The sequence below is a fragment of the Dipteris shenzhenensis genome, chromosome 31 (genome assembly GCF_047967505.1).
Source record: "Dipteris shenzhenensis isolate YYH24624 ecotype China chromosome 31, Dip_SZ_1.0, whole genome shotgun sequence".
Classification (NCBI taxonomy): Eukaryota; Viridiplantae; Streptophyta; class Polypodiopsida; order Gleicheniales; family Dipteridaceae; genus Dipteris; species Dipteris shenzhenensis.
The window spans coordinates 16,783,029-16,927,207 of NC_141626.1; the positions used below are offsets into that span (position 1 = coordinate 16,783,029).

The 144,179-nt window shown below is 42.7% G+C and overlaps 4 protein-coding genes across 4 annotated transcripts; 2 read left to right on the forward strand and 2 right to left on the reverse strand.

Moving 5' to 3' along the window:
• Positions 1-14,889: 14,889 nt before the first annotated feature.
• Positions 14,890-116,842, reverse strand: ARP2 (actin related protein 2). The gene is made up of 15 exons (XM_087369699.1): positions 116,551-116,842; positions 110,888-110,998; positions 92,706-92,840; positions 75,124-75,195; positions 74,831-74,909; positions 47,121-47,170; positions 30,667-30,770; positions 30,425-30,493; positions 30,208-30,271; positions 29,893-29,961; positions 26,360-26,443; positions 26,107-26,165; positions 25,860-25,926; positions 15,238-15,321; positions 14,890-15,144 (listed from the first exon to the last, which is right to left on the reverse strand). The coding sequence occupies exons 1-15, from the start codon at positions 116,617-116,619 to the stop codon at positions 15,064-15,066; spliced, it is 1,197 nt and encodes a 398-aa protein (XP_087225825.1). The 5' UTR covers positions 116,620-116,842; the 3' UTR covers positions 14,890-15,063.
• On the forward strand, positions 57,710-58,168 carry LOC147881116 (uncharacterized). The gene is made up of 2 exons (XM_087402168.1): positions 57,710-57,927; positions 58,024-58,168. The coding sequence occupies exons 1-2, from the start codon at positions 57,749-57,751 to the stop codon at positions 58,166-58,168; spliced, it is 324 nt and encodes a 107-aa protein (XP_087258294.1). The 5' UTR covers positions 57,710-57,748.
• Positions 58,736-59,638, forward strand: LOC147881117 (uncharacterized). Its single transcript, XM_087402159.1, has 2 exons — positions 58,736-58,945; positions 59,072-59,638. Exons 1-2 carry the CDS (start codon positions 58,749-58,751, stop codon positions 59,373-59,375), a joined length of 501 nt encoding a protein of 166 aa, XP_087258285.1. The 5' UTR covers positions 58,736-58,748; the 3' UTR covers positions 59,376-59,638.
• LOC147881118 (uncharacterized) lies at positions 111,945-112,685 on the reverse strand. The gene has a single exon (XM_087402169.1). It carries the CDS (start codon positions 112,668-112,670, stop codon positions 111,945-111,947), a length of 726 nt encoding a protein of 241 aa, XP_087258295.1. The 5' UTR covers positions 112,671-112,685.
• Positions 116,843-144,179: the final 27,337 nt, after the last annotated feature.

The following is a 144,179-nucleotide window of genomic DNA, read 5'->3' on the forward strand; positions in this document are numbered from 1 at the left end:
TTGGAAACACCTTCATTCTTGAATCTGAGATCATTTCAGTGGATTTCTGACTCATTGTGTCAATTCCTGCGTTTTTTGCCCGGGTGTTGGAACTTAAGTTTGGAGCAACCATTTGTAGATCTGTCAGTTCCGGTGGACTCAGGAGGTCCTAAAACTTCTATCTTGCTCATCATTCGCACTCCGGTGGAGTTTACAGATAGCTTTGTTTCCAAAAACGTTTTTCAGTCCGTGTGTTGGACCCAGTGATTGAGACCACGGTTTCCAAAACCGTCTGTCCCATTGCGTTCCGGACGCCCAAAAACCCCTACCTGTCAGTCCTTGCGTGATTCGGTGGAGGATTTTCAGAGTTATAAATCTCTGTGTATTCGATTTCGTCTCTCTGTTATGCATTTTTCATACTAAGGTTTTGAAACCTTAGATTTATGCCACATGGCAGTGGATAAGTGTTGACTCCCATTTCTCATTCATCGGTTGGGATTTTGGAGTTCTGGCAGAAGAGAGATATTTGCAGATTTTCTTGCTGAGTCCGATTATGCAATGGCGCCCATGTTTTGAAGCATCTCAGGTTCTATTTTCAGTAGCGCTCATTACCGTGGGACTATGATTTCTTGAGCATACCTTATGCAGATCACTCTAGTTGCAGTTTGAGCAGTGTGCGCTCATTCGTGGTATGCATTGGGTTGCAGTGGATGATTTATAGGCCATTTGGATGCATTGCGGTCCTTGTTGGATGCGCTGATAGGCCCAAATTGCCTTGTGGGATGCTATTTTTATGGACGCTTTGCACATGGATGCTATTTTATGCTGAGGGACAGCTTTGACACATTGCAGGTGACGCACTGATAGTGCTATGCTCTCTTGGATGAGACATTATTGATGCATATGCCAGTGGACAGTGTTTATGCTTGAGTCATTTGGCACTTATTGGCATTTTCTTTTGGGCCAGATTTGCTCATATGGATGCATAGTATATGCACATGAGTCAGATGCTTTGAGTTTTGAGTTTTGGTGATATTTCACTCTATTGTGGCATACACATTTGGGTGCACCTGGTATTTGGTGTGATTCTCTCTTGCAGGCACTAGCATTTGGGATTTTGCTTTATTTGCATCATGGCATCCTCTTCCATGCCTGAAAAGGAGTTTTTCAGCATTAAAAAGTTTGATGGGACAAACTTTTCTTTATGGAAAGAACAGATAAGGGATGTGCTTATTCAAAAGAAGCAGATTAAACCCTTGGCAGGGATTGAAGCTAAGCCTGCAAATATGTCTGAGGATGATTGGAACGAGTTGGATGCATTAGCAAAGTCTACTATTAGACTTCATCTTGCAGAGTCAGTTTATTTCACAGTAGTAAATGAGCAGACTACGGAAGATTTGTGGAAAAAACTGTGTGCCACTTATGAGAAGGAAACTGCCTCTAATAAAGTTTACCTCATGAAGAGGTTGTTTGAGCTGCAAATGAAGGAAGGGGTCTCCATTGCTTCTCACTTGAATGAATTCAATATTATTTTCAGCCAGCTTCAGGCTCAGAAAATGAATTTTGATGCGGAGACTAAGGCAATATTTCTCTTATGTTCATTGCCATCCTCATGGGATACCTTCCGTACAGCTGTCAGTAACTCTGCACCTGGTGGAGTACTGAAATTTGATGATGTTGTGGGTAGCTTGTTGGTCGAGGAGATTAGACGGAAGTCTATGGATGGCAACAAGCAGGATGCAGCCTTAAATGTGCAAAGGGGTAGATCACAGTTCAGGGGGAAGTCCCAAGAAAGAGGGAAGTCTCGTAGCAAATCCAGGGCACGGAACATTGAGTGTTACCATTGTGGCAAGAAGGGCCATATGAAAAAGGATTGCTACAAGCTGAAAAGAGAGCAAAAGGATAAGAAAAAGAATGCAAATTGGGGTGCAAATCAAAAGGAAGAGAGTCCAAGGGAGGACAAAGGAAAAGTGAAGATCGAGGAGATCAATGCAGTCACACATGATAGTGACAATGATGTTCTCTTCATGTCTAGTTTATCTGTAGAGTTGCTTACCACTTGAGATGATGCATATTCCCAGGATTGGATTTTGGATTCTGGTGCTTCATTCCATGTTACTCCCCATAGGGAATGGTTCTCCACTTATGATAGTGGAAAGACAGGTTGTGTGCATCTTGGAAATGACTTTGCATGTGACATAGTGGGAGCAGGTGACATAAAGTTTTCTTTTGCAAATGGGTCTGCATTTGTTTTGAAACATGTGAGACATGTGCCTAAGCTGACCAAGAGTCTTATTTCAGTGGGTCAGCTAGATGATGCTGGTTTTCACACCACTTTTGGCTTTCAGAGTTGGAAAATTCAGAAGGGCTCTATGCTTTTGGCTAGGGGTGCCAAGTGTGGGACTTTGTATCCCTTACATGTATCAGGGGTATTTGATCATGTTGTTGCAATAACCGAGCAGCCAAGCACTTCTTTGTGGCATTGCAGGTTGGGGCACATGAGCCAGAATGGAATGAAACTCTTATGCCGTTTGGGTTATGTATCGCATTTGAGTTTCTCTGATTTTGAATTTTGTGAGCATTGTCTCTATGGGAAGCAAACTAAATCAGCCCATAAAAGAAGGGGAAAGAAAGAGTTTGAAATGCTTGATTTGGTGCATTCAGACGTATGTGGTCCCATGCCTACACGGCCATTAGGCGGGGCTGAATACTATGTGACATTCATTGATGATGCAACTAGGAAAGTGTGGGCTTATGCTATAGCTCGGAAGAGTGATGTGTTCCAGGTATTTTAGAAATGGCTGGCCTTGGTTGAGAATCAGTCAGGTAGAACGCTTAAATGCCTACGGACTAACAATGGTGGAGAGTATCTCTCTCATGACTTTCAGCATTTCTGTGATACTCGTGGGATTAAGAGGGAGCTTACATCCCCTCGTACTCCAGAGCAAAATCCAGTTGCAGAAAAGATGAATCGTACCATTCAAGAAAGGTTGCAATGCATGCTTTCCAATGCAAGTCTTTCTGGTGGTTTTTGGGCTGAGGCAATGAAGACTGCAGTGCATGTGATCAATAGATCACCTAGTAAGAGTTTGGATGGTGGTATTCCTGAAGAGGCATGGAGTGGCAAGAAGCCCTCTTACTCTCATTTGCGTATATTTGGGTGTGAGGCATATGCACATGTGCCAAAAGAGCTTCGAAAGAAGCTAGATCCTAAGTCTAGGAAATGCATCTTTCTAGGTTATGGTGAAAGTGGAGAGATGGGCTATCGTCTCTGGGATCCAGAAGCAAAGAAGATCATATGCAGCCATGATGTGGTCTTCAATGAGAAGAAGATGCATAAGGCACCTATGAGGGATGTGGAAATGAGGAGAATCACTTTCCAGGATGTGAATCCACCTGCATATGTTGATAGACAGCAAGCTGTCCATGCACCAAATGTGCAAGAAATGGTACAACCAAGTACTCCCACAGGTATACAATCAAGGGTAGATGATGGATCATCTATTGGTGGAAATGATGAGCCAAATGTGGCTGATATGCAAGTGGGACAGCAAGCTGAAATGCCCTTGAGAAGATCATCTAGAGTGTCTAGACCGCCTGATAGGTTTGTTCCAGGGGTAGACTATGTGATGCTTACTGATTGCGGGGAGCCTTCTTGCTACAAAGAGGCTATGATGCGTGAGGATCAACGCAAGTGGGAGTATGCTATATGCAATTAGAGATGAGTTCACTTATGAAGAATAAGACTTGGGACTTGGTTTCTTTGCCACCTGGAAAGAAAGCATTGCCATGTAAATGGGTCTACAAAATGAAGGTCACAGGTGATGATGTGCCTAGGTACAAGGCCCGATTGGTTGCTAAAGGGTTCAAGCAAGAGAAGGGTGTGGACTTTGATGAGATATTCTCTCCGGTTGTGAAGATGACCACACTTAGATGCATGCTTGGACTAATGGCATCAGAGGATATGGAGCTTATGCAAATGGATGTCAAGACAGCTTTCTTGCATGGGGATTTGCATGAGGAAATTTACATGGTGCAGCCGGAAGGCTTTGAAGAAAAGGGCAAAGAGCATTTAGTTTGCAAGCTAAAGAAGAGTCTCTATGGTCTTAAGCAAGCGCCTAGAGAATGGTATCAGAAGTTTGATGCTTTCATTCGGTCCCAGGGTTTTAGAAGGAGTGAAATTGATCACTGCCTCTACACTAAAAGGGCTAAGGATAGTAGCCTGATAATCCTGGCACTATATGTGGATGATATGCTATTGGCTAGCAAGAATACTTATGAGCTAGATGCATTAAAGGCCAAGTTGCATGAGGCCTTTGATATGAAGGATTTGGGATTTGCAGGTCATATTCTTGGTATGCGCATCACGCGTGATCGGAGTAGGAAACTCCTTTGGCTTTCACAAAAAGAGTATGTTACAAAAGTATTACAGCGTTTCAATATGGAGGGGGGGAAGGCAGTGAGTACTCCATTGCCTCCATATGTGAAACTGAGTCATACAGATAGTCCCAAATCAGATGAGGAGAGGGCCATGATGGCCAAGGTTCCTTATGCATCAGCAGTTGGGAGTCTTATGTATGCTATGATAGCTACTAGACCAGACATTGCATTTGCAGTGGGAGTTGTTAGCCGGTATATGGCTAATCCAGGAAAGAGGCATTGGGAGGCAGTTAAGTGCATCATGAGGTACATGAAGGGTACCAAGGAGATGTGCATTTGCTTTGGTAAAGGAGACATGCGTGTACTTGGGTACACAGATTCACACTATGCAGGGCATGTGGATAGTAGGAGATCCACTTCTGGTTATGTGTTCACCTTTGCAGGTGGTGCAGTGTCGTGGATGTCTCGCACACAGAAGTGCGTTGCTTTGTCTACCACAGAGGCTGAGTATGTTGCAGCCACAGAGGGTTGCAAGGAGGCTATATGGCTTGATCGGCTAGTGGGAGATTTGGGGATTCATACAGGTGTACCGACATTGCATAGTGATTCCATGAGTGCTATTCAGCTAGCACGGAATCCGGTCTTTCATGCAAAGACCAAACACATTGAGGTCAGGTACCATTTCATCAGGGAGGTACTTGAGGACAAGCGCATAGAGCTTGTCAAGGTTCATACAGATGATAACCCTGCAGATATGCTGACGAAGAGTCTACCTAGTCAGCGGTTTGAGTATTGTCGTGTATTGATGGGCATTGGATAGTATGCTCACTGGTTGTTCTCCCTTAAAGGCACATTGTCCTTTAAGTGGGAGGTTGTGGGGGTTAAAGGTCACTGTGCCTTAACCCCAGTTATGTACAATACTCAAACACATATATAAATGAATGAAAAAGAAGATTAGGGTGGTTCTGCACCCACCAAACTTGTGTGGCTCTCTGTCTCTCTCTCTTGCTCTCTCTCCCTCTTCCGTTCTTGCTTCCGTTGAGAGCACTCTCATCCTAAAAACCCCTTTGACATGAAATATACTAGATTCCATGCGAAAACTTCTTTGGATTTCTTCGCTACACGACTTTGAGAAATGTTAATGACTCAATTATTATATTTTACTACATTTAATTAATTATATGTGCCATGTTAACATCAAAAATTGATGATGTCTTGTGTTGCTAAGAGATGGTGAAGATTTTTCTCTATTTAATCAAGTCTTTAATAAGGACTTATTTCATTATCAATTTGTGTTAGTGTGTCTAAGTGATGTCAATAACATTGGGTTTCACTTTTCTCATCACTTAAGAAAGATAGTAAGTACATTGATGTTGCTGGTATTTCTTTTTGGGAGTACAACATCACCTATAATCATCGTTATGGGGGGTTACCCTTGTAGTGATAGAATGGGTTATCATATTTGATAGTTGATTTTGACACGTTAGGGACATATTGATATTTTGTAAGCACATATGTGGATAGATTACAAACTTAAAACTACTATACTAACAATAATAAAACATTAATTGATGTAAGGTTTTCCCCAAGTGCCAAAGACTACAACCATTTTACAATTCGTGACACCCTTCAATGGGGAGTCAAGATCCCAAATCCCCTCCCCCCTTTTGTTAAATCCTCTTATCATGGAAGAACTCTAGCCTTTCAAAGACTTCTTCCAACTCTTGTCTAAGCACTCCTTGTCTACTTGATAGAGGAAATGGTTTCTCTATCCCTTCATGGTTTTCATTTCATCATTACCTTTTCTTCAAAGTTTAGCATCTCCTTTAGCTCGCTTTCTATGTTTATGTATGCCTTTTTTACACCTCTTTACTTTGACATTCCTGCTTATCTCAATATAAATTTTGTTTTCTTTTAAAAATTTATTTTCTAGGAAAGGAACCTTCATTCCAAGATTGGCCCTAAAGCTGACTACTCTATATGAGAAGAGGTAGCTTCACATGGATTGATTCCTTTATCCATGGTACTTTCCTTCCATTTTGTTTTGGTCCTTTATGACTTTTCAAATAATTTGGCTCTCTCTTTAGCTTTGTTTCTACCATGTTTGGATGAAAGAGATCCTTTTTTTTGTAGTGGATGCTACAAGTGTTGTTCTACTTGGAAGATATAAGCTTAAGATACTTTATTCCCTTATTCATGCTACATTGGACCAATGTAGCATGAATAAATAGCTTGCCCCTCTTTGTAGCTTTGTTTCACCCAAGTTTAAAAATTCCTTTGTTTCATCTTTTGTGCTTGTTTTTAAGAAGCTAAAGATACATTTGATCTTCTACAAAGATATCATTTTTTGAAATAAAGGCAGTACAACTTATGCACCAATGAATGCTCCTCCTTAAGATATTAATTGATGCAAGTTTATTCATTTATTGATGATGCGCTTCATTGTTTGGAGTTTCTCAAGCACTTTCCTCCTTCTTACCTTTGTTTCTACTATCATGTATGCCTTTGTTTTGGTATTCTTATTCTAGTTTGAAGGGTTCACAACCCATGAGGATTTCTTCATACCATCTTGCCTTATACATTATTTGGATACAAACAGAAAATTGCATCCCATGAGGAGAAAAATGTATTTAAGAAAGACCACTTGACACTTTGTATATGTCTTCAACATGATATTATGGAGTAGCATGAGTTTTTAGGGGACCTAAAATGATGTTAAACATCAAATTCAACCTTATTTTGATACAAGGATTGAGTGATATCATAGGAACCTTCAAAGGTCTAAATTATACTTATAAGGTGGCTCTAGTCCTGAATGAGTGATACCAACAAAAAATTCTTATATGTAGAACACTTATGTATACTTCAAAACTTTAAAAGCGAGTTTTGCTGTGAAACCTTTTTTGAATCCTACTTGGATGAAAAACTAGGTTACTATAGCTTTGTGGGCACTTTGTAATCACATAAGATGGATTTTTATGTTCCTTGTATTTTTGAAAGATAGTCTTATGAGTCTACCATACGCTCATGTGAGGGAATCCTCAAAAAATATGTCTAGATTATGTTGTGAATTTTTTGCCAAAATGTTAAAAGGATACTTTTATGTCATGTATGTAAGAGATAAAAGGGAAGGGGCCAAAGAAGAAGTATGATTAATTGGAGGGCATATAAATAAAGCTTCTTCTTAGGCCTCTTCCCTTAAGTCTTATCTCTTGCATACTTTGATTGAGAGTGTTGATGTAAAACCTGGTCACTTTTTCCTTAGCTTGATCTTAACTTAGACTTATAAAACATCCATCTCACTATCTATTAACACACACTAATGTTGAAAAATCATATTACATGATTTCAACTATGTAGGGAAAATTTGTTTCTCAATGTGTTATGTGAATAATAGAACAAAGAATTGAAGGCCTTTTAATTACCTTTCTACTTCCTCACTTTGACATACCTGAGCCAACCCTTCTTCTAGCAAGTCCCACTGGGAAAGCACTCATTAGACAGCCATTGTCCCAAACTTGTTGATGAAGCCATTTTGAGATCTGTCCTAGTCTAAGATTGATTCGGATCTTAGCCGAGCATACCAAGTCTGAGATCGGCCTTTGAAATGTCATGCTAGGTATACCATTTAATGCACGCCTTCTATTATGGTTGAGATAGGGCACATGTACTCAATTTCCTTTAAATAGAGCTTTAGGTCCTTTCATATGGCCCCATAGAGCTCCAAAAGTGGAAGCTTAAAATCCTATAGGAATGAGGGCATCATAGCTAGCAATATAGTTAGGATTGCCAGTATCCCTACCATGTGGTTGATTGCTAGTATATCTCTACCATGTGGTTGATTACTAGTATCTTTACCATGTGGTTGATTGGTGGGGCGAGGTTCACACTGGGAATGGGAGGGAGATAGAGATATGCCTCATTCTTGATAGGGGCATTTTCCCTCCAACCTTTCCGTTTGCATTTTGTGAAGTAGCTCTCAGTTTCTCTTTTAGTAGTGACGTCTTTCTCCATCATACCTTGGTAGTGACATCTTTCTCCATCATACCTTGGCTATCTGATCAATGATCATAATAACCAACTTGTCAAATGTGGCACAAGTTTTGGAACACACTCTTCAATATTTTGGGATTTGTGTGAAATCCATTTTCAAAATTGGACCAAAGAAAAATAAAAAAATGATGAATATTGTATGCCTATGATTTTCAAAGCTACCTTTCAAACAAGGTAGCAACCATATATATATCCTCTTTTACACATGTGCCTCTACCACATCATTTGTCCTTCGTTCCTTTGGTCCCTTGGTCATTCGCCCTATGGTCCTTTGCCCTTTTCTACTACTTTGGCCTTGCTACTATTGAAACATTGATTCCAACAACATTAAACCCTAAACCCTAGAAACCCTCATTTTTGTATCAGATTTACAAAAAATAAAATTCTTAATATGTTTTAGAAAATGCTAAACTTTTTCTAAATAGTAAAAAATTTAATCTAGAGGAGTTAATGGGTGGGAAAGAGAGGGGATGGGGGATAAACAATGAGGAGGAGAGGGGTTGGGGGAGGGAAAGGGATAGACAATAAGGAGGATAGATAATATGAGGAGGAGAGGGGAAGGAGAGGGGATGGTCAGGGAAAAGAGAGGGTGTGGGGGAGGGAAAAGAGGAGAGGGGGGGGGATGGAGATGGGGCAGAGAAATAGAGAGGAAGGGAGGGGGTGGGGGAAATCGAGAGGAAGGGGGTAAGGGGGGGGGGGGGGGATGGAGAGGGGGTGGGGGAGCGAAAAGAGAGGGTGAGGGGGGCCTTTCGAGGAACCCATTACTCATACATTATATGCGAGGGGAGAGAGAATATGGGAATGGAGGGGGATAAGGAATAGGGAGGGTGGGGGGTGCGGGGCATAAGGAAAAGAGACGCAGAGGACAAAGAGAGGGGAAAGACGAGGGGGGAATGGAGAGGAAGGGGAGAGGGGATGGAGAGGGGGTGGGGGAGGGGGAAGGAAAAGGGAGGAGTAGGGCATTTAAGGTCCCCTACTGCATATGCATGCAAGGTGGGTGTAGGCATCAGGGCCCCCTTAACCTATTGCATACTCAATAGGTGGGGAGAGGGAATTATTGTTTTTGGGGGGGGGGGGGGGGGGGTCACATATAGGAAGGAAAAGAGAGGGGGGAAGGAAGAAGGGAGATGGGGAATGGAGAGGGGGGTGGGTGAAGGAAAAGAGAGACGCCCTATTGTGTACTCAATAGGTGGGGAGGAGGGCATATCGAGCCTCTCCTCTCCTAAGATACGCAATACATGTGTGGGGGGGGATATTTGGATTACACACATGTACACTTTGTTCATGCTCCTCCTCCTCTTCCTAGCAAACCTGTCCCTCCTACATGACCCCTTGATTTTGGTCAACTTTGATTACTTCCATTGCCACAATCCATATGGTACTTTGCGCTTTTGTAGAAAATTTCCACTATGATCAATCGTAAATGTCCCCCTAAGATATTTAAACCTCAAGAGTAGGTTTGTGGAAATTTGAACTTTATCTAAGTATTCAAAACTTTTCACACTCTATTAGGTTTTTGTAAAACTGAAGTTAAGAGCTTAAAAGTACTACTAATTTGACACTCATTTTTAAGAGCAAAAAAAAGCTTTGTATTCCCTACACTTAAGTGATATTTCTATTCAAATCTATGTTTTTTCTTTCTTCTCTTATGCCTATATATGATCCATTTCTACCTTAGGTGCTAACTTCGAGGTGATGGTGCTAAAATATATTCACTCCAAGTTTTTGTACATTCTGCAGAGAGAGAGAGAGTTTAACTTTTTAGAAGGAAACACAGCATCATGCTCGATATAAAAATAAAAAAGAAAGAATAGCATTGACTCAAAGGTTCGAATTTGAAAATCACACTCTCTTTGTACAATGGCATCGAATTTAGATGGACCTCTTGACCTGATCGTGCTGAGCAAGGAGTATAGCTCTTGTTGATTTCGCAGTCAAGTTGCTTATTTCCTCTTGGCAATGTTTTACTTTCACCAGATCTTCCCTATGCTAGTGCTTTTGATCGGAGAACCCATCTTTCTGATAATTGTGTCACTAGTTCAAGTCTACACTTGCACTCATCGTGAAGTCTTTGTTGGTTAGCGACCCACTTTAAAGAGGTCATCATAGCTTGCTCCACTTCAGATATTACTATGTAGATCCATTTTAATATGAAATAAAACAACTAGAGATAGTGGAGAATGTGGATGACAATGAAGTGCAAAAGTAAAAGGTGGGATCAGTCTCAAGACAAAGGAAAGGGGCAATGCAGAAAGTGTTTTTGTGGTGGAATGAGACAAGGCTTGTGTAATGAATTCTTATCGGATATCATTGGGAATGAAAATTTGATGAGAGATATGGCACTGTTGTGTCAGCATTGTAGTGCACATATTACAATTATAATTATATGAGGCATTTGACATAATTATATTGATTTTACTACAAGTGAGAAATTGAAGCCCACTTTCCAAGCCCATTTTTGTGTGCTAGCGCACATCAAAAGTGGGCTTGGTACATCATTAAGTCATCCTTCTATACTAAAGATTTATTTTGAATTAGAATATTATACAGAGGAAAGTATCAATGACATTGTCAAAAGCGCCTATTACATGGCACCAAAATCTCTCCACCATCGATGACATAGCATGGAGGCTAATGTTTGGAGCCTATGGGTCATTACATACATTCTTCTTTGTGTGAGTCATACATTTTGAGCACAAACAACATCCTCCTAATATACAAATATGTCAATCTATAGATGATAAAGTCAAATATGTCAATCTATAGATGATAAAGTCACAAAAGAAAAAAATCTATAAATCACAACAATTCTTCTTTAAAAAAAAAAACCTAATTATAAGCCAATCCGCATTACTACTACAATAGCTCCAATAAGGTGGACTTTGGAACCTGGTGAAACCCTTTTCTTGATGAGTTATATTCCACTAGTATCAGACATTTTTCTTGATTTAATTTGTGTAAAGAAGAATAGCATTGCTCATTTAGTATGAGTGTGTATGTGAAATGATGGACCTCACGGAGATATTTGGGTGTACTGCTCAAGTTTGTTCCTATTCTTCATAGCCACTCAGTGGTGGTTTCATTTGTTTGCAAACAATGTTGCATTGCAGCTTTTACAACCTTTTTGGTCTGCTTGTCAACTTTAGTGGTGTATGAAGTGTAATAAGAGGCTACTCCGCGAGGGTCAAGATAAATTGGATGTTTGTGTTCGCTCCCCATAATTTTAGTGTCAGATTAAAGTTGTTAGTGAACATGTCTTTGGGTTGCCTTCGCAAGAACATTGTTAACTGTGAGATACTCACACGCAGAGTTGACACTTACTCCTCCTCGGACATTCCAAGTTGCTCAAAGAAGTGGTCAAGATCAAGTTGGCTTGTTGAAGGCAAGGTGAGAAAATCAGCAATTTGCTTTGTGTTTCCTTGCTCACATTTTGTGACTAGCCCTGGTTAATTGGCATCAGCAAGATTTGTTTTTTTCGAATAGGTGGTCGAGGGCATCTAAACATACATTCTTGCCCTTTCTTTTGCAAGTTTTGCGATGGTGGTGGATTTGAATTTGTCTTTGTTCCAAGTCAAGACAACAGATGTTTGTGGCAGTAATGTAACTGTCCACAAATTCCTCTATCTCTTGGTTGAAGGAAATGGTATAAATGGGAGCATCATTTATCCAAATGAGCCCATGGTCATGCTGGCTTTCTCCATTTTGAAGATTAGTCACAAAAAAATCGTCTAAAACTTTCCCTATCATGGTGGAGTCTTTTTTTAGAGTTGTCTTAGTACTTGGAAATTATGGGCTAGTATTGTGATGTACCCACAAGATTTGACCAAGTCAAAATTTGATTATGCTTTGATGTAGTGGTTGTTCTTTCTACTAGAGAGTTTTCTTGTAACTCAGTGAGACAAGCCATCAAAGGTTGCCATAGTCTCTCAATTGCAAAAAATGTGAGGAAAAAGGCTGGTGGACCTAATGGTTGCAACATGGTAAAGTTCTTTTTCAACTTCTCCTTGTAGTCTAATGATCCTCAAGGCAATGAAGTCACGATAACCAACTTTTGACAGTGAAGTCACGATAACCAACTTTTGATTGAAAGAGTTTGTCTATATTCGTGTCAATCATGGCGTCTCTAGCATGCAATGGTTGCCCTTTCATTTGAGCCTTTCGCAAGTACCAACCATAATTTTGATTGTTTTGAAAAATAGGTTCTCTATACAAAGAATAAATCACCTATCTTGATTTGTGAGTTCCCATCATGCTACGTCCTAGTAAAAAGTGCGACCATGAATATGGTATTGATGAGCACAATTGTAGAACAATGTGGGAAATGCTATCTCCTCACAAGATTTATCCTTAAAGATGCTCAATGGTGAGAAACCCTCTGCAGGAGCAACTGCAATGGTTTTGTCCTCAAAGTCCACCACTTGTTGGCTAGAGTATATTTCATGCATCAAAGTGTCAGTCGCCAAGTCTTCTTGTGCATCAGTAGTGTGGTTCTAGTTTGTGAGAAATGATGATGACTGTCTAAACCTTGCAAGCATGGAATATGCTCTATCCATAGCGGGTTTAGTTTGACTTTATTATCCTTTACAATGGATTTTAAAGAACTTTATTCAAAGCTTGCATTGTTAAGACTGGTCATACAAGTCCACTCATACAGTTGCGGTTCTACCCCAACTTGCATCTAAGAGCGACTAGAGATGTCCCTTCATCAGTTAAAAACCTAATAGCACTCTTCGAGCCTTGTCCACACATTCACAAACACATTGACAACAATTCCATGCAACCCAAATTGTCCCTCGTAATTCAATTCATGAATTTTAGCACATATTATACTTTGATAGACACTAGGTGCACTTCTATGGCATTCAACATGGAGGTATATTGTGTTTTTGAAGCAAGCGACATGTTCTTCAAACAAAAAGTAGGTAACATCTTCTCATTAAGTTGTTTCAAGAAAAAATGAACAAAGGCTTTTCTATTTTTAAAAGGATAGTTACTTTCAATACAATGGTATTCTAGTAATGTATTATATTCTTGTTTGACCCTTTTAAGGTTGCAAGAGAACGTTAATGTACACAAGAAACGCATGAGAATTTAGGAGAGCCTTTAATTTGTTTAAAGTGTATCCGTTCTCTTTTTGACCATTCTTTGTTCTTGTTGTGGCTGCAGTATCGTTCAATCCTGAGTGAGGCAAACTCAGAGACAAGGTTTGTTATGCACAATACTTTTGTAAATCTTCCGCATTATACATTTCGTGGAGTATCTTTTGTGAGGGTATTTCATTTGGTACAATTTTGCTATTTCTTTTTGCACTGAACAAGGGGCAAGTTTGTGAAAATTGAAAAGAAAATTCAAAACTTGTTGAAGATGTCTCAGAAGTTGAAGATGAAGAACATAAGTTGAATGGAAGAGAAGCCAATCAAAGAGCTTATATGAAAATCTGAGGAGTTAAAGGAACGGCTACAAGCAACAAGGGCACCAAGGTTGCTTTTATAGCCAAATTCCACTTCAAATCGGTGCTGTAATCCTTGATGTAGTAATGACGCGAAGCGTTGAACCACAATCGAGGAGAAAAACTAAACAAAAACAAGGAAAATCTCGATCCCAAAACTTGATTGTCAGAATAGTCAATGCATAAAATCTGCAAATTCATTAACTCAATCGTGAATAATGTAGAACGAGTTGACAACGATTTGGGTTTAATGTCGAATATTTCTTGACAATGCTTCTTGTGATAAAGAATGTGCTTGTTTGCTGAAAAAGCTGGCAAAAGAGACGCCTAGGAACTATTTTAGTTTTCCATGTCTGAAAAATAGGGGGCCCTAACGTTCCCAAAAACAAATTCCATTAATTAGTCGTCGAGACGAGAGGGTGCGATTAAGGCAAGGCGAGAGGGCCAAAAATTAACGTCTCAAAGGTTCTTCTGCACTACCGGAGAGCCAACGAGTTCCCGAGTAAGTTTGATGCACCGACCTTGGGCGCCTATAAATACCAACCCCCTAGAGCAAGAGGGCAGAGAGGGGGAGCAGGGTGAGGGCAGAGAGGCAAAGAGGAGCGAATAGATTAATTGCGATAAGGCCTGTGATTAAGCGCGGCCTGTGACGATAAGGCTTGCTGTAAGTGTCAAAATTAAGGCGAATCGAGGTGTGAGATAGACTAATTAATTGGATTATAGAGGAGAGTGAAATACCTCCAAAACCCAAAACGATTGTAATAGAAGAGAAAAAAGCCTACGGAACTCATGCCAATACTAAGACCTTGGTGATACTCGTGCATCCATGATTACAACGATCATAGACCATCCCTAGCAAGCATGTGTAGTTTTGATAATGCAGTGGCATTCTTGATAATATCCCTTCTGTTTTTTAAATTTCTTCAAAATGAAGCCCTATCACCATGATTATAAATATTCGAAGACTTGTGTTATTTATGGATCGAAAATAGGTCTGCATGTTGAATCGCAAAATCACGGTCGTATTGATTTATCATGTTTGACTAGTTTGAAATCCTTAAGGGCATGACAATAACATTCACAACAGACACTAAAAACTCTGCACTCCACAAACAAAAAATAGGACAACTTGATATGATAATCATTTAGAAAGGCATTTACATTTAAGGAGACAACATAAAAATACAATGTATGTTGGCTGGTTAAGATTGTCCACATTTCTGAAGACATCGGAATCCCTCTTCTTCGTATTCTTTTCTACTAATCCAGAGTTCAGGTGCATTCTGCAGTCAGACCACCAACTTGCTAAGAAAAAGTGAACAAACAAGAAAAATCAAGCAAGTAAGCATAAAGGAACTTTCACCAAGGTATGGTACCTTTATAATACCAGCAAGCACCGAGCCTCCCAGATACACCATATGCTTTCGTCGAGGTGGATCTTCAATCCTGAGTTTCAATTTCTGATAGAAATATTCTCAGATTAAATACTATTGCTTGCACATACAATCCCCGATATCTACTTTCACAGAAAGATGAAGCAGCATGAGCTTCCTTAATTCAGAGGACTATACTACTAGGTAGACCGACCAGCATGGAAAAAAGTCATCCTCCAGAAGAATGTCATTTTCATACATGATGTGAAATTCGTCAATTAGATAAGTGACACACATTGAAAACATCATATTTAATCAGGAGAAAGTTTGCGAGCATTCTAGAAATCCTGTTAAGTTAATGTATTTGCAAGGAGCATTCGAAACATTCTACGATTTCTAAGAGATCCTCCATAACAGGACAAGCTAACCATGTATATATATAGCTAGACCTTCAATTTTGTGATCTGGGTTAAGTCACTTGGGTACAGGTTTTACTCGTTTATCAAATTGACCCCCATGATGTCCTTCCCTAATTCAACAATAATAAGAGGAAACATATTACACGAAAACAGCTTCTTATGAAAGCTACCAACTACCAATTGTGCCTTTAAAAAATGGATAAAATCAGGAATTCCATTTCATTCCTAGTCCCAAAAAGGAAAAATTAAAAGATGATCTCATGTAAACTGACCAATATTATCAATCCAGATCTTATTAAAACTGGATAGATTCAGATACTCACAGAGCATCCCTCCGTTGCCCTATTCACTTAAACAATCCAAGAAAATCTGGTGTGACAGACAGATGGGTAAACATTAAGACTTCACCTTCTCAGAAGGTAGTATCACCGCACAAGGAGGGTAGGCATCATGTGCACGATAGTATTTCATGACTAACTGGTCCTCAACAAGGATTGCAGAAGCTGGATCACTGGCTAGAAACATAAGAACTGACTGCCTCCAGCATTTCAAAGAGCACACAAACGGACAACATTACAGCAGATACATTCCACACATGATGCTGTCCTAAGAAAAGCAAGTATTCATAAAAGAAAGGCAGGTCCGGTCCTTAGAGCAAAGCTATAGCAATTTTCCACCAACCAACCGTCATTGGAGCTGCCAGGTTGCTTCGTTCCATGTCAATCAAGCTTATCAGATGTTTTACTGTCCCTCGTCATACAACAATAAACACGGGAAATGATAAATCTAAAGGCTGCCATGGATCCCATGGACTTTAAAACCTCGGAGTTCCATCCTGAAGTACTGCTGCAACTAAAAGAAAACAGAGGTGAGGCCTTCTAGACTGAAATGCCTTCCACACACACTGAAACCAATACACTGAATTGCTGCAAGAAAGAAATCCCATCACTGGCCACAATGCTCTCCTGAGATAGATGCAGGGATTCACACACTAGAAACTGCGGCAACTAACTGCAACCATACAATGAGCCCACTACAAAGCAAACTCTGAGGTGGTGTCAGAAAGAAGCCACCCTTTGACATTTCAGAAAGATCAGGGTCAAAAGGAACTGACACAATGTGTCCAATCCGAATTCACTAACACACATGCACGATGCAATACTCAAATCTGATTGCTGCCCTAGACTGAAAGAGATACTGTTACGCTCTAGCCGAGGTAGCATGACCTCGGAAGAATCAATCGACATTTCCCTTATTGGATCTATCTCTGTAATATATGTGTTTGCGCTTTATGTAAATGATCGGGAGGGATTTAATGTCAAGGTCCTAGGTGAGGGCTGATAGCACCAGACTAGATAGATCTGAGACCAAGGGCCTAGTGCAAAGATTGTGCCTAGGGGCAAGGAATTAAATGCATCCCAAGAGAGGGGTGAAATGTTGCATTAGGAAGGCCCTATATGGATGACATGTGGCATCTAGATCTATCTAGGGATTTGGGGTCTGTCAAGGCTAGTGAGAGAAGAGAAGGATGGGGATTTTTACGTGATTTTGATGACAGCTATCTCTCTCTTGCTTGTGAGTCTTGGCAGAGTTGGCTGGGAGGAAAAGTATGGTGCTATTCCCGTGATCTGCTTGAAGAGGAAAGCATAGGTTTCTGATAATTGGTATCAGAGCCTAGGTTAGAGGACGTAAAAAAAAGAATCTGCGGAGCGCCGATCGACGAATTAGCAAACGGAGGCTTTTCAAGTGAGACTGTTGATGTTATTTAGTAAGGCCCGTCGACGTTGATCAGCGGAGAGTCCAAAGGGGACAGGTGTGGAGCGTAAGACCTTGGACAGGCTAGGCGATGCGTAATAGTTGGTATCCATCGTAAGGGCGCTGAGCTATGAACGAACCTACGTAAGCAAGGATTAAATGACAGGAAGATCCTTCGATGTGGGCAGTCGGTGATTGACGGCGGATCAACGGAAGACCTGGAATGGGATACGCAGGTGACTCGACGAAACGATGGAGGAAGAGCGCAGGAGGGTTCCGTTGATTCTGACCTCCATGCGATGGACTACGATGACGTGACGACGAGGGGTCTAAGTGTAGCCCTCCCGCACTTGGCATAGTTTGATCGGACCTGACGGAGGGAAACCCGTGGAGAACAGTTGGTAACAGCAGTCGACTGTTTCTCTGGCGCGCATACAGTCAGCGTACGGATGATTTGTTAGAACTGCCAGCAGGCCGTACGTGCAGGCTGCAAACAGCCGGATTCGAATTCCAGGGAGCACTCCATCTATTTTCCTTTGGTTTTCGTTATTCCTGTTTTGTCGGAAGCAATTAGATTTTCTTGGTCATCAGAGGTCGCAGTTGATGATGCTATGGCAAGAATAAATTATGCTTGAACAGATTATGCCTGTGTGTTTCAGTCGGACTCAGATTGCAGGAATTTCCCTAGTATAGGGAAAAGCGCCATCTGTGAGATATGCTTGTATTAAATGTTTGATCAGTGTGAATGTGGGATTGCAGGAATTCCCTAGTATAGGGAATTGTGTTCAGAGTGTCAGTACACTGAATTGCATCAGTTTGTAAATACAGTGTTCTAGGGGTGTTTATTTTTAAAAAAAAAAAAAAAAGGCCCCAAAACAAAACACCTACTGAACAAATGGAAGCAGAAGAAGGAGCTTCCAGGAGGGACCCTGGTGAATCAGGAGTCCGGCCGACCCAGCAGGGATCGCGCCCAGTAGCTCATACGTTATCTGGCAGGATTGCATTGCTGGAAGATGCCTTGCAACAGTTGTTAGCACAGCAGTTACAAGCCAATGCAGGGCAGTCCGAACTTAGGAGAGCACTCCAGAGTATGTCTGCCAGACCTTCTCGAGAAGAGAAGGGAAAGGCTCCAATGGAACCGGAGTCTAGTGTCCATACGGTCGAGCCTAGGAAGGCTAAGGTGCCAAACATTGCTAATTATAGACCGGAAAAGTATTCTGGTCAGATGAACGACCGTAGCTCCGATGTCATTGAGACCTGGCTACACAAATGGGACGAGGCGTTCGCCATTTGTGAGATCAGAAATGACATCAAAAAGATCCGCGAGGCCACCCATATGTTTAGTGAGGCGGCGGATCGGTGGTGGATTAAACAACAAAAAGACGGTATAGCATCCACTACCTGGGAGGGGTTTAAAAGAGAGTTCAGGAAACACTTCTTACCTCCTGACGAGGCATCCCGAGCTTGGGATCAATATAGGAACCTGCGTCAGAGAAATTTATCAGTGGCAGAATACACTGATAAGTTTCGAGAGAGTGTAATGAAGGTTGACGAACCCCTGCCTCAATCAATCCAAGTGAAAGATTTCATATTTGGATTGAATGACCGAATAAAAATGGAAGTTCGGGCTAAGTACGCGAACACGCTAGATGATGCAATAGCTATAGCCTTGAACTACGAGGATGCCAAGGGCAGCAAGCCAAGTGGGTTTGCACAGGTCGGAACCCAGTATGGGTATCCGAAGAAATCTGGGTTTAAGAAGAAGTGGACTAGTAAAGGGAGTGGTTCGCAGCCGAGTGGTCAAGCCAAGCAGGCGAGACCGGCTGAAACTCCTAAACCAAGTACCACCATTGGAGTGAAGAGAAAAGTAACTCCAATGGCAGCCCGGGCTTGGTCTAAGTCTCCCTTGAACCCGGAACAAAGGGAAAAAGCAAGGAGAGAAGGCTTATGCTTTGGTTGCCTTCAACCTCATCAGTGGAGAGATTGTCCACGTAATAAAGACCGTCGGATGGCTGAGATGGTGATCTCAGAGTGCGACGTGGAGATGCAGGGAAGTCCCAGAGCGGAAGAGATGCAAATTCAGCTAGCGGGATCTTCTCAGAGGTTAGTACCTTGTTTGTTCTGTGTGTCTGTTACTAAGTTAGTGACGAGTGCACCTGATAACATCCTATCTAAGCCCGCAGCAACGGGGTATACAGCCTTCAATGATACGGAGTTAATCAAAATGAAAGGGCAAGTGGCCAGTCATGATGTCATTGTGTTGTTTGACTCAGCGTCAACTCACAATGTGATTAACTCCAAGCTCGTGAAGAGGCTGAAATTAAAGACAAGTCCATCTGACTATGCGTATACAGTCAGGATGGCTGATGGAAGTTCAACTGAAGTATGGGACCAAAGGGTTACCCAGTTGGAGCTTCAGATTCAGGACTATACTGAGAAGCTTGATTTTGAAATAACCAAGCTTGCTCATGCGGATATAGCCCTGGGAATGGCGTGGCATTCTAGGAAGAATCCAGCCATTGATTGGAAAAAGCACGTATATCAATTCAAGATGAATGATGTGCTTTATGTCTTGCGAGGTGGAAAAGATATACCTCAGGGACCGTTGGTTTCCGTAATGGAAATCAGAAAGGCTCAAGTAGAGTTTTTATACCTTTGCACCGCATCGGTAGAGTCGGTGAATGATTCTTCGACTAGCACTGATGTTACGCAAAGTGATGAGATGGCCAAGTTGGCTAATCTTATAACAGAGGAGTTCTCTGAATGCTTTAGGGATGAACTACCTTATGGGTTACCTCCAGAGCGGAAAGTTCAGCATAAGATTGAACTGATCCCGGGGGCAGAACCTGTAAATAGACCTCCCTATAGAATGAGTTTTACTGAAGAAGCGGAGGTGCGTAGGCAACTGGAAGAATACCTCAAGTTGGGGCAGATTCAACCAAGTTTCTCACCTTTTGCTTCACCAGTGATATTAAAGAGGAAAAAGGATGATACGTTTCGCCTCTGTATAGATTACAGAGCATTGAATAATATCACTGTTAAGCACAGGTATCCGATGGCTCGGATTGATGATTTGCTAGATGCATTACATGGAGCCGTGATTTTCAGCAAGATAGATCTTAAGTGCGGCTATCATCAGATCCGGATTAGAGCCGAGGATGTGCATAAAACCGCTTTTAGAAGCAGGTTTGGTCATTATGAGTTTTTGGTGATGCCCTTCGGACTTACCAATGCTCCAGCGACCTTCGTCATGCTTATGAACGATTTACTACGTCCGTATATCGGAAAGTTCGTAGTACATTTTATTGACGATATCTTGATATTCAGTAAAAGTATTACTGAGCATCGTGAACACTTAAGGATAGTTCAGTACTTTGAGGAAAGCCAGTCTTTATGTGAATAAAAAGAAAACTATACTGTGTATGGTTAGGCTTGAGTATCTAGGGTTCATAATTACTCCACAGGGGGTAGAAATGGATCCGAAGAAAGTGGCTGCGATACTAACTTGGCCAATCCCTCAGAGTCTGACCGCGTTGTTGCGATCATTCTTGGGATTTGTCCAGTTTTATAGAAGGCATATCAAAGGATATTCCGAAATAGTATCACCATTGACTGATCTGACCTCAGATAAAGTACCTTTTATTTGGGGACAGAATCAACAAAAGTTTTAACACCATAAAACAAGCTGTGGTCTCAGGACCGGTGTTAAAAATAGTTGATCCCCAGAAACCGTTGTTCCTAGAAACCGATGCAAGTGGCATTGCGGTAGGAGCAGTCCTCCTTCAAGAGGGAAGGCCAGTAGCCTTTGAAAGCAAGAAGCTTTCTCCCTCTCAAAGGAATTGGCCAACTCATGAATTGGAGTTGTATGCAGTTATCCATGCTTTGAAAACATGGAGGCATTATCTGTATGGTTCAGAGTTTTATGTGGATGTAGATCATGATACTCTGAAACATTTTTGTAAACAGCCTGACTTGAGGGGCCGCCAAGCTAGGTGGGCAGAGCTCATGCAGGAGTTTAATTTAACGATTCGGTACCGAAGAGGAAAAGACAATAAGGTAGCTGATGCGTTGTCTCGCATTATGCACAACCTGAGTTTCACGGTATTAGAGAGTGCTCTAATGGCCGAGATCAGAGAAACTCAGAAGGTGGACGAGTTTGTCCAGAGCTTATGGCCTAAAGCTCATGTGTTAAAACCCGGGGAAAGTGAAAAGGATGACCTGGCATCCAGAAAAGGCCAAACTTATGCAAGATATACCATAAGGGATGGTATGCTAGTTAGAAATGGCAAGGTTGTAGTACCTGGTCAGAATGATCTCAGGCAGAGAGTCATTCGACAATGCCATGATAGCCCGTGTGCGGGACATCCAGGTGTCGAGAAGACATATGATCTCGTGAAGCGAGATTTCTTTTGGCCAAAGATGAAAAAGCATATTCATGAATATGTGACACGGTGTTTCTCGTGTCAGGTAAGTAAGGCCGAGCGGGTGAAGCCACCCGGACTTTTACAGCCCTTGGAAATACCACTAAGTAAGTGGGAGAGCATTTCCATGGATTTTATTGTAGGACTACCTGCAACGCAAGGAGGGTATAATTCTATCCTTGTGGTGGTTGATCGTCTAACCAAGATGGCTCACTTCATTCCGACTAGAGAGTCTATTAGTGCCCCGCAAGTAGCGGATTTGTTTATTAGACATATATTCCGTCTGCATGGATTACCTAGATCCATAGTGTCAGACAGAGATGTCAGGTTTACCGGTCACTTTTGGACAGCGGTATTTGAGACACTAAGGACTGAGTTGGGAATGAGTAGTGGGGATCATCCTGAGACGGATGGTCAGACGGAGAGAGTCAACCAGACTTTAGAGGATATGCTGAGAGCATATGTGTCATTGAGGCAACATACATGGGACAAGTGGTTGCCATTGTTGGAGTTTACCTACAATGATCGAAAACATTCATCTACCGGGTTCAGTCCATTTGAGCTGAACTATGGTTATAGACCAGCCAATCCGACTATAGTTGGAGTACCTCAGAAAGTGCCTAGTGCCGCGAACTTTGTAGTTCAGATGCGGGAGATGCTAGCACTTGCGAGAGCTAATATCTGCCAGGCTATGGATAGAGCCAAGGTGTATGCGGATGAAAATCGGTCTATAAGAGTATTTGAAGAAGGAGAAAAAGTTTTTCTCAGAATTCCTTCGCACTCGAAGTCGTTGACTTCAGGAGAGTGTGCTAAGTTATCACCTCGATACTGTGGGCCGTGGTTAATTCTAAAGAGAATAGGCAGTGTAGCCTATAAATTAGAATTGCCACAGGGGTGTAAGGTGCACCCGGTTTTTCATGTTTCGCGTTTAAAGAAATTTCTACATACTGGTGACTCACTAATCGCTATAGCAATTTTCATAAAAGAAAGGCAGGTCCGGTCCTTAGAGCAAAGCTATAGCAATTTTCCACCAACCAACCGTCATTGGAGCTGCCAGGTTGCTTCGTTCCATGTCAATCAAGCTTATCAGATGTTTTACTGTCCCTCGTCATACAACAATAAACACGGGAAATGATAAATCTAAAGGCTGCCATGGATCCCATGGACTTTAAAACCTCGGAGTTCCATCCTGAAGTACTGCTGCAACTAAAAGAAAACAGAGGTGAGGCCTTCTAGACTGAAATGCCTTCCACACACACTGAAACCAATACACTGAATTGCTGCAAGAAAGAAATCCCATCACTGGCCACAATGCTCTCCTGAGATAGATGCAGGGATTCACACACTAGAAACTGCGGCAACTAACTGCAACCATACAATGAGCCCACTACAAAGCAAACTCTGAGGTGGTGTCAGAAAGAAGCCACCCTTTGACATTTCAGAAAGATCAGGGTCAAAAGGAACTGACACAATGTGTCCAATCCGAATTCACTAACACACATGCACGATGCAATACTCAAATCTGATTGCTGCCCTAGACTGAAAGAGATACTGTTACGCTCTAGCCGAGGTAGCATGACCTCGGAAGAATCAGTCGACATTTCCCTTATTGGATCTATCTCTGTAATATATGTGTTTGCGCTTTATGTAAATGATCGGGAGGGATTTAATGTCAAGGTCCTAGGTGAGGGCTGATAGCACCAGACTAGATAGATCTGAGACCAAGGGCCTAGTGCAAAGATTGTGCCTAGGGGCAAGGAATTAAATGCATCCCAAGAGAGGGGTGAAATGTTGCATTAGGAAGGCCCTATATGGATGACATGTGGCATCTAGATCTATCTAGGGATTTGGGGTCTGTCAAGGCTAGTGAGAGAAGAGAAGGATGGGGATTTTTACGTGATTTTGATGACAGCTATCTCTCTCTTGCTTGTGAGTCTTGGCAGAGTTGGCTGGGAGGAAAAGTATGGTGCTATTCCCGTGATCTGCTTGAAGAGGAAAGCATAGGTTTCTGATAGATACTGAGTGCATGCTTGTGATACGTAGCAAAGCCACCCTAGTTAGACCAGTGTGGCACTCATCCCCTCCATCCATGGTGGATGCATTAAGGGTATGCCACCTCAAGTGGCCCCTTAAAAATCTCTAACCACCTACCCATAACATTGAAGTTTAACCTAGGACTTAAGGTCTCTTTTGGGCTTTTAATAAACCTACCAGGATGAATGAGCTAAATCCATAGTTCATCACTCATGTTTCCAACAGCAACATCTGCACAAAATAGATCTTCCAAAGAAGTCGGGATTGCAATGTTTAGGCCTAAAGCTAACACATCAAGCAATTGGTGGAGCTTTCAAAACTTGCTCTTCTACCCTTGAGCCATCACAACTTAACCAGTTTTGCATGACTCTAGGTTCAAGAGTGACTCTTGCACTCCCTCTCGCCTAGTTTTTTCCATACGTTACCATACACATACGGCATATGTGCACAGAAGTATGATTGGAGTATGGATCTACGTGACCCTAATTTTACAAAAAAAAAACAAGAAGATATACATTGAACACATTTAATTGGCAGAGAGCTACAAAAGTTTTAACTTCAAACTTCAAACTTCAAACTTGTATTAATTTTAAAGTCAAGAAATTGATTAAAAAACATTTTCATAAAGGTCTGGAAACCCCGTGTTTCTCCTCAAAAAATGCCAAGTATGATTGGCCGTACCATATGCGTACGGAATAATTATTTCATACGCGTATGGTTCAGCCAACCATATGAGTACGGAACCAACTGACCTTCTCTGCCTTCTACACTATGGAGCTATCTTGGAAGATGTATCTAAAATTCTAGTCTCAAATCTTTGAAAGATTATCCAAAATTCTAGTCTCAAATCTTATATGATTCAAATACGTTAAGTTTTTGGTTTTATGGCTCATCATAATGTATCAATTCGTAAGCTGGGAACCACCTTAAGGTCAGTCGATACGAAAATAAAAAGAGTACATTTAAGTAGATCTGAGAATAAGCTACTACAATTTCCACAAGTTCTTAAACACAATATATATCTAGATGAATCCAGGAACATGCCCCAACTCATCTGTTGAAAACACAATAAATAGAGCAAACACCTCATGATAGTCACTCATAAGGATGTAAACCCAGAAACTCTATCACACATAGCAGGGAGTAGCTACTGTGACATCCCCACCGATGTCTTCAACGCCCAATGGTGGGTGTAGACCCTAAGTATAAACAAATTCTCTCACACATACATATCCACACAGCCCATGCACACTTGAGCATCCATTTATACAAATGTCTTCGGATTGAGTTTCTGTCAGCACTCCGTAACTGAAGGGCAGACTCAGCTGTGACAAAAGCTAGCACTATAGGAGAAGGCTAAAGAAAAAGTACTCCGATTCTCTTCATTCAAGCTGCAACTTCTTGTGAAGACTATAGTATTTCATTTTAGTCTCTCCCAAACAAGCATTTCTAAGAAAAAGATGCTTAGAAAAGAAAGCTGATAGGGCAACACACCAATTAAGGAAGAAAGAATTTATTGCAATATCAGCAGGCCACAACATGGACCTAAATGTTCAAGAATAAGCGTGCTTTTTTTCCCTATATCGCAGGCAGGAAGAGAAAAAACAGGATGATAATGACCACACTAGAAGAAATAGATTTGTAGTGACGAAGCCGCAACAGAAAGGTCTCAGAGAGACACGGTTTTTTATTCAGTGGATGGCAAGGACGATTAGGGATGCCATACATAGTGTGAATATGTAAATGATAAACCATTAAAAAACTGAGTAACAACTTTCATAATCTGACTATGTAAGCAGTGTAAAGAGCTTGTAAAAGCCACAAAGGCAAACTTTGCACATGCAAGGGATTTAGATGAGATTAAACTCAGCTATATTCACTACAAAGGCAATTGACTTGTGGTAAAGTGTACAGAATAGTCCTGTTAAAATCATTTAAAAGGGACACAAATACTGGCACAATGGCATATGGGCAAACATGTTTTTTTTCAACAAACCTTAAGCCCCTGTTTGTTTCCTCTGAGCACTGTCTGAAGATACAACTGGCGAATCTCTCTTTCCAATCTGCCTCCGCATAAACATAGTAGTGTTAGTAAAGAGAATTAACTCAAGCCAGCCTCGGTTACATATAGGATCTTTTGGAAGAGCATTTCAACATCATGCTGTATTGGACTGCTTGTACAACCTTTGAATGTGACAAGGAGAAATCCTGGAATGAAATTCCACAACAGGGCACGGCCATACCTGCTTGGTAAGCCAGGAAACATGGTACTTCCTCCACTCAAAACAATATGTTGATAAAGCTGCATGTTCAGAAGTGCATTACCAGCTCAAGACACATGAAATACCATGTTATCAATAAACACCCATAAGCAGCAGTAAATATTTTTTCACAGTTTCTTTTTCTTAAACAGCTTTAAAAGGTTCTCTCTGAAGATATCCTCCCAAAGAATGTAACAGAATGCTTTAGAAAAACCATGAGTGCAAAGAGCCTCACTGGCATTCGGTTATCAATGTCCATCTCCTGAACACATCGGAAAGCCAACTCTGCTAGGCCTTCTCCTTCGACATCTATTAGTTCCTGTCATTCACAAGCATGTCAATAATGTAAACGTTTGCTCCATGGAAAATCCTGAGATGCTCACTTGTCATATAAATCCATTCTCTTGCAGGCATGCAGGGATCATATCATTGCTTCACTGAATATGCCATCAGTAATAACTATCCTGCTAAAATAGTCAAAGGCCACAATCCAATTGTGCACTCTTCTGTAGATGGTTTTACTGCGCAGGACAAAAAAGATGTGAGTGTGCGACAGGACAAAAAGACTAATAGTGTGACATATGCATATTATCTTTCACAATATGAGCTTCAAATCACCTTCTACATGTCTGCAACATCTTCTTCAACAGGAAAAACTGATCAGATAACCTCTAAACTGTTGAAAAACTTGAGGTAGGTTCTTGCCCAGGGCCAACACTACTCCATAGCGGAAGATGAACTCCGAGATTGCAAGATAGAGAATGAAACACAACTCAAATACATGTGCTTTCCGTAAATGTAAAAGAGAGCAATCAGATCTGAAAGAGAGCCCAGATGTACAGCCAACACAGAGTAGATATAAGGTAGAAACAATGTACAAAAACTTCCCAAAATATGCACCAACACCTCTAGAAACAATCCCTGAGGTAGGCAACAAACTAGGGTCTGTTTGCTGCACCCTCTGACGGAAACTCCTCTTCTGCCACGCGCCTCTGTGTAGGCTTCAGTAGATGCTCAAGGCTGAGCAAGTCCTGCAAAGTGCTCTGATATGTACTGCAGACAAAGCTCCCAAGTCACTGCTCCAGTCCTTCTGCCCACTGCTGCCCCTGCATCAGTCCACCTATGCCTGCTACAGCACCTGTCCAAGCCAACAATAATTCGGACCAATCGATTTCCTGTCTGCTCCGGCCTCTGTAATGCTATACTATCCCTCCTGTCGTGCCATACAGACCTTCTGTAACTCCCTTCTGCTGGCCCCATCTGTCTGTCCTTTGGTGCAGCCCATGCGCCCTCACCAAGGCTCCTTTCCAGCCTTTGCTGCATGCCAGGGTGGCCGTTCAGCCTGCCCTAAAACTAATAAAAGAAGGAAGCATATGTGCTGCCCACGTGGCAGCTAATCTGCTGCCTACATAGCAGCTCTCATTCTACCCTCTCCTTTCATTCTCTCAGGGTATGTCATCCTCCCCCGTCCTCATATGGGGTCTCACAAGTGGGGAGGCGACCCTTAGATTCCAACATAAACACACTCTCACTTTGCATATTTCTCAAATATATCCTTCTTATTACGTAAAGAAGCCCACAGCATGCACACTTTGACTGCACAAGTCCCAATACTCAAGAACTAAGAAAGACTCTACCAAACCATAGCAACTGGGCGATCCACAGTTGCACTTAGAAAGGCCAAAATAACCCTAAGACATATACATTGGAAGAAGGCAATGCCAGGAAAATCTGAGCAATCTACTAGTTATGCAAGTTTCGCATCATGTTGAATAGTTGTGAAAGCACAGACTCAAAAGCTGAGAAGATGAGGCATCATATGCATTACTCAAAAAATTTAAGTTAAAAAGGGATGCCTGCAAAGAAATTATTTCATGCCTTGATGAAGGTAAATGTTGGATTGCCTCGTGTAAAAGAGTAGATCATTTCAATCTGCATATCTTCCATTTTCTCATGTGGATGAGGTAGTATTCAAAATTTGTCCCCTGGGTTACAAATCCAGCGATTCTTCCCTAGTGCAATGCAAAATCAGTTATCACAATCAATGAGAACTCAAACCTTGATGTGCTATACCAAACATAACCAAATCATCTCTAAAGACACATGGCTTCACATGCGGCTGTGGTTGCTCTCATACACTCATCCTTGGCACCGAAGAAATCGAACCACTTTGAGTGAAACTATCACAAAACAAGCAACAAACAGAGCTTCATGCCTATCCATGCCTCTAGGGATGCGATATCCTTTGGTGCTCGTGTGTGAGAACTGCTGATGACATAGGCATCTGTAGAGACGGTCTCAGTCAAAATACGTTAGGGATACCTATATCCTTCAATAACACACTTCGATGATTTGTTCTTCCTCTTTGCTACTCCATTGGTTGTAGGTGTGTAGGGAATTGTGGGTGGGTTGATGCCCCTTCTACTGCAAAACATGGTGAACTCTTTGCATGTCTACTCTTCCCCTCTGCCACATTTCAAGACCTTGATTCTTCTTTAGAAACACAAGATGTTGTTTTTCTAGACTTCCCTATAGGAGAGGACTTGGGCGTCAGTGGTACAGATGACAAGGAATGGAAAGAGTGAGAGGGTAGGTGTCGATATATGGACACATGCAAACGATACAATGGATGACAGAAACAAAGGAGGCGAGGCAAACAAGAGCAAGGTAAAGAGAATAAAGGAGAGGGTTTTCTTTTTCTCTTTTTCTGAAGGGGTGCAAGCAGGGGGTTAACTCAAAATCAATGGAGGACCTAGGGTAAAAGACAGTCTCAAGGGGGAACAATAGGGAGCAATATACTTCTAGATGGCCTAACAAAATTGATTTCTCATCATAGGATGAGTTCAGCAAGGTGTCAATACACTTTGCAGATTATATGCTCTAAAGAAGACCGAACAATGACGAATGCAAATTCATACACGAATGCGCAATGCACACATGGATTAGATTGAATTCGGAGGAAAAAAATACTATAATTGCTCATTCATCTGTGAAATGCAATACAAACGGCACTGCTGCACTCGACACACCCATTCCTTTGACTTCTCTCCATGTATCCATCTATCCTATCTCCATATGTTGCACTCACAAACAGCATTGAGAGCTTCTACTGTTCATACCACCCAGCCGCAGGTTCCAAAATGAAGGGCACAAGGGCAACAAGGAGAAGGCAAGCTATGAGGGGCAGCAAGCTAGTGAAAGGGCAGGTCCATGCTGATGTATTATGAATTAGAGGGTTATTGGTTCATGACTTTTGGCAGTGTTTCAGGACTTGACCCTTGCCTGTGTTAGATGACGGGGAGTAATCATTGGTAAATGGTGAACATGACCAAGAGCATGGACTGCCGCATAATGGATTGAACCTTGTTGCGATGCCTCCAGGTTATATTTATGGGCTTAAGTATGGATGCAGGCATTACTGGGAAGGACTAGTAGCCGGTGTGTTCTCCTCAGTAGAATGATCTTGAGAGAGGCTTTGGCCGACTCTGGCTTCACACATATGCTGTGTATAGGGTCTCAAGCTATGAAAGTGACCTTGATGGTTTTGATAATTTAGTGTACTTTCAATGGACCAAGGTGTGAAACTGTAGTGATGCCCCTGCAAGCTTGCCCTTTACAATCTGAGCTTCCCTGTTAAACAGGTCTAGCAGAAGATGAGTCACAGTATGTGTTTCAATAACCTTAGGGCTTCAACACTTAGCAGGTGAGTATACCCAACAACACAAAACAGACTCCAAAAGTATGTGAACACAAGGGTGAGAGCCTTACTGGATTAAAAAGAGCCTCTGGGGCTTGGAACCGCTCCCCCCCAACCTTTATCACTCTTCCATCTGGTAGCTGCTTCCACGAAAATGGTTTATTGATCAAAATTAAACGATCCACAAAGCACCGCAGGATTCCTCACTAAGAAGCAGAAGATAAAAGTTTTCTTCAAACATATAATAAGTTTTATTTGATTAAATTGAGGGTTCTTCAAGCAAGCTAAATATATTATTGATTCTAAGAATTGAATGATATTCTTTAAGCAATTGAGACAATCTGCCCGGAGGAGGGCATCCAACAACTAAAGAGCCATCACTTAACTGTGTACTGCTTGACAAGAATAGTTGTTTCCACACCAAGTTGGTACTCCCGTTTGAAATCATAGCTGCATGAGTTAATTTCATGAATGACGATCGAGTCAGACATGGAACCTGGTGGCAAAATTTGTGCCAGTTTTTTACTACCTTTTGTTAAAAAAGGTTTAGCCAATTTATATATTTTCATTAAATGGGGATTTTTGGGGCTTGAGCAGTCTGACCTTACGTAACAGAGCTGCTCCTTTATCTCCCTAACAGTCTCAAAATCTGCTGTTCGATTGAAAGCATATCTGCCAAGAGCAATATTCTAATTTAACAAAAGATAATTCAAAGTCACTTTATTACCACACTTATTTTGTACATCCATAAGATTTTGTATGAAAATCTTCAAGGTTACTGTACAGAGACCACCCAGCATAGAGAGGCTCGCAAAATCCTAACATTTCACTTAAAAAGTACGCACCCCCTTCTCAAGAGGAGATCGATCAGGTAAGAAGTGATCTGGCGGCCAGCAATTTTCATCCGTTTTGTAGTGTGTGGGAAGGAGAAGCCATCAACAACAGGCACCTGTAGGCAGTAATCAAAGTCACCTTGAAAAATGAGAATTTTTTTCAACAATCTATCAGGAATACACTTTGCAAGTATACAAAGTATTACTTCTAAGTGAATATATAGTTTCCAAAGATTCAAAATCATGCCGAATCTCAAGGCTTCTCAGTTAACAAACTTAACATAGTGCAGGATAGAGACTTAACAAAGACACAAAATGATATAACAGTAGAATAAGTGCAACAACATCAATAGAGTAAGGACTTTTCTTCAGAGCACTTAATATACTCTGATGACATTTGTGGTAGCGATGATGGATATGGCCATATTGTGTTATGCTCTAGCTGAGATAGCATGACCTCGGAAAGATTGGTGGGCATTTTCTCTTAGATGACCAACTTCTGTAATATTTTATGTGCGTAAATAAAATGGTCAAGGGAAGTACCTGCCAAGGTCCTAGGTGAGGGTGTATTGGCATTGACTAGGTGGTTCTGAGTGCTAAGGCCTAGGTGCACCTAAATGTGTAAAAATGCCAAGGGGCAAATGTTGAATTGTGCCCCAAGAGAGGGGTAAATGGTGTACCAAGCTAAAGGTCTAAAATGATGACATGTGACAGGGGGAACCATCTAGGGAACTGAGGGCTTGTGGATAGGCATGAAGAAATAGAAATTACGTATCTTTGTATGCATGCCATCCATGAGATAGGCTGGGTGGCAAAATACGATGCTAGCGCCTGTGAATTTTGTCTGTGAATCGTTGGAAAGAAAGAGAGATTAGTCAGGGAATGTGTCATTTGGTATCAGAGCACAGAACATCTGGGAGCGTGGATGAACGAGTTGCGTAGAAGGGACGAGCTGTCTACGTGAATCCGTTGGTTTACGGTCAGCTTGGAGCCAGGGAACGATGGCGCGTGACACTGAAGTTAGGGGCAGGCCCTTCGATGCGATGAGCGGTGTTGGGTGAAACACCTGTGAAATCAGCGTGGCTCAGGTGGACGAGGGGATTCATGCGAGTTTTATAGAAGCAAGGCTTCAGAGCAGGATTACGATGTGGATAGTCACTAACGTCATCGCAAGCGTGAGGAACTTGTGGAGGACCTTCTCCTTGAATAAGCTCAGAAGGTTATATCAGAAGAAATAATTAATGACCGTCGGCATCACTCAGCGTGAGGAAAGCTTTTTTTTTTTAAAAAAAGCACATCGATGTCACGGAGTGAATGAAGACGACGAATGAGGATTTCAATTATGCCAGAGCCACAAAATTGCGATGAATAGCATCTGTTGCTTAAGAACAACACTATCAAGCTTGGGAAGCCTTCACCGACTGCGGATATTTTTTCGATAAGGACGTGCAAGGAGAAAACGTGCGCCACGTTTTCAGAAACAATTATCGAAAAGACCTCAGTAGCAAGCTATGCAAAGCGCCGAAGATGTGTGGGATGTAGGATATGGTCACGTAAATAGCCCGTGAGCACTGATGCTGATTCCGAAAGAGAGAAGCGAATAGCTGGGTGAGTGCCTTGGTGGGTGGCGCAGATTTTCGAGGCTTGCAAAGGCTTGGGAGAGGAAATAAGTCGAGACATCTCCGTTACGTGGAGTTTTCCAGGGAGCAGTTCTTTTCCCTTCTATACAAATTTTCAATTTGCAGTTTATTATTCCTGTACAGCAAAGGGGAATCTGAAGTGGAAAAAAAAATAAAAATCTATTTTCCCTTTTGAAAGAATGGAGGCAAAGGGACAAGATTCCAGGGTGAATCCTGGTGAATCTAGAGCACGGTCTACACAACAAGTGTCCCATCACACAACACCTACTTTGGTGGGTAGGATTTCGGTATTAGAAGATGCTTTACAACAGATCATGAACCAGCAGCTTCAAGTGAATGCTGGTCAAAATGAAATTAGAGAGATGGTGCAAGCCTTGTCGGCTAGACCATCTAGAAATGAAAAGGGCAAAGATCCAGCAGAGCCAGAGCCCAGTATACACTCGTCGGAATGTGCGAAGGTCAAGGTACCTAATATTACTAACTATAGTCCGGAAAAGTACGCTGGTCGGATGACCGAGCGCAGTTCTGATGTGATCGAGGTTTGGTTACACAAGTGGGAAGAATCCTTCGCCATTTGTAAAATCAAATCTGATCTAAAGAAAATCCGCGAGACCACTCACCTGTTTATTGAGGCAGCGGATAGGTGGTAGATAAAGCAACAGAAAGATCAGGTTGCCCCTACCACCTGGGAAGGGTTTAAGGCTGAATTTAAGAAACACTTTCTTCCACCTGACGAAGAGTCCCGAGCTTGGGATGCTTATAGAAACCTTCACCAGAGGAATTTGTCGGTGGCAGAGTACACTAACAAGTTCAGGGAACGTGTTATGAAAATAACAGACCCTCTCTCTATGTCGGTTCAGTTGAAAGACTATATCTATGGACTGAACGACAAGATTAAAATGGAAGTTCGGGCTAAATATGTGACTACATTAGATGAATCTATTGCAGTAGCCCTGAACTATGAGGATGCCAGAGGCACACCTAGTGGGTTTGTGCAGGCAGGGACTCAGCATGAGTACCCGAGAAAAGGGGGATTTCAGAGGAAATGGACTTCAAAGACAAGTGTCTCATAGCCAAGTGGCCAAACCAAGCAGGTGAAGCCAATTGAGGGACAAGCAAAGACAAGTACCACCGTTGGGGTGAAAAGAAAAGTAACTCCAATAGCAGCCCGGGCTTGGTTAAAGTCCTCGTTGACCCCTGAGCAAAAAGAAAAAGCTAGAAAAGAAGGATTGTGCTTTGGCTGCCTTTAGCGACATCAGTGGAAAGATTGTCCACTAAACAAAGACCGTCGCACGGCCAATATGATAATATCTGAATGCGGGGCGGAAATGCAGGAGAGTCCCAATGCAGAACATAGGCAGATGCAATTGATGGGACCTTTTTAGAGGTTAGTACCTGTGTTGTTAAGTGTGTCTGTTACTAAGTTAGGAAGCGGTGCACTTGATAACATCCTTTCAAAGCCCGCAGCAACAGGGTATACAGTTTTCGATGAGCCCGAGTTGATTAAAATGAAAGGGCAAGTAGCCAATCATGATGTGATTGTGTTGTTTGACTCAGCGTCAACGCACAATGTAATTAACTCGAAGCTTATTAGGAGGCTCAAGTTGAAAACTAGTCCGTCTGACTATGCTTATACGGTCAGGATGGCGGACGTAAGTTCAAATGAAGTATGGGACCAAAGGGTTACCCAGTTGGAACTTCGAATACAGGACTATGTTAAGAAGCTGGACTTTGAATTGACCAGGCTAGCTCACGCAGATATAGCCCTAGGCATGGCTTGGCATTTTTGAAAAAATCCAGCCATTGATTGGAAAAAGCATATTTACCAGTTCAAGATGAACGGGGTAGAATATGTTTTGCGAGGTGAAAAGGATTTACCTCGAGGACCATTGATTTCAGCCATGGAAATTGTCTTCCGAAAGAGTCTCTGTGTCTGTGTATAGCATCGGTAGAGTCGATTGATGATGCATCGACTAGCACTGAGGCTACCCAAGATGGGGAAATGGCCGAGTTGGCTAAAGAGATATCGGAGAAGTTCTCTAATTGTTTTAGGGATGAGTTACCTTATGGGTTACCTCCAGAGCAGAATGTTTAGCATAAAATTGAGCTTATCCTGGGGGCAAAACCTGTAAATAGACCTCCCTATCGATTAAGCTTTACAGACGAAGCTGAGGTGCGAAGACAACTGGAAGAATACCTCAAGCTGGGGCAAATTCAACCCAGTTTTTCACCTTTTGCTTCGCCAGTGATATTAAAGAGGAAGAAAGATGATACGTTTCGCCTCTGTATAGATTACAGAGCATTGAATAATATCACTATTAAGCACAGGTATCCGATGGCTCGGATCGATGATTTGCTAGATGCATTGCATAGGGCCGTAATTTTCAGTAAGATAGATCTTAAGTGTGGCTACCATCAGATCCGTATTAGAGCTGAGGATGTGCATAAAACCGCTTTTAGAAGCAGGTTTGGTCATCATGAGTTTTTGGTAATGCCCTTTGGACTTACCAATGCTCCAGCTACATTCCTCATGCTTATGAACGATTTACTACGTCCGTACATTGGAAAGTTTGTAGTACATTTTATTGACGATATTCTGGTATTCAGTAAAAGTATTACTGAGCATCGAGAACACTTAAGAATAGTGTTCAGTACTTTGAGGAAAGCCAGTCTTTATGTAAATAAGAAGAAAACTATACTGTGTATGGTTAGACTTGAATATTTAGGATTCATAATTACTCTAGAGGGGGTAGAAATGGATCCAAAGAAAGTGGCTGCGATACTGACTTGGCCAATCCCTCAGAGTTTGACCGCTTTGCGATCATTCTTGGGATTTGTCCAATTTTATCGAAGGCATATCAAAGGATATTCCGAAATAGTATCGCCATTGACTGATCTGACCTCAGATAAAGTACCTTTTATATGGGGACACAATCAACAAGAAAGTTTTAACACCATAAAACAAGCTGTGGTCTTAGGACTGGTGTTAAAAATAGTTGATCCCGAGAAACCGTTGTTCTTAGAAACCGATGCAAGTGGCATTGCGGTAGGAGCAGTTCTCCTCTAAGAGGGAAGGCCAAGCAAGAAGCTCTCTCCCTCTCAAAGAAATTGGCCAACTCATGAATTAGAGTTATATGCTGTTGTCCATGCTTTGAAAACATGGAGACATGCTTTATATGGATCAGAGTTTTATGTGGATGTTGATCATGATACTCTGAAACATTTTTGTAAACAACCTGACTTGAGAGGCCGCCAAGCTAGGTGGGCAGAACTCATGCAGGAGTTTAACTTGACGATTCAGTACCGAAGAGGCAAGGATAATAAAGTTGCTGATGCGTTGTCACAAATTATGCATAACATGAGTTTCACGGTGTTAGAGAGTGCTCTAATGGCCGAGATTAGAGAAACTCAAAAGGTGGACGAGTTCGTCCAGAGCCTATGGCCTAAGGCTCATATGTTAAAACCCGGAGAAAAGGATGACCTGGCATCCAAAAAAAGCCAAACTTATGCAAGATATGCCATAAGGGATGGTATGCTGAAAAGGATTGGCAAGGTAGTAGTATCTAATCAGAATGATCTCAGGCGGAGAGTCATTCGACAATGCCATGATAGCCCATGTGCGGGACATCCAGGAGTCGAGAAGACATATGATCTCGTGAAGCGAGATTTCTTTTGGCCAAAGATGAAAAAGCATATTCATGAATATGTGACACGTCGTTTTTCATGTCAACTAAGTAAGGCAGAGCGGGTGAAGCCACCCGGACTTTTACAGCGCTTGGAGATACCACTAAGTAAGTGGGAGAGCATTTCCATGGACTTTATTGTAGGGCTGCCTACGACACAAGGTGGATATGATTCTATCCTTGTAGTGGTTGATCGCCTTACCAAGATGGCTCACTTCACTCCAACTAGAGAATCTGTTAGTGTCCCGCAAGTGGCGGATTTGTTTATTAGACATATATTTCGTCTGCATGGATTACCCAAATCCATAGTGTCAGACAGAGATGTCAAATTTACCGGTCATTTTTGGACTGCGGTATTTGAGACACTAAGGACTGAGTTGGGAATGAGTAGTGGGAATCATCCAGAAACGGATGGTCAGACGGAAAGAATCAACCAAATTTTAGAGGATATGCTTAGAGCATATGTGTCATTGAGGCAACATACATGGGACAAGTGGTTGCCATTGTTGGAGTTTGCCTACAATGATAGAAAACATTCTTCTACAGGGTTCAGTCCGTTTGAGCTGAACTATGGTTATAGACTAGCGAATCCAACTATAGTTGGACTACCTCAGAAAGTGCCTAGTGCCGCGAACTTTGTGGTTCAGATGCGGGAGATGCTAGCACTTGCGAGAGCTAACATCCGCCAAGCTATGGGATAGAGCTAAGGCGTATGCGGATGAAAACCGTTCCAATAGAGAATTTAAGGAAGGAGAAAAAGTTTTTCTCAGAGTTCCTTCGCACTCTAAGTCTTTGACTGCAAGAAAGTGTGCTAAGTTATGACCTCGATATTGTGGGCCATGGTTAATTCCAAAAAGAATAGGCAAGGTAGCCTATAAATTAGAATTACCACCGGGGTGTAAGGTGCACCCAGTGTTTCATGTTTCTCGTTTAAAGAAATTTTTGCATACAGGTGACTCACTAATCGAAGGTGTTGTTTTGTTTCAGGAGATAGAGGATAATGCAAGACGCAAACCAACAAGAATCCTGGACCGAGGAACAATGCAAGTGCGCAATCGGAAGATACCCACGGTGTTGGTTGCATGGCATGGTCTACCTCTATCAGAAGCTACCTGGGAATCCGTATACCAATTACGGAGAGTATTCCCAGATTTCATCATCGAGGACGCTGATGCTTGAAGAGGAAAGGAATGTTACGCTCTAGCCGAGATAGCATGACCTCGGAAAGATCGGTGGGCATTTTCTCTTAGATGACCGACTTCTGTAATATTTTATGTGCGTAAATAAAATGGTCAAGGGAAATAACTGCCAAGGTCCTAGATGAGGGTGTATTGGCATCGACTAGGTCGTTCTGAATGCTAAGGCCTAGGTGCACCTAAATGTGTAAAAATGCCAAGGGGCAAATGTTTGAATTGTGCCCCAAGAGAGGGGTAAATGGTGTACCAAGCTAAAGGTCTAAAATGATGACATGTGACAGGGGGAACCATCTAGGGAACTGAGGGCTTGTGGATAGGCATGAAGAAATAGAAATTACGTATCTTTGTATGCATGCCATCCATGAGATAGGCTGGGTGGCAAAATACGATGCTAGCGCCTGTGAATTTCGTCTGTGAATCGTTGGAAAGAAAGAGAGATTAGTCAGGGAATGTGTCATATTGATACTGATATGATGTTACCATTAATGTTTTTATGACTATGGCATTTAGCTTTTTAGTATGGCTCCTTTAGTAGCTCCTCCCTTTCAGCTTTGCTTGTATCAGGTTTCTCATAGTCTCATAGACCCATCGGTCTTCTGAAGACTTTAATAACCTTTCTTTCTTTTCTTTCTCTTGTAAGCTGTAACACCACACAACATATCTTCCATACTCTGACAGTTCCTCTCAACTTGACTATCATTTAACGGTCTGCTAAGGATACACTGCTAGCTGTTGTTCCTGGCGAATGCTTTGAAGCAAGGGTTCGGGGGGGGAGAACTCGGCATAAAGAAAGTCCAGTAGTGGAGGGCAAAAGCATTGAATCATCACACAGTTGACAAAGCACATCTTTCTGAACTTGTGATTCTTCTTGATATAGGTTGGTACCCGAAATTTCTGAATCACAGGATCAAAAACCTGTTGTAACATGGGATGAAAAGATTCTAGTAAAAAAGGCACTTCTCCACACACCACACACACACGTGTGTATATATATCTATATACGTATATATATATGTGTGTGTATGTTCTACACACACTTCAAAAAAAGTGAAATCCATGTATGTTAAAATTACAAGAAGCAATCCCGAAAGAGGAGGCATGTAATTTACAATGTTAGAAGATTTCAGTATAAGACAATTGTTGGGTGCCGGAAGCAATGGAACGGGAGTGGAGTGCGGAAAGCAAACAACAAGCTCGAGCAAAACGTAGTATTACTCAAATGAATAAGGAGTAAATACAAAGGGCTCGCCTATATGGCCCCCAAGTCAACCATATGGTTGACCAATGAAGTCAACTCCTGAAACATCGTAGGAAAACCTGAAAACTACATCATGGTTGCACATATTCGTCCCAAAGGAATATAGCAACCTATGATATGTACGTGATCCCTCACGTAATAAAAGGAGCCAAGTGTAAAGCATGTCAAAATGCCTCGAACTTGGGCTGTGGTAAAGCTTTCGTGAAAAGATCTGCGAAGTATCTATGATAACATCTACTCTATGCAAGTGCCGATCAACTTCTTTAGAGATAGAAGAAATCTCTCGTACCTTTCCCTTTTTCTTCCTTCTCCTTGTTGAGAGCCCTTGCTGCAACTCACGTCTCACCTTAGGGCTTAATGCTATTAGTTGAGGAAGCGTGATGCTCAAAGACCGATGAGCAAGGTCTTGAATGACCGAATAGTCTTCTTTTGCCCTAAGCCGATAGGGAAATACGAGGGCAACCACTTACTCTTGCCAGATCTTTGTCTTCTCTATTGATGGGCCTGCCATCTCATCATCTGAGGGCTCTAAGAAGGACATCTTCTTCCTGGGGCGGCCTAGTCCACAATTTGGAGAGGGGTCCAAGGTGGTACAACTCTTCCCAAGGTCAAGGAACTCTACGTCAAAATCCGCGGTGCCTGAACCTCCCAATGCCAATTAGATGCCATAGCAATAACACACTTGATAGTAGTGATACGTGATGTGGGAGCAAAGGTCTCCTCAATGTCAATGCTGTGTTGCTGTGCATAGCCCTTTGCAACCAAGCGGGCTTGAGATGGTCAACACTACCATCAGCTTTCCTTTTCACCTTGTAGACCCACTTTGTGCCTATGGCACGCTTGCCAGTTGGCAAGTCACACAACTAAAAACCAAGTGTTGTTTGCATGAATGGACTCAAGCTCAGCATTCATGGCATCCATCCATTCCTTGCTGTCAAAGGTATCCTTGTGACATAAAGTTTCCTCATTGCAAGCAGTAGCAACCAAGGCTACAGCCAAATAGTTGCCATGCATCTGTTTATGCGCACCTCTAGTAGGGGATGGCAAAGGTTCAGCTTGTTTGCTGTCCCTGAGTGTGTCCAAAAGCCATCTTAGGACTGATTTTTTCTGTCTAACGACAGCACTCTCCTATGCAACTGCTTGCTCAATACATCAACTGAAGGCAGATCAAGCTCAGCAAGAGCTACTAGTGGAGGATGTACATTGCTAGAAGTGTATGGCACAACACTCTGCACTGGCTGCTCTAAAATTGTGGGCGACTGAAAGAGAGGAAACAATGTCTCAAAGACATCTGAGATATCAACAATAGGCTGTCTTTTGCATTCCAACAAAGGTAAAGGCACATTTTCAGCGAATATAACATCCCTACTGACTATGACCTTGCCTGTGCTGGGCTGATACAACTTGTATTCCTTGCTCTCTACGTTGTAGCCAATGAATATGCATTTTACAACTTTCTCTTCAAGCTTATGCCCCAGCTGAGATGGCACATGACCATAAGCCAATGACCCAAACACCCGCATATGAGAAATTTTAGGTTTGCCATGCCTCGTAAGGTGTGATAGTCTTCAATGCCTTTGTGGGTACCCGATTGAGCACATAGTTGGAACACATGATAGCATCCAACCAAAACTTATTTGGCAAAGACTTCCCTTTGAGCATGCACCAGCTCATTTCCATCTCTGACCGATTTTTCTCTCTGACGGCCCATTCTGTTGCGGAGTAAAAGGCACAGTACATTTATGAATAATACCCCGAGCTGCAAAAAAATCAGAGAATTCATGGGACATGTACCCCCCCCCCCCTTGTCAGTGCATCGAGTAAGAAGCTTGCTCTCGGATTCATTTTCAGCCATGGCAAGCCAATGTTAGAAGCATGAGAACACATCAAATTTGGCCTTCATGCCATATATCCAAGTGAATCTGATGTAGTCATCCACAAAGGTACAAAAGTAATGGTAGCCCCCAAGAGATGCTATCAGCATCGGCCCGCACACATCACTATGCACAAGGTGAAGCTTCCTGGATGCACTAATTGTCCCATCCTTTGGAAATGAGAAACGGCGCATTTTGCCCAACAAGCATCCCTCACAAACATGTTTAACTGGTGCATGCATGGGTGGGAGAGCAACCACCAGGTCATGTGAATGCATTTTAACCAGGCTTTTGTAGTTGAGGTGACCCAACCTCGCATGCCATAACTGGGAATCTGAAATTACAGATTCAGCCACCAAATTTGCCTCTATAGCAGGCTGTTTGTCATAAACATCAAGATGATACAGCCTAGAAGAAAGTGACCCAGTAAGTACTATGCATTCATTGTACATGTTGCCATACACGGCACATCCATAACCATAAAAGAGAACCCGAAAGCCATTCAAAGATATGGCTGAAATGGAGATGAGGTTCTTCTTGATATCTGGGACAAACAAAACATCCATGAGCGTGACCGCATCACCTGAAACTAAAGTGACCTCGACCTGGCCAATCCCTTTCACTTTGGTTTGCTGTAATTTTGCCCGTTTTTTGTGATAGTGACAAAAGCCTATTTGCAATTTGAGAGGCAGCACGATTTGTGCGACTCTAGTCCTCCTGTAGGAGAAGGGAAACAAGCTGGTCAAAATTATAAGTGTTGGGATTGCCCATGGCAACCAACCTCAATGGAGTAGCAAACCCTGGTAGGACTCATGAGTGTCGTGGACACTACCTAAGCATCTGGAATAATTTCATCCACATTGATGAGCTACTCTTGAAAATCCTTGATTTTTGTGATGTATGCATCCATGCTGTCCCCCTCTTCCATTTTGACATTCTCCAATTGCCTGCGTAAGAAAGCAACACGTGCCTCATTGCGAACCTGGTAAAGGTTAGCCAAGATGTCCCACACATTCTTGACTGCAAAAGCAATAATAAAATGCGCTTGGGCATCTCCACCATCACATCTGGCAAGTGAGGAGGGGCTAGTAGAAGAGTGAGTAGATCCAGAGGTGGCTGCACTAGCTGTACCAATAGCCAGAGTGGAAGCCACAAAGGGAGGTCGAAGGTCCGATCCTGAGACAATATCCCAAAAGTTTTTGGCAACCAGCAAATGTTTCGCTATGTATGACCACATGAGATAATTGGGTCCATCGAGCTTGTCCTCGGCGGAGAACGTACCCATCCAATCGTTGTATCCCATTGCAAAACTAAATCCCTGAAGGAAAAATGCGGCTCAAGAATAGCCTCAAGGCTTTCACTGCAAAATGAGCTGGCTGTCCAAAAATGAAGCAAATGTCAGGCGGTGACCAACCAAAAATTGATTGCTCAAACAATGAGCTAAATGCACGTGCTGTCCCAGAAAATATGACCTGCAAAACAATATCTGTCCGGTAAAAGGACCCCTTGCCGAAGATAGCTGTCTTGCAAAAATATCAGCCCAAAACAAGGGGCTGCAAATGTATCCAATGATCAATCGAGCTGTAAATGTCCCAAATGGAGGCTGTGTGCCTTAAATCTGGCAAGACAACAAGCCCAAATCAAGGGGCAAATCCATAATATACCCAAATTTAGCTGCATAAAGCAAATGTCATTGCAATGGACAGCACGTCTCGCAAAAGCCCCAAATTAAGAGAGGGCAAATATGCCAAAAAGAGGGCATATTGGGAAAAGCCCCAAATTGTGCTGCAACTTGCAAATGTGACTCAATGTGCTGCAATTCCAAGCCAATGTGCATGCAATGTCTGCTAAATGCCAATGCAATATCTGCCAAATGCCAAAATGCCTTAGATCAAATTGCTTTGAATTTCACACACATTGAGTGGAAAAAAGCCTGCAAATTTACCAAAATCCTTGTCATTTGCAAAATTGAAGCCCAGTGTGAAAAGCTCCAATTTCTGAAGGAAAAATTGCAATAAAAGGGAAAAAAATCAAGAAAAGTCCCAAAATTGGTAATGTGACTGCAATTTCCAGTCAAATGCCTTAAATTTTGGCAGGTCTAGTAGGTACAAGGTCAAGAGTATTGAAAAAAACTGCAAATGTTTCCAAGAGCAAAAAATTGTACCGATTCACAATGACAATGCAGGTGCGGCAGATTGTAGTTGATCAGATTGTAGTATATGTAAGTTATGCGGTAGGATGTACGTACAGACGTACAGTCGTTCGTACAAAGTTGTACAACACTATTGAATGATTGTACGGTGAAGCACCATACGGACGATTACCACAGAGATTAGCATACGGAAAAATGCTTCAATCTAGCATAAGTTGAACCTATGTTGTACGGATGATTCACGCCACTTGTACGGATGTTCACGTGGGCTATACAGATGCTTAACGCAAGTTGTACGGACAATATCCCAAAGCATACGATTGGCGATGGCTGATGCAACACAAATGTTTGGCGAGGGGCCTCCTGCAGCACAAATTTGTATGGACGATGAACAGCCTGCAAGCTGATTCGTACGAATGGTACGATGAGCAAGTACGGGAGTTGACGATGACTAGAGCGAATGGAACCTGACTGAAGGTGATGCAGGCAAGGGGAGCATGATGAATCTAGAACACTGCTCTGATACCACTGTTGGGTGCAGGAGGCAATGGAACGGGAGTGGAGTGCGAGAAGCAAACAACAAGCTGGAGCAAAACGTACTACTGCTCATATGGATGAGGAGAAAATACAAAGGGTGGCCTATATGGCCCCCAAGTCAACCATATGGTTGACCAATGAAGTCAACTCTATGAGTTGACCTGACCTACAATGCACATACCAGGGCTAAGTGCTAACAATAAGTAAACAGAGTAATCCATTTAATGAACAGACAAGCAATCACAGAAAGATTGCCCAAGTGACATCCGGAAGTAATGAAACTTGGAAAAAGTAGACTCTCCAAAGACTCTATGATTTCTATCTTTCCATAGAGTCGAGAGTCCGCAATATCGAACCCAAGTGAAAAAAAGATCAAACGCTTGCCTCCATGGGTAAATCCTGAAGAGCCAAAAAAGCTTGCCAAAGCAAGCAGTAGGGAACCGCGCTCAGAGACGCACACGCATGTGCACACACACTTGTTTTTGTGGGGGGGTAAAAAGCAATATCTCATTAAGGAAAAATGTACATTAATAGTTGCTCTAGAAAGGATCAACTACTACTCAAAAACTAAAAATTGTGATAGAACACTTCTAGTTGGGCTAGAGGAAGATCTCCACAAGAATGCTTGTCCTAAAGGGACCGATGCAAGGAGGAACAGAAGAAACAATAAACATCCACCGAGGAGAGCCCATACAAATGAATGCTACGAGCGGGTAGGAAGAAAATCACAAATAGCCGGGCAAGTCCAGAGCAGATGCAGGATTGTCTCCCTGGGATGTGAACAAGATGGCCAAGCTGAGGAAGCTATATGCCTGGTAGCCAACAAAGAGCCATTGGTAGTGCGCCTACCAAAAAACGCAACAAGAAAAGCCAATGTCTGAGAGGAAGTTTGTTGTTCTAGATGCAGCTGAGACAAGCCTTCCACCAAGTAAGAGGTTTGTCAATATGCCAAATACGATTCCCACTACTCCTGAATCCACAACTGTGGGAGTATAAGCTTTCTTGGCCGAAAGATCTGCAAACGAAAAAGGAGAATAACGCAAGAGGCCCTGATCAAACTTCCAATCCACCAAAGAAAGAGTAGCAAGAGGTGGAGGACAATCGGAAAAGGTTGTCGCATGGGGGTGACAATACGCCAAATATGCCTGTTATGCAAACCCAAACAAGACTGTCGCCAGGTTTGAGGAAAGGAAAGTATGAGACCCCGATCATTGACCACATCATCCACCATAGAAATACCAAGACAATGTAGAAAATAAGCCTTTTTAGGCTGAAGATGAGCTAAAGGGGGAGTAAAGACACATCTCCGTTGAATGCTCTGTAGACGGAGGGTATTCCTAGGATCCGGAGGACAGTCTGACCAATGTAGATAGGCCACAAGGTGCTGCCAATCATAGAGCAATCGAGTAGAAAAGGGACACAAAGGAATAAGACCCTATAGATTCCCAAAAATAAAATCTGCTATAGCAGGGATCCAATGGCCAAAAGCATTAGTACGTAGTCAGGCAATCAGACAAGAGAGCATAACTGTCCATGGCTGAGACTTCTTCAAAAAAGTAAGCAAAAGTGTGGCCTTGTGAGCTATCAAAAGAGTACGAATGTTTAAGATATTGAAACCCCAATGCAGCGTGGGTGAGCAAACATAATTGTAATTGAGGAGCCTAAGTGCCTTATGGTTAGTTTAAGTGCACCAAAGGCACTCCATAGCCCTGGAAAAAGGTCTCAATATTTGAAAAAGAAAAACGAACAAGTGGCAAACGAAACTCACATACGCCATTATAATGGACTGCAACACACACTTTTGTTTGTATAAGAAATTTTGCATTAAGAAAGCATTTGCATTCATAGTTGTCTTAGAGTGAGACAGCTACTACTCATAACTAAAAACAGTAATAAAAATCTTCCAATTGGGCCTAAGGAAGGTCTCCAAAGGAATGAGCATCCCGTAGAGACCGAAGCAAAGAAGCTCAAAAGTATCGGGAGACATTCACTAAGAGTGCTCATACAATTGAATGGTATGAGCACGATACAATGACCAAAGAGCCCAATATCGACACCATGAGAAGAGATGATCATATTCTGAAATAGAAACATATCTTCGAAACAACCAAAACTGCTTCCCAAAAGAAGTGGATGGAAAACGAGATCGAAGCCCTGTCATCAATCGGAAAAAAAAATCATGTGCAAAAGACAGGTCCAAAACAGATGCAAGACCATCTCTCTTGCATGAGAGCACGTGCGGCAAGTTGAGGAAGCAAGGTGCCTGGTGACCAAGAAACATCCCACCAGTAAAGCCCCAACCATATAGCGCCATAGGAAGCCTTTTCTTGAGAGGGAGTTTGCTGCTCCAGATGCACCAAGAAAGGAACTACAACACACACACACACACACACATTTTTTTAGTGAAATCTTTTATTTATGCGTGGGAAACCTCAAAAAGAGGTGAAAACCCACCAATAAGTACAAGGTGAAAATTTACAAGTAAAACCTCACAGAGAAAAACTCATGAGGCAACCAAGTAAAAAAATTACATATCAGTTGGAGGAGAATCCAACAAAACATGATCCATTTTCAAACTATTGGCCTGTAAAAACTGATGCAAGGGAGTGACAATGCATCAATAAAACAGAGTTGTTTTGTCCCCTTGTGATTCTTCTTAAAATAAGCGGGTAGCTGAAACTTCTGAACCACAGGGTCAAAAATCTGCTGCAACCAAGGATGAAAGGACTCCAAAGAAAAAGGAACATCTGGATCCGAAGCTGAGAGGCTCGATAAAGGATCATGCATCTCAACAAGCTTCTCAGTGGAAGGAACATGAAACTCCACAGTAATATTTGCATCCTCAAAAATAGTATCTGGAGCTAAAAGGAAACTGTAGATGGTCTTCTAGTGCTTGCATATCATCAGAATGGTGCAGCATCGAAGAAGAATCAGACAGATCTACTTCAGGCATCAACGCAACAACAAGAACCGGATCACAAGGAACCTGTAGCGGGGTCTGCAGAAAAGGCTGTACGGGGCAGTGGAGCAGAGCAGAAGGCTGTACAGGCTGTACGGGGATGTGCAGGGAGCACGGGAGCTGTACAGGGAACTGTACGGGGGGCTGTACGGGGGGCTGCAGGGTGCATGGAATCTGTACGGAAGGCCATACAGCTGACGGCTGCTGTACAGAAGGCAAGGTAGGCAGCAGGGACGTCGAGGGTGACTGCACGGACGTAAACGGGGAGGAAGACGAGGCTGGCAGGGCAAAGGAGGAGGTCTCCATCGCACCCTCACACACACACACACACACACACACACTAGCCTCACACACACACACACACAATATACATATGCACGTATGTATGTAGGGATCCTCAAATTTTCCAGGTGATAAACAAAGCAGTAGTCTTAACAAGACCGACTTTTCGACTTCTGGAATGTTCTCTGGGAATCCAGAATGTGTGAAGATAAGATTGCTCACACAGATTGGTGCAAAATGGTACAATGACAGTTTCTCTTTTTTTTGGAAGAGTGGGGGCTTCCTGAGAACCCAGGTATTTCAAAAAAGATATACAAATTTGATTCCCCTCTGCTTTCAGAGCAAAAGAAGCCAACTAAAACTGACTGCTAAAGTTCCAGTCCTTGCCAACTGCTTCTAACGCTCAGTTTCCATTGTACCACAAAAAGATATATCAAACGATAATCTGAGCCACTGAAAAGAAAAGACTCTTCAAATACCAACAGAAGTCCATAAACGAAGGAAGAAAACATAATCCCATGAGGATGTCAGCATTTTGGTCCAATCCAGACCAAGGGAGATGGAGCATTTGAGCATCCTATCAATTAAATTATCCTGGAAACTTTTACGAATTGTTCGTCATGCCAAATTGTATGCGACACCAATTAACCGTCTCCAGATCCACAAAACTTCAGTCTTGATGTTTTTTCAAATATAAGAAGATTCAAAGTGTGCAATACTTAGAAACAGAATATCTACATTGTCCTGATACAGGGTTTTGAGCAAGAATGAAATTGAAATGCCACACTGACATTGTGATGGGCATTGGTATGCTTTACAGAGGAAACATATCAGATAGAAAAGGAAAGTCAAATCTCAACCCAACCACATATGATGACAACTCACCACATGAGTGACTCCATCGCCTGAATCAATAACAAGGCCGGTCAAAAGTCCTGCACACAAAAAAAAAAGATTCTAGAAATGTCAGAATATTAATATCACTGCATTGCAACATCAAATGCAGGAACATGAAAACGAAACTATGAAAGACCAAGGGCATGGAAGAGCAATAAATGCTCCAAAAGGAAAAAATTCTAAATAATGTGCACATTTAATTGATGAATAGCTAGACAAAAGCTCTATGACTCCCTACAGGATACAGGCATTCGCTTCCTGGATCATACCCTCCCTTTCCAAAAGGAGCTCAGATTGTAAGATTCTTAAAATAGTTTAGCAAAAGCAAAAGGCCTACAAATGTAATAGTATCTCTGCGCACAAGAATCTCATGTGCACACTTAGACTATCAAACACGAGTTATTGCCTTCCCATCATCCAAGTTGTCCTGAAATGAACCTGCACGAACTCCTTGCCATGTTCAAGTGATTTAGAAAGCATATGCATCTGTTATCTGCTACCGGTTCAACATGCCATTGGAGTGACATTACACCAGCATTTCCAGCTTGCAAGTTGTTATGAAGGAGACAGCACAATTTGAAGGATTATCCTTTAATGTGGGCAATGGAGGCCAGTTGTCGCAAGCTTTATTGAGATCATCTTTGGCATATTTCATTTGTTCCTCATTCTTTCTAGTGATGACCATGTTGTCAACATATAAGACGACAAGAACTATATTGCCTTTATCATCATGCTTTGTATATGGCTAAAAATGAGATGAACTATCTACTAAAACGTTCTCAGAAAATGTTCATCTACCCTCGAGTACCAAGCACAAAGTGCTTGCTTTAATCCGTACAAAGATTTCTTTAACTTAAAACCTTTTTCTCCAAGCCTTTACTTAAGATCCATGAGGCTGATTGTTAAATCAATGATAGTATGGTGTCATATAACCTTTAAAAGAAGGTTGGGGGGAGGGGGGGGGTGCGCTCCTTAGGTTAGGAAGATAGGAGTAAGGCATTGGTCGTTGGTTAGCGAGTTTTAAGTGACTTAAATGTCTAGTCGTGCCTAGTTAGGAAAGGTTGGTGACATAGGACGATTTACCCCCCTCCCCCCCCCTTCCCCTTTCCCCTTTCCACAACCCCCCAAAAAAACCTTTCGTATCTAAAACACACCTTTAGTACTAAATGTACGTAACGTACCTAAGACACTAATCTTTAGGTATGCGACCCAAAACAACCATGCACCCACCCATACCTATCAATTGACTCCCACCTCACCAACTATTGCCTTGGGCTAGCACTATCCTTCATAGACTTTCACTTTTGCTCAATGGTGCTGCTGTCCGCCGCAACTAGGCCTCTCTCCAAGCCGTGCACAGCCAAAAGAGAACGTAATTAAGGTCATCAAAGCCAAGACTAAGCGTGATTGGCCAGTCCATACGGGAGTCAATATTGAGAATCAGAGGCCCTCTCCGATTACCAAACAGTGGTACGAGGCCAGTACTTTTGCTTTTGCATAATGGCGGCCTCTACTCAATGCTATCCATAGAGACTTATCAAAGCCCAGAGAGGGGTATACCTGGACTATATAGTTAGACTTGGATGTCTGCACATATGACAGAGAGATGCATTGATGGACGGCTAGATGTGTTAGATTTAGGGACTGTTTGGACAGCAACCCTAACTGTGTAGAATAGACTTGGAACACTCACTGTTTCCCTCAGACACAGCAGCAAACACTCACTGAACTCAGGCAGATATTACTGCATGTAGAGAAGGAATAGTACTCAGTATATTCATCCACCAAGCATGGGAAAAACTGATCAGAAAAGAGCCAGGACATCCAGCCAAGGCTGCTGGGTAAAATCAGAGTCAAGGAAGACTATACTGAGATCTACAGAAGAAAGAATCTGCCACACTCTATAGAAGTCACGAGGCTTTCAGAGGCTTCAGTAGCAGTGAACCAAAATGGTCATGAGTGGCATCCAAAGTCTCAAAAGCATCCATTAAATCCTCATCATCCGATATTTCAATAATCATGCTGAGTTTTGCAGTACCACTGTTACGCATTTTGCAAACTTCCCGATGCTCAGGAGTCCACTTCTCACCACACTTAAAGCATAAGTTTGCCCGCTTTATGCTGTCCATAATAGCTCTGGTGTGTTGTTTAAATTCTGATTTTTCATTTGCAACACTTGTCTTAGCTCCTAGCTTAGCATCAAATGACCTATATGGCTTAGCATACGGCATCTTGCTGCCTGTAATAGTGGGAAACCTCAGAAATAATGCTGCTGCTGATTTCCTTTCATGCCAATCAATCACCTTAGGCTTCTTCTCAGCCTCATTTGCATTCCCATATGCGCTGCCCATTGCCATCTTATACTTGCTGGCATATTTGGGCTCAAACACCTCTGCCAATTGGGCTACACGCTCAGCTGTTTGAGGGTTATGTACCTTCACATCTATAGCGAGAGAAGGACTCAATCCCTAGATGAAACACGGCAGCTTCCCTCTCTTAGATACGTCATGTACAAACAAGGAAAGTCTCCAAAAGCGCTGCAAGACTCTTGGACGGTGCCAGTCTGCGACAATGCATAGAGTGCCAGGTATTGCTCCAATCTGAGCGGAGATACAAATGTGGTGATCATCAACTCCATGAACTCCTTCCATGTGGCTGGCCTCTGAGGCGAGTCCCTCATATAACGCCACCAAGTATGTGTATAGTCCTGCATGTGCATACCTGGTCCTCATCTTGCTTTGGGTAGAAGCGGAAATAATCTTCCAGCTTCGTAAGCCACTCCTCCAGTTCAATAGGTGTGCGAGTGTCCCCTTTGAACTTATGCACTGTGAGTTTGTCCTTGATATCCTTGGCTGCATAATTCCTGTGTGTGTAACCTCCGGAAGTGCGGGCATCATCACGCTTGAGGTTCACATAATGGAGAAGGACATCTCAAGTTTGATGGTTTCAGGTAGGGCCTTATATGAACGCAAGGAATCTACAACATCTCATCAAAAGTGGCCTGCTGCCCACCACTAACCCCTTGTTGCATAGTAGCTGCTGCCATCTGATGCACTCGCTGTGTCTGGTTGTATGCGCTCATTGGCGGAGCGATAAGTGCATGAACTCTTGGCTGGGTCTCTCTGCCAAATGCATCTCTCCGGAATGATGGCATGCCAAAGGGCATACTCGCTGGTGCGGTGAAAGGAACACTAACCGGATGCATACCAACCGGTATGCCCAAAAGAGATGGCTCAGCCTGCATAGATGCAGAAAACTGTGAGTCAAAAGATGGCCTCACATCCTGCAAGAAGGTGCTCTGCGGCACAAACAATGCATCATCCAAATCTAGATAATCCCCATGCTGGGGTACATGCAACCATCAAGAAGACTGATGCTCATAGACACGGAAAGCATTTGCCATAAAATCCCTGCGTGGAGCAGACAAAACATCCCAATTGTCTGAGTGGTCCCCTCACTGGGGTGTGGGGGGCCTGCTTGCTCTTGTCCTGCACAGCCTGACCAATCTGATGCTCGAGCTGCTGTCCCATCTAGGCAAGAGCTGTATCCTGCATAGCCATGGCCGTGGTAAGCTGTTGGTTGAACTTGGCGAAAAGCACCCTAGAGCATAGAAGCAAGGGTATCCAAAAACTGTGTCTGCGCTGCCTACGCTTCGCGAGATACATAGAGAGAGGCTGAGTTGTAGGGATCTTTGTACCACCAGCTGTGGAAGGCAATTGCTCATGCTGAGCAGCCTCATCACTATCATGCAATGTATCCCGTGGGGCACGCTTGGGTGGCATGGTGGTTTTCCGAGAGAGAGAGATACTCAAATGCAGGCAAGGAAAACCATGCAGTGAGCACTTGATATATTGTGTAGAACTACTAAAAGAAAGTCGATAGTGAAGCTTAGAGGGACAATTGATGAAGTGGCAAGGGCGTCGCGTAGGGCAGCACATGGGCGCGGGCGTGGCGTAAGGCGGGCGCACGGGCGTCGCAACTAGACTGACGGGATGAACCTCACGGCAACGAGCGATGAGACTGGTGACGACTAGCACACGAGCTCGTCAACACGACACGGGTGGCGACGCAACCAGGGCTGGGTCTCGTTGATGGCACATGCCCCATGGGCATGAGGGATGCCTTGGGATTGGACTTCTCCTTTTGGATTGGATGGGCCAAGTATGGAGCTGGGATTCGTATGGAGTTGGGAGCAATGTTGCAGCCAACAATCCGAGCTGGTGCAAAGGGACTGAGTCAAGCTAGTGCAAAGGGCCACGTCTGGTTGTTAGGAGTCGCTGGCTTGGAGTCTGAGTGGTTTGCTTGACTTGTAGTTGATGCCACAACTCGTTGCCTATACCAGCAGACCTTCTGGGAGCAGGTGCTTGTACCAGACAATGTGATACCAGTGAAGGGCCAGAGATGGCAGAAAAGGGGGAGATAGGATTAGATGTCACATCCAAAACTACACAAATAGGGGTGTGTGGGGACTTATATAGTCCATCCACATTTCCCACCTAAGAGGCCTCTAAAGCTACTCTAATTTTCCCCTTCATTACAAAGTCCAGCTTTCTTCATTTATGAAAGAGTCCATAGCTCACATGCCCTAACCTCTCATGCCACAACTTTGAATCGCCTATGTACCTGCTTGAGACATCAAGGCTCTGATCTCTGTACAGTCTATGCTCCTCTGTTCCTCTTGCAAGCACCTTACCCATATCCTTTGAAAGGATCGATGATCGAACTCCACCTCCATCCTTTTTTGATTATCTGGCTAATAGACAAGAGATTCTTGCATAAAGAACATTAGTTAATACCTTGCTTCACCTGAATCCATGGTGAATGGAATGCTCCCTCTTGCTATCCCCAATGGTCACAAGTCATCTGGATGTGTAAGTTGGAGCTCCTTGAACCAATTCTTATTGTCCACCCAACGACATGTGTTTGGAGGCTCCACCCAACGACATGTGTATGGAGGCTCCGCCCAACCATCACTGTCCTCACTCCTTGTAGAGTTGATGACCAAAAAGAGCTCCTCTTTCGCCATGTTCCTTGAATCTGAGTAGGACTCCTCCTTGGGCTTGTCACATTCCTTTCGCTTCTAATTTACTGCCTTCTTTTGAAAGTCCTTTTGCTATGTGGCCTGGCTTTTTGCATACAAACATTTCCGATCCTTGTTTCTTTTCTTCGTGTCCACATTCTCATCTGACTTCCCCCCCTTTTGAGTCCTCGTTGTCTTTGGGCTTGCCTTTTCCAGACTTACCCTTCCTGCCTTTACCTTTTGCAAGGATGGCCTTGTCACTTGATCCATCGAATTTCTCTTCTTGAGCTTCTTCTTGCAGAAGAAGAGGCACTAGTTCCTCCAATGTGACTTGTGGCAACCGTTGCCCTGGAATCATGGTCGCGATGAAATCCTTGTAGTCTCTAGGGAGCATGCCAAGCAAGAGCCTAGCCATTCAGGCTGGATCGTTGTTTGACCAATTGTAGAGAGTTGATCTCTTATCGCCTTAATCTTGGTGACATGCTCTCGATTCCCCCTCATCAATATGCAAATCGTAGAGCTCTGCTTCAAGATCTGGAATCCTCGCAGTATTGTTCACTTCGTACATGTTCTTGAGAATGCTATGCCCCAAAGGAAGTGTCTACAAGCTTAATATGAGGGAGAACAAAATCTGCAATGTGCCAATGATGATGGCCAAGGCCTGCATTGCGCGTCACCCAATCCATCACTACCACCCAAATCAACCTAACCACAAGATGGCTCCGAACTTTCATCTTCCACAAAGGATAATTTGAGCCATCAAGCTTTTACCTGTCTCTCCAAAGCTTGGAATTGATATCGAAAAGTCATGACGAGGATGCGAAAGGCTTAGGAAGGGAAATCGCCTCTCTTCAACAAACACAGAAATCGTTGAAATCGCCTTCTCTTCACCGAATGCAGAAATCATCTTCCTCAAATGGGGTTTGCCTCGTTCTCCGGAGGGGCTCCTTCCTTCAAGGCTGAGGGGTGTCACAAGACTCGTTGACAAGCCTCACTCACTTTCTCCCTCAGACACAGCAGCAAACACTCCTTGAACTCACACAAATATTACTGCATGTAGAGAAGGAATACTAATCAGTATATTCATCCACCAAGCATGGCAAAAGCTGCTCAAGTGGGTCCGTGGCACTACAACAACATGGGTCAGGTGCAATGGCAGTCCTATTTCACTCACACCTACAACAATACATCATTGTGTTCAGCAGAGATGAGCATGCCTGTTACCTATGCATCCACCAGTGGAGGCATTCCACCACAGATTTCTATATCGCAAAATGTGAATTCCCTCTAGAGTCATCGGATCATGCAAGGGGTTCCACATGCCGAGAGTAGACAAAATTCACCTTTTCCAGTGTTGACTTCTCTGGCCGTCTGCGCGAAGCTGTTCATTCTCGTTCTACAAGGCGATGGTCAGAGCTCGCTCCTGTGAGAGGAGGTCCTGGAGCGTCTGGATTTGTCATTCATAACCATCCTAGTGCCTTGCGTGCTTTTCTTCGGCTTGTTCTAAGGCTGGTGTCCACCTGGTCCACCATGGTTTGAACCAAGGATTCGCTCATGGAGAGGTCATCCTTGAGCTTCATGACGGTCACCTCCAAGTCCTCGTTGTATTCTTCTGCTCTACCTAGGGCAGTTTGCCCAGTCGCTTGCGCGGCAATCATGAGCATATGGCTCCCACGTGCCCTGACCTGAGCCTGTAGTAGAGAGGAGGACAGCTAGGTTGTGTGCTCTTGCCTTCATTGCAAAATGGTACGAAGTACTTGAGGGAGTTGGGCCATGGTATCAAGGAGTTGGAGCTCAATATTGTCCGCCCTCGACAGCTGTTCTACAGACATCATGTTGTATCCACTGGGTGCTCTGTATTCTAGCGCAGTGCAAAATTATAGAGCCTATGTTAGCCCCACCCAGTAGAGGAAGATGTGCCGGTGGCAAAGGAAGATGCCTCCCGGGCATGGATGAGAGCGGTGGCGGTAGCTTGGGCGGTGGACGAGGTAGGAGGAACTGATTATCCCCTGGGGTGAAGGCCAATATCAACTGTATCTTCCCCTTGGCAAATGTCTACATCAATGGGGGCCAATCGTCTCCTTGCCTTTTGACTGGCGGTTGGATGCCCTGAGACAAAGGTATGGAAAGCCATGAATGGCATGCTGCTAGGGACATCAATGTGTGTGTGTGTGAGGAGCGGACCTGCCTTGCAGCCAGCCCAACCTTTCTCGATTCTCGTGCCAGCCCACGTGCAGTTGCGCTGCTCCCACTCTGTTTTTCACGCCAAATTTCAAAGTCTTGCTGTAGGTCCCGCCACAGTTCCGTACAGGGCCGTACTGTAGATTTTCGTACAACGTGTCAAAAATCCATACGGTCAAAAATCCGTACGTGTCAGAAATCCGTACAGCGTGTCAGAATTTCGTACAGCGTGTCAAAATTTCATACGGTCAAAAATCCGTATAGCGTGTCAGAAATCCGAAATGTCCGTACTTTCTGTTAATCCGTATTGTCCGTGCTATCCTTTCCTCTATGTAAAGCCTTGCTCCTTCCAAGCCTTCCTGTTTGTTCCTGTTTTCTCCTTTTCCTTGACTCAAATGGCGGATTATTCCTATGAGAAAACCTTTCACAAAGACAAGTTGGTTTCCAACAAGAAACAAAAACAGGTGATGGATTCAGATGATTCCCTTCATGACTCTGCTGAGGCCCAGCTTATTTATGAGGTTATGCATGAGGGGTTTGAAGACACCCGCAAGGGTTGGAAAGATCCACTTCCCACCACTGGCATTATGGTGGACGTGGATGATATCTTTGATCCAGTTAAGGAGTATGCAAAGCATGCCATTATAATTTTCTTCCCAGGACGGATGCCTGCTCTGCAGCAGGTGTTAGGAATTGGTTGACTCGAACCCTAGGTGGGTTCTTATGTCAAAAAAGTTCATTATGCAACGAGGGGCTATTTGAGATCATCATGGCTAATGAGGAGCACCGTCAAGTTTTGCTAGAGCACTCTCCTCTCTTCTATGGCTAGCAGATGGTCCATGTCTTGCCTTGGTCTCCCACCCGGGATTATCAGGCATTGATTCGGCATCGTTTCCCTGTTTGGGTAGAAGTTGTGGATTTTCCTCAATGCTTGTCTTCTCTTCTACCTAAAATTGTAGCTTCCCTCGATAAGGTGGTATGTCCACCGCGACCCAATGAAAATTCGAATCGCTTTTGCATTTTATGGGACACAGATAATCCCACTCTAGCTTCATATTCGGTTACTGTGAATAATGCTTCCATGGGGAGTGCCTTTTACAAGCTCAAGTGGGGACTGTTTGCAGGTGCTTTCTTTGGAATGCAAGCAATTTGGACACATGGCTTCACAATGCCCTTCCCAAGCGCCACGGATGCCAATGCAAGCTGAAATGATGATTCAGCCTTTGAATAAAAATGCAAATGCCTCTTCTGTAGTAAAAAACAAAGGGGTCAAACAGTTTTTCTCTGTTCAAGACAAAGGCAAAGGCAAAGGCAAAGCTGTCTCAAATGGTAATGCTTCTCTTCCTGTGCCTTTGTCCTCTGCACCTCAGGTGAAGGACAAAAATTTGACTGACAATGAATTTCCCACTGACAGATTGCCTTGCCGAAGACTTTTGCTGATTAATAATCGTTATCTGGAGCATGTTGACTTTAAAGCCTTGGTCTCTGATGCTAATCAACCTCTCTCTCGTTAGATACAAATTGGTTTGGATTATGCATGGCAAGCTTTTGTTGCTCGGATGCAAGCAGTTATTCAAGATTATGGCAAATCTGGGGACGAGCATTTTTTGAGCGAAATGTTCCAAGCATCCGAGCGAAGGAAAAAAAGGCTTCCAACTCTGTAAAAATATGGCAAAAATGGTTCGGAAGAAAACATAGTTTCACTTAGAAATATGCAAAGTATTATAGCAATGCATATTTTATACACAAATCTTTATGTGAATCTTTGGGAATGGTGAGTAACATAATGGGATGGCTTTTGAAGAAATCCACATGTAGAGTAGACTTTTCTATGAAAATTCCCTTATGATCCTTCTTATAACTTTTACTTAATAGGGGGTGACATTGAAAAACCTCTCTCAACCTATCTTCATGAAAGGGTTTCTCCAAAGAAAACTCATTGAAGCAAGCCATCAAGGTAGTTTCGCCGGCGAAACCCCTTTGAAGTAGGTTTTCTGGCGAAACTACCTTGGACAACACTTTTAAAAGTGACATAACTTTCACATCCAATGTCCAAATATAGTTATTCAGCCACTCAAATTGATCGAAAAACCCCATTTGAGCACATCTATAGAGTTATATTTTGAAAATTCTTGCATATATAGTATTAAATATTACATGTATTAATGAGAGTGATATATAAGCCCAAGTTAATACTTATTTTTAGTAATTTAAACATCTTTAGAAACATGTCCATAAATATCTTGTTATTTATGCTACAAAAACACTAGAAAGATATTGTCCTATGATATAAACATGTTTAACAAGTAATAATATATGTATAATATTATTATATTGAGAGTGATTATGAGGGATGTTTCTTAAAGGAATTATTTTTCAACACTTTTTTAAGGTAATAACATGGGTACAAAGGAATGTCTATGAATAAGAAAATTTATGTTATGTAAAAATAAATGAGTGACTAGTTTGTATATTTCTATGATAAAGGGATCTAGTTCTAGTGGGCTATTATATCCTATCCTACTCATGTTTCCTAAAGAAATACAATTTTTTTAATCTCTTGAAAAACACGCTCTAATAAACTTGCTCATAGGTTTTTGCTTGTAAAATTGACGCATCCTGGCAAATCCTATATGCAAGCCACAAGGGAGACTGTAGCACATGCCAAATTTACTTGTCAGAGTTTGATTGAGCTTACTCATCTTCGCCCTTTTTCTTCAGAGAAAAGCATGCTCTTATGTCAAGCTCAATTCTCTCTTCAATCCAATCATCATAGAAAGCTTGCTAAATGGAAAACCCGATCCAAACAATGGCCTTTTTTGGATAAAGACTGCTCTTCCAAGCAATTTTTTAAGAGCTTACACTACAAAAGACAAGCTGCCAATATCTGTCGGATCCGGATGCCTGATTCTACACTTGCAATATTCCCTTCAATGTTGCAAGGACTCCTGCCTACAAGAAGTTTTATCATGCACTTGTAGCTGCTGGTAGAGCAGGAGCAGCATCCCTTACACCTGCTAGTTCTGAGACTCTCCGCACCACACGTTTGAAGAAGCAGGTGGGATTAATCAAGAAAGACATGGAGGGACTCAAGGAAGCTTGGAGTCGGTATGGATGCACCATAGTCTCCGATGGATGGAGTGACACGAAGAGGAGACACATGATTAATATCTTGGTCACTAGTTGTGTGGGAAGCATATTCTTGAGGGTGGTTGATGCCTCACATGCCGGCCTTCACATCACCGGAGAGTGGATATGGGGTCATATTGAGGCAGCCATCAAGGAGGTTGGTGAGGACAATGTGGTGCAAGTCATCACCAATAATGGCTCCAATTGCAAGAGAATGGGAAGTCTTCTTAAGGAGAAGTATCCCAAGATAGTATGGACACCTTGTGCCTCACACTCTCTTGATTTGATGATGGAGGATATTGGAAAGCTGCCTTGGGTGTCTAGTGTGGTCGAAAAAGCAATGCAGCTAGTGACTTATATCACTCGTAAGCCACATGCACTGGCCCTATTCAGAAGGGAGTGTAAGTGGGAGCTATTGAGACCCTCAAAGACACGCTTTGGCTACATCTTCCTGGTTCTTAGCAGGTATGATTCATGAATCATGATTCAATTTTCATCATTCAAAGATCAATTCCTCAAATTATTCATTGTTTAAATTCGTTTAAACTTTATCATTTGTAGGCTGGTTAAGACCAAAGAGAGCCTTCGTCGCATGATGACCAGTTCAGATTGGCTGGATTGGAGTGACTCGAGATTGCCTGCTGGACAGAATGTTGAGGGGATTGTCTTTGACAATCAATTTTGGCAGGAAGCCCTTTGCATTTAGATGTCCATAGAGCCCTTGTACTTCGTGCTTCGACTCTTTGACCATGAGGGTTGTACTATGGGCTTGCTATACGCGTTCATGCTGAAGCTTCGAAAAGCAACAGAGGATTGTCCTATTGAGATCCTCAACCAGAGCAGGTACATATAAGTTGAAACTTGTAAGTTTAATACTTAGTTCTCCTAGCTCTAGAGTTTAGCCTCTAACTTGATTCCTTTTGGTAAATTTTCAGAAAGGATGACATATTAGGAATTTGGAGGAAGAGATGGGATTGGTTTCATAGGCCAATCCACACTGTTGCACATATGCTCCATCCCTTGTGGAAGGAGCCTGCTAAATGGAATGATCGGGTGCTTGTGAATGGATGGACCCAATACTTGGAGAAAGTATGCGACCCATCGGTCCATAATAGGTGAGGTAGCATGGCGTACAAGTTTGCAACCTGCTCACTACTAACTTCTAAGTGCCTTCAACTTTGTATTTACTATTATCATTTATGATTTATCTAATTATTTATATTGTCTTCTTCTGTATTGCAAATTACAATAGCATTGAAGAGGACATAGTGGAGTTCCGCAATGACATGGGTCATTTCTCCCGTGCAATTGCCAAGGAAAGAGACAACAGGCTGTTGGCTCTTACTTGGTGGGAGAAATTTGGGATTTTGAATCCCTCATTGCAGAACTTAGCTCTCCACATCCTTTCGCAAGATTGCACATCAAGTCCAGCTGAGAGGATATGGAGCATATGTGCATACATACACACCAGGAAGAGAAACAAGTAAGTTCTAACTTCTTATAGTTCTTATTTATAGGCTATATAGTATAGCGTCAAGCTTGTAACATTTTGAAAAACAATTCTTAAGTCGTGAGAATTAACTTCTTTATGCTTTGTAAACTATGTCAGGTTGAGCGTGGAGCAGCTCAATAGGTTGGTATATGTCAATGCCAACCTATGTCTACTTGAGAAGTACAAGTCTGCAGATGGTACCGGTAGCATCGAGTGGAAGCCCAAGCAAGTCAATCCTGACAAGATCAAGCTAGAACCTGTCGACATGTCCATCATCCAGCACAGTCGAGAGAATGACGATGCTTACGAGTTCCTGCGACAGGATATGCTTCGATTCCGACGTCAGACACGTTCGATGGCTCAAGCTCGTGCACCACGAGTACGTGTTGCTACTGTTGCAGAGGATACACGGACACCCTAGATTCGTGGTTATCAACGTCGAGCACGAGCCTCACGAGGGGGATCACAGGTATTTGTTCTTGCATCGTCATCCCAAGGACGTCCAGGCAGAGATGAACCAGAGGAGGAGGCGGCATTGGTAGACAGTGCGGACTCAGAGGACTCATATCAGTTGCGAGCCCCTACTTGGTTCGAGGGTGGCACTTCCTCTTCCTCCACAGAGGATGTAGATCCATCTGCTGATTCCAGTGCTGATGATGACAGTGATGAGGTAGCAGATCTTGGAGAGGGCAGCGGTCCCTAGCTCTAGAAGTCGAGACTAGACTCTAGAGTGTACTGTGTATACTGCAGTTGTTAGCAGCTGGCTTGCAGGCGACGGGCTTTGATTATGTATACAGTTTACACCATACAGTTACCAGTATATCATTATGGCATGTTACATGTATGATGTAAACAATAATACATAATACATTTTGTTATATTTTGAATCTTCAATCTTGAATCTTGAAATTTGATTCTGAAATTGAATTATAAAGTTAAAAGTTTATTGTTTGAACTATGGGCCATGGCATATGCTAGTAGCCATATGCACTTGCAACTAATTAGTTAATAGTAATTTGTAAACTGGAAGATCTGTGTCTTTGTAAACCTCAATCTATAGGCTGCATGACGCATCTTTTTACTCTTTCAACTGTGTAATATGTGTGTGCAATGTAGCATTGTGTGCACAATATGGATATCTGAGAGCTCTTTTGAGAGGAGTCTGAGAGCTCTTTTGAGAGAGAGAGAGAGAGAGAGAGAATCTGAAGACAATTAATTATGAAGTATATTATATATATAACTTCTATAAAATAAGTCAATCTATAGGCTGCATGACGCATCTTTTTACTCTTTCAACTGTGTAATATGTGTGTGCAATGTAGCATTGTGTGCACAATATGGATATCTGAGAGCTCTTTTGAGAGGAGTCTGAGAGCTCTTTTGAGAGAGAGAGAGAGAGAGAGAGAATCTGAAGACAATTAATTATGAAGTATATTATATATATAACTTCTATAAAATAAGTATTTTTAGGCGTTTCTAGACGAAACGCCTGTAAAAATCTAGAAACGTTTCTTGTGACACTGGGTGCCTGCTATGTGGAAGGAGTTTATTTTGCCTCTCGAGGATTTTATGAAGTTCATCTCTTGGATGCCTTGACAAAACAAAAGATGCTTGAAATGTCCCCTTTATTTTTTGGCTGTCAGATGGTGCATATCATGCCTTGGTCTCCTAATAAGGACTATCAGAATCTCATCAAGTACCATTGTCCTGTGTGGGTTGAAGTGGTTGATTTCCTAGATTACATGAGAACGGAGCTTCTTGGCTTAGCAATGACATTGGGACAAGTGATCTCTCCCCCTCATCCCACAGGTAATAAAAATCGCTTTTGCATCTTATGGGATACTAATAGACCAACCCCTTCTTCTATTGGGACAAGTGATCTCTCCCCCTCATCCCACAGGTAATAAAAATCGCTTTTGCATCTTATGGGATACTGATAGACCAACCCCTTCTTCTATTGCTGTTGAGATTGAGGGTGTTAATTTGGGAAAGAAATATTTCACTTTGAAATGGGGAATTTTTGCTGGAGCTTGTTTCTCTTGTCACAAGTTTGGACACCTAGCTTCTGAGTGTCCCTCTATCCTTCATCCTCCTCCTCCAGCTGCCATTCCCCAGCCATCTGATAAAGGAGGTCAGAAGACTTATGTGGAAAAGGCAGAAGCCACGGGGGCAAAACCTTCAGTCCATACAAGGAGTCAAGTCATTTCAGCTCAAAACAAGGATAAAGGAAAGGGCAAGCAAGTGGAAAATAATTCATCTTCTCATGAGGGTTGGCAGACTGCAAAGAAGACAGTGCCTCTCAAACAAAGCCCTCTCCAATCCCGTAATTGGGATGCTTTTGCTCCTTCTCTTGGTCAACCATCTACCTCTTTTGATAGCCCGATCTCAAAGGCATGGGTCAATGCAGTCAAGAAGGGTATTCCGCTTTGTGAAGAAGATATATTGTCAAGGAATTGGATTCTGAGGGTCAGCAAGACCCTGAGGCAATGGCAGAAGCCTGATGCCTCTTTTTCTTTCTAAGGATACTCATTTCTTGTACATATTTTCATGTGTGCTTCTCTTAAATGTGTTTCTTACAATATACAGGGCCTCTGCAACCCGAATAAGTGGAGGCTCCTTTGGCACTATATAAATACAACTCATCCAGATGTTGTGTGTCTGCAAGAGCATAATCAGCATTCTTTTGCTGGCCAGCATGGGTTCTTTTCAGGATATGATATATTTTACGCGATCAGTTCTCTGGGGTGTGCATTCTAGCCAGACATGAGTTGCAGCCCTGTGTAGCATATAATGATCTTTGTGGCCGATGGATGATTATCCAATGCATGATCAATGGAGAGATTTTTGAAATTGGTTCCTTGTATGCCTCTCAAACTTCAGCTTGTAGAGCTCGAATGTGGGATTCCATAAAGCAATATCCTTGGTCCACTAATGCTATACTTTGTGGTGATTTCAATAATTCTCCTCACTGGAAGGACAATACCACTCATAAATCCCATATGCTGCCCTCTGAAATTAAGCAATGGGAACATATGATTTCATCACTTCGTACCGCAGATTTATGGACAACAACTCACCCTTCAGTTTTGGGCTTTACAGATCATCATAATGCTTTTACAGAGTATTGGGCTAGGCTTGACAGATTGTATCGTATTCATGCTCAGCAATATGATGATTATACATGTCAAATGTGGACTGACTATTCTCAACAACTGTCTGATCACACTCCTCTTTGGCTGAACTTTTCATTTGATATGCCTCTGGATGATATGCAGCTCTCTCCAGTCAGACACTTACAGGTCAATCAATTATATCTTTCTCATGAAAAATTCCAGCAAATGATTCGATTGGCTTGCAAGCCATTGTTATCACATGCTTGGGAGGACATTGACTTTGCTTGGAACTCTTTTGTGCATCGCATTCAAAATGTCATTAAGGAATATGGAAGATGGTACATGGCAAAAACCAGGCATCATATCCAATGGGCAAAATCACAAAAGCAATCCTTGGTACAGATTAGCCACCAAAGGTTCCTTTCTGCTTCTGAATAGCGTTCATTGTCTTGTGCTTCTTCCATAATTGATGCCAATGATAAACGTAAGCTTTCCAAATAGCAGACAAGGGCTAGAGTTAAGCCTTTGCTAGATAAGGGCTGTTCCTCAAAACCTTTTTTTCGGAATTTACATGCATATAGACAAAGTCAATCTATCATGAGAGTCAAAAAATCAGATGGTATTTGGACCAAGAATTTATCTCAGCTAGAAAAACAATGTCTAGATCATTTTCAGCTTCTTTTTTCTCAGCCATCTTCTTCTACTCCTCAGGTTGAATTGGCTCGGAGCTTGTTTCTTTACCAAAAGCTTCATTGCCGGAAGTGTCTTTTTCAGATATTGAATTGGATGATGCTCTCAAACATTTGGGTAAACATAAATCCCCTGGCTGGGATGGTTTGATGGTTGAATTTTTTGTAGCCTTATGGGCTGAATTGAAGGGTCCAATCTTGAAGCTCATTAATGTAGCCTGATAGCATCAACATCTTCCTTTAGCTTGGAAGCATGGTCTGGTCAAGCTTGTGCCCAAAAAACTCCTATGTGAGACTATGGCTGACTAGAGGCATGTTGTATATAAACTTATTGCCAAAATGTTGGTTCACCGGATAAAGGATATTCTTCATGATGGTCTTCATCCCAAGCAATATGGTTTTGTTCCATGATAATATCCCCAATACTCTCATAGCAATGGAATATACTAAATATTCAGCACAAGATGTTTTGGTCATGCAGGTGGATGTGGCAAAGGCATTTGATACCATACAATGGGATTATGTCTCTCAAACCATGTCTCGACTTGGTTTTGGGCCAAAGCTAGTTAATGTCATTTATTGGCTTTACTCAGATTCCACTGCTCAATGCTTTATAGGGAATCATTTGTCTGAGTCTTGGACTCTGGGACGGTCAGTTCAACAGGGATGCCCTCTCAGTGCTTTGCTCTATGCTATTGCCTCTTATCCTTTGCTTCTTTATATGGATCATCTGGTTGATACTCGACAACTAGTGGGGCTTCAGATTCCTGGCTCACGGCCTTTCATTGCACAGGCTTATGCGGATGATTCTTTCTTCATGCCAAAGAATTGTCCTCTGGAGCTTCGCTTATTGATGGATACCCTTTCTGATTTTGGGTTGGCAGCTGGTCTAAATATTAATTTTCAGAAATCAAAACTCTTGCCTCTCAAGCATTGTGACTCGCATGCTCTTCTTTGGCCAAATCAGATTATTCATCCTAAGAACATAGTAAGACATTTGGGTTACCCAATTGGCTGGAAAATCAGAAATAAGCAACAAATGTCTTGGGTATTTAACAAAATTCAGGATAAATTAGAATATTGGAAGATCTCCACTTGGCCTTTGCATGTTCGGCTTCGAATTGTCCAGCCCATTGTTTTAGCTTATGTCCAGTTTTACCTGCCTTTAATACATTGGTCATCTCGAGATCTATCTTCTTTTATGTCCCAAGCCATGGAGATTTTTTGGAAAACGAAGCTTCATAAAAAAGCTTTGAGGTTGCTCAAAATGGACCTGCTTTGCTCTCCAAGGATGCATGTGATGGAAGCAAGGAGCAGAAGCAAGCGGGAGATGGAGAAAGGTGAGAAAGCAAAAGAGAGAACACAAGTTTGTGGGAAGCAAAAGTCTACGATGTGACTTCCCTTATTGCCTTTTATACAAATTTTATACAAAGAATAGATAAGGTGATGACGTGGCATTATAAGTACCACTTATATAAGGGATAGCACATTATGCCTTTATCCACTTTAACAAGCTGAATACGCTTATCCTCAAGCACCTCTCTGATAAAATAATATTTCACCTCGATGTGTTTCGTTTTGGCAGAAACACAGGATTACGTGCTAGCTTAATAGCACTCTCACTATCACAATGCAAAATAGGAACCTCTCCTTATAAACCAATATCTCCCACTAGACGAGATAACCATATGGCTTCTTTGCACGCCTCTGTGGCTGCAACATATTCTGCCTCTGTGGTAGATAAAGCAATGCATTTCTATAACCGAGAGATCCATGAAATAGCACCACCACCTAAGGTGAAAACATATCCTGTTGTAGACTTTCTTTGGTCTACACATCCTGCAAAATCTGAGTCTGTGAACCCATGAAGAACCAAGTCTTTCTTCCCAAAGCAAATGCACACATGCATTGTGCCCTTAAGATATCTCATGATACCTTTCACGGCTTCCCAATGCTTCTTGCCAGATGTTGCCATGTATCTACTGACAATCCCACTGCAAAGGCAATATCTGGACGTGTAGCCACCATTGCATACATGAGACTACCAACCGCAGATGCATAAGGAATCTTGGCCATTTCAGCCCTCTCAACATCTGACTGTGGGCTGTCTTTCTGACTGAGTTTCACATATGGAGGCAATGGAGTACCAAGAATCTTTCCTCCCTCCATATTGAAACGCTGCAAAACCTTGCCAATGTATTCCTTCTGAGACAAATAGAGCAATTTCTGATTTCTGTCATGTATGATGCGCATCCCTAAAATGTGATTTGCATCACCAAGATCCTTCATATCAAATGTCTTATGCAGTCCCATCTTCAATGCATCAATCTCATACCGAGATTTACCTGCAATAAGCATGTCATCAACATAAATGATGAGCAAAATAAGGCTACCATCCTTTGCTTTCTTGGTATAGAGACACTGATCAACATCACTTCTCCTAAACCCCTGAGATTACATGAAAGTATGGAATTTGAAGTACCGCTCCCTTAGAGCCTGCTTCAACCCATATAAGCTCTTTTTCAGCTTGCATACCAACTTCTCTTTGCCTTCACTGACAAACCCTTCTAGCTGTACCATATAAATCTCCTCATGAAGATCACCATGGAGAAATGCAGTCTTGACATCCATCTGACACAAGTCCATATCCTCATGTGCAACCAATGCCAAAACAGCCCTCAATGTTGTCATTTTCACCACAGGAGAAAAAATTTCATCAAATTCAATGCCCTTCTATTGCTTGAACCCCTTGGCAACCAATCTTGCCTTGTATTTGTTCTCAGCATTAGGAGTGACCTTGATCTTATAAACCCATTTGCATGGTTAGGCATTCTTTCCAGTTGGTAGTTTCACCAAATCCCATGTTTTATTTTTAAAAAGAGAATCCATTTCTGAATGCATGGCCTTCTCCCACTTTCTCTTATCATGCCTTCTCATTGCTTCCTGATAGCATGAAGGCTCACCACAATCTGTCAGCATCACAAAATCAGCCACGTAGTTCTGTCCTGGAACAAACCTATCAGGAGGTTTGGAGACTCTGGTGGATCTTCTTACCCAATCATCTTGATTGGCTGGCTGTTCAGCCTGCATATCAGCCATATTATGTGGCTGTACCACCTCCTCTGGCTGTCCTACATCACCCAGATGTGGCTCTATCTGTGGCATATCAAAGGCAATTTGATTGGGCTGATTCTCAGCCTCTATTCCCTGCGCATTAGGGACATTTGCAGCAGCACCTTGCTGCATATTATTGGGCATATTTTGCTGTCTATTCACAATGATTTCTTCAAAGACAACCTTCCTATTTTCTGATTTTTGAGTGGGCTGCCTGTGCATGCTTTCCTCATGAAAAATCACATCATTGCTGCGTATAATCTTCCTTCCAACGGGATCCCACAATCTATACCCCATTTCACCACTGTCACCATATCCAATAAAGATGCATCTTTTTGACTTTGGTTGGAGTTTGTTGCGCTGCTCTTTTCGTACGTGCACATACGCATCACATCCAAACACTCTCAAGTGTATATATGAGGGTGGCTTGCCATACCACTGTTCCTCAGGTACTTTACCATCCAACCGATTATTCGGTGACCTGTTGATGACATGAATGGCTGTTTGAACAGCCTCTGCCCAAAAACCATGGGGTAAGGCAGCATGAGACAGCATACTACGGACTTTATCTTGAATAGTCCGATTTGTTCGCTCTGCAACTCCATTCTGTGGAGGATTATGAGGGCTTGTGAGTTCCCTCTTTATCCCTTTCATGCCACAAAATTCCTGAAATATTTTGGAGACATATTCTCCTCCATTATCAGAGCGTAAGCATTTCAACTTCTTGTCTCTCTTATTTTCAACCAAGGCAACAAACTTTTGAAATGCACCAAAAACTTCATCCTTCCTCTTGATGAAATAGACCCACACTTTCCTTGTGGCATCATCTATAAATGTAACAAAGTATTCATGACCACCCATAGACAACTGAGGCATTTGACATACATCACTATGTACCAAATCTAAGGGTGTCAATCTTTGTTGCAATGTCACTTTATGTGGTGACTGTGAATGCTTACAAAAAATGCAATGCTCACAATGCTTAAATTCTGAAAATTTCAGAGACGGTAAATAATCCAATTGAGATAGTACTTGCATTCCTTTAACACTCATGTGTCCTAACCGGCCATGCCACAATGAAACCTTTGGCACCTCAGTTACGGCAACCACATAATTCTTTACATCAAAAACATGCAAAGTATACAAAGTATCACACTTGTACCCCTTTGCAATGACTCTGGCTCCCTTGGTTATCTTCCACCTACTATTACCAAACACAGTGTAGTAGCCTTGATCATCCAATTGACCAGTACTAACCAAGTTCTTTTTCAGCTTTGGCACATGCCTAACATCATGAAGTATAAAATGTGTGCCATCAAAAAATGCAAGTTTCACATCTCCAATCCCTGCAATAGAGCATGCATAATTGTTTCCAAGATGCACAACACCCTGTAAACCACCATTATATGAGCAAAACCACTCCCTGTGTGGTGTCACATGAAAGGAAGCACCTGAATCAATGATCCAAGTGGTCATGTCACCGTCTTCTTCTGTGACCAAAGCATGTGCATCAAGTGATGAAACAAACAAAATGTCATCCTCACTCTCATGAGTGACTGCATTTACCACTTCAATCTTCACACCACTATTACTACTCTCTACTTGTTGCTTGCCTTTATCATATTTGGCATCCGGATTGTTGGGGCCATCTTTTCCGCACCCATCTTCACCACGAGACCCGCAATGCGTGCACGCCTGAGCAGAGGATATTTCCAATTGCACTCCCTCAACTTTCACTGCAATAGAAGGAGGGGTGGGTGAATCAGTGTCCCAGAGAATGCAGAACCTGTTGCCGTTTCCCATAGGACGTGGAGGACAAATGACCTGTCCCAAAGTAGCAGCCAGGCCAGGCAATTCTTCATGCACATAGTCTGGGAAGTTAACAACCTCAACCCATACGGGACAATGATGGCGTATTAGACTTTGATAATCCTTGTTTGGGGACCAAGGCATAGCATGTACCATCTGCTTCCCGTAAAAAAGGAGAGAAAGCTCAAGTAACCTATGCTTGCATAAAGCATCTGATAAATGCACCTCATAAAAGCCTCTAGATGCAAAATATACTCCCTCTACAAAGCATCCTCCAAGGATGGACTTAATCCACTGTGCAACATCACTGGTTATTGTTGCTCTTTTTCTGCTCCCTTTTCAGCTTAAAGCAATCTTTCTTCATGTGCCCCTTTTTGCCACAGTGAAAACATTCAATATCCTTCTTAGGATGTGACTTACTGTGGGATCTGTTCCTTTGGCTGTCATTGCCTCTATTTTGAGGTCTTCCTCTTGTGTTAAGGGCAGTGGAAGACTTACTTAAAGAATTGTTCTTCTTGTTCATCTCCTCCATGAGAAGCTGACTCTCAACATCTGCATAAATAAGAATAGGATTTGAATTGCTCAAAGCTGTTCTGAAAATATCCCAACTCTCAGGAAGAGTGCAAAGCAAGAATGTTGCTTTAAACTCATCATCAATGTTGAATTTCTGATTTGCCAACTGCTTGATGATAGAGTTGAACTCATTGAGGTGCACACTCATAGTTGTGCCCTCCTTCATCCTAAGATCCATGAGCTTCTTGAGCCAATAAACCTGCTTGCTGCACTTTGTTGAGCATACAAGTCTTCCAACCTTTTCCACATATCCCATGCAGTGTTCTCATTTTCAACATTAAATAGAAGCACATCTGAAATAGAAAGCATGATTGTAGAACATGCCAATTCATCAACACTTTCCCAATCATCATCTGATATATTTGCCGGCTTCGCTCCCTTTTCCTTGATAGGACGGGCTTGATGCTTTTGAAGAAGCACATTATAGCACTGCTTTTGCCAAATGGCAAAATTGTGTGCTCCTTCCAACTTCTTGATGTTAAGAAGTGAACCACCTTCACTCCCACTTGAAGCCATATCTCAACAATTAAAAAATCAGCAAAGGAAATTAAAAAAGCTTGTAAAATCTGTCCTCTACTGAGAACTTGCAGCCAATATATATTCCGACTTTGAATGCATAAACAGTACCAAAACTGTAATTAATTTCCTGCACCGATATAACTCCAAAACTGAGTGAAATATGCCTGCAAAACTGAGTGTAACTCACTCAAAATTATGTCCCAACTTGTGACAGAGATAGAGGCATCCAAAACTCAGAGAAACTGTCCCAAAATGACAGTAAAAACAGTCATAAATCTGCAGCAAACAATATTCTTGTTTTTCTCAATACAAAGGCATCCAAAATTGGCATCCAAGACACTATTCCAGTGTCACAAAAATTGCTGAGCACTTGTGCACCAAAAGCCCCAATTTTTGAGATCAAAAGTCAAACTTTGACTACCACAAATGTGCACACTCCAAGCATAAAGGAAATCGATACCACTTCACAAATGCATAACCTCTGGCATCAAGCTCAAGGAATATTATTGGAATATTCTGAATTCTTTGAGATTCCCTCTTCCAATGTGTCCCAAACTGAAAATGCCACGTGTCACTTTCTGACAGGCCGAACCCTAAAAGTGATGATAACTCAGCACCACGAAGGCGAAATTCAACCAAACTTGGCAGACAGTGTCCCTTCAAGTAGGCGACCACTTTTATGATGTCAAATCAGCAGTAGAATGTGTGAAATCCACAGATCTGCAACTTGCCTTGTGGTTGGAAACTGAAAATCAGCAAGAACTTCGCAACACGCAGTCAAAATCCAACCAAACTTGGCAGGATTCCTCTACAGGTGTAGGCGACCAGATTTAGTGCAAAAACTGGAGGAAAAACGCCAAAATGACGACGAAATTCAGCTCCTGTGTGGCTGAAAACTGTCGCCCAGCATAAACAGCACCAGATCTAACAGCCCGCTCTAGCTGCTCATAGTTGGAGTATTTCTTCATGGCTCCGCGACTCCTTTAGCACCATCCTCATGCTGGATCAGTATGCTTATCATTGAATTGAAGCTCATTTCTAAAAATCTGCACAAACCACAATGCATGTGCTCGCACGCATGCTCATCTTGTGTGTTTGACATTAGATGCATCCCCCAAGAGAATTTCAATCCAATTGACTGGCTCTCCTAATTGTATCTGCACTTTCTTCTTAACCTTCCTAGCTAACGAGCATGTTGTGAATAGGTGAAAAACATCCTCTTGAGCTCCTAGACACCGTTGAAATTTTCCATCCCCTTTTCCAATTTTAACCCCCCTTGCATTTTTCCAAACAACCTTCAGCATTTCAAGCTCGAGAAAGGTTGACATCTTTTCCGGAATAGCTTTAGACGAGATAAGTCGAAATCTCCATTTTTAGCAGAGCGTAGAGTCGGAGGTATTCCATTGGGAATTGAGGACATGGAGATCATGTCTTCAATAGAGTCATCAGAGACTCTTTTTCTGGAGATGCATTGTTGGTATTTTTCCAGTGGGAGTGAAATTGGCTCAAAGAAGGATTGCCTCTCCTCTTTGTCCAAGATGTCATCATGCTCCTAAGAGTATTCAGCACTTATTGTGGTTTTGTTCATATACCAGAGACCTTCTGGACAAGATCTCCTATTTTTTATCTCTCAGATTTCCAGCGCACAGGTTCTCGAGGTTTTTCTGGATGTTTGGCAGATTATCAGCTTCTTTGTCCCAGTATTCTCTTTTCTTCCATTGGATCAGATACTATGGAGATGATTGTGGATCTGGGATCTACCAACATGGAGGCAGTTGCCTATATATGTAACTACTCATGAATAAAGATGTGTTCATTGTGATTCACCTTTACCTCATTGTTCAATCCATGAACCAACATGTGGTATCAGAGCTTGCTGATAATCCTAGTGCCTAGGAAGAGTATCCACAAGATTCCAAGAAGATTCCTTCATCTTCCCCAAATGGAGGTTTCTCTTCTACCTTCCTTCCCGAAATGCCTTAAGCTTCTTCTCCACCTATAAGCCACCATTGCTCATGCCCTCTCTACTGTAGCTTCCCCTCGTTAGGGCACACTTCCACCTCGGAGGAATTTTGGAAATAGAGTTTCTATAGCATGTGCCGCCTTCTTCTTCAGCTCGCGCCATGCTCGAGCCACCATTCCTCAAATGCTCTGAGGAGAAGTTAGGCGACCCTACGATCCACCTGTTGGTGAATTTTGAATGCAAATGGTCAAGTGAATGAGGTGTATCCACAGAAAAACCAGTCAGATTTGAAGCTTCTGGCTATGGCGACCTGGCGCGTTTTTTGGCTCGAGCTTGGTACTGGCTATTCTCCATCAGTAGACCCTTCATTGCGCATTAAATGCCCTCTAAGAGCTGCTCTCATCTGGGTGAAATTCATCCTCCAAGGTTGCTCTGTTTTCTGCAAGCATTTTTGACAGTTTTGAAGTTTAATGCTAAAGAAAATGCTAGGTTAATGCTTGATGTATGAAGTGAGGTGAAAGTACAGAATCAGAGAATGCTTTTTCAGTCTGAAGTCCAGCTGGCATTGATTGCTTGTCAAAATGCCAAGTTCTCAAAGCTCTTCCAATGCTAAGCACTTGAAGAAGACTACAAGAAGGACAAAGTACAAGGTAAAGAAGACCCCAATTAAGAGGATGTGGGAGAAGCCAACTGGTTATGCATATGCCAAACAACTAGGTTTTTCTGAATTTTTATCTAGCAATTTGCATCTATATGGTGAAGGTGATTTCTTTGTTCAGAAAGACTGATCTTTTGTAAAGGGATTAGACACTGCCATTAAATTGGTAAGACCTTCCCAAATGGCCTCCAAAATCAAGATAGATAAGTTTGAGGGAGAGGGTTTTCATACTTGGCAGACCAAACTGAAATTTATTCTCATGAAAAAGGGGATCTGGAAGGTGGCTAATGGAAAAGAAAATAAACCAACAACTAGGGAAGGAGAAGCTTAATGGCTCCCTAAGGATGAAAAAGCACTAGCCATAATTGCTCTTGGATTGAGTAATTCTTTTATCCACCACATTGATGGCTGTGAGAGTGCTCATGCTGCATGGACTCATCTTGTGCATGAATCCATCTCTTCACATTTAAATTCCATGAAGAGCATACTGACTCAGTTATTTGGAGCTTCTTCTCATACTTTGTATACTCTTTGGAAGAAGAACTTTGGATATGTTAAAATCCCAAGGAGGCAAAAAATGTCAAAGTGCAATGTCTGTGATGATTTAAAGCGAGCGATTGAGAGTGCAACATGTCCAAATCAAAGGGAATTTTACAAAAAAAACCGAAAATCTCATCATGACCTTATTCGACATTCCAGACAAAAATATGCATTTTGGAAGGAGCAAGCTATTTCGCATCCCGATGACTACATGTGCCTTATTGTAGATGGCATGGATCAGAATACAACAACATTGCCTCGTTTTGTTGCCACTCCACCTAAATTACAAGGAAAGCACTTTCTAAAGACACATCTATGTGGAGTGTTAGTACATGGAATTAAGTTCTTTGCAGATATATGGATTGATTCCTTGCATCTACATGATAGCAATCAAGTTGTAACATCTATTATGAAGGCAATTCGCAATGTACATGCAGAAAAACGTCGCCTACCACCGACTTTGAGAATACAAGCTGATAATTGCTGGCGAGAAAATAAGAATGTACTCATGTTTGCATTCTGCTCCATGCTAGTTGCTCATCCAATCTTCAATGAGGTCAAATGTGGATTAGAGGAAAGGAAAATCAAACAGAGAAATGACTACAAAGAACATGGGGCATATTTGGCCAAAAGCAACTTCAAGGGCAAGAGCAAAATGAAGTGCAACTTTTGTGGAAAACCTGGACATTTTGAAAAAGAATGCTATGCAAAGAAGAGATGTTCAGCAAACCTTGTGGAAGAAGCAGAGACAGAAGAAGAAGAAGAACCAGAGGATGTTAAAGCTCTCACTGCTTACACCACCCAAGTCAATTTTGCCAAGGGTGAGGACTCATATGTTTTCTAAGTTATTTGTGTGTGAGGTCAATAATGGTTCTCTGCCATGGATAGTCCATCCTTGAATGATTATTAGTCTTTTTGTTCGAGATTTTTCCTTGTTGGACTCATGGGGATTTCCATACATAGTCATTGTCTATCTCCCAGTTGTAAACCAAGAGTCCTAGGAGTGAGTCACAGGTTGGGGCCATGTGTGTTGCCACATGATGGTGGGCAAGCCATGGAGCATCCCATGTACTACTGTTGAGGGATGAGGTCATCAATTTGTGGGGGGGAATAAAGGACAAATTGATGTATGTGTGTTAGTCTTTTTGTTTGAGATTTTTCCTTGTTGGACTCATGGGGATTTCCATACATAGTCATTGTCTATCTCCCAGTTGTAAACCACGAGTCCTAGGAGTGAGTCACAGGTTGGGGCCATGTGTGTTGCCACATGATGGTGGGCAAGCCATGGAGCATCCCATGTACTACTGCTAAGGGATGAGGTCATCAATTTGTAGGGGGGAATGAAGGACAAATTGATGTATGTGTGTGTGTGCCTATGGGCTAGGAGTGTGTGAGTGTAGGTGTGCTAGAAGGTTCTAGTGACTTGGCAGTTAGGTATGTCAGGTTGGTGTGATGTGTGGATTTGGAGTGATCATAGGAGGTAACTGATTGAGATAATCATGGAGATGATTGTGGATCTCAGATCTACCAACATGGAGGCAGTTGCCTATATATGTAACCACTCATGAATAAAGATGTGTTCATTGTGATTCACCCTTTGCCTCATTGTTCAATCCATGAACCAACAACTTTACATAAAGGTTTCTTGGTAGGGGAGTTAGGGGGTTAAGGCACAGACACCCTATCCCATCATACTGGCTGAAACAGGTATCAAGTAAGTGATGCTTTGTCATATCCTCTGCACTTTTTGCACTCTAACATGAGCCAATCGTTGCTGAGACTACCATAAGGATTAGCTGTTAGAGATCACTAACCCACCTGTGAGCCCCCTATTTGAGGAGGACAAGGGGTCAAAAGATCTAGTAGTCGGCGTGTGTAGGTAGAGGGATTTATACCTGTGACAGACCTCATTCTGTGACTGATTAGGGGTGCACACAGAAGCCCTAATATTGGACATTTTGATGCCGGGTTAGGTCAGGTGCATGCACACTCACAGACCAGTCAACTGGATGCCTTGCTGCAGAAAACAGGTGGCCAGATCTGCCAGGTCAACTGACCAGGCTGTTGATTGGATCAACTGACCAGCAGGTCGGGTCAATCCTGACCAGGTCATGTCTGGGGTAGTCAGGTGTTTACAGACCCGCTGCTGGTCGGGTAATTTCTGACCCTGGCCGGCTTCCCTAATGGGTTCAGTTTGGCCCGTTCAGCTCTATAAACGGGCCCATATGTGCTACCCTAATTAGTGTTTCAGGTCGGCCTGAACCCTGGCCCTCCAGCTCTATAAAAGTGCCCATATGCAAGGGTATTTACAAAGTCTTCTTTCAGGCATGCAGTAGGCCACACCTCAACATTAGTCTGCCCTTCCATACTCAGTCGTCTCGCAGCCATCCTTGGCTGTAATTGCCCAGCATCCACTGGAAGTCCTGAGTTGCCTTTGCCCACATCTGTGGATGATGCACCTTCTGTATATCTATGTTTTGTGGGTTCTTCTACGGTGTACTGTTTTAGTAAAGGTCGGAGAGAGCTTGTTGTTCCATTCCGCTATGTACAGGTGGTACAGCAAGCAATTCTTTCTCTGGCATTAGGATATCTGTAATAAAACACTCTAGTGGATGCTTGAAAGTATAATATGTGATAAAAGAAGATAATTTATTTGCAGAAAATATTGGATTTCTCTCCACAAAAGCAGTAGCAAGAATATGCTGCTGCAAGGTAAGCAATATGACCAACAAGCATGTATGAAAAGGGCATTCGATGCATGGGTATAGCAGCATATCTATGGCTTGCTTTGACCCTTTTGTAGAAAGCTTTTAAGTATAACATAAAATTAAGGACTTTCTTTCGAAAGTTATACAAAGGAAATATATCAATGTATGTGAAATTTCTATCTAGCAGCACCTTGGGCATAAAGTGTGAGAACTGCTTGAATTTGAATGAAGACGCTGTCAAATTGGTAGGTCTCAAACATAGTCTGGATCTGTAAGAAACAACATTGAAATTTTGCGAACAAGTAAAGGAGAATGCAGGAGAGATAGAAACCATTGTAATGCTCCTATCCTGACCACCAAAGCGTGACACATGAAGTGACATAACTGATTTTAAAATATATTCAGCCACCATTGAACCAGTGGAAGACTGTTGGCACTAATCTTAAATTATGTGCTGTGCAAGCAATTAGACAGTTTACATACCAGCTTTTCACGATTACTCATAGGATTAAGTGGGGGATCAGACAGAAGTATCTTGCACTCAGATGGTTCAATCTGCAAGGCATGTAAGTTTTTTATTTATTTACAAAAAAATCTGCCACTGACAAACTCATTTATAGTGCAGCAATTTTAAATTGCACAAAATTCTATATGAGCAGAAAGAGTCTTCTTCTGTACATATTTCTTTTTAGAAGCTTTTAACAAAGATGTGCATGGCATCCCAAAAACTAGGTTCCCTGACAGGGATTAGTAGCATTTTATTCTTGAAACAAGACTAGTTCAAATTAACAATTCCAATGAAAATAATTGGTCACTGTTTACTGCATCCAGCACCAAAAACAAAAGAGAGTCGATTTCTGGGACCTAACATCTACATTTCATGCATACACAGATTTCAGACATACAAGACACCGAACATGTTCTATAGTGGGTCTTCTTAAGTGAATATGAAATGCCAATTGAAACCAGATATACTATGGCATCATATAATGTGACCTTTCAAATAAGCTCTGTAACGAAACCTGTAGGTAATTTCATGGAGACATTCAGAAAACAGGCTTGGATGGACAATAAAAGCTGTCACAGACAGATGTATTAGAAATCAGACTTCCCTCCCTGGAACCAGCTTTCAGAGTCATTCAATGCCTTTAAGAAGGGTAAGAAGTAAAAAAACATATGGCCTTGCAGTAAATTCTCCTGCCCATAATATGAAAGATCGCTTCATTCCTTTAAGCTTATCCATATTGTTGTTTAGAAGCATGATATATATTACATATAAAGAAACTAGAATACAAGGGCAGGGGCAGGGAAAGCTAACGAAACAAGTCCAAATAGGTACGACGACCTAAATGAACTAAGCCCAAACATGAAACACAAAATTAGATCGCCCTATCTTTGATCCGGACGCCCCCGATGAGATCTCTGTTGCATGCACTGCATATCCTCCAAAGTGAGACATTGATAATGAACCCTACCTACAGACGATAACAACCATTTTGATCAGAATGAGTGTCTAAAGAATGTCAATGCTAAACAAAAGGTTTAATAATTTCTCCTCATTTGCACAGATGAATCGGGTATGGTCGGCTCAAAGGTGGTGGTCGTGGGATAGAGAAATCTATGATGCAAGAGGCAAAGGCAGGGGATCCCATGATGTAAAGCACTCTTATCTAGGGTGTAAGGTGCACCCGGTTTTTCATGTTTCGCGCTTAAAGAAATTTTTACATACAGGTGACTCACTAATCGAAGGTGTGGTTTTGTTTCAGGAGATAGAGGATATTGCAAGGCGCAAACCAACAAGAATCCTGGACCGAGGAACAATGAAAATACGAAATTGGAAGATACCCACGGTGTTGATTGCATGGCATGGTCAGCCTCTATCCGAAGCTACCTGGGAATCCGTATATCAGTTGTGGAGAGTGTTCCCAGATTTTATCATCGAGGACGCTGATGTCTGAAGAGGGAAGGAATGTTACGCTCTAGCCGAGGTAGCATGACCTCGGAAGAATCAGCCGACATTATTTTCCTTAAAGGATCTATCTTTGTAATATATTTGTTTGCGCTTCATGTAAATGATCGGGAGGGAATTAATGTCAAGGTCCTAGGTGAGGGCTGATAGCACCAGACTAGGTAGATCTAAGGTCAAGGGCCTAGTGCAAAGATTGTGCCTAGGGGCAAAGGATTTAATGCATCCCAAGAGAGGGGTGAAATGTTGCATTAGGAAGACCCTATATGGATGACATGTGGCATCTAGATCTATCTAGGGAATTGGGGCTTGTTGAGGCTTGAGAGAGAAGAGAAGGACATCATTCACGTTGATTTTCGAACGGAGAATCTCTGTCTGCTTGTTAGCCTCAGCAAGATTTGGCTGGGAGGTGATTCATGGTGCTGCTCCCGTGATACGAAGTAGTGGCAATTCTAATTTATAGGCTACACTGCCTATTCTCCTTAGAATTAACCACGGCCCACAGTATCGAGGTGATAACTTAGCACACTCTCCTGAAGTCAACGACTTCGAGTGCGAAGGAACTCAAAGAAAAACTTTTTCTCCTTCCTTAAATACTCTTATAGACCGGTTTTCATCCGCATACACCTTGGCTCTATCCATAGCCTGGCGGATATTAGCTCTCGCAAGTGCTAGCATCTCTCGCATCTGAACTACAAAGTTCGTGGCACTAGGCACTTTCTGAGGTACTCCAACTATAGTTGGATTTGCTGGTCTATAACCATAGTTCAGTTCAAACGGACTGAACCCGGTAGAGGAATGTTTTCTATCATTGTAGGCAAACTCCAACAATGGCAACCACTTGTCCCATGTATGTTGCCTCAATGACACATATGCCCTCAGCACATCCTCTAAAGTATGGTTGACTCTCTCCGTCTGACCATCCGTCTCAGGATGATCCCCACTACTCATTCCCAACTCAGTCCTTAGTGTCTCAAATACCCCTGTCCAAAAATGACCGGTAAATCTGACATCTCTGTCTGACACTATGGATCTAGGCAATCCATGCAGACGAAATATATGTCTGATGAAAAAATCCGCCACTTGCGGGGCACTAACAGACTCTCTAGTCGGAATGAAGTGAGCCATCTTGGTTAGACGATCAACCACCATAAGGATAGAATCATACCCTCCTTGTGTCGTAGACAGCCCTACAATAAAGTCCATGGAAATGCTCTCCCACTTACTCAGTGGTATTTCCAAGGGCTGTAAAAGTCCGGGTGCCTTCACCCGCTCGGCCTTGCTTACCTGACACGAGAAACACCGTGTCACATATTCATGAATATGCTTTTTCATCTTTGGCCAAAAGAAATCTCACTTCACGAGATCATATGTCTTCTCGACCCCTGGATGTCCCGCACACGGGCTATCATGGCACTGTCGAATGACTCTCTGCCTGAGATCATTCTGACTAGGTACAACCTTGCCATTTCTAACTAGCATACCATCCCTTATGGTATATCTTGCATAAGTTTGGCCTTTTCTGGATGCCAAGTCATCCTTTTCATTTTCCCCGGGTTTTAACACATGAGCCTTAGGCCATAAGCTCTGGACAAACTCGTCTACTTTTTGAGTTTCTCTAATCTCGGTCATTAGAGCACTCTCTAATACCGTGAAACTCAGGTTGTGCATAATGCGAGACAACGCATCAACAACCTTATTGTCTTTTCCTCTTCGGTACCGAATCGTTAAATTAAACTCCTGCATGAGCTCTGCCCACCTAGCCTGGCGGCCCCTCAAGTCAGACTGTTTACAAAAATGTTTCAGAGTATCATGATCCATATCCACATAAAACTCTGAACCATACAAGTAATGCCTCCATGTTTTCAAAGCATGGATAACAGCATACAACTCCAATTCATGAGTTGGCCAATTCCTTTGAGAGGGAGAAAGCTTCTTGCTTTCAAAGGCCACTGGCCTTCCCTCTTGAAGAAGAACTGCTTCTACCGCAATGCCACTAGCATCGGTTTCTAGGAACAACGGTTTCTGGGGATCAACTATTTTTAACACCGGTCCTGTGACCACAGCTTGTTTTATGGTGTTAAAACTTTTTTGTTGATTCTGTCCCCAAATAAAAGGTACTTTATCTGAGGTCAGATCAGTCAATGGCAATACTATTCCGGAATATCCTTTGATATGCCTTCTATAAAACTGGACAAATCCCAAGAATGATCGCAACGCGGTCAGACTCTGAGGGATTGGCCAAGTTAGTATCGCAGCCACTTTCTTCGGATCCATTTCTACCCCCTGTGGAGTAATTATGAACCCTAAATATTCAAGCCTAACCATACACGGTATAGTTTCCTTTTTATTTACATAAAGACTGGCTTTCCTCAAAGTACTGAACACTACTCTTAAGTGTTCATGATGCTCAGTAATACTTTTACTGAATATCAGGATATCGTCAATAAAATGTACTACGAACTTTCCGATATACGGACGTAGTAAATCGTTCATAAGCATAACGAATGTCGTTGGAGCATTGGTAAGTCCGAAGGGCATTACCAAAAACTCATAATCACCAAACCTGCTTCTGAAAGCGGTTTTATGCACATCCTCGGCTCTAATTCAGATCTGATGGTAGCCACACTTAAGATCTATCTTGCTGAAAATCACGGCTCCATGTAATGCATGTAGCAAATCATCAATCCGAGCCATCGGATACCTGTGCTTAACAGTGATATTATTCAATGCTCTGTAATCTATACAGAGGCGAAACGTATCATCCTTTTTCTTCTTTAATATCACTGGCGAAGCAAAAGGTGAGAAACTTGGTTGAATCTGCCCCAACTTGAGGTATTCTTCCAGTTGTCTACGCACCTCCGCCTCTTCAGTAAAGCTCATTCTATAGGGAGGTCTATTTACAGGTTCTGCCCCCGGGATCAGTTCAATCTTATGTTGAACTTTCCGCTCTGGAGGTAACCCATAAGGTAGTTCATCCCTAAAACATTCAGAGAACTCCTCTGTTATAAGATTAGCCAGCTTGGCCATCTCACCACTTTGCGTAACATCAGTGCTAGCCGAAGAATCATCAACCGGCTCTACCGATGCTGTGCAAAGGAATAAAAACTCTACTTGAGCTTTTCGGATCTCCATCACGGAAACCAACGGTCCCTGAGGTATATCTTTTTCGCCTCGCAAGACATAAAGCACATCATTCATCTTGAATTGATATACGTGCTTTTTCCAATCAATGGCTGGATTCTTCCTAGAATGCCACGCCATACCCGGGGCTATATCTGCATGAGCAAGCTTAATCATTTCAAAATCAAGCTTCTCAGCATAGTCCTGAATCCAAAGCTCCAACTGGGTAACCCTTTGGTCCCATACTTCAGTTGAACTTCCATCTACCATCCTGACTGTATACGCATAGTCAGATGGACTTATCTTTAATTTCAGCCTCTTCACGAGCTTGGAGTTAATCACATTGTGAGTTGACGCCGAGTCAAACAACACAATGACATCATGATTGGCCACTTGCCCTTTCATTTTAATTAACTGCATATCATTAAAGGCTGTATACCCCGTTGCTACGGGCTTAGATAGGATGTTATCAGGTGCACTCGTCACTAACTTAGCAACAGACACACACAACAAACAAGGTACTAACCTCTAAGAGGATCCCGCTAGCTGAATCTGCATCTCTTCCGCTCTGGGACTTCCCTCCATCTCCACGTCGCACTCTGAGATCACCATCTCAGCCATCCGACGATCTTTGTTACGTGGACAATCCTTCCACTGATGAGGCTGAAGGCAACCAAAACATAAGCCTTCTCTCCTCGCTTTTTCCGTTTGTTCTGGGTTCAAGGGAGACTTAGACCAAGCCCGGGCTGCCATTGGGGTTACTTTCCTCTTCACTCCAATGGTGGTACTTGGTTTAGGAGTTTCAACCGGTCTCACCTGCTTGGCTTGACCATACTGGGTTCCGACCTGTGCAAACCCACTTGGCTTGCTGCCTTGGCATTTTCATAGTTCAGGGCTATAGCTATTGCATCATCTAACGTGTTCGCGTACTTAGCTCGAACTTCCATTTTTATTCGATCATTCAATCCAAATATGAAATCTTTCACTTGGATTGATTGAGGCAGGGGTTCGTCAACCTTCATTACACTCTCTCGAAACTTATCAGTGTATTCTGCCACTGATAAATTTCTCTGACGAAGGTTCCTATATTGATCCCAAGCTCGGGATGCTTCGTCAGGAGGTAAGAAGTGTTTCCTGAACTCTCTTTTAAACCCCTCCCAGGTAGTGGATGCTATACCATCTTTTTGTTGTTTAATCCACCACCGATCCGCTGCCTCACTAAACATGTGGGTGGCCTCACGGATCTTCTTGATGTCATTTCTGATTTCACAAATGGCGAACGCCTCGTCCCATTTGTGTAACCAGGTCTCAATGACATTGGAGCTACGGTCATTCATTCGACCAGAATACTTTTCCGGTCTGTAATTGGTAATATTTGGCACTTTAGCCTTCCTAGGCTCAACCGTATGGACACTAGACTCCGGTTCCATTGGAGCCTTTCCCTTCTCCTCTCGAGAAGGTCTGGCAGACATACTATGTATCGCTCTCCTAAGTTCGGACTGCCCTGCATTGGCTTGTAATTGCTGCGCTAACAATTGTTGCAAGGCATCCTCCACCAATGCAATCCTGCCAGATAAAGTATGAGCTACTGGGCGCGACCCCTGCTGGGTCAGCCGGACTCCTGATTCACCAGGGTCCCTCCTGGAAGCTCCTTCTTCTACTTCCATTCTGTTCAATGGGGGTGTTTTGGTTTGTTTTGTTTTGTTTTGATTTTTTTTTTTTTTTTTTTAAACACCACTAGAAAGCTGTATTTACAAGCTGACACAATTCAGTGTACTAACAGTCTGACACAATTCCCTATACTAGGGAATTCCTGCAATCCCACATTCACACTGATCAGGCATTTAATACAGGCATATATCTCAGATCGCGTTTTTCCCTATACTAGGGAATTTCCTGCAAACTGACTCTGACTGAAGCACACAGGCATATGCACAGGCATAATCTGTCCCTGCTACAACATTAAAGCCTCATGCAGGCTGATCATTCACGAGATCCTGTCTATGAAAGTAGAGCACCACCCGACTAATCGAGAAGGGAAAAAAAACAACCACCCGAAACTAATGGAGGTCAAAGAAAGCTCCCTGGTCATCAACGATTTCACCACTTCTTGGTTCCCTGTAAATCCCGCCAACAATCCACAGTCACAGCCTTGGATCTCCCTCGACACTGATCTGTGTTTGCGCGGCCTTTTATACTTGCCTACCCTGTTCAAGCCCTACGCTCCTGCGCCGAATCTGTGTCCCCGAGTGTCGCTGGATCATCGCCCCAGTCACTGCTTACGAGCAGACTCCATGGCGTTGGAGATCTCTGAGCATACGTGTGCCAAAGAAGCAAATCACGGGCTAGCCAGCCTGCTCTGCGCTACCCCTGCGTTCCAAGCCTGCAATATATTTGATGAAACGTACGGGTGGTGACGATCCCAAATAGTAAGCACTGACCACGGGATCCCCACGCTCCAACAACGATTCAAAAGCCTCCGTCAACAAGCCTCCGTCCGTCGCATGGAGGTCACGAGTAGCAGGACCATCCTGCGCTCTTCATCTACCTTGTTTCGTCAAATTACCTTACAGGGACCCTCCTCTCCAGCAACAGCATAGACGCCTGCGTGTCCCGCTCCTACGCTCTGCGACCATTCAATTCCGTTAACCGCTCTCTTGATTACATTCCGTCAAGTTGCCTTACGAGAGCGTCATCTATCATGGACATCGTCAGCAGCTTCGTTGCGGAGCTTTGTTGCGATCCGCCCGTCGCCTCGCCACCTATCTGAGCCTACAAGCTGTCTGCGTAGCCTTGGAGGGCTCTGACTGTAAGTCCACCAGGGAAGCAAGTCGACATCTACTTCGGACCAGTCAGCCACGTAACACCTCGAAGGTCTTCATTCCGTCTCAAAGGTATCGCAGGTCTTTCAATTCGACGCCGTTTTTGTAGGCCAGCGTCGACCAAACCCCGCCGTCAAACCCATGAGCAATCCCGTTCTTCTGCACATCACGTATCCCTTGATCTCTCCATAAGCTCTGATACCAAATTGTAATGCACTCTTATCTAATCTCTACTTCGTATCACGGGAGCAGCACCATGAATCACCTCCCAGCCAAATCTTGCTGAGGCTAACAAGCAGACAGAGATTCTCCGTTCGAAAATCAACGTGAATGATTTCCTTCTCTTCTCTCTCAAGCCTCAACAAGCCCCAATTCCCTAGATAGATCTAGATGCCACATGTCATCCATATAGGGCCTTCCTAATGCAACATTTCACCCCTCTCTTGGGATGCATTAAATCCTTTGCCCCTAGGCACAATCTTTGCACTAGGCCCTTGACCTTAGATCTACCTAGTCTGGTGCTATCAGCCCTCACCTAGGACCTTGACATTAATTCCCTCCCGATCATTTACATGAAGCGCAAACAAATATATTACAAAGATAGATCCTTTAAGGAAAATAATGTCGGCTGATTCTTCCGAGGTCATGCTACCTCGGCTAGAGTGTAACACATGAGGTAGTCAATTGCACTGGAACCTACTCCATGGAAAAAATAAGTGAATCCTCCTGAAGAAAGCCATCTCTCCTTACCATTGTAGATAATCAAATCATGCATCCTACGCATATCCATGAATGAGCATCCATATGTCATAATGGGGCATGTCTATCTGCACATAGACTCTGGATAGACCTACCTCATAAACAATATGATCGAGTATGCTGAAGTCAATGATCGATACTTGGTGGTTTGTAGTCCTAGCATTGAATTTTCCAAGGAGAACTTTTTTGTGGCTCAAGGAATCCAAAATATTTGGGCACAAGGCTGTGTACTGCAACGTCTCACCTTCCTGTAACCAACCTCCAAACACTCAGAGGGCAGTGAAACCAATCTTTAGACCACTTTTGCACTTAAATACAGCTCACATAGCATTTATTGCAGCCATTATCCATTGCATCACCATTGTTAAACATTCACCCATTTGATAATAAAAGAAATAACCAAAATTGATGAAGGCTAGAATGCCCTACTCAACAAAGCATAGACAAGTGCACACAATTGGCCCCAAATCCTATGGCGTCCCTTTTGATATTTCTTTATATTTCACAGTGAATCTTTTACAAGTTGCATCTGGGAGACCTTCCCTGCAACATTGAAACCGCAGTTTGATTCACTAAGCCTTCACCAAGGCTTTCAGACATCCAATACCATCACATAAGTGCACTTAATTCATAGGCATATACCAAAGGCATTCTTGTCTCTGAGTGCATTCCAATAGCTGTCCAGATGCATAAACACTCTGCAACGCAGCTGCACTCACTGAGTGGCATCCATAGGCAACCAATAGTGCTCACCAAAGCATCAAGAGAGAAAAACCAGCACCGTACCCAATTTGTCTCTGAGTGCATTCCAATAGCTGTCCAGATGCATAAACACTTTGCAACCCAACTGCACTCACTGAGTGGCATCCATAGGCAACCAATAGTGCTCACCAAAGCATCAAGAGAGAAAAACCAGCACATTACCCAATCACAGAGTGACCATTGTGACACTGCCAGGGTACCTATGAGCCAAAGAAAGGGCTGCACACAAGGCCAGCCAAAAGATTGCAATAGAAAGAGATTGCAATAACCAAAATACCACTCACCAAGCACTGAAAGCTTGAACCAAATCTTCAAACATGAAAAGGATGCTGTAGCCAATGTCCATTTGCATTCTCAGCCAGAGAGAAATGCAAATACACGAAGAGGGAGCATTCACAAGAGTCGACCAACAAGAATTCGGTCGAAAAAGCCAAATTGGAACTATTCTGTCGCGAAGAAGTTGGAGATCTTGGGCTCAAATGAAGCGTGCTTCACAGAGGAATGCGTTGAGCAGCTTTTGGGAGAATCTCATCGCAGGAAAGTGCCCCAAAACTGAGAAAACCCAGTCGACCAGCAAGAGGGAATGCTCCAAATGCAGCAAAAAGTAGGCGCCCAGCAAGAGGAAGGGTCCAAGAGGCTGAGAGAGTGGAGAGATGCCAAAAAGTGCTGCTCAGAAAAGTCGACCAGCAGGAAAAGTGCTCGGAGCAGCCAAATCTACAAAACGCCTTTCAAGAAAAGGGTATCAGTGAGTAGGGGAGACAGAGGGGAAGCCATTGGGACAAACAAAGATCGCGGAATCCAAGCGGGTGAGGAACTATGGCAAAATTCGTCACTCAGCTGTGTGAGGGTTCACTCAGCTGTGTGAGGGTTCAAAGCATGAAGAAATTCTAGTTCTTGGAAGAGAAGCCTCAAAAACACTAGAAATAACCAAACCCATCTAGAAAAGTCAAAAACCACCTCTTCAATGCTCTAGAGTGGCCTAGAGTGGTTTTGGGAGAGGCCAAACCACCTGGCCCTCTAGGGTGGCCACTGAAGTTGCCACATGGCAGGACATGGTAGGGTGACCCTGCCATGTCATCATTTCCATCAAACCACTCTTTAATTCCTTTGAATGCCTTTGGGCCTAGGGATTAATTACACATATGTGCTAGGTACCATGCCACATTTAAATTCACATTATTAAGCCCACACTTGGACTTTTAAAGCCAAATTTGTCACAGTCTCGTAGCACATTGAAGTACTTAGAATTTTACACCCCCGTGACACCTTCCTCTTAGAGCTCCCTGGCAAAATGTGAGGTCTCTGGGAGGCAATAGCAAACTGTTATGAAAAGTCACCCACCACTGAGATGTGCTCCTAATCCCGATCCAAAGGAATCTGGCCTGCGGGTCACAAAGATCCACAAACACCATCCTAGTGAGAGATGATTAGTATAGAATTGCAACTCAGCTGGATCCTCGTACTCCTATCTTGCTAGTCTCGTCGTGATAGGCCGACTCCCACGTATATCTAGGTAGTGGGCGCTTTGGGCTCTAGTGGGGTCTCTATGTAGAACACACTATCTTGTCCTGTGTATGACTTCGAGAAGAGCCCTAGCTCTGACCACGAGGTTCCATTACAATTCCACATAGTGCAGGTTAGGGTCTCAGTCCTCCTAGTCTCATAGACCCTACCTACTTATGCAGGTGTATCAATTGGTGCCCGTCTAAGTCCAATCAAGAGTTGTTCCTCTTGTACCACTGCCCACTTCCCTTGCTTATAGGCGGCATCCCATTGTTGTAGGATCCCATCTCTCCTCTACTTGTAGGGGAGCGAGATCCTCATCCTATTGGACATGTGGGTGATTCGGAAAAGCTGAGCACTTACATAGTGCCGCTAGTAGAGGGTCACGTCCTACACCACAGACCCCCTCGATCTCATGCTCATGTACCCTTCGGGCATAGGTTACAAAAGAAGTGGCATCTATGACAGCAAAGGTGATATAGGAATCCACGGACTCTGATGTTGAGAGCCTTACTTACTCTCTGTTGTTGCACAAGTAAGATGGCTAAAATGGCTACATCTATAGGCCTTCGTTTCACTACCTCCACCCACTTGGAAGTTTCCTCAATAACAAAGTGTATCGAGGCAAAGTGCTCCTCCACAGTTGTACTGCTCCCTGGCATCGTGGCTACCTACTGTCGAAGGCTAGCTACCTTCTTTCGAAGATCAATGGCCTCCTCTTAGATCATGAGAAAGTCACACCGAAGGGTGTCTATCTGTCGCTCCTACTCAACCTCTCGAGCTCGCTTGTGCTGCATCTTCGAGAAGAGTTATTGTAAGAGATCCGGGGAGGCGAAGGTCCAATGTGGTGGTTATGCGTACAACCTGGAGGTGAAGGCAATTGGGTGAGCTGGAGACTTGTTTCCCTACTCCTGCACAAGAGTAGAGTCGCCAAAACAGGGCTTCTTCCACTGATGCAAACCAAGCCTTTGCTACTGATCATAGGGGCAAAGGAAAAGGGGGGGGGAAATTGCAGCAAGCCCAAACCTACATCTGGTACCTCATCCTCTTCCTCTCCTGCCCATGGGAAGGAGAATAAACGCAGCAATTATTGCAAGAAACCAGGTCATGACATCTCTGAGTGTATTCCTTCTGAGAAGAAGAAGCACGGACAGCCAGGACAGCAAGGTCTTGTTGTCACAAATACTCCAGACAAATACAGAGGCATCTTGCTCATGATGAGTGGGCATTTATGGTGGAGTGTCATTATAATCCTACTCTGCATGATTCAGCTTTTGCAGCCTCAGATTGGTACTTTGATAGTGGTGCTTCCAAGCACATCACTTCCTGCAAAAAGCTCTTTCACACATTGAGTGGTGTTCCAAAGGGGGGCACTGTCACTTGTGCAAATAATGCAGCAAATCCCGTGAAAGGGATTGGTCAAGTGCTTGTCACTACAATGTCAAATGATACCATTCCACTTGTGGAAGTTTTACATATTCCAGGTATAAAAAAGAATCTGATTTCTATCTCAGCCATCTCCACACATGGCTTCCGTGTTCTTTTTGATGGTTATCGTTGTGTCGTTTGTAATAATCAGTACGACAACTATATTGTACTTACTGGAACACTTGATAGAGGGCTATATCATCTTGACATATATGCACAACAGGCTACTATAGAAGCTAATGCCATGGCTGAATCTGTAATTTTTGATACACATCTATGGCATGAGAGATTGGGACATTTCAACTTTAACAGTTTGGTGAAGATACATTCACATGACATGGTCGTAGATCTTCCGCCCATGCATGCACTTAAAAAACATGTATGCGAGGGTGGTTGCTTGGGCAAACTGCACAGAATTCCATTTCCCAAGGACAGGACCCTTGGTGCATCTAGGAAGTTAAATCTCGTAGACAATGATGTGAGCGGACCGATGCGGACAGCATCACTTGGGGGGTACTATTACTTTGTTACTTTTATATATGACTTCACCAGGTTCACTTGGATATATCCCATGAAGCTGAAGTAAGAGGTCTTCTCTTGCTTCAAGCATTGGATTGCCTTGGGCAGAGAATGAAGTGGGCAGAAACTCTTGACCTTCCGCAATGACAGGGAGGTGAGTACTTGCCTTGGGAATTTTTTGATTTTTTAGCAGCCCGGGTATCATTCATCAGTGCACGGTGGCCTATACTCCGCAACAAAATGGACTTGCTGAGCGCAAGAATAGAACAGAAACGGAAATGGGCTGGTGCATGCTTAAGGGAAAGTCTTTGCCCAATAAATTCTGGTTGGATGCAATTATTTGTGCCAACTATGTGCTCAACCGAGCACCCACTCGGGCATTGAAGACCATGACTCCCTATGAAGTATGGACAAATCGTAAGCCTGTCATTTCTCACATGTGGGTGTTTCGGTCTATTGCGTATGTGCATGTACCCTCTCAGTTGAGGCATATAAGCCTGTCTAATGCATCTTCATTGGCTACAGCTCACAAAGCAAAGGTTACAAGTTGTTTCAGCCTAGCACAGTCAAGGTGATTGTCAGTAGGGAGGTGGTTTTTGCTGAGCATGCCCCTTTACCTTGGTTGGACTGTAAAACACAGCCTTCAGTAGAAGCCTCTGATGTTTTTTATTATTTTCTTCCTTTCACAGATGCATATGACACAATGCAGAGCACCATGCCAATGCTTCTAGCAGCTCCAATCCTCCTCCCATTGCTCCTACTCAGCCTGATTTTCCACTGCCAGATGGCCATGCTATCGAGCAAGCAGTTCAAGAGGAGAGGGCTGTCATGAGACAACAAAAATCAGTCCCTCATTGGCTTTTGGATACCCTTAGGGATAGCAAGCAGACTGTGTCATTGCTCTTGCATCTCACTAACATTGGCGAGGTCCATCAATTGGACATCAAGACCGCACTTCACGGGGATTTAGTGGAAGAGGTCTATGTCACTCAGCCTCTAGGATTGGAACTTCCAGGGTCTGAAACTAAGGTATGCCGGCTTAAAAAAGGCTCTTTATGGTTTGAAGCAGGCACCATGGGCAGGCATGGTATGCCAAGATACATTCTTTTGCGCTGTGCCTTGGGTTTCAAAACAGCCCTAGGGAGGCTACTCTTTATGTCCGGAAGAGGGAATCAGAATTTCTGATTTGGATTCTAAGTGTAGATGACTTATCATTGGGCTAGACTCGCAGAAAATTGCAGATTTCAAGGCAGCTTTGCAAAAAACTTTTGCCATGATAGATATGGGTCGGTTGCTGGTTTGAATATTGTAACAATGATCAAACTTGTAGAGAATGAGGTAGGATCTGGCTGACCACAAGGGAATCTAAGCTACTACAACTTAAACAACAAAAACCTAATAGGTATAGAAATTTATCACCTAGACTATGACCACATTGGGTAGTTTCAAGGGGAGGGGGTACAACCCCTCCCCACCAAAAATGTCTAAGCCTAGGGCTAATGATTAGCATGGACAACAATATGGAATAAAGTGAAAGAAGAAAAGAACAAGCTGAGATGTATACCCCTCAAATGACGGCTCCTTCAAATACAATGCATGGCCAGGCCTCTCCACAACCCATCACATGTGGGATAACTACTCCTATGCCACATGGCACTCACCTCCTCAATCCACGTGAAGGCCTATCCTACTCCATTCTCAACAAAGGACTACAACAACAACAGTCCTACCATCTATAGAGCATCCCATATGGATGTCTTGCACACTTGTCGTGCCATACTTTTGCCACATACCACCCGGCTGAATTTGGCCATGTGCTGAATGGACTAAGGTTTTCAGCCACTTATCAAATATAAAAGAGACCTAAAGAAGTGTTGGGAAGTCAATGCTTTTTACTATTTGCTTTTCACTTTTTTAAAACCTATATAATGGTGCCAGTCTAGTTTCAAATTTCATTTTGTGAATCTATGATAAATTTCATGTTTGATCAAAAAGGTGACAATCAACAATACGTTGATATTCCTTTCGGCTAAGTATTTTTCAATACAATGGCATCATTTATAATTCATGCCCTAACTGCCCTTCAGCATAGGCTTTGGCAGTACAGCCCTTCACTATATGTTTTGGCAGTTGAAACCGGCCTTCAAAAATCCAAAGGGCAGTGTACCGCAACTAAACTGATAACTACATCATTTACAACCATATCCCATAGCCTCCAGCCAATCATTGGCCCTCGATGCTTTGGCCCCCCTTTCGGTATTTGTTTAATTCTTTGGAAATAGGAATCTGCTTTTACAACAAGGGCTCACCCTTGTATTGTGCTTCTTGCAATTCCTCTGTCAGAGCCAATGCTTGGCCTCAACCTGCATCCAATTCCCAAGTGCACACACTAGTACCCAACTACCAGGCAAGGCTATGGCATTCCACACCGACTGTGCTCCACTAAAAGTGGCAATGCATCAAAAGCAAGTGCCAGATAGTGCTCAAAAGGCCTCAAGGCATAAAACTGCAACCAAACTATCCCTCTGGCACCAACCATGCATACCCTCTGTGACTGGGTGTCTGATTATAGCCTGTAGGCCCAGAAAGAACTCCAAACAACAAAAAGCACAGCAACAAGCTCCAAAGATAGCAAATGCAAACCAAACTGCCGTACCCGCTGTCCGTGGAAGAGGGACGAGCTTTGCCCTCACACCTATCCTCTGTCCCGGCTCCCAGCAATGCACAGATGGCATCCAAGCAGGAAAAGGGAGAGAAATGAAGAAACTGGGAGCTGAGAAAGGAGAGAAGAGCAACACTCAAGGGTGCAGAGGCCAAAAACAAAAGAAAAGAGCTATTCTGCAAAGGGGGAAGTTCACCAAATGCCTGCATGTGGTCCGTACAGCAGCAGTAAGAACTGGAAACTCGTCGTACAGGTCCGTACAGCTGCACGGACTGTCCGTACAGGTCTGTACAGCAGCGAAAAGAGTGCTTTGAAAGCGCCTCAAGCTGCATGCCAGCTCCAAGAACAGCCGTAGAGCAGAAAAATCAATGCAGCAGCCTCCACATGTGCACCAGGCAGCCCCGTACAGGTCCACACAGCCTGGAACAGCTGGAAAACACCTTCAAAATGCGTGGAGTCAGCCAGAGCAGCTTGCAACAGCTTCAGAATGCCACAGCCTGATCAAAGCAGCTTAGAGAGAGCAGGAGAAAAACTCGCATTTTCTGAATGGGGGGAGAGAAAGAAAGAAAGAAAGAAAGTTTATCAAAGTCTTCGGAAGACCGATGGGTCTATGAGACTGTGAAAAACCTGATACAATGAGCTGTGGTAGTGGAGCTACTAAATGAGCATCCACACCAATGCAGAATGCAAAAAATGCAAAATGCAGAAGGGCTACATCCATGGAGAGCTGCCACATGCCACACTTGCCCCCTCATTAATGCTCTAACCCTCTTTACCAATGACACATTGGGTTTGCCCCCATCATTAATGCTCTAACCCCTTTTACCAATGACACATTGGTTTTCCTTGGGCCCAACCTTTAGACCCCTTAGCCTAGCACTTGGGCCTAGTGGCTGCACTTGTAATTGAACTCTAGGGACTTCTAGGAAGTTAGCACTTCCTCTAGGCCAGTCCCCTATGGCCAAAATATCATCGGGTTTGCCCACAAGGTTAATTGCACATGAAATTCACGTCCTCGTGACAGCAATGCATGCTCCAGATTATTGCAAGGATGCAATGGATTCAACGAGAATTCACTTGAGGTATGATAGCCTCGTTATCAGCCTCCGAGTATGGGTTCGTTCATGGGAACAAAGCAGGACTCGACATGCAGTCTGCTGCAACCTGCAAGCCTAAGCCTTCAATTGTGGAGGCGGCAGGGATTTATGCGCTCCACGCATGTGTGGTGCACAACAGTCTAGTGTGCAGAGTTCATCGGTGGGTAAGAGGAGGCTCCTGAGTATTTGTGCTAGGGTCTAATCAACCCATTGAAGGGCTGATTTAAAACAGATGGTGTGTTAGAAGGCATGATTCCCCTGCAGGTGTCACTAGGCATGTTCAACATATGGTGTCCTTTACCTTGAGCTGAGACTTCAAGAACGTATAAGTCAGGCTAGTAGGATATTTCCAGCCAAATAGAAAAGTCTCTGATAGACAACAAATAATTCCGTTTAGAGCTTCAATCTATTTGAGTTTGTCTTCCATCTACACCTTTAGAGAGAATCCCATAACAAATGTTTGTTGGTCAGCTCTTTTTATTATAAGTCAACAAGTGGTTGAGCCTACAAGCTCTTTTTCCAATCACAGCCAAGGTGCACAACAATAGCATCCCTGGATAGTACCTGTGTTGCTCCATACAACCACAGATCACCCACAAACTTTGTGCCATCTAGCCTGAAGCATCTTTATGACTTTATGACTTTGCTAGTACCTTGGCTTTTATCAATGCCACAAAGTCCAGTATTCCTAGATGCACCAAAGGCCACCACTCTCGATACCTAGAGATCCTTCCAAAAAACTGGCCGAAATTTCTTGAATGCCTGAAGAAAGCAATCAATATTGGAATGGATACTAATCTTGTATCACTGTCTTTTGACACCTCTCAAATTCCATCTAGAGGCTGACATATTTCCATTAAACCACCTTCGATTATATTTGAATAGAGAACTAGGGAGAAAGATAGGGGGATTCTCTGCCCATGCAGCATTGAATAAATACACTCTTTATATCCACTATTACAGATGAAATTATCATCATCATCACAGTCATTCGGACATATTATTACGTCATGTCAAGCAGAGAGATTTGGGGTCTAAAACAATGAATGGAAGAACTAGGAGCAGCTAGATAAGCAATAAAGACTGCAGAGAAAGTGACCTACAAAAAATCATGTCTGTGGTATAACCATTTATATGCATAATAACCCTTTCTTGAGTCAAAAAATCATAAGTAATGTATTCTGTCCTACAAAATCCAACGTTTCCACAATGACTGCTTGATAGTGCTTTAAGGAGCTGTGTTTTCAAGATTAACCCATCATTTTCTTCTACTTCCAATTCCAGGGCATCACCATAGACACACATTCAGTAGAGACTTGGTGACAAGCGTTTTATTAATTTCCTATTAGGAGTGTCCTTTACATTTGGGAACCACCCAAGCATTATAAAGCACAATGCATTGGAAATTCATCCTCAGCATCTACCTTTAAAACATCGTGAATCATGTGATCCCAAATATGATTCATGTCTTCCCAGTCTTGAATCACACCATTATTCACAGGGTATGTAACCTCCAACTGATGTCGAAGCTTGGCACAGGATTCTCCCACAACTATATCCTGGATGACAGCCATATCTTAGTACATTATATAGATTTGTGCATCAAATATAGTCTATAATTACTGTTTCTTATCAGACCATCCAAGGTTAGTACATTTGGTCTATACTACACACATTGGATGCATCAACTAAATATAGTTTGCACTAGAAAAACACAAATACATCATCAGTACCATCATTCACAAGGCAATCCTATATCTGAGTCACAACATTTAGCATCTACAAAAGAGAGCCGATGATTGTCTTGCCTTATTTAATAGTCTCATGTCATCCATGCATGGTCTTCCCATCAAAGGCATTCAGCATCCACAAAATATAGCTCATGATTGCCTTGTCTTATTTAATAGGCTTATGAACGTCATCCCATGCACAAGGTCCTCCTCTCAAAACTATCTGTAATGAAGGCCATAACTAGGACAAGTTAGTCAGGGTTAGGACTAAATCGGTTAGGCGCTGTTTGGGCCTAGAAGGGCTATATAAGTCCACCTCACTCCCATTGTACCTCATATTTCTTATATTGACACTCCTACTCTAATCTACAGCTCCTACCTTCCAGACTATCACCTATCTCCATCGAGTCAGACAGTATGGATCATGCACATCAAAACGACATAGGTTACCATGGATGGCTCTGGCATCATCCATGAATCTCGCAGATGGCGGAGACAAGAGGGGTTGGTATGCACAAACACGTAGGTGGTTCGAGAGACTGGGACTCCACATTGATAGGTTGCCTCCTTTCCAGTACAGCTTAGCCGCTCCATCTATCCCACTTGGGTACCACGAGGTGAACCAGGTCATTTGAGAGGACCTCCTACAGCTACGCACTTTCAGGACCTGGTTGGCTCCTAGTGAAGCTCAGCTTCTGTGCAGGGATCACTGCCTCCACTTCTCAGAGGAGGGTTTTCATTACCCCCCCAGAGTACACGCGGATCCATCTATCGCACTCACTGAAGATGGCCACTGGGCAGTTTCTAGTGTCATCGCACCGACTCCGTATGGAGAGTGGACAAGCTGAGAGGATCCCCACGGAGGACTGCATATGCACGTTGTGTGATGGACTGTGGACAGGAGATCGAATGTGAGAAACACTTCGCATTCAGGTCATAGATGCCCTGTATACTATGAGATTCATGGACGATATCACTGCCTCTTCAGAGACGGTTTTGGGCCCCTCACCAAGCTCCTTACATACCCAGACCAGAGGTGTCTTGCTACCTTCCTTCATGAGGCACTTCGGCATAGAGAGCTTCTACTCATAGTGCAGAGACAAGATTCCAACACACAGTCTGATCTCTCTTAGAGCAGGATTACTGAGTTTTTCCATTCAGACCGTCTGGACCAAACAACCCCTGCCAAAAGACGCAACAGAGACCCAGAGTCCGATACACGCCACACTCGACAATGGACGGACACGCAGATTACACTTGGCGAGGTCCCCTCCTTGTTCAGACTTGGAGCACAGCCCACTGGAGTTACAGTTGTCAATAGCTTTAAGGGCGAGATCGTGATGATGCGTAGCCCGTGAGCGCTGGCGGCTCTTTGTGGGTGCAGCCCGTCTCAGTCTCTTGGCAATGACCTTGCTCCTGACCCCCCCCTGAGTCCCCTTGACACCTACACCATCATGACGTCACATTGTACTTATGAGGATGATGTTGATGACACCACTGAAGCTATATGACTATGTATTTTTAGGAGTTAGCATTCCAAACGGGTGATGATGCTTGCTTAGCAGCTCCACCCCTCTGCTTCTTTGCATCAGGTTTTTATCCGTCTCATAGACCCATCAGTCTTTCATAGACTTCAATAAACTTTCTTTCTTCCTTTCTTTCTTTCTCGCCCTAAACCCGCTCAAGCCGCGCACTCTCAAATCTATCCCTGAGCCACTGGGATCCTGGGTCTTGTTCCCTGAGCCTCTCTATGGAGGCAAGGTCTCATCGCAATGCACGCTCGCGCTCCTAAAGAGCCCTCCTCCGCCTAAGGGTGTGAGATCGCAACTCCTCGCTGCTCCTCTGAATTGCATCTGCCACTCACCACGAAGCCCAGCCCTCACAAGGTACTGACCCTGACTACTATCAAATCTCTGCAATAACCAACTAAACCTCCTCATCCTGCGGTAGGTCCTCTAGAATGCGGACCCCCTTTTGGGGAAGACCACGGAGAGGTTGCTCTAGGTATAATATTGTTGGACAGTGGTCTGACATCGTGGTGCCTGTGTAGAGCCACCTTTGTGGAGTGCCCAGTCCCCGACGTAGAAGCAATCCATCATGTCGCCTCTGGCCGAATGAGAAGAGAAGGCTGCTAGGGTTCCTGCTGAACTCCGGCTCTCTTCACCGGTCTCTGCCACTGATCGTGAAGATGACCTGCTCCCACGTGCTCCGCTCTGCTGCCGGCATCTCAGAAAAGGAGGCACACCTTGCTTGTCCTCCCCAAACTCCAAGTTGTTGAAGTCTCCTCCAATGCTCCAGGATTCAACATATGGCAAACACTCTAACAACCTCCTCCAAAAGGCTAAACGGTGATGTCTGCACGCCGGGGCATACACACTCACAATCCCAATCCTAGACTCTCCCATCCTCACTCCCATCCAAGTTGACCGCCTTGGGATAAGCTCACCCCAATCGTAGATCTCTGGGGCCACCGCCTGGGAAACTGAGATGCAGACCCCTCCGATCCGTCCTATAGCGGGACACCACACCTTTGAACTTCTCCCAAGAAGAAGGTGATGACGTCGTCGGATGTCTGATGCTGAGAGCATCTGCTCCTGAGCATCTGCTCCTATATCAAAAGGAAGTCCACTGCAACTCCTACCTTGACCTCCATGAAGAACAGTTCAAGGTCACTATCATAGATCCGCAATGCTTGCTAACCATTCAAAAAACATATATTCTGCATCAGTATGCTTAGCGTTGAATTGAAATTCATTCTTGGAAATCCAAACAAACCACAATGCGTGTGCCCGCACGAGTGCCCATCATGTGTGCTTAACTTTAGATGCATCCCCAAGAAAAATTGCTTTCCAATTCACTAGCTCGCCTAATTGTATTTTGCACTTTTTTCCAAACTTTCCTAGCTCACGCGCATGCTACGAATACGTGAAAAACATCTTCTTGAGCTCCCGGACAGCGTCGGCACTTGCCATCACCTTTTCCAATCCTCAGCCCCCTTGCCTTTGTCCAAACAGCCTTCAGCATGACAAGCCAGAGCAAGGTTAACGAAATCTCCGCTTCCAGCAAAGCATAGAGTCGGAGGTGTTCCACCGGGAATTTAAGACAGGGATCATGTCCTCAGTATAGTCATAGGCTGTAGGTGTAAGAAAACAATACGTCTGTGCTCAACAGATAACAGGATCTCGTACGCAAGAGAGAAAATAGATAGTATGGAGAATCAAAATTTTGATTACTGTAAAACTGATACAATAGATGGCGCTGCCTCCCAACCGTGCGCTCCTGTGAAAGAAGCTTCGATGGTGAGCTGGAAACAGTAGAAGACGGAGGCTGGATGCTAAGGAATCAGGGTTGCTGTAGCCAGTGATGAAATGGGCTTCACAGGCTTGCTCTTATATAGCCACCACAAGTAGTCGGTTAGAGCCAATTGGGTGACCGACCCAGTCCGCCCAAAACGGCCGACTGGGGGTTGGTCCCAAAATAGGCCACCGACCACACGATAGAACCGGTACGCAAAATAGAGCAACTATCCTATGGTCACCGTTCGGCCCAGAGCCATCCGGGATCATCTGAGGCTCCAAACGGGCCCCGCAACCCAAGAGTGGGCTGCCCCGGGAAATGCTCCGTCTACCCTCAGTGCGGTCAGTCATGGGATGCCTTCCCACACTTGCATGTAGCCTAGTTGGCGGTGTGCCAACTCTATCTGAAGCCGTCCAGCCATTAGGCCACACATGGCCTCCATCTGGTGTCCAAACCAGGACCTACCGGATAACCGAGCTACTCAAATGCCTTCTCCTCATATGGGAGGGCTTACAAGTAGAGTTAGCTGGTTCCCGCGTAGTTACACGAGAGTGGAGCATTGATATCTAACACCCCCCCTCAATGTCCACCCGCAAGTGAACTTACTTTTTCGGCCCAATGCCAAGTCGATGAAGATGCCTCTCTAGCAAGTCTCTTCCAAGAGCCTTCGTGAAGATGTCCGCAGCATTCTCTGTAGTCGAACAGTACACCGAGTCGACCTCTCCATCCATAATGAGCTCACGTACAAAGTGATATTGAATCTCAATGTGTTTTGTGCAGATAACTGCGTAGGCTTGTTCTGCACTGCACCCATGTCCCCTAAAATCCTCCTTAACCACACTGCTTCGCAAGAAGCAAAGCATGCTGATTTGTACTCAGCCTCGGTAGAAGAAAGAGCAACTGTGGGTTGCTTCTTGCTGACCCATGACACAGCTCAAGATCCAAGTGAGAAACAGTAACCTGTCACTGAGCTCCTACTGTCCACGTCTCCTACCCAATCCGAGTCACAGAATCCGGTCAAGATGTTGCCCTTGGTATAGGTGATGCCATAATCAAGTGTGCCTTTGATGTATTTCAGCACCCGCATCCCTGCCCTCCAATGGTTCTCCCGGGGCTTATTGAAAAACCTGCTTAGTACACCAGTCACAAAGCTGATGTCCGGCCGCGTGTTGCACAAGTAAATCAAGCTGCCCACAAGCCTTCTGTACTTCGCTTCGTCCACCAGTGGTGATGAATCCTCGTTTGAGAGCTTCACGTCAACCTCCATAGGGGGACCAACTGTCTTGCACTCAGTCATGCCAAATGCCTTCAGTATCTCTCCAGCATACATCAGCTGTAAAATGAAGGTCTGTTTCGGCTCTTGCCAAACTTCAATTCCCAAACGAAAATGCATCAGTCCGAGGTCTGTCATTTCAAACTCTCTTCCTAGCAAATGCTTTGTCTGCGAGATCCTCTCTTCATGGTTCCCTGTTATGACAAGGTCGTCCACATAAAGGATCACGATCATACACTTGCCTCCTTCTTTGAAGATATACAATTTGCATCAGATGGGCTCCTCCTGAACCCGTTTTGCAGAAAGTAGGCATCAATTCGCTGGTACCACGCTCGTGAGACCTATTTCAGCCCGTAAAGTGCCTTCTTCAGTTTACAGACTTTACCTTCTGAACCGGGGATCACAAAACCTGGTGGTTGTTCCACGTATACCTCCTCCTTGAGATCTCCATTCAGAAAGGCGAATTTTACATCCATCTGAAACACGGGCCAACTTCCCTGGGCTGCTAAAGCCAAATCACTGCGAATTGTGGTTAGTCGAGCTGTGGGAGCAAAAGTATCCTGATAATCAAAACCATGTACCTGTGCGAATCTTTGTACACCCACTTGGTGCCGATCACCTTGCGTTTTGGTGATCAATCCACAAGGTCCCAAGTGTTGTTCTTTGTTATGGAGCCATATCCTGACTGCATAGCCTCCATCCACCTATCATCACCATGTGCCTCTTCAAGACACTTGGGTTCTTCAGCACGGATCACCTCTGTCATCAACGCGTAGTTGACCAAGTGTTCCTGCGCCCTTCTTTGCTCCTCTAATCTCTTGGACCGGCGGTGTTCGGATGGTTCCTTCTCAATGACTGGAGGTTCTCTGCCGTCCAAAAGCTGCTTTACCCACTTCGGGAATGGCCGTTGCCGTTGTGGTTCTGCAGGTTCTTCTTCCTCTTCTTTGTCTTGAATCCTCCCAAGCACCGTTGGGGGAGTTCGGTTTACTGTTGGTGGCGGTACTGGATGGATATCCTGGTCCTGGTTGTCTGGGAAGGAAGCATCCTCCTCCAATTGATGCGGCTATTCTGAGAAGACCACATCGCGACTTACAATTACCTTCTTGGTAACAGGGTTATAGAGACGGTAACCCTTCGCCTCTTCACTGTAGCCCAAGAAAATACACTTCCGGCTCTTTGGTTCCCATTTGGTCCTGTTAGCATCAGGGACATACACAAAACAGTCACATCCAAAAACTCTGAAATGTGCAACTCAAGGTTTCTTACAAGAAAAGGCCCGCAGTGGAGTCATCCTGTTCACAGCTTTCGTGTAGCTACGATTCAGAATGTAAAATGCCATGTTACATGCTTCAGCCCAGAAAGTCTTTGGCAAATCTTTCCCTTTCATCATACTCCTGCCCATTTCGCAGATGACGCGCATCTTGCATTCTGCTACTCCATTTTGCTGTGATGTATGTGGCGGGGGTTTCTGCCTCTTGATCCCGTGACTTTTGTAGTAACTTTCGAATTCACTTGATGTGAACTCTCCACCTCTGTCTGATCTCAACTTCTTCACCTTCCTCCCCGTTTCTTTCTCGACCATTATATGCCATTCCTTGAACTTACTAAAAGCCTCGTCTTTAGTCTTCAGGAAGTATATCCATATCCTTCTGTAGTCGTCGATCAGCGTCATGAAGTAGTAGGAACCACCCAAAGCTTCCGTCTCCATCTTTCCGCAGAGGTCCGTGTGAACGAGCTCCAGAGGAGCCTTTGCTCTGCTGGCCTCTTTAGGAAAGGGATGCCGATGCTGCTTGCCCATCATGCAAGCTTCACATACATCAGGTAGATCTGCAATTTCTGGTAGGTCTGCAATCATTCCACTTTTATGCATCTCCTTTAAAGAACTAAGGTTTAGATGACCAAACCTCTCATGCCACAGCTTAGTGTTCTTCACATCCGCTCGAGCACTGAAAGCTGAGAGTTCGTAGATGTTGTTGCGCCGTGTACCTTTACCAACGACCTTCCCTTGAAGATCCAAAATCTGTGCGCCATTCTTATCGAAGTGAACTTTGAGGTCCCGATCCGTGATCGCAGAAACGGACAACAAGTTCCTCTTGATATCTGGCACAGAAAGAACATCGGACAACTGCTTTACAACTCCATCTGACTTGAGAGCAATCGTACCTTTTCCTTTTGCTGGACATTTTGCATCATTGCCGACTGCTACCAAGATGTCATTCCCTATCGGCTGTAGAGAGGTATACCAATCCTTCCGACTGATCATGTGGCGCGATGCACCACTGTCAATAATCCACGGTTCATCCGCAGGTACATGAACTGCCTCCGTGTAAATCTCCTCAATTACTACAAATAGCTCTACTGGTACTGCCTGCGCGCTGTTGCTGGACTCTTTCTTTACTCCGTTCTTCTCATCTGCAATCTTCTTTCAGCACTCATTCTGCTTGTGCCCTGCCTTGTTGCATTAGAAGCACTTGATCTTCTTCTTTCTCTTTTTATCATCAGAAGAAGATGGGTTACCAGAGTCCTTACCCTTACCTTTCTTTGATCCAGCATAGAAAGCCGAATCTTCTCCAATCCTCGTCTTTTGATGCATCTCCTCCTCCAGAAGCATTGCGCTGAAATCCTCAAAGTTGAGGGACGGATTTCTGTTTTGCGTATTCAGCGCCATAACAAGACCGTCGTACTTTGGTGGGAGAATCCGTATGCACCTTCATGCTAGATTCTCGCTGGTGATGGTGATGCCAATCACAATCATCTGATCGCGCAGATTCTTCACCCTGGTGATGAACTTCTCTGCCGCTTCAGACTCAGACAGTTTCTCATTCGCGAGTTGAGTCTCCAGATTCTGAATCCGCATTTGATTCGTGGTCTCGTACTGATTTTTCAAGACCGTCCATGCCTCCTCCGCTGTGGTGACATGTTGAATTAACAGCATGACGGAATCACTTACACTGAAGAAAATAGAACACAGTGCATCTGCATTTCTTCTTGTCCACGCGAGAATCTCATCCGCAGTTGATACTATCTGTTGTGCTACATTGGCCGGATTCGGTCTCGGGACCGGCTTCATGTCCACCCCAGTAGCAGTATCCCAAAGCTCGTATGCGCTTAGGATGGTCTTCATCTTGAACTTCCAGAGTGGATACTTAGTGCCGTCCAACTTTCCGCTTTCGCCGAACGGTGGGATTCGCACTCTTGCGGGCTGGGCCATCTCTCACAATCTGCTCGCAAACAGAAACACACTACCAAATCTTCTTGCTAGAGTCCAGGCTCTGATATCATGTAAGAAAACAATACAATGTCTGTGCTCAACAGATAACAGGATCTCGTACGCAAGAGAGAAAACAGATAGTATGGAGAATCAAAATTTTGATTACTATAAAACTGATACAATAGATGGCGCTGCCTCCCAACCATGCGCTCCTGTGAAAGAAGCTTCGATGGCGAGCTGGAAACAGTAGAAGACGGAGGCTGGATGCTAAGGAATCAGGGTTACTGTAGCCAGTGATGAAATGGGCTTCACAGGCTTGCTCTTATATAGCCACCACAAGTAGTCGGTTAGAGCCAATTGGGTGGCCGACTCAGTCCGCCTAAAACGGCCGACTGGGGGTCAGTTCCAAAATAGGCCACCGACCACACGATAGAACTGGTGCGCAAAATAGAGCAACTAATCTACGGTCTCCGTTCGGCCCAGAGTCATCCGGGATCATCTGAGGCTCCAAACGAGCCCCGCAACCCAAGAGTGGGCTGCCCCGGGAAATGCTCCGTCTACCCTCAGTGCGGTCAGTCATGGGATGCCTTCCCGCACTTGCATGTAGCCTAGTTGGCGGTGTGCCAACTCTATCTGAAGCCGCCCAGCCATCAGGCCACACATGGCCCCCATCTGGTGTCCAAACCAGGATCTACCGGATAACCGAGCTACTCAAATGCCTTCTCCTCATATGGGGGGGCTTACAAGTAGAGTTAGCTGGTTCCCGCGTAGTTACACGAGAGTGGAGCATTGATATCTAACAGTAGGAACCGGAAGCAAATGGGGGAAGAGTATCCAGCTAAACTCTAAGGCGTAATTAAGTATTAAGCCCCCATTCCACTGTGTATCTCCTTCCCAAAGTGCTAGATCTAGCAGTGACAAACATCGCATCTTGATTGGTAAGTCTGAATTCCCTCCTAATTTCCAGCAAGGTCTTCCATCTGATTTGATCCCTTTGCCACAATTGTCCCCAAGATTGGAGGCCCTTGTTGAAAAGGAAGCAAGCTCTAAGCAAATCTGTGTTGCTAAGTAAAGCATTTCTGTGAATTGCAGACACCCAAATGGAGTCCAGCCTCATAAAAGAGCCTTTCCCGGAGAAGCACAATTGAGTTTTGATTGATTCCAGTGCCCTCCACAGGGATTTCCATAAGTCACTTCCCTTGGTTGAGCAGGGTTCAGGACAGAAAACAGCAAACAAGATAGGGTAATTTTTCCACCTCTTAGCTCTGACAGGTCGAATATGTTTGAAGTTTCAAGCTAGCAGTGTAGCCCAATCAAGATCAGGGCTTAAAAGGACTTTGAGAATCCACGAAGCAGCCAACTTTGCCGCCGCCTGCTTGATGTCGACTACTCCCATACCTCCTCCACTCTTGGGTCGGGCCATCTAACTTTTGCGATTCTGTTAGTTCCCCCCCACAGAAAAGATCTGCATTTGGAGATAAGCTTATCTAGTCCCGCCTGACTTGGATGCCAACAAGACAGGTAGAAAATGGTAATGGGGTACAAGCAATGGTTGAGTACCATTCTTCTTCCCGCCACGTTTGATTGAAATCCTCTCCACTTTTCCAGCTGCGCGCTGAACCTGTTAAGCACCCAACCCCATCATTCCTTCATGGATACCTCGAAGCCCATGAGTATGCCAAGCAATCTGAACACACTGCCTTTATAGATCAATTGACAGCCCAAGCGATCTAGCTCAACTTGTGACTTTCCACTAAGAGTGCAATATTTTGTTTTGTTATGATTGATGAGAGAGCCTGATGCTAGACAATACGTTTCCAGACATTCCATAACTTCACTCACATTACAAGAGGAGTTTCTAGGCATAAGATTGGTGTCGCCTACATTGTTGCATAACCATCTGCTTCCCAGTAGGCAACTCAATTCCTTTGACTGTACCCTCAAACGTTTTTTCAATGAGCAACCAGCCCAGCGCATCCGCTGCTATAGCATAGAGGAGGGGGACAATGGGGCAGCCTTGCCTAATAGATCTTTTCAACGGGAAGGGTGAAGGCATCTCACCATTAATGCACACATTAGCTGAGGCATTGGAGAGTAAAAGTTTGACCACCGAGATGAAATTCGGCCCAAGTCCCATGTCTTTCATGGATTGCGTTAGAAAATCTCAGTCAAGCCTGTCATAAGCTTTATCAAAATCTATTTTGATGAAGCAAATATCTTGAGTCAATTCCCTAGCATGTTCACACCCTTCCCAGATATTTACAATAGCCTCCAGGAGGTGTCTCCCTTTTAGGAAACCCTTCTGTTCCTGCAAAATCCATCTATCCATCTTGTGTTGATTTCTTAGTTCTAAAGCTTTGGCAAAGATTTTGTAGCTGTAGTTAAGCATAGTCAGAGGTCTCCAGTTTTTAATCAAATCCTTTCTTCCTTCTTTTGGAATAAGCTTGATTATTCCACTATTCAAGTGGTCAGGAAGAAAAGAGGTCGAGATACTTTCCTGCCACACCTCCAGAAGTTTGGGGCCTATCCAATCCCAGAAGACCTTGTAAAACTCAACCGGTAAACTGTCCTCTCCAGGGGTTTTGCCGTCTTTCATGACCAGCATCGCTTCCTTAAGTTCACCAAGAGTAGAGGAGCCTCCAAGCTCTGATGGTCCAAACCTGTGACTACTCCTTGTCTTGCAGACTGGCATCTAAGTCTTGCACCAACCACTCCATCATCTCAATACATAGTTCTTGACAATAGGTTCTTAAAGTGATCACAAATGAAGTCTCCGTTTTCAGTGTCCAATTGCACCTAACTATTTGTGCTGCCTTCGACGAGCGGAATTTCCTCTAAAGCTCTCTTCCTGCGAATAAGCTTGAACGTTTCTTTGGTGGGCCTATCAAGTTTACCTGCCCACCATCTTCTGGTGTATAATCTGGCTGAGAAATACCCTATGCTTTCCAGTCTAGCTAGTTCACTCTTGGCGAAGCGAAGACTGATCTGCGCTTGAGTCTCTCCGTTGCGCGCCTGGGCTTCAAGAGTATCGAACCTCTTCTGGACTGCATCTAGTCTCTGCCGTTGGATTTTGTCCCTGAGGTTTTTGGCTTGCTTGAGAACTTCATGTGTTTTAAGGACATTCCGAATCCAAAAGCCAACTGCTGACTCATCAATGAGTCTGGGAGCAGTCCACAACTCCTTCACTTTGACTTGGATAGTACCTAGCTAGAAAAAGGCTGGGGTCAGCCTTAAACCAAGATGAGGCTCTTGTACCTGAACCAAAGTCACATTGAAGAGACAGCAGTTGTGATCAGAGATTGCAAACCAACGGTTGGTTGCTCACAGTCTAGAGACCATGAAGAAGCACTCTCGCAGCATGCTCGGCTTTCTCAAAGAGAAAAATGAAGTATCCTCGTCGGAGGAAACAGACATTGGTGACTAAGTTGCCTCTCCTACTCTAGTTGGTTCTAAAAGGAAACGGACATTGGTGACTAAGTTGCCTCTCCTACTCTAGTTGGTTCTAAACCAGTTCTCAAGGAAAGCAACTAGAGGACGCGGACCATGCAGATAGCCGACAAGAGCATGCGATTCAAGCCATTCAACAGATTCGTCAAGTAGATCTTCATCAACCTGTGCAAAGACAACTTTACCTGGTTCAATAGGCGTCCTCTCTCTTGGAAGGCTTGAGCTCGGCTTTTGAACGCCTCGTGGAGCATTAGGTGCTCGGTTTCCTGACTCTGTGCCATCGACGACGGGGGTGGTAGCTTTGTGGGAGTTCTTGTAGGACGGCAGACCATCTTCTTGGGGCGGCTTCACAGCTACGGTCTGGGACCCATTCCTCGCTTCTTGTACCTCCCGCTTGTCCGAGAGCTGCCAAAAGGTTTTTTCTTTCTCCGAAAGGGGCTGAGAAGAAGCCCCCTTTGCTCTACTGGAGAGCCCCCGCATATGAGGAGCTGGGTGTTGAAGCTTGTCCACAGTGGCCAGGAGCCGTTGCTCCGAAGTTGAGAGAACCACGACCTGCGGACTTTCCCAACCTGCTTCCTCCGCAGCCTGAGAAGGTAAAGGCATTTCCTCGATCACCAATTCCTCTTTGGGTTCCTTCTTGGGAACCAGCAGGAGAAGCCCACATTTCTCTGCTTCCATCTCCGACATTTTGCTGAGTTGGAGCAGGAAAGTTGTCGACTAGTGGAGGGAAGGAAGTGAGATCAGTGAAGTCAGGACCGAAGTATTCTCTTCCAAAAGAAGGTCGAAGGGGCGCAGCCACTGTCACATCGTGCATGCAGAACGAGGGATTCTCTATGAGTGTCGTTTGTGGCAAAGTGAGAGTTGAGTGAGACAAAAATGTCGAGGTAAGGGAGCCATACTCAGGTCTGAGAGGAAGGAGAGGGAGCCTAAATTGCAAAGGACGCAGGTCACCATCGCCATCTCCATCACCGTCCTCCATCTCCTCTCCCTCCAAGTTTTTCTGATTGCTATTTTCTCTTATTTTTGAACTACCTCTTTCTGAAACCATTTCAATTCCCTGGAACTCTTTCTGGGGATGTCTTCTTGTTCTAGGACCATTGCCACCAAGGAAAGTGGCAAGCCTTGCTCTAATACCACTGAAACTAGAACTTTAGATCCTGCTTTTTGGCACTTTAACTTGGCTTTTGAGACCTTTTTGCACCCTTCTTGGACCTACACATCCAGCCTCCAACACTTTAACCCGTTAAAGGTTAGTCTAATGCATGCATTCTACTTCTTGGACTATGTCTAGTCCCTTGTGGGCGTCCCCACAGTTCTCTTTTACTAATACAATGCAAAAGTAAAACAATAATACTTATTCTTGGTTAACCACTTTAACTTTACTTGGCCAAAATCAATTCCTGTTTAAGAATTATTCATTTATTTTCTTAGGAGAAGTCCCAAATGGTGACATCCGGCAAATGTCCGAACTTGGCCTGAGACTCTCTCATAGAGTGCCATAACAGCCCATATGATCTCCTAGTCATAACCCAACGTCTGCAGGCGTTTGATGAGGCGGGCTCATGGGACCGTGTCAAAGGCTTTGCGGAAATCCACAAAGCAGCAATATACTCTCTGCTTCCATGACCTGGCCTCCTCTATGACACCCCTGAGTGCAAGTACGTGATCCATGGTCCCGTGGTCGTGCCAAAATCTTGCCTGGCCCTCGATCCTAAGTCCCTACATCTCTACAAACATGTTGACCTCCATGTTGAGTACTGATGCATAGATCTTGGACATTACATGCCCAGTCATAATGGTCCTGTAGTTTTTCGGGCTCATGGGATCTCCTGCCTTGTGAATGGATGTGATAGTGTTAAGGATCCACGTGTGTGGGAAGCCAAAGCAAACTACGCCATTGAAAAGCTTTACTAAGATCGGGGCTAGAACAGCAATCCCATATGCAATAAACTCGGTGCATAACCCCTCATGATCTTTCTCTCGGCCGTTGTGGAGCTTCAATGTCGCATCCTTGACACCACCGTTGGTGAAAAGAGTGCAAGTGGTAGGGCGAGGTGAGTATGACAAGTCTGGGGCAGGCTGGTTGGGAACGTCATACAATCTACGTGCGTAGATGTGCCAGACTTTGAGCGTCAGTGAGGGGTAAGGGTGACTTTTGCTCAAGGAACTTGAGCCAAAAATCTTTGGAGTTGCTGCTGAACAGAGTGTTCAGTAGTTCCTCCTCATTTCTGCTAACAAATGTTTGTTTCTTCCGGCGTATGGAGTATATTCCTTCTTAGTTTTGATGTTAAATTCTTAGAATTGTACTAGAAACCTCTAGTTTCCCTACACTTCTTGTATGAGCTTCATGTATCTCATACCTTTTTTTTTCCTAGAGAAAAGAACTTTCTATTAATGCTTTTACAAACAACCATACAAATCAAGTCCCTGAGGCTATTGTGGGAAATGCAATAAAGAAACATAGCTGAAAAGGAACCAGCCTGTTTCCAAAGAACCCACCTCAATGCCTAGGAAATCTTTGAAATAGGGGCTAACAATCAAGGATTGAGGACTATACAACCAGTGAATCCCTCGCGGCAAAAAACTATAGAATATACCTGCAGGCCAAGCCTAGTAGGAATGCTCTCGCCTTTCGATGGTCACTCTAGATAGACAGCGATACTCGCGTTAGATGTCAGGTTCGCTCAAAAGGCTATACTTGGCCTCGAGTCGGAGCTGTCGACGAAAAGCCTTACGCTCCTCATCGTACCAACTATTGCAGGGCACATAACCAAGAGGTGGAGGTCTAGTGGAACGTGTGGTGTACGGAAAGGCATATAGGGCAGCCTCGTGCAGTGAGCGGCTAATCAGGGCGGCACGGTCCTCTAATAGGGGTATGTGATCAATGTATCTGAGTAGTGTGTATAGCCGTGCAAAGTAAGCGGATGATAGGTTGTGATCAAAGTGATTGTCATGATAAGTGGTGTATGTGATCGGCAGTGTGTGTGGTGCTGTGAGAGGGGGGGGTAGAGATGTTGAAGAAGAAGTAAGTGTGGTCTGCCCCAGGGGGGAGTGGTGAAACAGAGAAGTCAATAATGCGAGATGTGAAGGTAGGAGATCCCATGATGTAGTCAACTACGCTAGAGCCCCCTCCGTGTGGGAAACAAGTGAAGCCACCTGAGGAGGGCCATAGCTCAAGACCATTCTAGATGATGAGGTCGTGTAAAGTGCATGCCCATATGATGTGATTGGGACCCTGTCTGTCCGCAAATACCATGTCATCCCTACCTCATCAAGGTCAATGTCTGGTAGCAATATGGAATCATCCCGGAAGTCTAAAAGCGGTACTTGACATGTCCTCATCCTTGCGTTGACTTCCCCGCAACTCCAGAGATCCAGAATGTCTAGATAGAGAGATACATATGGAGACGTCTCACCCTCCTCAGGCGTATCCCTGGCAAAGTGAGATGTCTCAGATGGGAAGTAGCATACTGCTATGAAGAGATTACGGCTCTCTGTGTGTCGCGGATCCGGACCCACATGAATCTAGAGTGTGCATCTCTTCGATTGATCAAGATGGTCCCAATGAGAGAGGATCTATAGAGCACCACCTCCCTCATCTCATCTCTAAACGCTGAGCTTTTTTATATTTGCTTGCAACTTGGATCCCTTTTCTCCTTCTCCAATTTTCCTTTTCCACTTCTACCACATACCAAAGCCGTAACAAAGGTTTCCAAGATTTCGCCTAGAACTGTAGAAACATTTTGTCTAAGGAAAGGTGGAAAAAGTGTCAATTTCCTATGCCTAGGATCGACTACATTCTAGGATGGCTCAATGGAGCCACGATGTTCTCGAAAATAGATCCAAATAGGGGGTACAATCAGACCTAAATCCACGAAGCATGTACTCACAAGTCGACTTGAAGGCCCAACACGAGTTTGTGGTAATGTCCTTCAACTTCATTGTAGCACCAACCAAACTCAACACCAAGGTGTTGTGGGTGTACAAGAACCTAATTGGCAAAAGAGTATATTTTTTTAGACAGCATCCTACAACTTGCATTCCATGGCATAGTTGCTTCACAACGGTCTTGATGTCGAAAGGCTGATCCCACTAGGCCAAAGCTAGGCATGGGGTCGTGGATACGGTCTCCTTGAGCACATCCTAAATTTAATTATCAGTGGGCCATGCATGAGGCTAGAGTCAATTGTGGACACGGGCTGCTTGAGCCAAGCATGGATCTGATGCCTTGAGCACATCCTCTGGGCTGCCTCTTAGTTTTGATATCTTTTGTTATTTTTTTCCAATGAAAAGACTTCTATTAAGTATGAAAAAAGCCACAAGAGCAATGCTCATGGCAAAACTACATCATGCATAGCATGAAAAACAAAATACCCTAAGTCGGTTAATAACCTTCTTATCAAGAAGAGCTAGTAAAGCACCAAGACTGAGGCTGAAAATGCCACCTCAAACCTGTGGTGGACTTTGAGAAAAAAAGAGGAGCCACACCACTTCCTGAGGAAAATAGTCCTCCTGAAAGAAGCTACTTGAGAATATCCCTACATGCGTCAAGAAAATGGCCATCAAGTGTGTACAGTGTCTATCCGTATACTTGCCAATGTGTGAGAAGATTGGACCTGGGAGCCATCAAGTGTCTCAATGAATCTGGATCTCCATGTGTGCCGCACTGAAATGCTCACTAAGATCTCCCAAAAGGTATCCACCAAGGCATGTGCAGGTCTATGAGGAGAAACATCACCTAGAGAGCATGACTCAATTAAGTGTCATCGAGCCAAAAGAGCCAGAGAGGAGCCATGCCTCTCATGAAAGATCTCAGGCTCTCAAAGAGAGAGCCAAGCCACTAAACCCCAGGTCATGAAGAAGGGGGAGTGAACAAAAGTACTCAAAAGTCTAGCAATCCCCTTCCAGATTATCTTCGCCTATCTGCAATCCCATAAACGATGTTGTATGAACTCCTCATTGGAAAGGTAGCGAGGGCATGTAGGGGCTGATCCAAACCTGGACCTCCGTAGGTCCACTACAATCCTTTTATGTATAGAAAGCCAAAAAGAAATAGTGGATACGAAGTGAGGGACTTCGAGAGTCTTTATATACCTAGATGAATCCAGGAACATTCCCAAACTCATCCTCTAAAAACACAACATAGTGCAATTTCAATCTCACGATAGTCACTCATAAGATTGAAAACCATAAACTCCATCACGCATAGCAAGGACTAGCTACTATGACATCCCCACTGACGTCATTAGCGCCCAATAGTGGGTGTAGACCATAGTATAAAAATATACTCTCACACATACAAATCCACACACCCACACATACTTGAGCATCCATTTATACAAAGTCTTCGTACTGAGTTTCTGTCAGCACTCCGGAGGTGAAGGGCAAACTCAGCCATGATGAAGGCTAGCACTAAAGGAGAAGGCTAATGAAAAAGTAGTCCAAATCTCTTCATTCAAGCTACAACTGTTTGTGAAGTCTAAACGATTTCATTTTAGTCTCTCCCAAACGAGCATCTAAATCTAACTGATAGGGCAACACACCATTTAAGATAGAAAGAATTATCGCAATACCAACAGACCACAACTTAATCGAAAACTTCGAGAGTCTTCTCCAAAAGGATTTCTACAAGTCTGTAGAAAACTGAAATTTGCCCAAAGAGCAGCTCTGGTAGACTTCAAGCCCCTAAGACGGAGCTGAAACCTCTTGGCATTGCTAGGGTTCCCTGCATCAATCCACTTTCACTGCAAAAACTTTATCGGGACACCTCCATGATGCTAGCATCTTCCAAGAATCCAGGGGAATGTGATCCAAGCTTGGGTCTAGGTACCAACCTGAAATCAAGAAACACTGCTCCACATGACCCAAAAACTCTGACAGACTCAAAAACAATGTCCACAAAGATATCCTCATCCCTGGACCTAGACAACCTGCCCCGAAATGAACATCAAAAACCAAGGCATCGCCATCTGAACCTCGTTGAAGCCTTATGACCCCGAGTGGGGATACATGACCTCATAAAAGCCCCAAACCAGATAGAACGATGGTAGGTTCTGTCATCTGTGAGAACCCAGCCAAGGATAGGGCACTATCAATCTGTCCAATTCTTCATTCACCTCCTCTGAGAAAGCTAACCAACTGAAGCGTACGATCATCCAAAAGGTTTGTGAAATCCAAGGAAGTGGGTCCTCTCATCTATCTAGACCGCATAAACAGTTGTAATAAGTTCAATAATACCCATTATTAAACTCTGGTATATCAATGTACTTGGACACTACCAACCCCATCACTAGTATGCCCAACAATGATTGCTTCTGAGGCTTCAGCATATGTGAACAGACTGTGGGGCCTAGGCTATTCTAGGCCAACCCATAGTTCATTTGACCTTCAATTTATAATGGGTTCTCTGACACTCACTTGATTTCAACTCTTCAATTTATAACGTGTTCCCTTACACTCCCTTGATTTCAACCCTTTGCTCCAATGTAAGACAACTATAACAAAGAATAGAAGCAAATGTATAAAGTTTATCGAGCAGTCCTTGCATATTCACAGGAGAAAGAGAGAGAGTTGCTGTTGTGTGAGTCCTATGCCACCAACTGAATTATGATAAAGCTTGATATAATTAATAAGAAAGTGGAGACTCACATCAAGTTTCTGTTCGCTAATTGCTTCTTCAAACCGGAGAGTTGGCCGGCCAACCATGCATGGAAATACTGCTGTAGGAAAGTTTTCACCAGCAAAGCCACATTTTACATACTGAACAAGCAAAGAAGAATGGTTAGCTTGTCGGTACAAAGCTTTCTCTATGCATAGATTACGCTATTGCATCCAAAGATAAAAGACACTTCTAAAGCCCGTGCTCTTCATTTTACATATATGCTTCGAATGGTTGACTTTTAGCCATCATTGACACAGTGTCCAGCTTCTGCACATGTAGTTTTGATACTGAAAAAAATTAGCAGTCTACATTAATATATAGTGTTACAGCACTAGTGCAGTCTGCCAAGCCTGAATCCCACAACGTATGGTAAAGCTGTAATGGCTCGAAACCAATGTTGTAGGTTGTGACAAAGATTCTAATTCCTGACATATATCTCAAACCTCTCAAAAAATTTGATCCCGTATCTCAAGCCATGCTGTCAAAACTTAGGTGGCTAACCATTGTAATCGCATCCATCCAGTTCCCCTCTCAGTAGTATGCCGATCCACTCACGGAAACTTAGGAGTAACTTAAAAAGTTGACGTCATAGTTACTAGGGAACGTGAACGGCAACGGAACGTCGACCCCCTGGGGAACGGGAACGCCCAAATCCTAGGGAACGTGAACGGGAAGGGAATGCCACGTCACCATACCCATAAACAAACATACTATTATATACATTAGAAAGCTTAAACTTAGAATCCAAGACTCAAAAACATTGCAATTGCTTTTGGAGTAAGCCTTAAGGACTCAGGACATAGTTCACGAATAATCATTGATAATAGAATCTAGATTAATCATTATAGCTTGCCAATGGCATACAAAAGCAAAGTCCATCAGAGACGAGGCATAAACATATGAGATTATCTTGAGTCTTGGAATCTTGAATCTGGATACAAGAAAAGGAGAGTGACACCTCCTACTACTGAGGCTCCTAGAGGCTAGAACTTAAAAAACTGGCTGCTACATGCATGATCCGCTCAACACTGTCAACATCAATGATCAATCTAAATCTGCAGCATTGTGGTTGCTGCCCTCTTCCGCCTCTTCATCATCTCCATCATCTGGTTGATCTCCATCTTCTTCATCTCCAACATCATCCATGGATGCACCCACCACAGGAACGATTTGCTGGCATGTTGCCTTACCATTCTTCTCCTGCCATCCAATGAATTCCTCACGGCTGTACCCAGCATTCATCTTCTGAAGCAAACGTAAGTTTGCATGCACAAACACAAGGTCACTTGCCTTTTGTGTCCCAAGTCTGTTCCTCTTCTTTGATGCAATGTGCCCAAAGCTACTCCACGAGCACTCACAAGGAGAGGAACTTGCTCCTTGACTCAAAATGCGGATAGCCAAGTTTTGTAACAAAGGTGTATCAGCCCCATAATCCTCCCACCATAGAGCAGACCCCACAATATACCTGTCCCTTTGTGCATCCTCAGAGCCACACATTCCATATTTCTTCCTATAAAAAGCCAACTCATCCTTTACTTGCCTTCGCTCTTGTGCATCTGGTACCATTTGCTTCAGTATCTTCTCCCATCCTCGCATCACCTCCTTATCCGACTCTTGCTTGTTACCTTGAAATTCAGGTTCCAAGACATAAGCTGCAGCATGCAAGGGTGAATGATAGGAGTTCCACCACTCCACTGCCAAGTCTACTAATTCTTGCTTCCTATCAGGATTAGTCACCACCTCCTTTACATTTTCAATCATTTTGTCCATCCCCTCATAAACTTTGCCAATGCATGGCTCATCACTATCCATAAGCCTCATCAAAAGGTGATGGGCTTCACTATTTTCACCATATGATTGACATCCTCCCAATAGGCATCAAATAAGCATAAAGACTTGCATTCCAAGGCATTTGCACTCTTTGATTCCTTCCACACCTCCCATTCATTACACACAACAAGCTGCCTTAGAGCATTTTTTACCTCTAGAAGACGCTCCAACATGATGAAGAAGTATGCAAAACGTGTCTCTGAATACTTCAAGAGGTCTTTGGAGGCAAGCTTACGATACACTGCAAGAATGTAGTGGTGTCGTGTATCATTCACAAAATCATGAAATTTTAACCATGCTCTCCCTTGATAATTGCATTGTAACACAAACCATGCATAGGCTAGGCATTGCATGCAGCCTTGCAGGTCGAAGCAAGCTTGCAAGCGGCGAACACGCAAAGCATAGAGGTCGACTGCAAGCGGGGAACACACAGAGCAGCAAATCGCGCCAATTAGATTAGGATAATATAATTTGCCCCAAATCTTTACCTGCATGAAGGGAACGGCTTAGGGAACGTTCCCTAGATGTTCCACAAGGGATATGGAACGTTCCATAGCCGTTCCAGAGGCCAGACGTTCTCTTCAAGCTGAGTGAAGAGAACGCCGTTCCAACGTTCCATAGCTATGGAACGGCGTTCCCTGGCAACTATGGTTGACGTACCATGGTTTCACAAACTCATCCAATGGAGATGGTGAATAGCCCAAAAATAAAAAATACAGAGCAGTAGCCAGAGGAACCATCTTTTGTGAAGGTGACGGACACCACATGTTGCTCAGATCATGCTGATCACAAGGCTCAAGAAGACCAGGGGCTGACAGAATGTAAACAGTGGAACACTCTGGAGAATGCCAACAGATTCATAATGTGGCTGTTCTGACATGTACCTTGGGGAGGTACCTGACTTGCTTCAAAGGCAAGAAAGATGTTTTCTCTTTGTGTATTATTGGGAGTTTCAATGCATGCTTTGGCCTCAATGTTTGTCCAGGTGGAAGGTGAAAGCCTTCCAGACTTATAGAGGGGGAAGTCTCACAGTAGAGGCATTCAAAGCCTCTGCACGTCATATGAAGATGTTATTGTCTTGGGCTCCACGGAGTTTGAAATATTGACAAATACAGGTGACAAGGAGATTTCTCCTGATGTGCAACAAGGAACGGAGAGATTACAGGTCACCATGGTACGCTTAGGATTCAAACCTGCGTGGAGCTCAATGAGAGCTTGGTTCAGAAACAGCTGGGAGTAGTTCCAGAGTTTCTGAAGGGAGATCAGTTGGTTGGGGACCTGTGTGGAGCAGCCAGAGGCCCCCAGGGCTCCTGATCAGTCCATGAGTTCACTCCTGGCTCAGGCTCAAGGGTCAGCCCCTGCCCCCCGCCCCCCCTCTTTCCTCTTCTCCCCACACCTCCTCTGGTTTTCTCCTCTCCCCCTCTCCACTGCCACCGCTGCGAAAACTCCCCCCCCCAATTCCCCCCTGCTGCTTCTTCACAAACCCCCCCCCTCCCGTTGCGATAGCCAAGGATAATTGGGTTGGAACAGACCCAGGATGCTTGGTGGTTTGCAGGATGGTCTAAGATGTGGGAAAGCCTTTACAACAAGCCTTGTTAAGGAGCTTGGCCAACATCGGAACAAGGGTTTTCCAAATATGAGTAAGGGTTCTTCTTGAGCAGCTTCATGCCTCATTGACATAGATAGAACTCCCTTTCAAGGTAGCCCTCTCTCAGGATAAACTGTCTCGTCCCTGCTTCTTTGAACTTGACTACCAAATTCATCTTTCTCCACTCTTCAAGTGACTAAAATCTGTGCCTACTCTGAGCTTTCTGGCTGTAGCCAGGGGCTAGTCACATCTTCCTTGATCCCCACCATTTTGATGTTGAGAGCCTGGTTCCATCTTTAGATCCCCTCCTCAAAGGTCTCATGGACGACCAATGCAGGTTTATGCTTGCTCATACCTTGTACCACTTGCCAATATGGTTATCCAGACTTGTGCGTTTTAGTTTACTTGTGTGCATATATCACTGTGTGAGCTACAGGTAGTATGATCAGTAGCCACCCATCATTCTGCTGCTGCAGGGGTTTGGCTACAGCAAGCAAAGCCTCTGTATTCTCCAACTTGTGGGTTTGACGGGTCTTTAGACACTGTCGATTGTTTAGTAAGAAATAATAAAAAAGAAACACTTTTAGGACTCGCAAGATCCATTAGGTTTTGCCAAGGTTCTATAGTTATTTGCATGCTCTCACACTGACTGCAAAGCCATTGCCTTTTTTTTTTATAGCTATAATTTAAAACTGAAAGGTGAATCGGCGTTATTTTTCCTTGAAGGTTTTACAAATGATACTTGCAATGCAAGTTTTGATGTCAACTTTGGCTTTATTTTTATAAACAGATCCAGTAGACAACAATCTCTTCACCAGCATGCGTAAAGCCTGTTTGGCTGCCATTTTTTTTTACAGGCAAAGCTGCTTTTCTGGCAAACGGCTTTCTAGATAGCAATTTTTTTTCCAGGCAACGGCTTCAGCAGTTAACAGGCAAATCGGCTTTAGCGCCTTGCTCACAAACGAACACACGAGACCTGAATGAGCGACCAGAAAGCTTGAAGTGACTTGAAGACTTGTAGCCGGAGGAAGCAAAGGCAATCGTTCTAGGGAGAGATCAAGCATGGAGGGATTTATAGCCATGTTGGAGGGGGGTAAAAAGCGCACACAAGCTAAAAGCTGAAAAGCCAACAGCCATCTAAAAGTAGGTTTAGAAATTCCTAATAAAAATTCCTTAAAAACTAAGAATAATCACAAAACTCCCACTCAACTCAATCCTAAAGCACTGTCTCTAGGAGAGCCAGTGCTAACAAAGGCAAATGTCATCACCTAATCGTGCTCACAACAATCTACTATTTTCTTTCTTAGCTCGATTATTTGCTCCCTTATTTTAATAGGATAGACGTCCTCATACTGCACTTGGTACAAACACTGCTACCGTATCAACAACTGTAAGGAATTTTGCTGTTGCATGGACTGTTGCTAGCACACATGCTTCACTCAAGGTCTCTAGATGTCCACCTCGAATCGTGGCACTCTACGCTGTTGCAAAAACACTAGAAATTTATATTATGCCAATAAGGGCTACCCAAACATGATCGCTTTCATATAAGAGAGCTACACTTAAAGCATGATTCTTTAACCTAGGACAGATCTATTTCTTGCTTCTTGATTCTGCAGGAGTGGACAAGCTTATTAAGGACCTAGAACCACCCTGCACCAGTATCCACAAGGCCAAATACAACGGGCTAACACGGCAAACAACATAAAACGAGCAGTAGAGATTATGGCAAGTTGGGGCTTAGAACAGGATAGAAGTCAGCCTACGGAGTTTAGGGCCGCAGTTAGTAAATCAAAGACTTGATGCCAAGTATTGTGCTAATCGCTGCAAGAGCTATAACGTCTGAAACTTCAAAACATTACTTTTTAATGCAAGAAGTTGTAGCCGTTTGTGGGCTAACTTCAACAAGGTGGAAGAGCATACACACTAAACGACCACCAGCAAGATCTCTGTATAGCCTCTGCCCAAGTTAGAACCCAACTTGTTATCGTCTGAAACCAACGGAATCCCAATTCATAAAAGCAATAACTATACGAATTGCAGGGCATTGCAGGACGCACATTCGGCTGTATTGGTTACTACCAGGGGAATTAGTTCAACTTGAATCCAACTTTTGGAAGTCGAATTTGGATCCTTAACATGAGTCTGCCGTGCTTGTCCTAAGCTAACGGTCAAATTCGAACGCTGTTATATCGGATTTACGAAAGTTTGGGCCTGGGATGGCATACATACCCCTGTTCCGTTGTCGCAAACGATCACGTCGTGGGACACATTATGAGATGGCCCATTCTTGTGAGCCATTTCCGTGTTCAGGAGCTCATGACGAAAGTGGACAGGGACGCGAAATGCGGAATTCGTAATGTGTTCCCGAAAGTTTGCAGATCACGGGATCAAAGTCGTTGATGGACGAGAGAATTTTGATGAGCTGCAGATGAGAGGAAGATCTGTGCAAGATCTGAGAAGGCAGATGGCAAATGTAAACTGTGCTATTAGCAGAATGCAGACAGGAATTGAAAAGGCCTTATAGAAAGAAGAACACGTGGTGATGTGTCACTCTCCCTTTTCATGTGGCATGTAAGAACGAGTATGGTGTGCTCCCGTGCCGCCGCCGCCACGACGGTGCCAGCAACAACAGTGGCCAATCAATTAGGCGTTTGGCCACCGGCATCGTACGTCTGACGAACACCGAGGTGTGTGCACACAGTGTGCGTGGGAACAGATCCTAAGGGGGCCGCTACTATGAACGGCTGACTTGACGGAATGGCGTCCATGCATTTACTTATGAGGTAGTAAAAGGGAGCTAATTTTTTGACAATAGGTAGCCTAGGAGGATGTTTTGGTTTTCTCAGCCGTGTCACAGTTACAGAGCCCTTCATCAAAAGGCATAGAATACCAAAGTGGGTGGTGACATTCTATAAAAGCGCTTTCTTGGTGGAAGAGATACTTGAATAGGTAGGAAATTATCATCAAAGATTGAACACACAAGGAGAGGGGAGATCTTATTGTTGACAGCGGTTATTGTCTTCCCACAACATTACTAAATTTTTTGGGCTTTCAGAAAGGAGATAGGAGCTAGAGGGTGGCAGCTTGCTGGCAAAGGAAACTCATGCATCAGACATCAAAATATCATTAAAGCAAAGGACAAACACACATTGAAGTTGGAGAGGCAAAGCGTGTACGGCAAATGAGCTCAATTATAGTCCGATGTAGGAGTCATCGGTGATAGTTGAAATGCTTCATTATGGTTGGTTTTAGTCTGGGATGCACTCTGACACTGCCCACGCATCTGAGCTTGCTTCTAGCCCCTCTCCACTCTATCTTAACTAAGCCTCTCGGTGCCGTTCGACATGATTAGATTGTAGCATCTTGAAATACTACGAGTCAAATTTCTTTCACTATTCTGCCTGTATCTTAACTAAGCCTTTGGGTGCCCTTCAACATGATTAGATTGTAGCATCTTGAAATACTATGGATTGAATTTCTTTCACTACCTTTGAGCATCAATTGTCTGCCATTGTAATCACTAGTGTAGAGAACCTTCAATCAGGTGCTTTTTCTGCCTCTGGCATGCTAGGACTAGAGATAGGTGGCCTTTCTACAATTGAACCTACTCATATTGCTAAACCTTGAGATATTCAAGCTGGACTTTTCTTATATGACCGTGTGTGAAGTCCAGCTCTACTATACTCGCAAATGCAGCACATGCTAAATCTATTGCTTTTTGTGCCTTTTCCACAATTGAACGAGTGAGCACTGATCCCTCCAAAGCAAAACCCAGATGCCTTAGGATGAAGATTTGTGTGATGCAATTTTAGAGAAGTGGAACACACATGGCACGTTCTGAGAGTGCTCTCAATGGAAGTTGAACAAAAGAGGGAGAGAAAGAAATAGAGAGCCACACAAGTTTTTGGTGGGTGCAAAACACCCTAATCTTCTTTTTCATTCATTTATACATGTGTTTGAGTATTGTACATAACCGAGGTAAAGGCACAGTGACCTTTAACCCCCACAACCTCCCACTTAAAGGACAATGTGCCTTTAAGGGAGAACAACTAGTGAGCATACTATCCAATGCCCATCAATACACGACAATACTCAAACCGCTGACTAGGTAGACTCTTCGTCAGCATATCTGCAGGGTTATCATCTGTATGAACCTTGACAAGCTCTATGCCCTTATCCTCAAGTACCTCCCTGATGAAATGGAACCTAACCTCAATATGTTTGGTCTTTGCATGAAAGACCGGATTCCATGCTAGCTGAATAGCACTCATGGAATCACTATGCAATGTCGGTACACCTGTATAAATCCCCAAATCTCCCACTAGCCAATCAAGCCATATAGCCTCCTTACAACCCTCTGTGGCTACAACATACTCAGCCTCTGTGGTAGACAAAGCAATGCACTTCTGTGCGCAAGACATCCACGACACTGCACCATCTGCAAAGGTGAACACATAACTAGAAGTGGATCTCCTACTATCCACATGCCCTGCATAGTCTGAATCTGTGTACCCAAGTACACGCATGTCTCCTCTACCAAAGCAGATGCACATCTCCTTGGTACCCTTCATGTACCTCATGATGCACTTAATTGCCTCCCAAATTCTCTTTCCTAGATTAGCCATATACCGGCTAACAACTCCCACTGCAAATGCAATGTCTCGTCTAGTAGCTATCATAGCATACATAAGACTCCCAACCGCTGATGCATAAGGAACCTTGGCTACCATGGCCCTCTCCTCATCTGATTTGGGACTATCTGTATGACTCAGTTTCACATATGGAGGCAATGGAGTTCTCACTGCCTTCCCCCCCTCCATATTGAATGCTGTAATACTTTTGTAACATACTCCTTCTGTGAAAGCCAAAGGAGTTTCCTACTCTGATCACGCGTGATGTGCATACAAAGAATATGACCTGGAAGTACCAAATCCTTCATATCAAAGGCCTCATGCAACTTGGCCTTTAATGCATCTAGCTCATAAGTATTCTTGCTAGCCAACAGCCTATCATCGACATATAGTGCTAGGAGTATCAAGCTATTATCCTTAGCCCTTTTAGTGTAGAGGCAGTGATCAATTTCACTCCTTCTAAAACCTTGGGACTGAATGAAAGCATCAAACTTCTGATACCATTCTCTAGGCGCTTGCTTAAGACCATAGAGACTCTTCTTCAGCTTGCAAACTAAATGCTCTTTGCCCTTTTCTTCAAAGCCTGCACCATGTAAATTTCCTCATGCAGATCCCCATGTAAGAAAGTTGTCTTGACATCCATGTGCATAAGCTCCATATCCTCTGTTGTCACTAGTCCAAGCATGCATCTAAGTGTGGTCATCTTCACAACTGGAGAGAATATCTCATCAAAGTCCACACCCTTCTCTTGCTTGAACCCTTTAGCGACCAAATGGGCCTTGTACCTAGGCACATCATCACCTGTGACCTTCATCTTGTAGACCCATTTACATGGCAATGCTTTCTTTCCATGTGGCAAAGAAACCAAGTCCCAAGTCTTATTCTTCATAAGTGAACTCATCTATGATTGCATAGCATACTCCCACTTGTGTTGATCCTCGTTCATCATAGCCTCTCTGTAGCAAGAAGGCTCCCCGCAATCAGTAAGCATCACATAGTCTACCCCTGGAACAAACCTATCAGGTGGTCTAGGCACTCTAGATGATCTTCTCAAGGGTATTTCAGCTTGCTGTCCCACCTACATATCAGCCACATTTGGCTCATCATTTCCACCAATAGATGATCCATCATCTACCCTTGATTGTATACCTGTGGGAGTACTTGGTGGTACCATTTCTTGCACATTTGGTGCATGGACAACTTGCTATCTATCAACATATGCAGGTGGATTCACGTCTTGGAAAGTGATTCTCCTCATTTCCAGATCCCTCATGGGTGCCTTATGCATCTTCTTCTCATTGAAGGCTACATCATGGCTGTGTATGATCTTCTTTGCTTCTGGATCCCAGAGACGATAGCCCATCTCTCCACTTTCACCATAACCTAGAAAGATGCATTTCCTAGACTTAGGATCTAGCTTCTTTCGAAGCTCTTTTGGCACATGTGCATATGCCTCACACCCAAATATACGAAAATGAGAGTAAGAGGGCTTCTTGCCACTCCATGCCTCTTCAGAAATACCACCATCCAAACTCTTACTAGGTGATTTATTGATCATGTGCACTGCAGTCTTCATTGCCTCAGCCCAAAAACCACCAGAAAGACTTGCATTGGAAAGCATGCATTGCAACCTTTCTTGAATGGTACGGTTCATCTTTTCTGTAGCTGGATTTTGCTCTGGAGTACGAGGGGATGTGAGCTCCCTCTTAATCCCACGTGTATCACAGAAATGCTGAAAGTCATGAGAGAGATACTCTCCACCATTGTCAGTCTGTAGGCATTTAAGCGTTCTACCTGACTGATTCTCAACCAAGGCCAGCCATTTCTGAAATACCTGGAACACATCACTCTTCCGAGCTATAGCATAAGCCCACACTTTTCTAGTTGCATCATCAATGAATGTCACATAGTATTCAGCCCCGCCTAATGATCGTGTAGGCATGGGACCACATACCTCTGAATGCACCAAATCAAGCTTTTCAAACTCTTTCTTTCCCCTTCTTTTATGGATTGATTTAGTCTGCTTCCCATAGAGACAGTGCTCACAAAATTCAAAATCAGAGAAACTTTATTTCTCTTTCTTGAAACTTCCCCCTAGACTGTGATCTGCCCCTTTGCACATTTAAGGCTGCATCCTACTTGTTGCCTTCCATTGACTTTCGTCTGATCTCCTCGCCCAACAAGCTACCAACCACATCATCAAAGTTCAATACTCCACCAGGTGCAAAGTTGTTGATAGCAGTACAGAAAGTATCCCATGAGGATGGTAATGAGCATAAGAGAAATGTTGCCCTCATTTCCCCATCAAAATTCAGCTTTTGAGCTTGAAGCTAACTGAAAATGATATTAAATTCATTCAAGTGCAAAGCTATGGATACTCCCTCCTTCATGTGCAGCTCAAACAATCTCTTCATGAGATAGACTTTGTTTGAGGCAGTCTCTTTCTCATATATGTAGCACACAGCTTTTTCCATAAAGCTTCTGTAATCTTTTCAGTGACTACTGTGAAATAAAATGTCTCCCCAAGATGAAGTCTAATGGTAGACTTTGCCAATGCATCCAACTCATTCCATTCATCTGTGGACATAGCTACAGGCTTAACTGCAGGCTTAACTGCAATCCCTTGCAAGGGTTTTATCTGCTTCTTTTGAATAAGCACATCCCTTATCTGTTCTTTCCACAAAGAAAAGTTTGTACCATCAAACTTTTTAATGCTGAAAAACTCCTTTTCAGACATGGAAGAGGATGCCATGATGCAAATAAAGCAAAATCCCAAATGCTAGTGCCTGCAAGAGAGAATCACACCAAATACCAGGTGCATCCAAATGTGTATGCCACATAGAGTGAAATATCACCAAAACTCAAAGCTCAAAGCATCAAAAGATACAACTGACTCATGTGCATGTACTGTGCATCCATATGAGCAAATTTGGCCCAAAAGAAAATGCCACTACAATGGCAATCCAAAATGCCAATAAGTGCCAAATGGCTCAAGCATAAACATCATCCATGGGCATATGCATCAACAGTATCTCATCCAAGAGAGCATATCACTATCAGTGCATCAACTGCAATGTGTCAAAGCTGTCCCTCAGCATAAAATAGCATCCATGTGCAAAGCGTCCATAAAAAATAGCATCCCACAAGGCAATTTGGGCCTATCAACGCATCCAATAAGGATCACAATGCATCCAAATGGCCTATAAATCATCCATTGCAACCCAATGCACACCACAAATGAGTGCACACTCAAACTGCAACCAGAGTGCTCTGCATAAGGTATGCTCAAGAAATCATGGTCCCACGTCAATGACTGCTACTGAAAATAGAACCTGAGATGCCTCAAAACATGGGCGCCATTGCATAATCGGACTCAACAAGATAATCTGCAAATGTCTCTCTTCTGCTGGAACTCCAAAATCCCAACCGATGAGTGAGAAATGGGAGTCAACACTTATCCACTGCCATGTGGCATAAATCTAAGGTTTCAAAACCTTAGAATGAAAAATGCATAACAGAGAGACGAAATCAAATACACAGAGATCTATAACTCTGAAAATGCTCCACCGAATCATGCAAGGACTGATAGGTAGGGGTTTTTAGGTGTTCGGAACGCAATGGGACAGACGATTTTGGAAACCGTGTTCCCAATCACTGGGTCCAACACACGGACTGAAAAACATTTTTGGAAACTGAACTATTTGTAAACTCCACCGGAGTGCGAATGATGAGCAACATAGAAGTTTTAGGACCTCCTGAGTCCATCAGAACTGACAGATCCGCAAATGGTTGCTCCAAACTTGAGTTCCAACACCCGGGCAGAAAAACGTTGAAACTGACACAGTGAGTCAGAAATCCAATGAAACGATCCCAAATTCAAGAATGAAGGTGTTTCCAAGCTCCTGAAGTGAAATGGACACCAAAAGCAGGCAATGGTTGCCTCTACAAGTCAATAGGGAGTCTCTGTCGTCAAACGGAACAGGGAAAAGCTAAAAAATTAACTTTTTCTTTGAAAACACTTAATAGGCTCTCAAAACCACTTCGCAAAACCAAAGTGACTTTTCCAAAGGTTCCTTCAAGGTCTCTGCACACTCAGATGCAAGTAAAGTCACCCACAAAGCTTCCCACAGAGCTTCTCCTTCCTCCCACAGAGCTGCTGAGCTTCCAGGCATTCACGTACGCTCAGCTAGATCACCCGGGCTTTGATACCAATTGAGAGTGCTCTCAATGGAAGAAGAACGAAAGAGGGAGATAGAGAAACAGAGAGCCACACAAGTTTTTGGTGCGTGCAGAACACCTAATCTTCTTTTTCATTCATTTACATATGTGTTTGAGTATTGTACATAACCGGGGTAAAGGCACAGTGACCTTTAACCCCCACACGTTCCATACACAACTTTTGTTTTTCAATAATTTATAGTCAGAGTTTGGAGACCTTTGTCGAACCAAGATGTATTGGATGGACTCTTTTCATTAAAAGCAACCAGATTAAATATTACAATTCAACTGCAGAATACCATAGCAATAGCCTTATCTTTGTCACATCCACTCATGGTGAGCTAAATCAAACAACATCCTATACAAATGCATTTCAAAAGCTATTCAGGCTCCGCAAAGCACTCGACATTCATTCCTCACATGGAAGCTGAATGCCCACAAAGTAAGAATCAACTAGCTACAAATATTTTTCAAAGCTCTAAGGAGATTGGGAAGCCATGCACATAGGCCGTCCAATGGTTGTGATGTGTGTGGCCTCAGTATAGTTCAAGGGTTCAAACAACTCCATAGTTTGTCATCAATTATGTTCACAAAAGGGAGAGAAGAGTTTTGATAGTTGTCTTTCTCACAAGAAAGCCTTTTCCCAAGTATAGATAGAATCATTGATATGCAGCACAAGAGAATCCCTTGATGTGTTGTCCAGCATCCACAACATATAACGGGGGATGACAGGAGCAAGACGTGCTGATGGTCCTGTTTGCAATGTAGAAGAAGGTCTAGGATGAGAAGCTGATGGTCTTGGGCAAGAGGTGGAAGGTCCAGTAGTGTGTGAAGTGGCAGGATGTGCAGCAGGTCATGAAGGCCAACACCATATATAGATAGTGACATAGCAAGTGCTGCTCCCATTTGCAACAATAGTGAAGAATGTCGTCCTAAGCTAACCATGCTTTTTTTGGGGAGTAGCCCCTACCACAAAAGATAGATTAGAGATGGGTTCAAGGTAGTGAACCCAGTGGCTATGGCACTCGATGAAGAAGGCTGAAGGTTAAAAGCAAGCCACCAAATATGATAAATAAGGACCAACATTGACAATGGAAGAATATTCAAAAAATTTAGCTCTAGACCTATTTTTGATTAGTTAGACGACCATTGCCTTACAAAATCCAAATCTGTTTAGCTGAGCAGTTGATCTATTCAACCCTTCCCAAAAGATTTACATCAACTCAAGAGGAAGATAAGGTGGTCCAGCAATACAACCCCCAGGTTACTCATAGCTCTAAGAGGATGATAGCAGCACACACAGGTTCAGTTGGATGGAGCAAGCACGAAGAGAGAGACAACTGCTAAAGAAGAAGATGAGAATCAAAAGGCAGCCAAAGAACAATGAAAAGCAAATCAAGAGGCCAAAGAAGAAGCCAAACGACAAAGAATTCAACTCTAAGAATGATCAAGAAGAGCAAAAACCTGCATTCAAGATTGCAAAAAAGATTGAGGGGGAGGCAAAGCCACAAAGAAAACAAGAAAAACTTGAGAAGATGCGCATTGAAAGGATGAACCTCCAATAGATGATTGGGTTTTTGAGCTCAAAGCAAATTTGTCATTTGATTTTGACAGAACAAAGATCATGATGAGGCTGTTGCCTTCGATGAAGCACCCAATGTCAAGGTCGGGGTAAGTGCGCTTATGAGGGGAAATATCTGTTCCCCAATGTTAAGGTCCCTAAGCAGGCTCTTGAGAGGCAAGTGGAAACTTTGGATACACCTTGTTTGGGTAGTATAAATCCAGGAGAGAATGGAAATCAAGATTCTTGTCCATGCCCCAAACCTGAGCAATAAAAATTATAGCAACTTAAAATGCCTTCCCTCCTTATGTTTTAGTACTTCTTCACAAGTTCCTAAAGCCAAGGATGTGCAATTTCTGTCATGTTTTGTTGGTGAAAATATGTAGGAGTGTGTGTCCAATTGCTAAGGTGTCAGCACATAACAAAACCATTACATACTTGTTTATTGTTATAGCAGATCACTCGAGCTTCAAAAATCTCATCACAGCTACCCTCAAATTTGCGGCCCTCCTGTCAACAACTTATGAATATCATCCACATCCATCCCGACAAAGAAGAGAAAGATCAAGCTTTTCAGCATGGTCTATAGTGAACACACTTATTTCATTACAAATTGAGCAGTCTAGAGAGTCTCATAGAGGTTGTAGGTTGGTCAATAGGGCTTCTTTTCTCAGGAAAAGGCTCACCCCTTGGTTCTCTTTGAGGCTTCCTCACTCTGTTGGTAAACTTTAAAGGGAAATCAAGATCCTCTATCATGATGATTGAGTTGTTGGTTGTGTCTTCCTCCAAGAATGAATAACCTCACCTCTCTTTATACTATAGGGTTAAACCTAGTCGTCTCTCATACTCTTGGATCAATCACATAGGTTCCCCTCTAAAATCCCAAAACCAAGCATGTCCATAATTTTAGATGCACGTGCCATGATAAATTTAGAGTGGAGTGGAGTGCAACTCATTGCTCCAGCAATAGGATCATTGTTTGCTTGGGTGTAGCCATTTTTGGGGAGGTTTAGGGAATTTTATGTATATAGGTATCTTGCATGACCCATAACTTATGCATTGCTCAACGAAATTCAGCAAAATTTGTCTTCAAGTTGTAGTACACATTCCAAACTTGAACATGAGACCAAAAACTTATGGAATAAAAATTTGGAATGAGATCGTTAAAGCATTACAAGTGGCATGCCAAGCATGCATCTTGAAGACTGTAGGATATAGCAATTCATTCAAAAACATCAACATTTTGTTCTATACATACATGCAACCAAGTAATCATTCAAAAGTATAATCGTGAGCTTCTCCTCAACCCAAGGAAACACCTAAATGTGAACATTAGCCATGGGTTAACGGGCCTCCAATGTTATGCTAAAGTGATGCACACCCATTTGAGGGCACGCTCCATAACTTTTTTGATTTGTTGAAAACCAAAATGGATTGAAAATTTGGAATCCAAATTAGTGGGACTACTGCATGGTGGTCTTAAAACATTGATAGTTGTTGATATTGGTATCTAGATTCACCCTAAAATGGAAGAAGTTGAAAATGTGCAATTTGTGCATGTGCAAAGATCTTTTAATAAATCCAACACTATTTATAATTTTTAATTGTTTCTTTTTCCATGCACTTGCTTGCTATATGGCTCATAAGCATGCCAAAGGTCATTGCATTTCATGCATGGCATCAAACTCGATAGCATGCCCTTTGGCCTATTTGTGTTTTGAAGCATTTTAGACTTGCACTTGTTTGGGATATCCAATTCTGCTAACGTGTATTGCCAGAGGGGGGGAAACCAGTGGTTGAAAATTTTGCCACTCCCTTGAATTTTAAAATTTCACACCTCTTGCCCATCGAATCTTTGAATATTAAGTACTTGCAACCTGCCCCCTCCCTGCAACCCACACACACCTCAATGTGACCTTGCGCAAACTTTGGTTTAGTATTGTCTTCTTTTGGGTAAGTTGTCTTCTATTCTTTGCTTGCCTCACAAGCTAGCTTCTCTGGGTCTATTATGGACTGATCGCTCACTGATCATGGCCATGGCATTAATGGCAACGTGCAGCTCGCCATGGCTTACAAGAGAAGTAGGCAAAGGCTGTGAGACAAGAAAGCTGAAAAGCCTGGTCAAGGCACAAGAAACAGATTGCAGGTCGAGGAGGAAAGCAATGGCACAGTATCGAAATGGCAATGGAAGACACTTTTGCAATATTTGCGAAGGGAGAAACTGTTAGATATCAATGCTCCACTCTCGTGTGTAACTATGCGGGAACCATCTAACTCTACTTGTAAGCCCCCCATATGAGGAGAAGGCATTTGAGTAGCTTGGTTATCCGGTAGGTCCTGGTTGGGACACCAGATGGGGGCCATGTTTGGCCTAATGGCTCGACGGAGTTGGCACACTGCCAACTAGGCTACATGCAAGTGCGGGAAGGCATCCCATGACTGACCGCATTGAGGGTAGATGGAGCATTTCCCGAGGCAACCCACTCTCGGGTTGCGGAGCCCGTTTGGAGCCCCAGATGATCCCGGATGGCTCTGGGCAGAATGGAAACCGTAGGTAAGTTGCTCTATTTTGTGCCACAGTTCTATCGTGTGGTCGGTGGCCTATTTCGGGACCGATCCCTAGTCAACCGTTTTGGGCAGACTAGGTCGGTCATCCAATTGGGTCTAACCAACTACGATTGGTGGCTATACTGGGTCAGTCACCCAATTGGGTCTAACCGACTACGACTGGTGGCTATATAAGAGCAAGCCCGTGAAGCCCATTTCATCATTGGCTATAGCAATCTTGATTCCTTAGCATCTAGCCTCCGTCCTCTACTATTTCCAGCATGCCATCAAAGCTTCTCTCACAGGAGCGCACGGCTGGGAGGCAGCGCCATCTATTGTATCAGTTCTACAGTAATCAAATTTTTGATTCTCCATACTATCTGCTTTTCTATCTTGCATATGAGATCCTGTTATCTGTTGAGCACAGACGTATTGTTTTCGTACATGGTATCAGAGCCTGTGGACTCTAGCAAGAAGATTTGGTAGTGTGTTTCTATTTGCGAGCAGATTGTGAGAGATGGCCCAGCGGGTCATAGCATCACAGGAACCAAGCTAAATCACCTCTTCCAGTAGACAAAATAGCAAACCATGGAGGCTAGTGATAGTGTCAAGAGAACTAGCAAAGCAACAATACAGGGAAGAAAGTTTGAAGTAAATAAGTAATTAAGAGCAATAAAGGAATGTGATGGCACATACCTCGACATGTAGGGGCCCTTTATCAAAATGGCGAAGCAAATGAGAGGTAAAAAGAGACGCTAGGGACAGCCATCTGGACAGGCAAGAAGGTTGAGAGCAGGGAGGCAGAGCATGATGAGAGGTAAGGGAAGCGTAGGAGGTAGTAGGACTGAAGCAAAAGGGAAGAGGCTACCACAAGCAACCAGCACTATGACTTAAGAACTTAAGCACTGTTCAAAATTCAAAGCCACCGTTTGGCCAGCTCATAAATCTTGGAGAACCTTATCTTTGTGAAGAGAGCCTACCAATTCTATGCTAGGTTCCATGAGTATCGGGTTTTGGTATCGGAAGACCAACCATAGTAAATGCAAGAAGAAGCCATTGTGATCACGAGAGGAGCTTGTGCTTTTGCACTTGATAAGGGAGAACACAGCGAAGGGGTGCATGAGATAAGAATGGCAATACTTGCTAGAGAGGCATCTTCATCGACTTGGCATTGAGCCGAAAAAGTAAGTTCACTTGCAGGTGGACATTGAGGGGGGGTGTTAGATATCAATGCTCCACTCTCGTGTAACTAAGCGGGAACCAGCTAACTCTACTTGTAAGCCCCCCATATGAGGAGAAGGCATTTGAGTAGCTTGGTTATCCGGTAGGTCCTGGTTTGGACACCAGATGGGGGCCATGTGTGGCCTGATGGCTGGACCGAGTTGGCACACTACCAACTAGGCTACATGCAAGTGCGAGAGGGCATCCCATGACTGACCGCATTGAGGGTAGACAGAGCATTTCTTGAGGTAGCCCACTCTCGGGTTGCGGGGCCCGTTTAGAGCCCCAGATGATCCCGGATGGCTCTGGGCCGAACAAAAATCGTAGGTCAGTTGCTCTATTTTGTGCCACGGTTCTATCATGTGGTCGGTGGTCTATTTCGAGACCGACCCCCAGTCGATCGTTTTGGGCGGACTAGGTCGGTCACCCAATTGGGTCTAACCGACTATGACTGGTGGCTATATAAGAGTAAGCCCGTGAAGCCCATTTCATCACTGGCTATAGCAACCCTGATTCCTTATCATCCAGCCTCCGCCTCTACTGTTTCCAGCATGCCATCGAAGCTTCTCTCACAGGAGTGCATGGCTGGGAGGCAGCGCCATCCATTGTATCAGTTCTGCAGTAATCAAAATTTTGATTCTCCATACTATCTGCTTTTCTCTCTTGCATACGAGATCCTGTTATCTGTTGAGCACAGACATTGTTTTCTTACAGAAACAACAAGAAGAAAGAAGACTCCTTGCAGAGCAGCAACAGGAAGTAGTTGTAGATGCATGCATTCGATCATTGCCATTGGAGTGAAGAACATGAGTTGTGGTGTCACAATTGGTGGGAGCATTTGATGTAGCAACATTAGGCCACTCAATTGAATACCAGTCTCGAGTCTTCATAAGCTTTAGCATGCACCCTAAAGTTTGTAGAGTAACAACCCTACCAACACCTTGGGAGATGCACGCCCAAGAGGCAATGCTCTCTAACCTGAGAAATGGCCTACAAAAAGTGAAAGGGGTGCACAACGTCGATCAACTAGCTGCAAAGAGGGTGACATTAACTATGTTGGTGTCTCCTGAAATAAAGGAGAAACGGTTTGGGCGCACAATGTCAAAGATGTTGTCAATCAGAAGGACCAACTAAGCTCGAGCGAGGCAGCTGAACGTAGAACAGAAGCAATGCATGATCATGCCGATCCGAGAAGTCTATGGGTTTCATTTCGTAAACTAGGCTTGGACTAAATGTGATAGTCCTAAACCAGCCCTGTGGTTCAACTCAAACATTAACTATGTGATTGTCTTGAACCATCGTGGTTGAACATACATTATTTATTGACCAGCCCGGTGGTGTGGTTGTGCATAAATTAACAACAATATATTTTGCAACAAAAAAATAATATATTGTTTTATTACTAAACCAGCTCAGTGGTTGGAATATCATGCAGTTGTGGTTGCTTCAACTCAATCAACAATTATGTGATTGTCTTGACTAGCCTGGTTGAACAGGCATTAGTTGTTGTTGACCAGCCCAGTGGTTGAAATACTTAAATTAGTCAAATTTAATTTCCTGCTATTTGAGTCATATACCACTTAATTTCTAAACTGGAATGGCTTGGACCTAATGTGATTGTCCTAAACCAGCCCCGTGCTGGTTCAAGACAAACATCAGTTATTAATTGAAATTGTGAATTTCAAAAATGAATAGCAATATATTGTTATTTTCTAATTGTGAATTTTAGAAATGAAAAGCAATATACTTGTTATTGTCTAATCTGTGAAGTTGAGACCGTCAGGCTAAACTAGCTTGGTGGTTGAAATTGTGGCAGTGTCCTGAACTAGCCCAGTGGTTGAAATTATGACTGTCCTAAACTAGCCTGATAGTTGAAATTGTGACTGTCCTAAACATGTCCTAAATCAGCCCGGTTGTTGAAATTATGACAGTGTCCTAAACCAACCTAGTGATTGAAATTGTGACTGTCCTAAACCAGCCTGATAGTTAAAATTGTGACTGTCCTAAACCAACACGGTGGTTGAAATTGTTTTGCTTCTAGTATCTTGATTAGTTCAATTATTAGTTGATTAGTTCAATTTAGATTCACTATATACTTTAATTAGAATGCATTTTTGCACGTATTGTGTTTTGTCTTGTTTTAGTAGTGCAAAAAGGGGGCTCATTGTATTGTTGTTCCCGCATGTTGGGTTAGCAGATGGAGTTGTATCTCAAGTTTATGGATCATAATCCTAACATTTTAATTGGGCATAGGAGCTTTGAGCATTGTAAGCCCTGGTACATCAGGAAACTCAAAGACAGGAATGTTTGTTGTTGCAAAACACACATAGAATTTGACTTGGCCCGGCAAGCTATGAATGACTTGAGATCTGGTCGTGTTGGAGCGTTGCTCCATGGGGATCGTGCCCATCTCTTTCCAATAAATGCGCAAACTATAGGCCACCTAGATCCTCATCATGTGTTGCAAGGGAGAGCAAGTTTTGTAGCCTAAGGTCTCTGTGGGAGCCAGTGGTTTGTTGTCCAAAGGGAGACCGTGAGTGGCATCGCATTGAATGCATTCATGACACATGCAAGCATTGCAGTCTGAAGTTGAAGAAGAAGACATTTCATGTCTGTCCAAATGAAATGAGGGAAGACAACCATGTTGCTCTAAAATGAAGTAGATTTGAAAATGCCGATGTTGAAGGATCCGATAAAAAGAGATGGCTACTATTGTATAAGAGCACTTAGCCACCGCTGCGAGGGAGCTTATAGGTCACATGGTTCAATCCATCCCAAAATATGTGCTTCACAATTTCACAATCAGCTGGTAGGATAAGCAGTTTAGGACGTTCAGCCAAGGGAGCTTATAGGTCATGTGGTTCAATCCATCCCAAAATATGTGCTTCACAATTTCATGGTCAGCTAGCAGGATAAGCAGTTTAGGACGTGCCTTGCCAATTTTCCCTGTGACACTATTGTCTCTGTCATAGATTTCACTGAAAATTATTCATTTCAAGAACAAGATGAAATACAAAGTGCTCACTACTGGTACGACAAGCAGATAACAGTTCTTGTGCATACCATGTATAGTCATTTGCTTGATTCCTCTACGATTGATGCCAATCTGCTTGCTGACTCACAGGAGTCTAGGTCAGTGCAATGTACATACCATTTCTACATTTCAGATGATAGAAAACATGACACCTTATTTGTGCAGCATGCTTTACTACTGCATTAGGAATGGCTGAAAAAGGAAATCCCTATGCAAAAAATATAAAACAACATTGGGTGTGGTCAGATGGTGCTGCCTCTCAATTTTAAATCAATCCATGGATTTTACTTTGTCTCAAGGTTCAAATCCTTGACCGGTCTAAACATGATGTGGAATTTCTTTGGGTCTAGCCATAGCAAGGTTGAACATGATGGATGTGGTGCTATTATTAAGCAAGATTTGTTTAAACACCAATTAACATGCCCTCGAGAAAAGCTCAATGATGCCCATGATGCTGTAACATGGCTTACACCCAACCTCTCCACAGGCGTGCATTCAACATACAGTAAACAAAGCCTTAAGAATAGTGTAGTACACAGAGTGTTCCATGAAGTGAAAGCGGATGAAGTGCAAAGGAGAAGCCGGGATGATTGTGATAAAATTAAAGGAGGTCGTGGTTGACACAGCATATAGGGATTTTCAAACAACCACCAGATCAAAACAAGAAAATTTTCTTGTTTCTATAGTGCATGCATCATAGGGGATCATGACAATTGTGAGAACATTGCAATTGTGAAGATATGGGAGCGAGTTCAAGTTTTCCCCCTACGTTCAGATGGAGTGACAAACAATAGAGAGACAAACAATGACTCGCCACAGTTTGGGGATCAATGATCTCACTAAATTTTTGGAAGAGGGGGATAACTTTGCAGGTGTCGCTGCCTCTGGGGAGAATGAGAAAGATGACCCATACTTTGTGTTGCAGTGCACAAAACCTAAGCACAAAGTTGAGGAAGCATTTAAGGATGATTGGGGAACAGCCTATGAGAAGTGAGATGTAGTAGTTCAAGCTTTTTGGTACAAAAAAATATACAAGAGAGGCCACAATTACAAACTATTACATGAGAGTCCTCAAACCTTTGTGTACTCTAATCTAGTAAAAGCTCTTAAGTACCAGATGCGACCTATGCCACAACAAAAGAAGGGCAAGAGTATCTTCAAATTGGATTTAGACACGGATGAGCACATCTTGGGATGTCTTGGGGTTGTGGATGAGGACGGCTAAGATAGTACTAAGAAAATGCAGCCTCATTGCACGGAAACAATATTCACTTATCCAGGAAAATGGAAAATGTATATGAGACTACGCTTCTTTTAGTAAATCCCAAACTAACCACCGCACTTGTTTTCGTAAATCCCAAACGATGAATCCCATGCTTGTTTTTAGTATATCCCAAACAACCACCACGCTAGTCTGATTAAATCCCATAACGAATCCACAAATCCTAAATGAATGAATTGTATGCCATTCATCTTGTAATAATAGAAGCAAACCATCGTGTTGGTGGCAATTAATATCCTAGTGTGCAACCAACCACCGCACTGGCGACCACTTATCCTACACTACCACCATGCTATCCTAAAATTCGTTGCAAAGTGCTATACTAAAATAGTCCCCTTTAGGCTGGTTATCTTTAATTGTCATATTTCAGCCATTGGGCTACTTAAGACATTAGAGTAGTCCTATTTCATTGCTTCATCCACCTTGTATATTAAGTAGTCATGTATAAAATCGAGAGCCATCCGAGTTTACTTTGGTCGACTAAAATAAGATCGGTTAACAGTTTACTCGGGCAGACCTGAGATAATTTGTATATGCTCACAAAATATTATGCTCACATATTATTGACACTAAGAATAAACCAACTGTCTTTCCAGATACATTTAAGTATTAGCATGGAAGCAGGTCGATACAAAATCGGGTATTATGAGCACCATAGATCATGGATGAGTAGTCTGAGAGAGTCCACAAGTCCAAGAAATGCCTCCAAGATTTTTACTTTTTCAAAAATGCAATGACATTTTATAGCTCAAGGAAATTTCTTATCAACCTCTCTATAGCAAGCATCTTCTAGCTCTTTAGGCCAGTTTGATGCACTATTGCAGACCTCAATACACACTTGGACCACCTTCTTGCTTGCCGACTTGTATGCCCATAGTAACTCCTCCTTTCGCTTGAGGATTACCAAAAAGTGGGCAGAGAAAAGCGAGCAGCCCCAAATAAGCGAGCAAGATTAAATAGGTTTCAAGCGAGCGAGAACCTCATCCAGCATCTTATTCCTCTCAATATCATTGGAACAATTGATGTGATCATAAGCAAATTAAACATATTCCAACAATGAAGGCATGCCTGAAACTCACAATTAACTTCTCTTTCATCCCCATACTATCACATTTGAGTCATTGTGGAGAGGTAGAGACACAACAATACATAAAATTTGCGATAAAAAAAGCAAACACTACTCAGATTGAACATCCACATAGCAAGATAATGATAGATCACAAGGTAGAATATATGACTGAAAATATGTAAACATGATCATGTGCTACATATACATATCATGTCTTTTATGCTTACAGAAGATCATCCATACATTCGATCCAAAAACATGGAAACAGAACTAACTATGTCAAATGAAAAAAAACACATTTTCATCATAAGGATTAATTTTGCTTAGTGAAAATACCTATGTAATCTGGACAATACCATGCTTTAAAAAACTTAGGGAGCCAAAAAAGGATTTTAGCCCTCCATACTTCTATTATGACCAATGTCTGAATGATAATTCTATCGGAACTAGAAATGAATGCATCTAACCACTATGTTGAGTGCTCATCCAGTATCCTGTAGACTATTATGTTAAACTCAATACATGACCACAAACTCAAGCATAAGAGGAGCATGATTCAAGTGAAATAATTAGCAAAGACACTCTGTAACTAGTATCCTGCTGCATCTAACGAAAAATATGCACCAGGCGTTAACAAGCTTCTATTTCCACCCCTATAAGCAAACTCGTATCCTGTAGTATGAAAAACTTTAAGGAAAACATTGCACTTAATGCATCAATTAAGCCAGCGACTACTCATCATGCACAATCGAACAATCATCAAGGAAAGTCTAGTCAAGCAAGTTGAAGCAAAAAACCAAATATCTATTCGGATCTATGCCGTGGTGTATCTGCCAACCATGAGTAGCAAAAGAACCTATGAAAAAGGCAAAATAGGGATTATGCCACTCTACCATGATCACTTCCATGCTACAAATAAGGGAATACATAGTCATTTTAGGGTACTTTTAGGGTTCATTCCCAACCACTAAAAGGAGAGCCAATGCTATCTATTTGTATTCATAAAATCTTTATGAACATTATCATGTTCAATATAAGGATAGGAGCCAGCTCAATGGGTAGTCTTAAACAAATATAAATACTATTCGAATTTTAAACTTATGCAAAAGCTTTTTTTTAAACATAAAGTAAAACTTGATTATACATATAGATGGGAATCAGGTCACCATTGTAATTATTTATTTAGTAATTAATTTGAAAATATTCCCTTAGAAAAATAGCTCAATCAACATAGTACCCATATTATATATCCAAAATTTACAAGATATCATTCATACCATTAGATTGTTTTCATCACTTGTCATAAGTATTAACCTCAACTGGCATTATGTATTTGGGTCAAAATAGTTTTTAGTATAGGATATAATGGAGCAATACATTTATGTAATATCTAGTGATCATAGTTTCTAATATAGGATAAAATGGAGCATAGAGTAATGTTGTCATTCAAAAATGATAATATACCTTCTTTGACCATATACAAGTATCATGCATTCATAAAAAAAGTTAGTCATAAACTGCAATATAATGTGCCCATAATGCATGTACATTAAATCTTACATGTTAGAATGTGAGAAAGGGAATAACTACATGATGATCGACCATGATTTATTGTGGGTGAGTGGCAATAAAAGGGCCACATATGGCATAGCTACCCCATGGGTCATAGGCCATAATACATTTAATATTATGCATTTAATATTAGAGAAGAGGGTGGGTGTGGTTTTAGAGCACGTTCCTACTCAATGCAAATGCAACAGAAATGCCATTTTTTGCTACTACTAGATACATTCCCACTCAATGCCCCAAAACTTTAAGGTGCCGAAACATCAAGCAATCTCATATTCTGTATCCAGAGACATCATGAGGGGTAGAGCCTCTTTTTGGTAGTCTCACTAGCAATATGTATTGAAAAAAATGTATTCAATTATCATATTCTTCCTTGCTATATGAATGCTCTTAATACATCCAAATTGTAGAACTACTTCAATACTACTTCTTAGTTATATTGTATAATAACCTCCATATGCATGCTCGTGAGACAACAAAAAATAGACCTGGTAACCCAAAAATGATAGCGCATTGATGTGCTGCCATTTTTGGGCTACTAGGCCTCTTTTTTAATGTCTCCTGAACATAAGAACATGCACTTGTGTTCCTTACCTTTCCTTCCACTGGGGGTCTTGATTTTGGGGGTGTATGCCAAAAATTGATAAACAACATTATTTGATGCATATAGTTTTATTAAATAGATAAAATAGGCATGAAAAAATCTAAATTGGCTCTTGCCATTTGATTTGATGTATGACATGACCCCATTTGGATTTGTAATTCCAAAGATACGGGGTCTTACTTTTAGGGCTTGAATGCCTGAAATAGGCAGTGTGTCAATGCGCTGCCTATTTCATACATTTAGGCCTCAAAAGTAGGACCCCATGTAGGACCAAATAAGGTCCTACTTTTGAGGTCTAAATGCCTGAAATAGGTAGCACATTAACAAGCTACCTATTTTAAAAATTCAGGCCCTAAAGTTAGGACCCTGTTTCTTTGGACTTACAAATCCCAATGGGATCATATCCTATATCAAATCGAACGGCAAGAGCCAATTTAGATGGTTTTCATGCCTATTTTCTCCATCAATCAAAACTATATGCATGAATATATACATATGTGTATATGTATGTATGTATGTATGTATGTATGTATGTATGTATATATATATATATAGATACATACATACATACATACATACATGTGTGTGTGTGTGTGTGTACACACACACACACACACACACACATATATACATATATATATATATATCTACACATATAGATATATATGTATGTATATACATACATATATACATACTTACATACATACAGCAAAATTAGGACCCCATTGGTTGCCTATTTCATGCATTTTGTTGTCTCATGAGCATAAGAACAAGCACTTGTGTTCCTTACCTTTCTTTGCAATGGGGGTCTTGATTTTGGGGGGGGGTATGCCAAAAATTGATAAACAACATTATTTGATGAATATAGTTTTAGTTGATGGAGAAAATGGACATGAAAACCATCTAAATTGGATCTTGCCATTCGATTTGATATATGACATGACCCCATTCGGATATGCAAGTCCAAAGATACAGGGTGCTACTTTTAGGGTCTGAATGCCTAAAATAGGCAGCACGTTAACACGTTGCCTATTTCATGCATTTAGGCCTTAAAAGTAAGACCCCATTGGCAACACAATGGGGTCCTACTTTTGAGGCCTAAATGCATGAAATAGGCAGCGCGTTAAGCATTCAGGCCCTAAAAGTAGGACCCCGTATCTTTGGACTTACAAATCCAAATGGGGTCATGTCATATATCAAATCAAACGGCAAGAGCCAATTTAGATGATTTTCATGTCCATTTTCTCCATATATCAAAATTGTATGCATAAATATATACATCAATATATACATATATGCATCAACATATACATACATGCATATATATATATATATATATATATATATATATATATATATATATATATATATATATATATATATATATATATATATATATATATATATGTATGTATGTATGTATGTATGTATGTATGTATGTATGTATGTACATGCATATATATACATACATACATACATACATATAAACATCAAAAGTAAGACCCCATTGGTTTCCCATGTCATGCATTTTATTGTCTCATGAGCATAAGAACAAGCACTTGTGTTCTTTACCTTTGTTTGCAAGTGGGGTCTTGATTTTGGGGGGGTATGCCAAAAATTGATCAACAACATTATTTGATGAATGTAGTTTTAGTTGATGGAGAAAATGGACATGAAAACCATCTAAATTGGATCTTGCCATTCGATTTGATATATGACATGACCCCATTTGGATATGTAAGTCCAAAGATACGGGGTACTACTTTTAGGGCCTGAATGCCTAAAATAGGCAGCGCGTTAACGCGCTGTCTATTTCATGCATTTAGGGCTAAAAACTAGGATCCCATTGTGTTAACGCGCTGCCTATTTTAGGCATTCAGGCCCTAAAAGTAGTACCCCGTATCTTTGGACTTACAAATCCAAATGGGATCATGTCATATATCAAATCGAACGACAAGAGCCAATTTAGATGGTTTTCATGTCCATTTTCTCCATATATCAAAATTGTATGCATCAATATATACATCAATATATACATATATGCATCGACATATACATATACATACATATATATATATATATATATATACATACATACATACACACACACACACACACACACACACACACACACACACACACACATATATATATACACACACATATATATATATATGTATGTATATACATACATATATACATACTTACATACATACATCAAAATAAGGACCCCATTGGTTGCCTATTTCATGCATTTTGTTGTCTCATGAGCATAAGAACAAGCACTTGGGTTCCTTACCTTTCTTTGCAATGGGGGTCTTGATTTTGGGGGGGGTATGCCAAAAATTGATAAACAACATTATTTGATGAATATAGTTTTAGTTGATGGAGAAAATGGACATGAAAACCATCTAAATTGGATCTTGCCATTCGATTTGATATATGACATGACCCCATTTGGATTTGTAAGTCCAAAGATATTGGTTCTACTTTTAGGGCCTGAATGCCTGAAATAGGGAGTGCATTGCCAATGGGGTCCTACTTTTGAGGCCTAAATGCATGAAATAGGCAGCGCATTAACGCGCTCCCTATTTCAGGCATTCAGGCCCTAAAAGTAAGACCCCGTATCTTTGGACTTACAAATCCAAATGGGGTCATGTCATATATCAAATCGAATGGCAAGAGCCAATTTAGATGATTTTCATGTCCATTTTCTCCATATATCAAAATTGTATGCATCAATATCTACATATATGCATCAACATATACATTTAGGGCAAAGATAACGGGGTACTACTTTTAGGGCCTGAATGCCTAAAATAGGCAGCGCGTTAATGCGCTGTCTATTTCATGCATTTAGGCCTCAAAACTAGGACCCCATTATGTTGCCAATGAGGTACTACTTTTGAGGCCTAAATGCATGAAATAGGTAGCGTGTTAACGCGCTGCCTATTTTAGGCATTCAGGCCCTAATAGTAGAACCCCATATCTTTGGACTTATAAATCCAAATGGGATCATGTCATATATCAAATCGAACGACAAGAGCCAATTTAGATGGTTTTCATGTCCATTTTCTCTATATATCAAAATTGTATGCATCAATATATACATCAATATATACATATATACATCAACATATACATATACATATATATATATATATATATATATACATACATACATACATACATACATACACATACACACACACACACACACACACACACACACACACACACACACACACACACATATATACATACATACATACATACATACATACCTACATACATACATACATACATACATACATACATACATACATACATACATACATACATACATATATATATATATATAAGACCCTATTGGGGGAGGTAGCAAGCTAAGGGCGTCCACTTCCGGACCACTTTCGGGTGAGTGTGACACCCGCTCGAGTGAAAATACAAAGGTTTTGCTTCGGTCTCCAATACCTCGATCGAGGTATAAGCTCCAATGAAAATCACACACGAGCACAACCGAGCCAAGCCAATACCTCGATCGAGGTACTGCGCTTTTTCACCGCGGACCGAGCCTCTACCTCGATCGAGGCTTGCTGGCAAGCCAGCTATGCATGCCACATCTACCTCGTTCGAGGTATCGTGGCAATCCAGCTCAACCTCGATCGAGGTCAGGTGGCATGTCCAGCATACCTCTATCGAGGTATGTGCCATCCGACAGGGCAGCCAATAGGGCGGATGACATACCTCGATCGAGGTATGCTGGACACATGACTTGGCATCCCGCTTCTGCCAACATACCACGATCAAGGTATCGTGGCATGTCAAAACCTCCATCGACGTGGATGTACCGAGATGTATGGGCATGTCACAATACCTCGATCGAGGTATTGTGGCATGGCAATACCTCGATCGAGGTAGATGTACCGAGATGTATGGGCATGTCAAGAATACCTCGATCGAGGTATCGTGGCATGCCAATACCTCGATCGAGGTAGATGTGCCGAGATGTATGGGCATGTCAAGAATACCTCGATCGAGGTAGCCAAACCCTAATTTTTCTTATAAAAGGAGAGTGACCCCCCTCATTCCACATACCTCGATCGAGCTCCTCCTCATCCACCGATTTCGGATTTGCGGGACTTCGACGGAATTGCGCGAGCGACGGAGAGCCACCAACGGACATCGACGGAGATGGACGGGGAGCCGCGGAGCGGGAGAGTCCAGGTAGGGTTTTTTTTTAATGTAGCATTTTCTTTTTGGTAGAATTTGATTAAATTTTAGTTTATAAGAAAAATTATAAAATGCATTTTAATGTTTTTCTGAAATTTATGAATTACGAGATTTTTTATTTAAAATGTGAAAATTAAATTTTTTTTTAAAATAGAGCTTTTTTTAGTAAATAAAAAAACGTTCATATTAATAATTATAAAATATTTATAAATTTGAAATGCATTTGTAAATTTTTTTTTTAAAGTTTTTAAATTACGATATTTATAATTTAAAATGTAAAAATTTTAAATTTAAAAAACGTTTAATGAGGCATTTTTTATTCAAAATGTGAAAATGTTCAATATTTCTGTTTTTTTAATGTAGCATTTTCTTTTTGGTAGAATTTGATTAAATTTTAGTTTATAAGAAAAATTATAAAATGCATTTTAATGTTTTTCTGACATTTATGAATTACGAGATTTTTTATTTAAAATGTGAAAATTAAAATTTTTTTTAAAATAGAGTTTTTTTAGTAAATAAAAAAAGGTTCATATTAGTAATTATAAAATATTTATAAATTTGAAATGCATTTGTAAAATTTTTTTTAATTTTTAAATTATGACATTTATAATTTAAAATGTGAAAATTTTAAATTTAAAAAATGTTTAATGAGGCATTTTTTATTCAAAATGTGAAAATAGTCAATATTTCTGTTTTTTTTATGTAGCATTTTCTTTTTGGTAGAATTTAATTAAATTTTAGGTTAAAAGAAAAATTATAAAAAATTTCTAAATTTCAAATGCAATATAATGTTTTTTTGAAATTTATGAATTACGACATTTTTTATTTAAAATGTGAAAATGAAATTTTTTTTTTAAAATAGAGCTATTTTTAGTAAATAAAAAAACGTTCATATTAATAATTATAAAATATTTATAAATTTGAAATGCATTGTAAAATTTTTAAAATTTTTGAATTACGACATTTATAATTTAAAATGTAAAAATTTTAAATTTAAAAAACGTTTAATGAGGCATTTTTTATTCAAAATGTGAAAATGTTCTATATTTCTGTTTTTTTTATGTAGCATTTTCTTTTTGGTAGAATTTAATTAAAATTTAGTTTATAAGGAAAATTATAAAAAATTTCTAAATTTATAATGCATTTTAATGTTTTTTTGAAATTTATAAATTACGACATTTTTTATTTAAAATGTGAAAATGAATTTTTTTTTAAATAGAGCTATTTTTATTAAATAAAAAAACGTTCATAGGAATAATTATAAAGTATTTATAAATTTGAAATGCATTTGTAAAATTTTTTTTAAATATTTGAATTATGACATTTATAATTTAAAATGTGAAAATTTTAAATTTAAAAAACGTTTAATGAGGCATTTTTTATTCAAAATGTGAAAATGTAAAAATTAGGTTTTTAAAAATCATCTTTGGAAAAAAAGAGATTAAAGTTATTTTTTTAAATTAGAGCTATTTTTATTGAAATAAAAAACGTTTAAATCTTAGTTTATAGGAATAATTCTAAAATATTAATAAAATTGAAATGCATTTGAAAGTTTTTTTAAATGATTTTTGGAATTACGTAATTATTTATTTAAAATGAGAAAATGTAAATATTTTGTTTTTAAAATCATCTATTAAAAAAAAGAGATTAAAGTTTAAATTAGTGCTATTTTTATTAATATAAAGAAACGTTTAAATTTTAGTTTATAGGAATAATTATAAAATATTTTTAAATCTGAAATGCATTTTAAAGTTTTTTTAATTATTTTTGGAATTATTTTTAGTCTTCAAAACCATCTTTTAAAAAATCATCGTTTATGTGGAATATTATAGATTATATAGTTGGTTAAGAGTTGTTTCATAATTTAGGTAGAGTAAGTAGGCTGTATAAAACACCACATGGGCATTATCCCTAAAACACCACACCACATGGGCAAAGACCCCAACACTAGAGTGGTTAGATGCATAAGCATATGGCTAATTGGATCTTGTAAATGCACCAGCGCATCGAAAACACATACGTAATTTATGATTGTCCAAAGGTCTCCTCTCTCCCCAAGCATGGGAACCAAGTGATGATCTATAGGAATGGCCACTAGTTGAGGTGGATTGCCCAACCAAAATAGATAATATTGAAAAGGCTTAATTATTTTCTCAAAGTTCTCGCTTTAAAAGGTCTGTAGTGTGAACCCGCTCTCTTTTTTAATGTGTAGTCCGAGAAATACTAGATGCGCCTTGCTTGTGTATCGTTCAAAGTAATGTATTAGGTATCCTTCTATCTCCTCCATATCTATTGCAAACCCAAGGCAGTAAAGCATTCAAAGAAGGTCTTATTAACCAAACCTCTCCACTATCTGTCCTTAGTATAGGGGCCATAAGTGGACAATGTGGTCCTTACACCACATGTGGAAAAGTTTCATATTGGATAAAAGTGAAAAAAGGGAAACATATAAGGAAAAAATATCTGAGACATCTAAGTTTAAAAATGCAACAACTAGAGTGAAAAAATTCTAATCAAAATTAAGAATTATTAATAATATTGATTAATATTGAGCCACACATTTGGCCCATCTACCGGTAGGTGCATAGGATCTACCTCATCAAGGAGTACGTACAAATAGTTTTCATTACGTAAATAGATTATAAGTCATATTGAATAGAATATTATTTTCATTACCCAAATAGAATATTAATTTCCATGTGTTTTTTTTGTGCATGCGCCAGCCAGCGCACAGGTTCTAGCACCACTATTCGTATGCAGATAGAGATGCTGAGAGCTGAGATGAGGGCACTGCAGGATGCTAGGGCACCCCCTCACTTGGTTGCGAGCCTGGATTCAGTTATTGAGGCTCTGAGTCGATTGGACACAGTTGAGGACGTTGTGGATAGCTTTCAAGCACAGGCTCACTGGCTTGGATTGGAGAGCCATTCGACAGTTGTTTGAGCATGAGTCACATCACAGGGAGGCCTTGGAGGATATGTTTTGGGATGGTCACACCGAGGCGATGCGACCACGATCAGGGCTCCCCTTGCATATTTTACGGTGTAGGCACCCCATCATAGCAGCACACATTTATCTGAGATATCTCGCTGCGAATGGTGGTTGATTGCCTCACAACCGCCAGATAGCCAGGTCGTTTGCCATGCAGCTTTACGCTGAGTTTGTCCTTGGTCATCGGGTGGACTACCTTAGTACCCGTCCAGGATCAGGAGCGGGATGTGGTAGGATGGGGCATCAGGAGCGTCAGATTGTAGGTGTCGGCATCGACGCGAGGCACCAGAGTTGCACACCATCCCTCCACTGGCATTGCGAGCGGTGGGAGGACAGATTAGGGGGGATGTTCATTCAATGGCATCATCCTTGCAGCACATGGTCTCTGCCCTATCGAGATCTATTGCGATTCCACCTCCCCCACCTCGATCATCGATGGAGCATCCCACATCTACACCACCTCCCACATCTACGGCACCTCAGCATGAGTTGGAGGCTCGAGACACACGGATTGCAGAGTTGGAGGCATTGTTGGTCGAGTCTAGGGATGAGGTTAGTTATTTTGATTATGTTAGTTTATTTTTTTGTAGCGTGTTTTGAACTGAAGTTTTTTGGTTAATTCTCACCATGTACGCGACATGTTTGCATTGCAGGCATATCTATTGCGTCAAGAGATGGAGTCTCGTGTACGACTGTTGCAGACAGATTTGGAGGAGCAGAGGATTCAGACACGCATAGCATACTATCGCGCAGAGCACTATATTTTGCAGTTGAGGCATATTAGTCGTGATCCATCGCGCCATAGGATCGACCCCAGCGTGGCCCTATACCCTGCTCCTCCTGTAGATGTGCCAACTAGGATACCCATAGATGCAGCAGTCATAGCGAGGCTTCCTAC

Bases quoted from the DNA above. Each gene is read 5' to 3' on its own strand.
- ARP2 (XM_087369699.1), bottom strand. From the start codon at position 116,619: ATGGCTCACAAGAATGGGCCATCTCATAATGTGTCCCACGACGTGATC. The intron at 30,771-47,120 runs GTGAGTTGTCAT...TACTGCCTACAG, and splicing joins GCGATGGAGTCACTCATGTG to GTGCCTGTTGTTGATGGCTT. The intron at 15,145-15,237 runs GTACCATACCTT...GTCTGACTGCAG, and splicing joins TGCTTGCTGGTATTATAAAG to AATGCACCTGAACTCTGGAT.
- LOC147881116 (XM_087402168.1), top strand. From the start codon at position 57,749: ATGATGGAGGATATTGGAAAGCTGCCTTGGGTGTCTAGTGTGGTCGAA. The intron at 57,928-58,023 runs GTATGATTCATG...TATCATTTGTAG, and splicing joins ATCTTCCTGGTTCTTAGCAG to GCTGGTTAAGACCAAAGAGA.
- LOC147881117 (XM_087402159.1), top strand. From the start codon at position 58,749: ATGGGTCATTTCTCCCGTGCAATTGCCAAGGAAAGAGACAACAGGCTG. The intron at 58,946-59,071 runs GTAAGTTCTAAC...AAACTATGTCAG, and splicing joins CACACCAGGAAGAGAAACAA to GTTGAGCGTGGAGCAGCTCA.
- LOC147881118 (XM_087402169.1), bottom strand. From the start codon at position 112,670: ATGGACAAAATGATTGAAAATGTAAAGGAGGTGGTGACTAATCCTGAT.